Below are 144,179 nucleotides of genomic sequence, written 5' to 3'. Positions count from 1 at the left end.
ACCACAAGAATAGCGAGCAGTTCATACGCTGGTCGATGTACTCGATTAATCTAATAAATAGCAGACATGACATAGGATTCGAGCAGCCAGGGGGCGTAGTTATCCAAAAAATGACCACAAGTTTTGTTCGCTCGTTCAGACATAGAGGCGTGAACAGACCACAAAGAGCGAATGGTTCATTTGAATAGCCACCCCTTTTTTCCGAATGAACGACCGCAAATAGTGTCCGGCTCTGAATGAGGTCCTAAGTGCATTGGCAAATTAATATTTCATTGTCAGCTTTTATTTTTACCACAAGCGGTACCCTTTTTATGAGGCTTTCAATTATATTGTGAAATATTTCAACAGGTTGATGCTTATTGAAACTAATATATATTCTGTGTAAGTTTTTGTGTTGCTCCAATTTTGTACATTTATATTAGTCAAAGTTACATTTTAACATTTTATTACATCTCATCTATTAGAGTGTCCCCAATAAGAGAGTTTTTTTCTTTTTCTAATTTGAATTTAGAGGTTTGTGGAACAACACTTCATTAAAAAAATGCCACTGGCACATGCATGATAAGTCACAGACTATGGCACCATACCAGAATCTTCTGCACATATTAAATAATCAGGCATTATCTTTATTAATATGGTGCCGGCTCCATATTAATTGTGATTACTTCAAAATATGACCCGGGCAAATATTTCCAAAGATAACTACAGAATGATGACACAGGATGGGCTGAATTGGCTGCTTGGTGTGTGGTGTTATGTTGGCCTCCCTGAACCTGTTTGCACTTGCACCCAATATGACTGCCAAATGAAAGAAACGTGCTTATTGCTGAAGGGAGAAAGGAGATCCCAAAGAGTACCACCCATTGTCAAATAGAAGGACAACAGAAGTCACATATGTATACTATATTTCACAGTAGATGCTTCATTATCCCATACAAAGGGGCTACAATTTTTAGGATGGTCTGCACCTATGAGAAACTGCTAGTGATTCAGAGTCATATGCAGTCATCTCAACAGTGGCATAACTAGGGTATTTGGTGCCCAGGGCAAGTTAAAAAATAGAGCCCCCCCAAGTATGTACGCATGTTGAAAAAGTGGGCATGGCCACATGCCACAAGGGGCGCTGCCACTGAAAAATGGGGGCATGTCTATATGACACACCACCATTTCTCGTCACTCTGAGAAAATTCCTTTCCATTCCATATGCACCATAATGATCCCAGTAGTAGTGCCCCTTATGCAGTGCCCCTAGTAGATGTGCCCCTCTTGCAATGCCCACTGTAGTAATGCCCCTTATGCAATGTTCCCGGTAGCAGTTCCCATTATGCAATGCCCCCTGTTGTAGTGCACATTATGCAGTGCCCCTTATGAAGTGCACCTTATACAGTGCCCCCAGTAGTTCCCATTATACAATGCTCCCAGTAGTGCCCCTTATGAAGTGCCCCTAGTAGTGCCCCTTATACAGTGCTTCCAGTAGTACCCCTTATGCAGTACCCCAAGTAGTGCCACTTAAGCAGTGCCCGCAGTAGTGCCCCTTATAAAGTGCCCACAGTAGTGCCCTTTATAAAGTGCCCCTAATACAGTGCCCCAGAAGTGGTCCCCTCTTTGCAGTGCCCCCAGTAGTGCCCCTTATACAGTGCCCCCAGTAGTGGTCCCCCTATGCAGTGCCCCCAGTAATGCCCCTTATACAGTGCCCCATATGCAGTGCCCACAGTAGTTCCACCAGTAATGCCCCTTAAACAGTGCCTCTTATATAGTGCCCCTCAGTAATGGTCCCCCTTATGCAGTGCTCCCAGTAGTGGTGCCCCTTATGCAAAGCCCCTGGCCAGTAGTGCCCCATATACAGTGCCCCCGGCTAGTAGTAGCCTTATACATTGCACCCGGCTAGTAGTAGCCCTTATACATTGCACCCGGCCAGTAGTGCCCATTACATATATAACACAAAAACACACACAAAACACTTACCACTCCTGCGCCCACCGCCATCTGCTCCTCCTGCTCTGCACGTCATGATGTCTCTCCCATCACCCACTGCGAGAGCTGGAAGGCGGAGGTCATGAAACAGCTCTAGCCCGGCTCTGGCCCTGGGTGCAGCAGCCAATGAGAGTCAGTCTGACTCCTATTGGCTGATAAAACAAACACACCACCATCAGGTAGTACACTCACTGTCAGTGAGTGTGCTACCCAGCACCGGTGGCAGTGTGTTTGTTTTACTGTTTAGTGTGGTCTGCACTACACTTACTGAAACTACTGACCTGGATGGCGGCTGGCGGTACAACACACACACACACACCCCTGTGCCACCCATCTGACGGTGCAGGGGGCATGTGCTCCATCCAACCCCCCTAGTTACACCACTGCATCTTAGTTAGAGTACATCTCCTCTTGCAGCTGAATGGGAGTAACTAGAGGGTAATGCAGTGTGAAGTCCTACACAATTTGTGCAGTTCTAAAAAAATATGCAGTTGTAAATACTAAATTTGTGCAGTTATAAGAATATTATTATTATTATTATTATTATTAATAATAATAATAATAATAATAATAATAATAATATATTTCACTGTGCTTTACTGAGAATATTTGGCCATTCACATCAGTCCCTGCCCCAGTGGAGCCTATAATCTATATTCCCTACCACACTACATGCACATACACACTATGGTTCATTTTCTCAGGAGTTAATTACCCTACCGGTATATTTTTGGATTGTGAAAGGAAACCGGAGTAACCGGAGGAAACAAGCATCAGGACAATATACTAATTCCACAAAGTAACAGCCATGGTGGGAATTGAACCCAAGACCTAAGTGCTGTTAGGTAGTATTGCTATAGTAAAACTATCACACCAACTGTGCTGCCAAACACTTTGCTACAGAGGTAATAATTCCCTCCAATCAGGGCTCAGCACACACTGCACTGTCCCCTTATGATAAGCCTGTAATTGAGGCTGAGCCAATAGAGATACAATTAGAATTTGACACCACCTCTCTCCTGGTCCCTGAGTTTTGCCTCCTCATAAGGAAGGGTTTAATTAAACAAAAATAAATGTAATTGAAATTATTAGCAACATGTGGCCTATCATAATCCACGTACAGTAATAGTGTTTAGGCACCTTATGTACTGTACTATGTAAGGGTGGAAAGCAGCAAAAATATGCCTATCAATAAGTATGTATGTAGCAAATCCTCTACTGTTGGTACAAGATCTGTAGTGATGTTGATGGTGAGAATCTTGCAAATATATTGTAAAAAAATATGCCTCCACTAAATTAATTATTGAACTACAGTACCATTGTTGGCAAAATATTTTGGACTAAAGGAATGGAATCCCCTCAAAAATTCTGACACTAGCCGTAGGCTACAGCTGGTATGGTTATGTCAGAATTGACAGAGTTTTTCACAGCTGTAGCATCCTCATATATCAGTAATTTGCCCCACTCAGTATTTGAGCAATTCTTTCCATTCACTTTGTGGGCATACACAGCGCAAAAATTTGGAAAATACCAAATCTTCTAAGTTCAGTCAACTTACTGCTGATTTTATCAGTACACCTGATTCAAATCAGGCATTTCTATTACTGTATGTTGCAACTCTTAGGTGGATAGTGGATGCTAACCCTTACTTTTGGATTAGTGAGACCCAGTACTGAAGCACAGAGTCTAACATGCCGGCGGTGTTCACCAGGGACCCCCGCAATGAGGCTTGGACTTAGCTGCATCTAACACACAGGTCATGGCCCTCAGCCTGGGTTCCCTGGCACAAGTGCTGGAATACTCCTTAAGGACTCCACCTACTGGTTCTCACATACCACTTTCATCTGATTCTGTTATAAGCCCAGCCAGGTCCCATACAGCCGCTCACAGAAGGCCACTCCCTGCACAGCCTGAGGACACTCGGATGGGTGACCCGCTCATATAGACCTGCAGCATTCCATTCAAGGAGCGTGAGTACCCAGCAGTTGTCATGGTTATGATTGTGGACAATCAATATATATAGTTACTATTTGACTATACCTTCTACCTGAGCATCCTGGGACTTGAGAATATATATATTATAGGAGTTATGTTAATACTTCTATTGGTTCCTGGTGCATCATTTCAGGATAACCCTGGTTACTCTCTCCTTTATACAGCACCTCATGTTGTAAAATATCCTCATTTCAGTAAACACCATATATAAAGAGGACTATATATTTTTTTTCACAAGTGACTATTACTAAAGAATCTTAAGGCTGGTTTTTGGTACTCTGTTTTTACTATTGAACTACAGAGACATTGTTTCCCATATTATGATATCCCATATTTAGCAATACACCAGTGTATTTGTATTTAGAATCACATTTTTTATAATAGAGCAATATATCAACAAATTTTTATTGATACAATACATTGATGACTATGTTATTTATTTTTTGAAACAGTATTTATGTTTTTTTAACCCTGTCATTATACTTATGTTGTATTTCTAGAGTCTATCTGCGCAGCTCTCATATATTTGTTTTGATTGCTTGAGTTGTAAACCTTCACAAGAGGTTTAATTAGAGCTGCAGCTGATTAATTATAGGAATTACAGTTCTGAGGATTTTTCTTTCAGAAGCAACTTGGAAATAAATTGTTGTATGCACAGATCAGATGACTGGGGTCACAGAGCAGGAGGACAGTGATGAAATGAATAGATCCCTGAGTATCTCACCGGATCACTGATCATCAGTCCCTGGGTGCAGGCAGATTGGTGTTAGCTTAGCGGAGCAGGTGAATAATGGGTGTGAGTGCGGTTAAGGAATTCGCAGGGCAAAGCTTTCTCACAAGCTCTGGCCCTGCATGTGAATTTTAATACATTCATGTAATATTTTCTAATTTAGGAATTTAGGTGAAAATATTGCACCACAACCACATTTTAAATGCTAATATTTATGCCCCTACAGCCATTGTTACTTTATCTAACTTGGATACCTTGGAACATACCTGTGCACACAAGGACACACTCACACACAGACATATTTGTGTAGATGTGTATACGTTACATTTATGTGATTTTGATATACCTGTAGAAAAGAACATACACTGTCATGCAATAGGTAACAAACACAGCTATACCTAATATCATAAAATACCATAGGCTCTAGAAATCCACATTTGTCAATAAAGAAGCTGGATCTCTGCAAAAAAAAAAGCTTTTCAGAAAGCCTGTCAACCATCAATGATCAATTGAAATTGTAGGTAAGAAATAAAATGTTGTAGCATAAGCTACTCTATTAGTTTTATAAACCAAAGGTATATATTTTCTTTTTATTGCTACATGTTTGAAGGGTCAGTAAGTGGATACCACAAGTGTTTTGAGTCATTGTCATAGAATCCGCTCAAGGAATAGAGAATATTTGAAAATATTCCTATATTTTTGATGGATGCTCACCCTACTTTTCTACCTTTATTTATTTATTTTTAAATATATGCTTACCTTTAGTCTCTATCCTTTGTAAAAGTAAAATGTTATATGAACTATAGGGTCATATAAAGGTTACAAATATAAAAGGGCAATTAGTATGAAAAATGGTACAGAGAATTAAATTGGCTTATGTATCTGCTGTCAAAAAATAATCATTTTAATGTACAAAATGTACATTTACAAACTACTTGCAGTTACATACTGTAAGTTGCACACAACCACAACAGATGCATAAAACAACACACTTTATACACTGATAACAAATGGCAAAGGACAGCATCAGATTGGCCTACCGGGAAACAAAAAAAAATGGCACACCATAATTTCCCAGTGATGTACGTCATTGGTGGCCAATAAATCTTGGAGAGCAGGAAAAGTACTGTATACCTTTTATTTTACTGTTAATTATACTATAGTTGAAGCAAAGCAATTAAAGGTCAATTCATGAGTAAATATACTCGAAAAAGGAAACAGAAAGTCAGAAAATTATTCACGTTTTCCAATTAACCACTTAACTGACAATTTTTTTTTCCAAAGACTGCTCTGAAATTGTCAGGGTTTTTTATGATTGAATTAGGTCAAAAACATATTTTTAAAACTTGTTCAGCACAAATTTATAATTTTGTTTTATTTTTAAAAACACTGTATACCATAAAATCAGCAGTTTTAATGGTATACTGTAGTGATGGCTATTGACAGGTGTACCATTGGTGGCTGATGGCTTCACCCATTGATAAAAACTATTGATTGTTTGAGACCGCAGCCACCGATGTTTCCTTAACATCAGTTGGGGGCTGCCATAGTTGGTGCAGCAATGGTGCTCGTCATTGATGGTAAAAACACTTAACATATACTACACCAGGCAACAAAAAAAAAAAAAATTAAGTCTTTATTTTAATTACTATTTTCTGATTCTCTATATCAAAAGATATCCAAAACCTTCATTTATTTTTGAAAAACTTTGCTTTTGTCTCTTTTACAATGATCAATAAATATAAAAGTTTTTGAATGACCATATAAGGAGAAGCATGTTTTAGTAAGTAAGGGAGGGGATGAGCAGGGGGAAAGCAAGTGGTATTCTGACCCTTATTACATATAAGCAGTGTGTAACTATTCAGATAGCTAAACCATGACCATCTCTCAATGCACAGACAATGAGGTTTCTCGAACTGTAAACCTTTTATTAATAAAGACTGGAATGACTGCAATCATTGTCTATATAATAGCTGATTCTGCAGAATAGATCACTGTACATGTAACAAATAAGAGAATAAATAGTGCATGGTAAGAAGATATAAGTCTCTGTGGTAGAGGAGACTTAACACAGCCTTTCAGCAACTCATGCACAGATAACTGAGTAGTAACAAAAAAGGAGGATCTAACCCTTTGACCTGTTACATGGCAAAAGGCAGCTAAGCATAGACAAACAAATGCAGATCTGCACAGAACAGAGTAGACTTAACTAGCAGAGTGCAGAACATAAACTTGTCACATGAGATCACTAACAAGACAATGTTAATGTATTATGATATTTGTGTGATGCTAGGTCCAAAAATAGCCTCAAGAAGTTGTAAACATGATGTAGACTCATTTTGCTATATTTGTGGCAAATTTATCAAACAAGATATAAAAAAATTTGCTTTGACTACGAATTGAAATCCTTGTGAAGCCTATGAAGCTTATTTTAAACTACCCATTTGAAGTCAAAATAAAAAGTGGCACCTCATTTCTCATGTGATAACTGCAAAAACAATTTACAAGGTAAGTATACACAATACATCTTTTAAACCAATTTAAATTATATTTTTAATATTTTTTCATTGCTTATGATAGTTTTTTTTATTTTTAGCCTGGTATTGGGGAGAAAAAAAATTGTGTGCCAAAAATATGGCGGAAACCCACAGATCATGTTCAAGATTACTATTTTTATATAGTTAACCCAGGTAAGTGTCGGGCTGGCAAAAATGCCAAAAAAGATTGTTTATCCAGATCTACCTTCAATGTCTGCTCCAGTGTCCCATAGTGAAAATGTTCCTGTACCTTCTCGTCCAGAGCTGAAGGATTCCAAAGTGCCTGCATCACAAACTTCTAGTAGTAGCTATGACAGTGAAGACTTTGTGATCAAATCAATAAGTTGTGAACCACACCTCATTAACTCAAAAGAGCTAAATGACTTAGGGGGTCATTTAGACCCACTCGCAAGTGGCAGTATGCTCGCAAGTGGGTCGATGTTCCGCACTGCGCATGCGCACGATGGAGGGAGCTCCGTCGTGCGCATGCGCGAGACCCGGGGAGCGACGGGCTTTCCATCACTCCAGGTCTCGCACCAAAGGGGGCGTGCTGTTGATGTTGATTGACAGCATGCCCCCTTTGGTGGGCGTGGCGGCCAGACGGAGGCGTTCCCAGGGGAACGCCTACCGTCTCAAGCCGGCCCCACTGACATCACTAGTGATGTCAGTGGGAGTGATTTTGGCTCTGATAGAGCCAAAATGACTCTAGGGCTTGTGGCAGGGAGACCCTACCGCAGGTCTCCGTCGCAAGTCCGAAGGTCGTGATGGTCAAGACCATCGCGACCATCTTTTTGGCCGCTCGCATATGCTGTGGGTGGTCACCCACAGCTATGCGAGCGGCCAGGAGGCCGCTCTATTTTCATGGAGGAGGGCCCTGATTCAGAGCGAGCACTCTGCTCAGAGCGTCCGGCTCTGAATCATGCCCTTAGTTAGAGATCTGAACCTGTCCAAAAGTAAAGCAGAAATCCTAGCTTCTCAGTTGAAACAGTGGAACTTGCTTGAAATAAATGTTAAAATGAGTACTCAAAGAAAGCGTCATGAAGCATTTTCTTGCTTTTTCTCTAAAGATGGACTTTGCTATTTTAATGATGTGAAGCTCATGCATTCCTTCTGACTGGCGTCTTTTCATAGACAGTTCTATAAACAGCTTAAAAGCTGTCCTTCTTCACAATGGAAATACATTTCCATCTCTTCCTTTGGCTCATTCCGTAATGCTCAAAGAAAATTATGAAAGTGTGAAAATGGTGCTTGAGAGTTTAAAGTACAAAGAGTACACCTGGCCAGTGATGGGGGATTTTAAGATGGTTGGCTTTCTGATGGGAATGCAAGGCAGGTATACTAAATATCCTTGCTACCTTTGCTTATGGGACAGTAAAGCAAACACACTGCATTGCCATCAGCACTCATGGCCTAAGCGGACCGAGTTCCAGAAGGGAAAACATAATGTCAAATGGTAACCAATTGTGGAGCCTAAACACGCATTTATGCCTCCATTGCATATAAAATTAGGCCTTTCGTAAAGGCTCTTCATCAAGATTCTGAAGCTTTTCAATATTTAATAATTTTTTTCCTAAGTTATCTGAAGTCAAAGTTAATGCCGGCATTTTCATCGGACCCCAAATAAAGAAAATAATGGCCAGTGACGAATTTCCACAGCTACTCAACACTCACGAAAGACAAGCCTGGGACAGCCTTAAAGCAGTGGTTCATGGTTTTCTCGGAAAAAACAGAGCTGAGAATTACTGCAGAATGTCCCTTAAAGTGCATATGTTACATGCTCACTTGGACCAATTTAAAGATAACATGGGTGCGTATTCGGAAGAGCAAGGTGAATTTTTTCATCAAGATGTGATGGACTTTGTATGTCATTATCAGAGGCAATACAATAAGAGTATGATTGGGATTATATATGGAGGCTAATACGAGAAAGTTCATACAATCACAGAAGAAATACGAAAAATATTAATTTGTAAACTTTTTATATATTCTGTTATAGTAGTTGTTTGTTTTTTTTAAAAAAATGGAAATAAAAGTAATTCAAATTCATAACAATAAAGGTATGAAAATAGGAAAATTTTCTTAAAACCCATAATTTCATTCTGATAGCTACAAAAGTAAACTTTGACCAGTGCTATCGATGATTTTCAAACCATCTATGGCTGGTGGCCATCCGTAGTATACTGTATAGTATACTATCCCTAATATTTATATATATATATACATATGTATATATTATATGTATATATATATATATATATATATATATATACACTGTATATATATTGTTTGTATATATAAATATATTTATATATATATATATATTTATACGCACGCAATATATATATGTATATACATATAATATACACACACATACAGTATACATATACAGTATATATAAATATATATAACAACAAAGAGGCTTCACTCCAAGACTTGCAAAAAAAGGTATAAATCCGGGGACTGCTGCCAGACTGATGTCTGTCCTGATGACTGGGTAGCAGTCCCCGAAACATCATTATTAAAGACACAGATTTATACCTTTTTTTCCAAGTCTTGGAGTGACACCTCTTTGTTGTTATTGCATTAAGGGCTTTTTCTGTCCTGTTGGAGGAAGGCACCCAAGCATGTTCAGTCGGGGTTTACAGCAGCCCAGAGTGCCGGAGTCAGTGTGATTGATATATATATATAAAATATATAGGGCTATAATATATAGGGCCCAGGACAGAGGCAGAGCTTGAATGGGAGGGAGGGGGTATGGGTGATATTGGCTACAGACAGTTGTCACACAACTGCAGACGCCCTGGGGGGAGGGGCAGAGGGCCAGGGACACAGAACAGTGGCCACCCAGATGAGAGGGCAGGCCGAGTAGCCACACTGCTTGGAGGATAGGGTGGGGGGATGGCCAGGGACACAGTACTGCAGCTGCCCAGAGAGAGAGCTGGCCAAGCCACTGCAGCACTGTGAGGAGTGGGGGTGGGCAGCTGGGGATCCATCCAGATCAGCTGCCGGATGAGAGGGGTGGCTGGGCTGCTGCAGAGCTGTGAGGAGTGGAGGGGGTCCCGGGGATCCATCCTGACCAGCAGCCGGATGAGAGGGTTGGCCCGGGCTACTGCAGCACCAGGAGGAGGGGGTAGACCACACAGAAGCTATAGCAGACAGCTGCCCTGGGAGGAGAGGATGCAGCACTGGCTACCCGATCACTGCTGGCCACAGTGATCGGGACACTGCAGCAGCTGTGGCTGCCATGGGTACAGAGGGACCGTGAGGTCCCTCTGATGTAGACAGCTATGGGAGGACTAGCTCCCCGCAGCTGTCTTGTGGGCATTTCTGACTGGTCGTATCAGATACGGCCATGTCAGGGAAAGCCCGGTCTCTAATGGTCATATCTGATACGACCATGCCAGGCATGTGGTTAAGGGTGGTATCAAATTAGCCCCAAACATTATTTGGGCACTAATGGATCCCTAGGGGCTATTCAATTAGCCATGAAAGCCGCCCCAATGCTGGCACTTATCGTGGATTTTTTTCTCTGGACCTGTTGTGGGACAAAAAATAATCCCCGGAAAGTGCCGTATTTTCGCTGCTGCGATGGTGAAAACACATAGGTCCGAGAACTTGTCACGGATCCTTTGTGTTTTCAGCTGGAAAATCCTATTTATTATGCCGAACAAATAGGATATGGTGATAAAAAAATGGCAAAAAATGGTAATTATCTGCTAAAAATCCCCATTTTTCACCACCAAAAATATATAAGGCCTGTGTGTTCATGTGTTTCTCTTCTATTATAATAATTATATCTTGCTGGCATGTTAGTTTCCAATTCTAAAAATTAAAGAATAATTTTTAACAACTAATGTTTTTATTTATTTATTATATGTTAAAATTTTATAGTGCACATCTATTATGCAGCACTGAAAAGTCAGAATGTTTACATAAGTTTCTGTCCGGATAACAGTGGTAATTCCCCTTTAAATGTTTTATTGGACTAGTAAGCAGCAAGTATAAATACATTATTACAGCTAATTCTGAAAATTGTGTTTGTTTGCTGGCTACTTCAAAGAAATTGATTAAAATGACCTAAAACACAGTGTATCACTACTAAAGCCAAATCACATAGGGGACCATGGAAAAATTAGTTTCCTAATACCTAAATGCTTTACTAATGATCTATCAGTATCAATTCTCAGAAGTACTCTAGCTTTAGCAATTCTTAAGACAGAAGGACAAGGGAATTTACATACATTAGGAGAAACAGATGAAATCATGGCTGAAGATTAATGACTCATTATAGAAACCTTCACCACCTGCCCTGTACAAATAAAACGTGTCTTCAGCACTATTCACTACTCAAAGTTTGTGCATGAGTTCATTTGGACTATACATTCTCATGATTATAAAATAACTGCAAATCTGGAGCAGAGCTTTTTTCATAAAGACAATATTTTGCACTAAATACACTTTTATTCATTTAGACGGCACAAAGTAAGAATTTCTTACTTAAAAGAACAAATTACACAAAAGTATACTTATAGTATTTACTGCATGTATATATAATATTATAAGGGCACAGCCTATTAAGGCTGAATTGAATAAACAGTTCCACCTTTATAATTTTGTAAGAGGGGGTCAAGGTGTTTGAGGGGCTACACATCAAAAGTTACTGGATGTACTTAGCTCAACTTTGGCATGTCCATGTAGAACTGTTGCTTGGTGCTGCATGCCAAATTTCAGGGCAAAAAAAAAAAGAAATTTGGAATAAACTACAGATGTGTCCTTACAGATCTTTGCTGCAATTGCGCTAAAAAGTCACTCTCAGAGCACAAAGTCCCGTTAGACTCTGCTAGTGCCAGGCATCTTTTTTTTGCAGAAAATGCATCTAAGTAGCAATGCTTAATTTGATATGTATACTTGTATACTGTATACTGTATCTGTGTGCAATTAAGTTTATGAATCTGTATACAAAGTGCTACAGTGTAGCGGCCACAGCTGTTTTCAAGTTCCATTGTGCTTCATATTCAGACTCAGGTGTACACAGATTTACAAGTGTCGCAGAGTAGCACAGGACCTGGTGGCTCAATTACACCAGGCAAGTCATGCTGCGTGGCGTATTAAGGCTAGATGTATGAAGACACATCTGTAAATTGGAAAATCTTACTCTTTTTCCTCCACTCCCTTTTTGACAAAAGTGACAGTTTTGAGGTATTTTGAGAAATTTGTGGGAAGGCATAACTCACTGTCGAGGGCAATTAAATGTCTAGAGCAGTGGTTCCCAAACTTTTTTGAATCATGGCGCCCTAGAGTATCAGCATTGTTTTCACGGCACCCCTAAGCCAAAAGTTTGTTATTGTGAAATTCAGAATAAAATGTAGTAAAGTAGCAAAGTGAAGTAAATGGTGCTTAAATCAAGGGAAGGGGAAGAGGAAAAAAACACTGCACTAGCAAAATAAATTGTAGATACAATAAACCCCATTGAGAATAATCCTTTAAATTGAAAATTTGGTTGGGGTGCTGCCAGGGACAATAAGAGAAGTCTAATGTACAAGTTCCAGAATGTCCTATAGTGGCGCACACTGGATTTATTATTATTAACTAAGATATAACCTTTACTGTATTAATTAAAACCCTGGTTAAACATCAATAAAATAATAAGAATCAGATAATGTGAAAAAAGGGTAGAAAAATGTGAATAAAATAAATCTGACACTTAGGGCTACTGCTATGCTATGGATAAAAATTATATATCATATTATGAGTGTTCATGACTCTGTTATTCGTTGTATGTATGCTATAAATTGCTACACAACACAGAGGGAATATATGTAAATATAATAGTAAACTTATATCTCACAACATGTGTGTTGTTGGTAAGTTATTGAACATATATTCACCCTAATAGTTATATGGAATCATCTGTTATGTATTGTGATTACAGAGGGACAGAACTGTTCTGAATAATAGATGATCTTAGTATTAGTCTGTTTAGGCTGTCTCACCCCTGCATACCATGCACTGTATCAACATTTGTCAAAAAGATAGTATGTTCCTATTCCTATTGCAGTATACAACACCCATAGTAGTACAACAGACATAATCATTGATGGTCCATTTTTTGCCAAATTTATCAAAAAAATGTATGTATTATTTATACATTTTGGAACATAATATCCCATGCTAAGAACAAACCTTTGTGTTTAATCAGAGGAACGTGATGTCAGTAGTTGAGCTTCCTGCTCTATTAAAGCAGGAAGCTCACTAGGGCTTGCGGGAATGAGACCCTACCACAAGGGTCTCATCGCAAGCCCGATGGTTGCGACCATCACGAACATCACCTGGCCACTCGCAAAAGCTGTGGGTGGTCACCCACAGCTATTTGAGCGGCCAGGAGGCCGGCTTCTAAAAAAAGCATCCGACTCTGAATCAGGACCTGTGTGCTTGCCTGCCAGTTTAAATTTTACAAGCTACTGTATTTCTTGGCCGTGTCAGTATGTGTCTCATATGGCCAGCTGGTGCTCTCACAGCCATCAGCTACAGTAGTGGGAGAGCTTTGGCAGAATATAGAAAGTGCAGAGTGGACTGGCAGAGTGTGAGCAGGTAACTCCAAAATACTGGAACTCATTCAAATATTTCTTGCTTTTACACTGACAGGCTAACTAGTTTAATTGAAATGGATGATCAAAGATGCCTTTATGACACACTGATAGTGGTTTATTTTACTTGCATGTTACAAAACAATACTAAAATATGAAGTTAATGTCTGTTTGTTTTGTGATATTTGTATGCATTTGGAGAAACTAGTTTTGAATGGCTGTGAATAAATGGACAAAATGCAGTGCTTTGAGCTTCTGCTTGCTTTCATACTCTTGCCTTATCCATTGCATCAGGTATGGGCACTACTATTTGGTATAATATGAACTATTAGCTGACTTTTTGTTAATTTGTGAATAATGTGAATTGTGAGGACTACTGTTTTTATTTAGGGCCATTGAGGTGGAGGAGTGCGCCCATTCTGGTGTATTCCACCAAGTGTGGTGGTGCACAAATCTTTGTAGTACATTTTTTAAAAGATGGAATGGCCACACTACTGAGCTTGGTCACATTACTTCTATAACAAGGGAGCTTGCAACATGTTGTAGTAGGCCTTGGAGGGTTGGAACTGGGGCCACCCATTACCAATTGTCTAGATTAGTCTATAACAAAGGACCCCCATGTGCAGTAGCAGCCAGAGCCCCCTTCACAGGGATATGCAAAACCCCAATACATGAAGACCCCCCGAACAGGGACACAGACCACCCTAGTAACCAGACACCACCACCCCTCATTGGAATACAGACTACTACCAGTATCTGACTCCTGGGTAGCAACAGCACGTACAGAGCAGATGAGTGGCCACAGCCCAGAATTGCCATAATGGAGACCTGGGCCTGTCCCTGCTGGTTACTATGCTGTTAGAGCTGAGGTGGAGAAAGTGATGTACAGCAGACTGGACGTAAGTAGGATTGCCTAACTGGACCACCACCCTGTGAGAAAAACCTGTTCTATAGCTGTGGGACTAGAGGTCCCAGCATGTCTTCCTGCCTTTGTACTTCCACAGCAGCTGAAAAGCCCCATGCTGTCTCCTCTTGCCAGTAAAGTTTGTTATTGCACACACTGGGCCTGATTCAGCAGCATTTGTTAGTGCGATCACAACTGTGATTTTACACGGAACGCAGCAGCAAAAATATGCTAATGCTTTCCAAAGCTCACCCGGCTTAAAGACACCCACTACTACTTCCTCACATCAGTCCAGTGTCGCTTTTCTGCGAAAACATCGGTACCATCAATACACATCATACAGGTATGCAGCATTTACACCAAGTCTGACCAGCCACAGAAACTGCATGTCTCCTCGCACGCAGTGGACTCTCTCTCAGTGGGCTAATTTATGCATGCCCAAGCAATTACATCCAAATGGGCAGACACGCCTTCCTTTTTCCAACCACTCCCTCATCACCACCCCAAACACTCACAGTCTGTCACTCACTCTGTGATGGATTCCTCTGTGTGTGCGTAAGCGCAATGCAATTGCAACACATGCACTCTGTGGCTTATATGCATGCGCAATGGCTAACAATCACTCTCTGCATACGTAGCTGCATTTGCGATCGCTGCTGAATCAGGCCCACTGTTTTCATTCCATTGTAAATATATACACTTATTTTTAAATATGTGTGTGCTAGATTGTGGAAAAGAAGGACAATAAAATAAAGTATCTGGAAAAAGTAGCAAAGTTGAGGAAAAAGTACACAATGCAGGTCTAATATGATTGACCTGCATCATACATTATTATGCTTAATTTGCAACTTTAATGTAGTGTCATCATAGATATGATCCTGTCATTGCTGTCTTGCACCCCCATATCATTTTATTGCTGCCCTGCACTCCCCGTATACCGTAAACATGGGCATTATCTCTGATATTATTTCCTCACTTGCTGGCATCCTATTTTGTCATCATTGCCCTACACCCCCATATCCAGTCTTCACTGTCCCATACCCCATACCATTAAAGAAACGTTTATGGGCAGAGGGTAGCATGTGAGGAAGATACAGTTGGGCAGAGGGTGACGAGTGAGGGAAAAGTTGGTGGACCAGGGGTGATATGTCAAATTCTTTGTTTTAAATTTGAAAACATAAATATTTTACCTTTAATAAAAGTTTTGAAATTTCATAAACAAAACAACTTACAGTTTTACCCATCAAAACTTATTACACATGATCTGAAATTTCATAAAACTATAGAATATCTATTACTCAAATTCAAAAAAGTAATGAAATTTGGACCATTATGACTAATGCCTTAATGTGCATGTTCCTTGCACAAAATTGATATGATAAGCCATCAGTTAACTACAGATTCAGAACTATACATGCATAGCTCTCTGTCTGTGCTGTTTGTCCTGCGCAACATTTAACACTGGTGGCATCAGCTTGCTGCTATGATATGTTTACAGCAGTAACCAGTACTGATGGCTGGATGAGGCACAGCTGTGTGCCTTCAGTCAGCACATTGTAACCTTGCTGTTTTCAAAGCTTACCACAGCCTTGTTGTTGCTGGTTACAGCTGCTATGGGCATGTTGTTGACTCCAAAGATGTCATAGGTATGCAATGTAGGAAGCTGGCAAATGAAGCAACCACCTACTGTAAATGATTAGTAGTGGAGAATATTTAAGGTAGGTTTTCTTTCTGAATTCTGTATTACTGAAGTTGGTTATACAAACCAAAACACTGGACACTATTTACTGCATTTTCCTACTCGTGTAATAAGCCCTGAGTGACACCAACATGTAGTGTGATTTATATATATATATATATATATATATATATATATATATATATATATATATTTATATATATATAAATATATATATATATATATATATATATTTATATATATATTTATTTATATATATATATATATATATATATATATATTTATATATACACACATGACAGGCTTAATCCATGGCACTCAACCATCTGGGGTGCCCTTGGTATGTGACCACACCATCTGCATAAAAAATATCATACAAACTCGGCACTCACATGCTTTTCAAACTGAAACTCCTTTGAATACAGGGAATGTTGGTTCCAAAATATTGCAATCATTTGTTAAACTGACCACCACTTTATGGTCATTCCCATCTGGCCAGTCCCTACACTGATTCTCAGATATATGATCTTGGTCTGCCACCTTTGGCACAAGCTTGCATACAAGAAAAAAAGTTTGTCTATGCAAGCTTGAGTCAAAGGTTGCAGACCAAGATCATTTATCTGAGAATCAGTCTAGGGACTGGCCAGATGGGAATGACCATGAAGTGGTGGTCAGCTTAACAAATTATTGCAATATTTTGGAACCAACATTCCCTGTATTAAAAGGAGGAGAAAAGCATGTGAGTGCTGAGTTTGTATGATTTATATATATATATATATATATATATTTTTTTTTTGTCCATTAGTAGTTGCACTCACGTTCACTGTAGTTATATTGTAGGGGTGCTTCCCAATTCACACAGCTATCCAGTACTGCGTGAACTCCATGAAATCCAAAAGAAGGGATACTCACCATGTTCACCATTCCAAAAAAGACTTACTAGCCAATATCCGCATCCAGACAATAATATCACAGTGGTATCCTGCTACAGGCATTTAGGGCAATAATAACTTTCAAATAGCCATACTTACAGTTCTGGGGTCTGTCTGTTCATTTGTGATAATCTCTTGAACAACTAGATGGATTTTGATGTGGTTTAAACTATTCTATACAGCATTGGCAGATGAAGATTTAGGAACAATATATAAACCATTCATCTGTGACAAAATGAAGCTGAGCAGTGATAATTTTAGTAAAGCAAATGACAAAAACAAAATCTTGCACCAAGCTGCTGTATAGGAGTTGGCCAAGGTGCTGAAACAGCAATCATCTTAAACTGTGGCTTGTAATGAAGCAAGATGCAGTAGACTGCTACTGCAGAGACAAGGATGCACTCTGATTGGCTCTCTGAGACAGTGAGAGCCAATCAGAGATAGCAATGTGTCCTGTTGCTTAGCAGCAGCCTAGAGAGGAGAGATATTAAGGAACTGAGCAAGGTCACATCTGAGGCAGACAGAGAGTGAGAGACAGCTTCCAATGAACCCATAAATATGCCATGATACAGTACACAGGAGCCAGGAAGAAGCAAGGGGAAGCATCGTTACCAGGATTTAAAAAACAAAACAAAAACAACCATCAAAATACCATCAAATGATTTTCATTTGATGCTGAAAAACACTGGATAGCCACCATCAAATGGTAAAAATACTATCTTCAGAACAAAAACATTGATAGTGTCCATATCTACACTGACCCTGCAGGCAGACTCTGACATCCTCTCCTCCACCATGAAGTGCTCCCTCTATAGCATGATGTTCCTGCTCAGCCACATGCCCTTTGTAAATGGGAGACATCTTTCATGGAAGTCAGGGCTGTTCTCAGTTAGGGGCACCATGGTGTGGAAGCTCAACAGGAAACCCAGAAAATACAGGGTACATTGTGGAAAGAGGACATTGTTTCTCATGCCCATGTTTGGTAACTGGGGAGAAGGTGTGCATGGAGGCTGTGAAAATAAACACAGGTGCCCCAGCCCTGGGGACATGTTGTTGTAAATGCTTATGGTAGCTGCAATAAAACACACTCATCCATGATCCTCCTGCCCTTCACAGCATATCACAATGGCTGGGCCCCAGCCAGGGCAGCAGCAGGGGGGTTGTGTTGACACTGGTGAGATGCAGGTGGCAGAAGTGAGTAGCAGGGGGTTGTAGTGAGTCCTGTGGTGTGATTCAAGGTGTTGTGGTAAGAAGAAGGAGTGAGAAGCCTGGCCCTGTGGCAAAAAATAGGATACTGTGGTGAAATACAGGGAGCAGTAGTAATAAACAGGAGGCTGTTGAGAGATGGAGGGGGCAGGAGTAAGAAATAGGAGGCCATAGTGAAATGCAGGGGCTGTGGTGAGAAGCAGGGGACTGTGGTGACATGGCATAGTATATATATATTGTGATATCTTGGGGGTAATTAGCTTGGCAGAGAGTGGATTGGTGCAGTGTTTAGGTGTTTAATGAGGGCACACACACAGCTTTCAAGTAAAATAAATGAGATGGTGCTTTACTTCCAGCAGGGAAAAACAGATACAACACAAAGGAACAGAAAATAATAAACAACCAAGCCCCTGTTTAGGGCATCTAACTCACTTCTTGAGCCCTCTCTATCGGGGTGCAGCTAGTCTGCCAACAAAGTCTCTGCCTGCTTCTTGCAATTCTATCGCTGGCTCCGGCCTGGCTTGGCTTGGCTGCCACAGCTACACAAATACAGTCTGGGTAGCCTTCCATGTATTCTACAGATTTAGGCCCTGGCTTCCTCAGCTTGCAGCTTCACTGCTTTGTTGTCACACAGTCTGAGAGTTTGTGGTCCCCCCTTGCCTCCTGCAAGGTCCAGACACAGTCCTCCTGGCCCCCAATGGCTCGCTTAGCTTCACTGGGCTCTCTGGCTGCCACAATCCCACATAGATTGTTCCCACAGCAGCCTGACTGGTCTGCCTTCTCATCAGCCCACACCTGAGCTCTATCCACAAGGCAGCAATTAGGCATCTTCCCACAATGCTTTTCTAGTCTGTGTGGGCGGATCTACCTTGCCTCACACAGAATCTGCTGCTCACCAGTGCCACCTCTGGTGACACTGCCACATATCCCCCTCCCCAGCTTGAAACACCTAGGTTCAGTGACATGGGATGAGGCATTCTCATGACGGAAATCACTCTCCTCATGAGGGAAATCAACTGTATCCACGTTCATACAGACTCTTGCAATCTCTGGTGGTCTCATCCTCCAGATTCCAGAATTTATTTTCCTCCAAACTTTTTTCCTCACTTTATGGTAGCAATGGTTCTTCTTGCTTTCTGTATGCAGTACTTGAGGGTCATCCCTGGGTACCACGTCAGGCATCAAGAACTTGAAGTTACTTTTCCCAAAGTGACATACTTCATCTTTACTCTTGACACTTAAACCTATTAAAGGCACATCTTTTGGCCAACTTCTGCTTGTCCAATCTTTAATCTTCAGCCTTAAAGCCCTGTATTGGCTACTGGCATATTTCACTGATGGCCCTTTGAAAGAAGAGGAGCTATTAATATCTTGAGAGTCATCAGCATCACAAATTCTGGATCTTGGCTTTATGTCAACAGACAACGTACTAGCACAGTCAAACTCAGATTCTGGACTCCCATGTCCACATAGGATACTTGAATAGTTACTCAATTGATCCACATAATTTATCTCACGGGTTTGATGGCTATCTACCACTTTATTAAGGCATAGATCTCTTGGACTTTGTTGTGCTCCCGATTTTTGAGCCTTGAAAATCTGATGAACAATTTCAACATGTTCCACCAGCACAGGTTGAAGTTCACTCTCCACAGAGGTCTTTATTTTCCAATTCACTTTAGCTGGACATTTTGTTTAAAGCTTTGTAATTTGAGACCACTTCAGTCCCTCACAGATAAATCCAGCAGTGTTGAAATTACATCCTGCTTGCATGAAGGCATTGTTTTACATACATGAGTATTATTTTTCACAAGACTCTCAGAATTAACTTTCTCCAAGTTCCTGCTTTGCCCTGCAGCTAAATTGGATTGGAGAGTTTGTACTTGCTCCTTATAGCTGACTGTAAGATGGACCATCTCCATCTCTTTTCCTTCAAGGTCAGTTTCCCACTGAGTGCGAGTCTGCAGCATCTGGAGATACTTCTCTTTTACTTCACAAAACTTTTTAGCCAGAGAACTTTTTTCCAGTTCACAAACTTTAAGCTTTACTTGAGTGGACACAATTAAAGAGTATTTTCCTTTTAACACCAGGGTCAGATCCACCACTTCCACTTGCGTGCATTCTACATCAATCTGATGTCTCTGGACACATTCTTTCAACTCTTCTACTTCCTGCTGAAGTACCACACACTTTTGCTGCACTTCAACAATATCTTGCTCCAATACATCATTCTTTGCTAGGAGTACATCATTCTCATACTTTGTAAGACATTGAAACATTTTAGCCTCCTCAAGGCATTCAGACATAACCACTAATTTGAGGTCTGTCTCTCTCTCTCTCTCTCTCTCTATATATATATATATATATATATATATATATATATATATAGGTTGTGTATGCTTGGCACTCCACAGAATAGAGTATTTTGGGGTCCAGAATACCTCCACAGAAATTACTCCGCACTTCTATAAGAGTTTGACTTTCGACCCGCCCTCCAACAATATGGCCCTTAAATATTTTTCAAATTGTATGAATGAATCTATTGATAAAATGGATCATACCAGGTGCCCAATGATTCCAAATTTATCATCAGAAGAAAAGCTGGCATTACGTAACCTGAGCCAGTACACTGACATCATCATACGCCCCGCTGACAAAGGCAGGGGCATAATGGTCCAAGATATTGAGGCATATCAGAACGAGATCAATCGCCAATAGTCAGACCAGGCTGTATACGAAGCTTTACAACGGGATCCTACTCCAGTGTTTAAAAAAGAGTTGGATAACATTCTTTCAAAAGCAGTAATTGATTCTATTATTCCAAAGAAACTTGCAGACATGCTGATTTGTGAATTTCCGATTGTTCCAGTATTATACACTATTCCCAAATTGCATAAGAATCCAGTGGTTCCTCCAGGCCGCCTGATTATATCGGCGAGAGACTCATTGTACTATTCTGTTTCCCAATACCTGGATGTTCTTTTGCAGCCAGTGGTTCAAAATCAACCCACAGTACTGAAGGACACCACATCCTTCATTCTCAGATTGCAGGATCTTGCACCCCTTACCAGGAATTATGCACTTTGCACGGTAGATGTTATTAGCCTCTACACCAGCATCCCGCATGAGAGAGAGCTTAATGCAATTCATAGAATATTGATCAATAATCCACATTACACACCAACTTTGAAATTGACTTTGTTTGAACTGACACTTACACAGAATTATTTTGTATTTGATGGGAAATACTTTATTAAAAAAAACGGGGGTGTGATGGGTTCATGTGCAGCTCCGTCCTTCGCTAATTTATTTATGGTGGAGGTGGAGAGAGATTTCTTATTTCATGATCCCACATTTTCTAACTATATAGCAGGCTACAGCCGCTATATAGACAATATTTTCTTTTTGTGGTCAGGTGGTGAGAAAGATTTAATTGGCATGATGGAAAATATCAATTTGATGGATCCAGCCATCAAGTTCACGTACCAGTATAGCAATGACAGGATTCATTTCTTGGACGTGGCTGTCTCTCTCAATGAATGGAATGAGCTACATACATCAGTCTACAAAAAAGAAACTGATAGGAACACTTTGCTACTATCAGATAGTGCACATCCCCCGGCCATCAAACATGGTTTACCATTCTCCCAATTTTTGAGAGTGCTTCGTATATGCAGTGACCCAATAGATGCTAGAAAACAAATAGATATTATGCTACTCTATTTTTTAGCTAGGGGATACTCACCACGCCTGTTGAAAAAAGCCAAGGAATAGGTGTTAGCCTTATCCCGTGCGGAATGTTTGAGATCAACTACAAAGGAAAAGAACAGAAACAGGATTATTTGGACTTTAGATTACTCAGTACCAAATCAAAAATTGAAGAGAGATGCGAAACAACGCTGGCCGATGGTGGCAAATGATCCATTGCTGCCTGCGCTGAGAAATTCATCTATAATTCTATAATGCCGGCATACAGATGTGGGAAAATTTCAAAGACAGGGTAGTTCATAATGATATCTCACGATTTAGACAACTTCATTCTTCTTATTTCCTGACTCGTAAACCTGGGAATTACAAGTGCCTGGGCTGCATCACTTGTAGCTCTCTTGAAGTAGGAAATACGTTTGCACATCCACATACCGGTTAAAGGTTGAAGACCAAATTCCCGTTAACGTGTTCAAGCAAATTTGTTGTTTATTTTATCAGATGTCCATGTGGACTTTTGTATGTGGGCAAAACAACACGCCAATTTAAGGAACGAATGGCATTACACAGATCAGCCATTAGAGCAGCCATAGATGGGATGGATTCGGATCAGCCAGTGGCCCGACACTTTCGGGATTACAAGCATGGATTATCAACTATCAAATATAAAATGATTGATCAAATCCAAGTACCACAGCGAGGTGCAGACTGGGGATGTCTATTATTACAGGGGGAGACAAGATGGATCTACACATTAAATATGGTCCAACCACATGGATTAAATGAGCAACTCTCTTTTTCTTGTTTTGTTTGAATTCATTAAGGAGCAGTTCTGACTCTTTTTTATACTTCTAGGGTGCATTGAGAAACAATGCTTATAGTTATATTATTCATTTGCTTAATTTGGGTTTATTTTATATTTTTGGGGATTTATTTTTTTCTTTTCCTTTCGTTCCTTGTTTCTTTTTCTCTTTTTTTCTTTATATTTTTTAATTGTCTCTAGTGCTTGTTTTGATCTAACAGTAATGTGGATGGATTTGTAACCATCTAGTATAGATGGATAATGGGTTATGATCATAGTGTGGGCAATGAAACTGTACACTGATGCTGTATAGGGAAGGATACGATACAGTATCATTATTGTTGCTTAACAAGAGTTTTCATGTTGTTGCTAATATATGCATCTACAAGACGTATTATTAATATTTTCTCTAATAGATACTGACAGTCTTTTGTCGTTAGTTGCGCATTCAGCAATATATCGTTTGTTTTTACAGTATCCTTGGTGATGGGTCACATGATCGGCTGGCTTCCATGGGGTCTGTGGAGACTCTGCCAGCTGGGGGCGAGGGCTGATGACGTCATCAGGTCTACAGGGAGCCGCGGCGATGGAGGTTTGCGCGATGGGTGTTTTGTCTATAAAGGTATGTACCCTGTCTTTATTTTTGTGTCTTGATAAAAGAGCAACACTCTAAAACGTTGACAACTGATTACACAGCTGAAGTGTCTGCTTTTTTGTATGGATGTAGATAGCCGGAGTGCCATCCTGTTTCTCCTTGTGTCTCTCTCTCTCTCTATATATATATATATGGCAGTGGGATTGAGAGGAAGAAGGACCTAAAAAGTAAGTGGTGCATTGATTAACTAAAGGAATGTTCCAGTTATGTTCTGGGTTGGAATTTTATTTTATTTTTGTGATAGAATTTATATAGCCTTATTGTTTAAGATAAATGTAAGAGAAACACTATAAGTGAGTTTATGTGATTTAATTATGCTTATTTGCACTTAGTAATAATTATTTAAATTATGGGAGCTTTGATTAATGTATGATATAGATCAAAGTATCCAAACAACTGATGTTATTTGTGTAAAGTTTGAAAATAAGTAATTATTAGAGGGCTATTATTTATTTAGTGATAATAATGAGAAAGTATAAGGTTATTGAGTCATATAATTAAGAATTTATACCGTTTAATATCTACAGGTGTTGTATAACCTAATGTTGATGATCTAAAGATCTGATTTATGTCAATATGTACAACGAGTGTGAGGTATGTAATTCAAGTTTAAAATTGATGAAAGATGAATATGTTGTTAAGTTACAATAATGAACTGATGGAATCTATATTTTAATTCCAAATAGGTTAATTATTGATTCCAAGAGCCGTTCTGATCACTGTCATACTATGGGCCTGATTCAGAGCCGTTCGCAATTTGCGGTCGTTCGTTCAAAAACAAGGGGTGGCTATTCAAATGATCCGTTCGCAAATTGCAGTCTGTTCACACCTCTAAGTCTAAACGAGCGAGCAAAACATACGCTCGGTTATTTGTTAAAAACGCCCCCTGGCCGCTCGCACCATACGTCATGTCCGCTATTTATTAGATTAATCGAGTACATCGACCAGCGTATGAACTGCTCGCTATTCTTGTGGTTGGTTTTTGCTACCACAATCTTGCGAGCAGTTCTGGCTATAAAATAACCCAGTGACGTGGTCAATGACGCTGCTGTATTAATTATGCACACCCATAAAACGCCCGTTTTGACCTTTAAGCACGCCTGCGTTCGGATCTCCACTCCCCATTTTCAAGCACCTTCCCCTGTTACCACCCACATACGCCTCATTCTGTCACTCAAAATAGCAGGCATTCGCTATATTGCGAGCACATGAATTTTGGCCGCACTGACTGGTTCGCGCATGCGTATAACGATCCGTACGCATGCGCAGATGTGCGAACATCGCTCGGAACGAGCGTACTGCCGCTAGCGAGTGGCTCTGAATGAGGGCCTATATCCTTAAATATATGTATTTTGAGGTACGTTTCCTGTGATATGAACTTTTTATGTGTATTTAGTTTTTTTTTTTGTACCAGAAACACCCAATATATTCGTATAAATATGTATTTTATAGATCTACCCCTGATGAAGTCTTGACGTAAGACAAAACGTGTAGGGTTTACACTAATGGTGGACATTATGTTATAAACCTTCATTCATTTGTAAGGTGTGGAAAATCTATTTTTATCTGTATAAAAGATGTTGATGTATTAACAGAATTATACATTTATCTATCTGAATTTGCTAATTTTTTAATAAAGATTGTTTTACATTGTATTAATGTTGGCCTTTGGGCCTATCTTGGGTGTTTTTCTGGTATGAGGGTATCTTATAGAACCTCAAGAAGGACGTTAAAACAAGTTTTGTCATATGAACTTTCCGATAAGCTCTGAAAAGCGAGCACGAAAGTTGTTATCTACATTCACAAAACAGAAATAACTGGAGCCTATAAACCCTGAAGGTATTGTTATTTACAAAGAATATAAGAATTGTCTGTATTATTAAGTGTGTTGTAGCGCCCTTGAAGTAATTGTTTTGTATTTATGTGTTGGTCCTACTAACAGAGGACTTACTGAAAGGAGCGGCTGTTTTTAATATAGCGCAGGTTGGTTTTGGTTGTATATATATATATATATATATATATATATATACACATACACACACACACATATATATGTGTGTGTGGGTTTGTTCGGGCTAGAACCACTGGACAGATTTTGATGCAGTTTTCACTATTTTATAGAGCATTTGTCAAGGAATGTTTCAGTGTATGAAACATTAATGTATGACAAAAGAGAGCTGAGTAGTGATGATTTTAGTGAAGCAAGTCAATGAAAAAACAGTCGTCTGAGCGCTTTCTTGGTTTACGCTGTCTAAACCATTAAAGATACAGTCAGGTGCATAAATATTTGGACATTGACAGAATTTTCATATTTTGGCCTCTATTCACCACCACAATGGCTTTGAAATGAAACAAACAAGATTTGCTTTAACTGCAGACTTTCAGATTTAATTTGAGGGTAATTACATCCAAATCAGGTGAACGATGTAGGAATTACAATGGTTTCTATATGTGTCATTATGTGAAAAACGATTCTTTAATTTCAAACAAGTCCAATTCCCGGTAAGAGTCTGCTTAGGCATGACAATAAGTAAAGCACAGGGACAAACACTTAAAGTGGCTGGAGTTGGCCTAAGTTGAGACTGTTTTTCTCATGGACAACATTATATGGCCCTTTTGTGTGTTGATGTCAGGAGGAAAAACTACTGATATTGTATACAAGGAAATCTTAGAAGACATTGGTTAAAAAAACTATCACAGTAAATTAAAAATTGCTAGTTTAAATACTAAAGAGGGCACATGATAGTATAATATGTACAAATAAATTGTGCTAAATTGATTGCAGATGTGCTCCTAACAAATATTTAATAGTTACCTGCATTATTCTGTCATCCTGCTTTATTAGTATGCATCCTCTCTGGATATTTTTTCCTTTTTAATACAGGAAAAGACAAGAGATTAGAAAGCATAGTTTTGCTGACAAATGTTATAAATGTCAAAGTTATTACACTGACTTCAAGAATTATACTAGTAAGCTTAGTTCATAAACCTTTACGTTTTTCATGAGGTTCGAACTCAGATGGAAAGTGGTTGCACGTGCTGGTAGCAAATACTATCTTATGCTAATGTGAGATACTATACAGTTAATGCAAGGAGCCATACTTTTACAGGCGGGAATTTGTGGCCTGCCAATTCTTTTCCGCCAACCATTGCAACCATCATCTTTAGTATCAGGATATCCCAATGCAAGGTGCAAGAGATTCATCAGAAACAGGCTTTCCGTTTTTTACACACATCTCAGAATCACATGGAGTTTTTATAAATGATAAAAAGCATTATACTGATAGAAAAGTAACAATGTCGAACTTCCTGCAGGGTACTTGGGTTTGGGTAAGCAGGATGTCAGTGCGATAATATGTAATTCTTTTGACAGATAAATCAGAGGTTAAAAAAGGTATAGAATACTTGCAAGAGTGAAGGTATTGTGGTATGGAGGGGACCTGTATCCCATTATATATCCTATACTATTACACATAAAGAATGAGGGTGGGAACATGAAATGATAGCAGTCCCACCTATGGGAGACTGAACTCCTTGGTTAAGGGTATTGCTGAGTGATTTGATAATGTAGCTAAACTTAGTATATGAGTATTATAGACAGTTAAGTGAGCCATTGATTGCTGGTTCTATAATCACTTCCTGTTCCCACCCTCATTCTTTACAGTGAATAAGCCTACAGATGTTGAAATGTACATTCAAGGAAAGAGTCTCTGAGTCCCGTGCACAGGACCGAGACAGACTGAAAAATACTCTGATAAGTATACTATTTATTTTCTATATATGGTTTTGTTGCCTATCTCTGGATTATTATCTTGCTTTTTTCATCACAAGTACTGCCTATATATTTGGGATCATCTAGTGTATACTTTTTACTAAATATAGCAAACATATGAATTTGCTTACCTCTTTCCCCTTCCACCACTCTCTTTCTAATCCCCTACCCCACTCCCTTTTCTACTTTTTCTGGGACTCTCATTACACCAAGTATAACCATACCCCCTGCAATAGTTTTTACTAACAGGGCTAGGTTTATTCTCTATGTGTGTAAATGCAGATCCCTTATACTTGTTATATTTCTATCATCACTGACCCACATTTTCTACTCTCTCACCCACCTGTTCACTGTTCTCAGAAACAAACATGTGGAAAGTAGAAGTGTGGGCCTGAGCCATATGATTTTAACACATTCTATGCCTGCAAATCATTACTATAAAGCATCCTCCAGATACTATAGGAACATTTAACTTAAAACTATTAGAGTATTTGTGCAAATTGTGGATACTGCATTTCTATGTGGAACTGAAAAATATACTTCAGTATCAAAGAATTTATCTGATTTCATCTATTTGAATATCTTGTATTTGTATCTGTATAATTATTCTCTATTATATATTTTTTCTCTCTGCTTTCACTATACATGCTTTTGAACTGCAATAATTAAACCCAGCCATTATATCTAGTGATTAACAGGATAGCATCCTATCCAAATTGGAAATCACTCAACACCTGGCTGATACATTTATTACTTTTTGCTTTTTACATTTATCTTTATATGCAATTTCTGTACTCCTATCGATATTCCAATTAACCTGTATATATTGTGAGCAACCCTCCCCCTTTTTTTGTGTATTTATTGTTTATATTATTCTGTACAAACCACTTTACATTCCACCATCACAAATTTGACTTGACTTAATATTTTTTGTATTTATAATTGCATAACTCACTGTAGTGTGTCATTTTCAATATTTGTACCTTTACTGGAAAAAGACTCTATAGTAGAGAAAGTAAATGTTCTTTCCCTCTTGTTTTTTAATGTCTAGCAATAAAAATTAATGTTTTAATGAAACAATAAAATTGAAATCAAAAGAGTGCTACAACAAAAAAAAAAGACTTCTTTCTTTCTTCTTTGGTTTATACTCACCAGTTTACTCAAGCATTTTACTAATGTCCTTTCACTAATGTTTCTCTTTGCTTATTTTGTATTGTGTGTTTGAAATGCAAACATAAAGCACTTTGAGTCCTTTTGGGTTGAAAGTGCTATATAAATAACATTATTATTATTTTTATTATTATTATTATTATTATTATTATTATTATTATTATTATTATTATTTTAGAGAGAAGGCTGAAAGTTAGATGAAAATATGTAAAAAAGTGAATGGGAAATGCAGTTGCAATGGAGGTGGCAAGAGGGAAAACTTTGAAGGTAAACAAGTGAATATATTGGAGAATACAGTAGAGTGTTGCATCAAGGAAAAACAAGGATACAGTATACAGTACAACAGACAATTGGGGTAAAAAGAATTCCATCAGCAGAATATTGGTATGGAAATGGAAGACACATATATGGATGTAATGTAGTCCAAGGTTGTGCTGCAGGATTTAAAGTGGCAACTTTCAAATGGAAAAAATACAATGAAAATGTATGAAAAATCTGAACTTTTAAAAACTCAGCTCTCATTTCATTTCCCTCAATTAGGGGCATATACAATTGGATGCGAGGTTTAGCGAGTTTAATACCTTGCACAACTCGCACCAAATTCCGGAATACCGTAGGTATGCGCGCTCCCACTACCCGTGGTATTCAATTGAAAAAATAGTGGTCGCGGAGTTTCCAGCTCTGAAAACCCTGCGCCACATAAAATGAAAAAAAAACAACACCTACCTGGCAGGGGGTCTCCGCGGCTCCCAGTGGCTTCCCCTCTCTCTTCTTACTGGCGAGGGGGCTGCTGGGAGTCCCGGGGGCTGATGGGAGGAGCAAGGGCTGCTGGGAGATGTAGTTCTCCCAGTGCCCATTCCAGGGAAGCCACACACACACCACACCGGGGGTCACACACTCTCATGCTCACACACACACTCACTCATACACACTTACATACACACACACGTACTGACATACTTACCCTGCTGCAGAAGAGCTGGCTCCCGACGCTGGATGCAGAAGACAGTGCTTTGGACGGTGAGTAATTAAGGACTAATTAAGCTAATTGGATACTTCCAATTGCTTAATTAGTTCTCAGGGGGGGGTGCCGTGGGGGTGTCAGAGCAAGTCCCAGTGATTTATCCTTAAATCATTGATTTTAGGAAAAATCACGCTTGCTCAGGTGGTGCGTGGAAAAAAACTCCCGCTGCATGTTATTTAATAAACCACGCACCTAATAGAGTAGCAAAAAACCTGCACCTGCAGGAAAAATCTCGCAGGTGCGGGTTTTTTGCTATTCTTGCACACAATTGAATATGCCCCAGAGTTTCAATACAGGGAAAGAGGCATGACGAACCAAATATAAATGTACTTATTTTATCTTTACCTAGTAATTCAGTGTTCTAAAGATATTTTTTCCTCATTACAAATATAACATATAGTAATATTGCAGCTGCTTGAAAACTTTTAAAACCATGTGGTGTTTAATGTATAACATGTTGAATTTATAATCTTTGCTCACACATATTACTTCTATCATTTTGAAATGAAAAAAAAAATCACTCAAGTGTCAGAACATTTTCTCAGTTCTCATGCTTCCTTTTGGTCATACATGCCTACTCTCCCGGAATAGCCAGGAGGCTCATGAAAATCTTGTGGCACTCCCAGCTGGTTCGAAGTGTGGGCAAGTCTGGCTGAATCATGTCATCATGGCAGGGCCGCGACGACATGGTTGCATAGTCATGACCCCTGCTCCGCACACAAACTTGCATCATGCCCCTCGCCACGCACCCCGCTGTGCTGACCTGGCTACCTCCTCCCTGTATGTTTTGGGTGCTTATTAGTTGTTGTAGTAGTAGTAGTAGTAGTAATAATATTAATAATAATTTTAAATTCTTAAAGATAAGTCTAAAATAAAAATGCTAACCTTTGGAGAGAATAAAACAAAAAAATTCACCTGTTTATAGCAATGTTAGCATTAATCAACATAACTGACAAGCTAGTACTGTAGTGTTGTAATACAGCTACAGTGCTTGCTTGTTCAGCAATCATTTATGTGCCTACTTTTGATGTGTAGGTAATGGTTATCCATGCAATTACATTCTTTTTTTTGTTTACACAGGTCTTACAATGCTTTATTTTAGCTGCAGCATAGAGGGCATTGTGAATGAAAAGAATGATTTTTTGGCAAAATTGATTCCTTAATGGAAGAATTATACATTTTCATCACCTTAGGCAGTTTAGTGAGCAAAAATCTGCTAAAAACAATTTTCTCTTTTTCACTATCTCATTTTTAAATTAGGAAATGGGGAAAAAACGCATAAAGAGTGATTTATCACATTTGTCGAGACAACACATTTTTTTCTTGTTTTTCCTTCAGCGAATATATTCATTCTTGCCCATGGTTATGTATTATTTTTTTTAAGCAATACACTTATAATTTTGAACATAATTCATGTAAGGGGAGTAAAAATATTCATAGAATGGTTTTTTATGCCTTATTCTTTTACTGGACAAGTCTAACAAGAAAATGTTTATAAAGGAAAAAGATTAAAAAAAAGATTTAGATCTTCAGTCTGAATTTATCAGTTTCCTCAGAATAAAAAAACTCTCTTATCATATAGTAATTGTTTATGCTTGGCCTAGCAGTTAAAGTATATTTATCTCCTGCCACACTAACTCTATTGATTTTCTTTTTAAATTGTCTTGTTTTTCAAAAGTGATATAGCTCAAGCTCAGAGATTATTTTTTAGCTACATTTCAAGAGCTATTACAAGGTGCATCTTGTACAAACTGTTATACTTAATAAGCTGCAAGGAATAAACTTTATCTGAAAAGTGTCTTTTTCAGATCTGTTGGAAGATCTTTTGATAAACGAGCAACAGTTCAAAAAGAAATTTCTCTTTCATTAAGTCCATTTCAAATAACTAATAATTTTCTATATCAGCAAAACTAAATTAAAAAAAGTAGATGGCCCAATTTATGAACGCTTGTACAATTGTATATTTCAATTAAATGTTGCAGTATTTTTGTTAAATTGGAGCATTTACATCATATCAATTCTACTTTTAAGGTTTTGAAATACTGAAGCTAAGTTAATCTAAAAATATAAATATAAACATAGCAATGGGTTTCTCTGTGCAAGGTTTCTGTAATTAGGCATAAACAATAAAATAGATCTTTTGGTTAGATGGACAGTATTTAGGTTTCTTTCTACTTATAACTCTTGTGTAGCAAAAAAGATTGACATCCAAACTATTATGAAGAGACATGGGTGGATCAGTTTTCAGAGTTTTGCCATTGGCTAATTAAGTTCTGATTTGCCAAATAAATCTGTAAATGGTTTATGTCAAGCAGAGCATCTGACACAATCACAATAAATGCAATGAAAATGATCCAATCAGCATGCATTTACAAATATCACATGTCTACAATCTTTGCTGTATCTCACTAAAACCTTAAAGTCTATCAGGCAATTTTTATCTGTGGATTGAAAAGGGAGAAATATCTATTTATGCTGTGACTGAGAACACTAGTAGCCTAGACAATTAAATACCATGTTTGCACGAGGATAAACATTTATGCAATACAGTAGTATAGCCTCACATAAAACAATTTTGTACTTGTTATTAGTGTTATTACATATCTAGGTAGAAATAAAAAAATAAATTAATTGCAATTTCAACTTGTTCATTGTTTGTCAACCTACTAAGGAACTCAACCATTTTTGTAATGCTTATATTTTAACTAAAAAGGTGTACAAATACCCAGCCAATCCATTGTTATATCAAAATGTGTTCCGAAAAATTACACAGATTGTAGAAAACTATTAATAGATCTTTTTAGAAATAGTAGTGAGTATTTCCACAAGTACAATTATCTATATAGTTGTACATATACGGTGACAATAATTTGCAATGGGTGGATTCTATTAACATTAGTACAATTAGCTCTTTCTAAGTATAGAATTACACTGAAAATTTATTGTAATAAACAAAAATTATAAACAAAAAGGCAAGTCAGTACCTGTGTATTGCTAATAATCATTTACACAAGCACTTTAGACATTCATACAGCAATAAAAAAACATAAAATACAATAGTATACTCACAACAACCACATTATAAAGATATGTTCAGCAAATTTGTACCAAAACTTTCTCCTGGGAAAAAAATATTTATTAAGAATCAAACATAATCAATTTTGATGAGAGTAATGATGATTTTTTTAAAAAGATGATGAAGAATGTAGAAACTACAACTAGTAGCATATTTTGTGCATGCATATTCTCTTAGAAGCATTTAGATTGGATCAATGCGAATACTTGTCAGAAGTCATTTTATGGTTCCTACTTACTGATTCAAATGGAGATCTCAAGCCATGCACTGTGTATTCTTGGACAATTGTTCTCCCTTTGCTGCCCATTAGCTTGACTCCTCTCTGACATCCTCTTCCACAGTTATGCTTTGTGTTGGAGTCAGGGTTCCCTCTAAATGTGCATGCATGCATCTCCTGCAATTTAAAATATTGGTCAGCTGATGGATGACATCATGGAGGCATGAAGTTCGATGGCTGAGCTTAGCATTAGGTCCTGCTTTCTTGCATCAGCTGTCATGGTTGATCCTGTTTATTTTCATGTGTACTATTTCAAGCTTGTTTTCAGATTTTGCTCCAGTACCTGTTTCTCTGACCTTCCTTTTTGTGTACCTCAATCTAGAACCTTTGCTAGTAAACCCGACCTTTTTGTATGTATAACTTATTTGTTAACCAGGGTTTTGGACTGCAGTTCCTGGTTATACTGTATGAGGGGGAGTTAGGGGGCCACAATATGTGGGCTTCTGACATGAAAACTCATACCACATTGTGGTGGTAACTAATGAAAACTGGGGGCCCATTAGACTACAGTATGTGCCTTGACTCTGCCAGGGCTAACCCTTTACTACTGTAATGTGAACTAAACTTTGCTAAAGTTAATCAATTCCTTGCATATTGTGACAATACTGTTGGTTTAAGTTCTAAGTAAATAATTTTTTTAAATTACCCTATTTGCAGTCCTTGCCCTTCCAAAAATTTAACATTTAAATAAACAATGAATATCAGGACCTTCAGAGACCAGTAAACACTAATGGTAAGTAACACGCTTTCACCTATAACTTTGCATAACTTGAGATTTTTGAGGTGCTGAGTATGAGGTATGAGACACTGAGGATCATAACATGAAAATCTAGACTGCAAATTTTTGTTAAAAATTTCAGTGAAATAGAGATATTGTTTACTCATATTAGCCACAGAGCGGAATTTGTTATTCAAAACGATAAATATATACAGTGCATCCGGACAGTATTCACAGCGCTTCACTTTTTCCACATTTTGTTATGTTAAAGCCTAAATTCATTTTTGTCCTCAATATTCTACACACAATACCCCATAATGACAATGTGTAAAAAGTGTTTTTGAGATTGAGATTTTTGCTAATTTAATTAAAAATAAAATTAAGAAATCACATGTACATAAGTATTCACTGCCTTTGCCATGAAGATCAAAATTGAGCTCAGGTGCATCCTGTTTCCACTGATCAGTCTCGAGACGTTCCTACAGCTTAATTGGAGTCCACCTGTGGTAAATTCAGTTGGTTGGACATGATTTTGAAAGGCATACACCTGTCTATATAAGGTCCCACACTTGACAGTGCATGTCAGAGCAGAAATCAAGCATGAAGTCCAAGGAATTGTCTGTAGACCTCCGAGACAGGATTGTCTCGAGGCACAAATCTGGGGAAGGGTACAGAAAAATATCTGCTGCTTTGAAGGTCCCAATGAGCACAGTGGCCTCCATCATCCATAAATGGAAGATGATCGGAACCACCAGGACTCTTCCTAGACTTGACTGGCTGTCTAAACTGAGTGATCAGGGGAGAAGGGCACTAGTCATGGAGGTGACCAAGAACCTGATGGTCATTCTGTCAGAGCTACAGTATTCCTCTGTGGAGAGAGGAGAACCTTCCAGAAGGACAACCATCTCTGCAGTAATCCACCAATCAGGCCTGTATGGTAGAGTAGCTAGACAGAAGCCACTCCTTAGTAAAAATCTAATGGCAGCCTGTCTGGAGTTTGCCAAAATGCACCTGAAGGACTCTCAGACCATGAGAAACAAAATTCTCTGGTCTGATGAGACAAAGATTGAACTCTTTGGAGTGAATGGCAGGCGTTATGTTTGGAGGAAACCAGGCATCGCTCATCACCAGCCCAATACTATCCCTACCTAGCATGGTGGTGGCAGCATCATGCTGTGGGGATGTTTTTCAGCAGCAGTAACTGGGAGAGTAGTCCGGATTGTGGGAAAGATGAATGCAGCAATGTACAGAGACATCCTGGATGAAAACCTGCTCCAGAGCACTCTTAACCTCAGACTGGGGCGACGGTTCATCTTTCAGCATGACAACAACCCTAAGCACACAGCCAAGATATCAAATGAGTGGCTTCAGGACAACTCTACGAATGTCCTTGAGTGGCCCAGCCAGAGCCAGACTTGAATCCGATTGAACATCTCTGGAGAGATCTGAAAATGGCTGTGCACCAATGCTTCCCATCCAACCAGATGGAGCTTGAGAGGTTCTGCAAAGAGGAATGGGCAAAACTGCCCAAAGAAGAGTTTGCCAACCTTTTGGCATCATATACTTGAGGCTGTAATTGCTGCCAAAGGTGCATCAACAAAGTATTGAGCAAAGGCTGTGAATACATATGTACATGTGATTTCTTACAATTTTTTTAAATTAAATTTGCAAAAATAAAAAAAAATAGTTTTACACATTGTCATTATGGGGTATTGTGTGTAGAATTTTGAGGACAAAAATTAATTTATTCTATTTTGGAATAAAGCTGTAACATAACAAAATGTGGAAAAAATTAAGCGCTGTGAATACTTTCCGGATGCACTGTATATTCTGTACTCCTAGAGATGTGCACAGACCCCCCAAATGTTTAGGTTTTGGTTCATCATTGTGTTTTGATTTTGGATTTGGATCTTAAAAAAGAAAAATGTATAAAATCATTGAATTTGAGGCTGTTTTTGTGCCTACAGTATTATTGTTCAGCAATATTGGCTAAAGGCTGGCTAAACTAAGCAAAAAAGCAGTGGGACAAACACACGGCAGTTTAAATTAATATAGCACATCTTTGAAACATTGGAGCACAGCACTGACAGACAATATGGCAGTTTAATAAACTATACAACCCCATAGAAAAAAATGTTTTTGTTAATCAAGGACTAGATCAGAGGTCCGAGGGAAGTACAGGGAAATGGAGGTGGAATATGTAGTGGAATGCAGTTAAAGCATTGGTTGATTGATTGAGTAATTAAGAAAATGTACTTTTAGATGTGGCCTTGCTAGATCTGTAAAGGCCATAAAAGAATACAATGTTGTTTTGGATTCCAGTCAATGGTTGTAAGAGAAGCTGACCACACTACCCTCCCTCCTTACTTCCTAATTGGGTAACACACCCTTGTAGTGGCTTTTTGAGGTGAACCAGAGAGTCTGAGTATAAGGAGGACTAGCTCAGAGGTCTGTGGGCAGTACAGTGAATTGCAGGTGAAGTATGAAATGGAAAACATGTAAAAAGCATGATTGATTGATTGATTTATTAATTAAAACAAAACAAATTGAGATGTGGCCTTGAGAGAGCTGTTTTGCAGCAACAGAAAAGAGAAACGGTCATAAAAGAATACAATGTTAATAGCCAAGGATTCCCAACAAGGGTTGCAAGAGAAACATGTACATACTACATTTCTCCTCCCTCCTTCCTAACTGGGTAAGACACCCCTGTAGTATATTTATGAGGAGCACCAGAGCATCTGAGCATGAGGGGAACTAGCTCAGAGGCCAGAGGTCAGTACAGGGTAATGGAGGTGGAGTACAGTATGTAGGTAGTGGTAAGCACGCAAAAAATGATTGATTCATTAATTTAAAAATTTACATTGAGACATGGCCTTATAGCTTCTTCATATTACCAAATACTAAATATGCTCCATAATTCTGTTATTTTCTTTTAACATTTTGTGAGGCACCACATTATTTCTGGTTAAAAATGTGTTACAAATTAGTTATGTGTTAGGACAATTACCAATACAGATTTTGTCTATGCAAAACCAATGCCACCATACAGTCCATAATGAAAAGAAAAGTTGTCCACAATGGTATTGTCTTTGGGCCCTCCCACCCTTAAGTTATCTATTAAAAAGGACATGCACAGTTTAACAAACCAAGCACTTTAGCAACATGGACTGCCAGTTTTGTGGCTGAAGTGCTTTGTTTGTTTGGGCCACCACAAAACAAGCTACCAATGGGATTAAAGCAGCTAACAGCATTGATAATTATCTCTACACTGGGAAGATGTAATTATATATATTTTTAAAAGTTAAAGGAAGCCATTTCATTTTCAGGACATATTGTGAAAAGCAGTTTAAAATATCTGTTAACTAACATATATATATATATATATATATATATATATATATCAGAGACAGAGCGCACACACTCTAAATTATTTGCTTATGTAGGTGCCAGGTTCAATGAATCATAAACTGTGTACCAAGAAATGTCCATCCAAGACTTCTCCAGCAGACCAGCACACCACCATAACGAGTTTTTTATGCAAAAAGACGCATTTTAATGCAATGTCACAAAAAGCACAATAAAAAAGTAATCATCAATAAGGGGTATAGTTACTCATTCCTATGTCCATAAATAGCATGTTCTAATGAGGTGAAGCCATCCCGAAGGCCCGTTTCGGCTTAATACAGCCTGACCCTTGATAAAGGCTATATTAAGCCAAAATGGGCTGTCGGGATGGCTTCACCTCATTAGAACAAGCTATTTATGGACATAGGAATGAGTAACTATACCCCTTATTGATGATGCCATTTTTATTGTGCTTTTTGTGACATTGCATTAAAATGTATCTTTTTGCATAAAAAACTCGTTATGGTGGTATGCTGGTCTGCTGGGGAAGTCTTGGATGGACATTTCTTGGTACACAGTTTATATATACATATATATATATATATATATATATATATATATATATTATACATATTTACACACACACACCTGCAGTAGGGGGTGAACATTACTGAAGACCACCCATCACTGCTGCTGTGGCTACCTGGGAGAAGGGAAGGGGTGCTATGGGCTGGGGGAAGTGCGACCATGGCAGGTAGCTCAGACTGCAATCAGCACTGATCACAGTCTGTCAGTGTAGCCGTGGAGGTGGCTGCTGCTTCCTGGGAGAAGGGAAGGGGGCATCAGAGGATGTGCACCTGAAGCAGGGAGCTTAGACCGTGATTGCTGATCACAGTCTATCAGTGTGAATTGATTCAGCGGCTGCAGCTGCCCTTATACTGTGAGTTCAGGTCTGGCTGCTGGAAGCTAATTTTCAGCATCCACTAGGCTCAAGAGACCATGCATGCTTCTTTGCTTCATCATCAGCCACAGTGTAAGGCAGTCACAGCTGCCCAGCTGGTAACACTGACAGACTGTGATCAGTGTTCACAGTCTGATTGCTTCCTCCTCAGCAACAGTGTAAGGGCAGAGGGGCCGGCGCAGTCTCCTGAGTCCAGCAGGTGCCAGATGATTAGCTTCCAGCAGTCACCAATGGGCATTTCTCACACGATCACATCAGATGCAACCATGTCAAGGAAAGTCTAGATTTGCATAGTCACATCTGATGTGACCATGCCAAGCAAGTGGTTAACTACAGTATGTGTGTGATGATGAGGTTTAAGAGGAGATCTAAGATTGGATCTTGAAGTTCCCTATGCATTCAAATGAGCTCCTAATTTATTATTAACTGATATGAGGCCACTGGCTGCACATGGTGCAATTTTATTTTCATTCTTGGGTGCCTCTTCTCTTTATATTTGGGTTTTATATTACAGTGGAAACAGGAACTGCCATTAAGGATGGCTGCCACTCTGTTTTGTGCTTAAGGGAGTGAGAGCTGGATTCATTCTTAGGAGTATATTTACTAAAGTGACAGTTTTTTAGAAGTGGAGATGTTGCCCATAGCAACCAATCAGATTCTAGCTATTATCTTCTAGAAGGTGCTAGTTAAATTTTAAATAGAATCTGATTGGTTGCTATGGGCAACATCTCATCTTCTAAAAACTCTCACTTTAGTAGATATACCCCTTAGAGTGTTAATGTTTTATCATTTCAATAGATGTGTACTCTAAATTATTTGATAAGAGTATTGTAATTTTCCTATTGTCATTTGTAGATTTTATTGCAATGATTTTAACCTCTACTCCATTACACTTAGGCTTTATCTATCTGTATATGCCTCTTTGTCTTTATCTTAAAAGTTCAAAATGCAAGTGTCATGGTGAAGTTAACATGAAAGTGACACAGAATATAATATTGTTATAAAATGCAAATTACTTTTTAATTTTAGACTTCACTCTGATTAAATGCAATATCATAAAGATCATGGCAACAAAAAAAAATAACATCCATTTAGCTTAACATGCAATGTACTCTAGCTTGCTTTATAAACCTTCCTTTTTGTCTTCCATGTAATGAATAAAGTGATATTCCTTCTTTTCAATGACAGATTGGTGGCAAGGGACTGCAATGTAATTGCTGTCTCTGTTTTAAGAGTTAGATTTTTATTAATCTGTTCTGTATAGAAAAATAACCCCAGGGTATGTCAGACAAGTTATGACATATTTTTTATTAATTTGGTGAACAGTTACAATATGTCTAAATATGATGGACTGTCAAAATGTACACATATATATGAGCATATATAAAATCAACTACAAAAAAGCAACATACCTCTTAAAATAAAATCCGAGCTCAAAACTACAAATGCACTGTACTGTATATTAAAAATTGCAATTTTTCATTCATTTACATAGACACTAAAAGGGTGATTTGCAGTACTACAATTTCTAATAATGCATCTTAAGGTTGGATTATTATTCCTATTACTATTTTATATTTAAATGCAAATAACATGGGCTGATGTGAGTTGAACTAACAAAAGTAATGTAGAATAAAACATGCAAACTTGTATATGCTGATTTATGTGATAGTCTGACACTTTTGCCCAATTTGGCAATGAGAGGAAGGATTAGGGGCAAGGGGCAAACTAACTGAAGCTGAGTACAGTAAGGGCTTGCTTATATAATTGCAAACAGATACAAACCAGACCAGAGGCATCCATGCACTGCCAAGTGGTATCATTTCCTGATGCTTTAAGTCAGGTGAAACTACAAGTTGATGATAAATGATAGCTGTCAGCACTATCCACTCATGATTGGTTAATTGCAAAAAAATTTTGAAGCTGATGAGTTATTTTTTCATTGCTTGTGAAAATATATTGGTTTTAGTTTTAGAAACATAAAACTTACACATTTAAGAAGTAACCAGCGCTAAGTTGTATTCAATTAACATATAGTGAAAATTGTAAAAGACAAGTCACTGTGATATTGTAGATCGGCACTTCTATGTATCACTGTTCTTCTTCCCGAACACTCAGACCAACACTCACATTAAAGTTCTGGCCCATATGTGCATCAAGGTATCTTTAATCCTGTGGATCAGAGGAAATGAACTACAACCTTAATTCTTTCCTATTAAAAAGGCATTTACATTTGAATTCTGTCATGCGTGCACATCAGGGTTTCTTTTCTTTCCCTTTGGATGCATAGGAATTTCTTTCTGCAGAGATGCCCAAGTCCTTGGAGTCACCGTTAGGTCCTCCTAATGGTGCTACAGGAACCAGCATACCATCCAAACTCTGGTCCCATGATAAATTGATTCCAACTTAGCGCTGGTTACTTACAAAAATTATAAGTTTTATGTTATGTGCAGGAGGTGAGGGTGTACTCTATAAGAGGTTTACTAGCTGCTGAAGTTCTGACAAATGCACAGAGTTAATCTTTTTAGGTTTGATAGTTCTGCTATATTGTTGAGGTTTTTAAGTTAATTTGAAGGCCAATACAGAATGCTAAATTTAGGGCAAACATTATGTTTAAAAATATACTATAAGTATAAATGTCGTATGATTGATGTAAATTAGGTGCATGCGTACTAGTGCAGACTTGCATATGTCTAGCGATGTGTGCATTGAGCTATTGTGTATAGTACATTTTACCCATTTAAGCTGGTGGCTTTTGTATTGCTTTAATCAGACCAAATGTGCAATTTTTTAGTTTTAACTGCTTAAAGAAAGTTCAGTGAAAGTTTAACTTCAAGAAAGTTCAGTGTAGAAGCTGACCAAATAGGAGAAAGGTATATTGACTTATTAAAACATAAATCATATTAAAGATTTATAGCAAGACATAACTGATAACTCTTTAGATCAAGGAATGCTGAACCTCTCTTTGTCTTGGGTAGGGACATATTTGGGGTGTGGAGTTGCCTAGGTATTATGCGGAAAATATATAATAATTTTTAGACCAATACCATTTTATTGGTGGCCAGACAACACAGCCAATGGACCTCATGGAATATCCAATCCGATGTCAGTTTCTCTATCTTTCTGAGAAGAGGATGGAAATTGCAAGCAATAACAAATCTCTGCCCTGGGAATTGTACATCTAGTTAAATTAGATTATTTGTTTGCAAAGCATATTTATAATGACTGTGTAATTTAGACAAGTCTGAAAGAATACAAAAAGGAAGTTCATCTTAGAGGCATTCAATTTGTAGAATGATATTTGTTAATATTCTTCCAGAATGCAATGTAAAGATGGGAGTGAAGTCTCACAGCTAGAGAGGCATAACAAAATGAGGCCCTTAATAGAGGCAGTGCTCAGTAAGAGGCAAAATTGGCAATGCAATGATAAGGGGAGACAGGGGACAGTTGCCATTAGAGATAGAACAAAACTGGGGAAGAAAGACATTAGTAAATATTCTCACTGAAGGGTTGGAATACAGAGCTAAAATAGAAGCCAGTAACCATACCTTGGCCCTTGCACCTCCACAAGTGAGAGCATCAATAGCTGTTCCCCACAAACCTCACATAATTCCAAAATGTTAAACACATGGCATGTATTATCGGAGGCCTGACAGACCATCATGAAACTCACCTGATCCTGCTGAATAATTGAATGGTGGATGGGCCTCAATCTATTGGCCACTAGTTTGGTGTACAGTTTAACATCTGTGCTAAACATGGCTATTTGGTGGTAATTTTGAACTGAAGTGGGCCTATTACATGTTATAGGGAGAGGAAAATGTGAGCGTCAAGCATTTCTCTGGGAAAGTAGCCATTCTCAGAAGGCTTGTTGAAGACATACACAGATTTACAAACTCTATAAAATTAATGTACCCACCAGTACCTGATGCCTTTTCTATTGGTAAAGAGCCATGCGCTTGGCACATCTACTCAGTCAAGTCTAAGCTTAGTAGCAGGGTTAATAGTGGAAAATTAGAGACCATCTAAGAATTTGGAAATATTTGCAGCAGTAGTATGGGTTGTGTTAGGGTCATCACTAAAGTTATATAATTTAGAATAGTATACAGCGAAGACATTTACTACATCTAAAGAATCAGATACTTGAGTGCCAACTTTACTAAAGACAGAGAATGTTCATTCTCTAGCCAGTTTACCTTCCATTTTTGAACGAGCAACCTACTAGCATGCTTTCTAGAGACGTAGAACTTAATTGGGATAGGTTTTTCTAGACTCCCCTCAAGGAGTAAATATGTAACTCCTACTTCAACAGACTTATGTCCTTCCTCCAAGGCAACAACTGGACTTTCCAAGTCAGTTAGGTGCTGTATGTTTGCTTTCCTAATCCTAGCCTCCCATTGTTTAGCAGATGCTCTCAGATCTGCCTTAAGAGAGCACCTGAAAATAAAGGTGGATGTGTTGGTAAGTTTATTGGTGTCACGATTTAGCACCAGCCTTCTTATGTGGCCAGTAAAACAATGTGGGCAGTGGGGATTAGAAAATAATCGTGGATGTTGCAAAGTGAGATTCTTGTATGAATACAATATGGGCTGTATGAGCTAACCTCTGCTTGTGGGGAGAATTTAGACCCATTGCATTAATGGACACTATGTTAACGATAACAGATGAGAGAGGTAGAGATACAACATATTTGTTAGCATGTAACATGTAACATTGGTATGAACCATGAAAGAGGGGAAATTGGAATAGGAGAACAGAGTAAGATAAAAATTGGGAGGCACAAACAACAGAAAAAATAGAACCAAAATAGCCCCAGAAGGAGGCTACCAAATTAGATAATCAGCATTATTTAAAATTATGAGTAAAATTACAGCTGTAATTAAAAATGTGTATCTGCATACATTAATGAGAACTTGGCACCCCAAGTTAATGAATGCCAAACACGAAATGCAATTGTTAATGAAAACCTCATAAAACTTAATCAGAACTTTAAGTTCAAGGTGAAATAAGAGAGTCCAAGCATGAATGACAATAAAAAAGTACAGCATACCAGGGCCAGGACATCACTCAGATACTAGGGGCATGGTGGCACCCCCAACCCAGGCAATAATCAGACTCTACAATTTTCTTCAAAAAAATAAGTGGACATACAGTATGCTAGCAATGAGACTAAATGTGGAACAGAAACATTATTGAAAAAATCTGAGATATTCCGATTGGCCTCACCGTGTACCGGTCCTACTTAACCACAGAACTGAAGCAAAAAGAATAGAGTATTTTGGTTATGTCCTCATGGGTTGGTGACAACAGCAGTTGACCAGTTGTAAGAGATAATAAACTTAGTCAGAAATGCCCACCTATAGGGTATGGTGGTCTTTTACAGTGCTCCCATGATATTTTTACCAATTTCTACATTTACCTGAGACTGCTGGTTTATACGTTAACCAAACTCTCTAAATAGCCCTTCATGAAGTGGCTTCAGCTACCCATCAGACTTCACGTAAACTGATATAACAGCCATGGCTTTCCGCAGACACCTACAAAAACTGCCTCTTAAAGTAGAATGTCAGTGGCATAAATCTTAATTCAAATGACTTCCACACATACTGTAAAATAGGAATCCAGCCATCTGTCATCTTAACCCTCTGTCCCATGTTCACTGTCTACCCCATCCGTGTCACCCCTGTCTGTTTGCCCATCCCCTCTAGAATGCAAGCTCACATGAGCAGGGCCCTCTTTCCTCTTGTGCTTATCCTTGCTTTACTTATATTATCTGCTCTATACTCAAAAGCACCTAACCCGTGACTTTTGCCAACCTGCTTCTGTTGCAGCAGTGTTTATATACCATGTACTTGTCTTGTAGTGTCTTATACTGTATGACACTGTTTTCTTGTTCTGCTCAACTGTTTATGTACTATGTCTATGTACTATGTTTGTGCACCATGTTTATGTACTATGTAAGGCGCTGCTGAACCCTTGTGGCGCCATATAAATAAAGGATAATAATAATAATAATAATAATATGTTGAAAGGACTGATGTTTAGATAAATTAGATTGAGATATATCACTGAAGATATTTAGACCATCCAGAATTGCTTCTGAAGCCACAGATGGACCAGCAGTTTGAAGGATTGCCTACTTAACATGAAAGTAGTGCATACACATAATTGTATCTCTGAGCGCACCCTCCAGTGCATTGTTGGCCTTTGGAGGAAGGTATATATGATCAATGAGCAAGTATCAGGTATAAGTGGATAAAAGAAGCTTCTGGAAAAGCTCTGATGCAACATATCAAAGCCCAAAAAGGAGGTCAGAATAAAATAATTTTGTCCTAAGGGATCTATCTTCCAAGTCACTGACTTTGTCCAGCAGTGCAAATACCTCAGCCTGCAGTGACTCATGAAGAGTGATCGGGTCATTAGGAGCTGACCACCTTGCCCACCTTGGTCTCCAATTGATCCATACGACACCCTACATTATTATTATTATTATTATTATTATTATTATTATTATTATTATTATTATTATTATCATTTATTTATATGGCACCAGAAGTGTTCTGCAGCACCTTACAAAGTACATAAACAAATAAGTAACTAGTGACTTACAATACAATACAAATCAAGACACGGACATGGATAATAAACATTGTTATATTAGCAATCTTTACACCCACATAAGCAGCCAAGTGTTAGTTGCCCTAGTGGGGAGTAAGAGATAAATTAAATTACAGTAGGGAGAAGCACAAGAGGGTAGAGGACACTGCTCAAAAGAGCTTACATTCTTTAAGGGAGGGGCAGACAAACAGGATTGACACAGATGGGTTAGGCAGGGAGGAAGGAAGATGTAGCAGCAAGTTAGGATGAGAGCTGGAAGGCTTTAATGAAGTAGTGGGTCTTAAGAGCTTGTTTGAATGATTGTAGAAAGGTGCAGAGTCTGATGTGGGGATGGCATGGACAGTGGCTGACAGGTGTGCAGTGCAGCTAAAAACTCTGACTGTCATCTTGACTTAAAAGAAAAAGAAAAGCCTCCTCATTTATAGCACTGTGAGAGATCCCGCATCCGCCATATCTTTTGATGCAGAGTTAGTTGGAGGACTAGCATTCTTCAGCCCAACTAGTGGGGAGTGCCATTCTTTAGCTAAGTGGTGGGACAGACTTAGACACCCTCTGCTTTTTTAGTGCCATAATGCAGTTTTGGCAAAAATGGGATAGGGGTACAGTAGAAATACCAGGCAGGTTCAATAAACAACAGGTCCAACTGGCTCATTTTTAAGATCATAGTTGAGAGATGGGGAAGTCAATTGCATATCAACCAGAGTACCTCTCAGGAGACTTCATATGGTCAAATCTTATCAAGTTATAAGATAAGGCAGCAGATACTTACTGTAAGAAGATACTCCAAGGCAGCCCAGTACAAGGCACAGCACAGTAGTCAGGGGAGCAGCAGCTGCCATATATCCACCTGCTGGGCACCAGAACAAATGCATGCTCTGCTGGGTGTAGCAAAATATCCAGTCCATCTGCAGGCACTTCTTGCAGACAGAGTAGCCCATACATGGCAGCCAGGAGCCATAGGTTTTCCTGGTGTGATAGGCCTCATAGTCCCATTCAACTCAGACTCAGGACCTAAGAATGATGCATCTTGCATGATGCACATCCAGACAACTCTACTATTTATTTGCATATTAATAGCTTCATATTGCATACAATAGTATACCTTTACATAGGCAATGACTCAGTAGAGATCATTTGTTTCACCCTACACATTCCATGACAAGAGTGTCACTGTCATGCTAGATTTCATATGGAAATCTGGGTTTAAGTCTCTAGCAGGAGTTGGTTCTGGGGTTGGTGTCTGGAAGCTGGCTGGTCTGATATATTTCTTGCTCATGGAATGATGTGTAATGAGGATGCTGGAAGAACAAGTTGGATGGTACTGAGCTGTACTAGAAGTTGATTATCATTTTAGAACCGATGAAATAGGATAAATTGGATATCAGACTGGAACCGATGGTGCTGGTTATCAGACAATATCCAATTATACAAGATATCGAAATTGAACTGGTGATACTGGTTATCAGACTAGAACCAATGATACAGAATATCAGACTGGACCTGATGGTGCTGGTTATCGGACTGGAACTGATGGTACAGGATATCAGAGTGGAACTGATAGTACTGAGTATTGGACAGGAACCAATAGTACAGGATATCAGACTGGAACTGATAAATAGGATCTCTGGGATGGAATTGGATAACAGGAACTGAATAACAAGATCACCAGGATGGAACCAGATAGAGAGCCAGGGGTGCATCAAGATGGTATTCTGCACTTGAGTTGCTGAGGATAAGTAACCACAGGAGCTCTCACAGTATTACGCAGCTAGGGTGTGGACAGTAATGCACTGGCAAGTGCTATGTACAGGTAGAAACCTTACATACCCCTGGGAGAGTAGTATTGGCTGCAGGTGTCAGGTGACAGTAAAATGGATTCTTCTTGGTGGATTGACAGTCACATGATTCAGACTGTCATGGCTGCACCCAGCAGCCAGCACTGGAGGGAATGTTGCATGTGGAAGCCAGGGAGTGTGTTGTAAGCCGAAGGTAGAGACTGCCACCATGGCTGAATGAAAGCCACACTGAGTACCAGGAGGTCTGCCACGGAGCCAGAGCATGGAGCTAAGAAGCAAGCAAGTAGGCCAGAAGCTGCACAGACTCATGCAATTTGTGACAAAGGGCGTCAGAGGTAAATCTCCAATATACTGTACAAATGAGAAATAGGCCATACTCTTACATTTAAAATACTCTATGGGGCCATTGCTGACTCTGATGCTCTCCTCCAGTACATGACCATCTTCTGATCCAAACTACAGTATTTTTACATTGCCTGTAGTGGCCATATTACCAACAGCTGCAGGGGTCTGGCTTTTTGTTTTTGGCATCATAGGCCAGCATAGATTATTACAATGCAGCTTTAGCATTCTTTTCTGGTAGTTTTGTGGATGGCTTTCTGGCAATTTGTGGACCACTGTTTAATAAATATAGTACTTTGTATTTAATATTATATTAAACATTAAGATGGTACCCCATCTGTGTCAAACCTGTTTGTCTTTCCCTCCCTTTTAGAATGTAAGCTCTTAAGAGCAGACCCATCTACCCTTTTGTGCTTCACCCTACTTTAGTTTCATCTACTTCTTACTCACCACTAGGACACCTAACACTTGGTTGCTTATGCTCTGTTACTTATTTTGGTGTTATGGTCGCTAATGTAGCAACATATATTATCCATGTCCTGGTCCTGTATTGTATTGTTCTGTAAGTCGCTTGTGTACAATTTGTTTATGTACATTGTAAGGTGCTGCGGAACACTTGTGGCGCCATATAAATAAATGATATTAATAATAATAATAATAATAATACAGTGTAATATTATTAGACTTACCATACTATCCCTTTAAACTGGGACATTCATGCATTATACAGGTTCTTTGGCTGGCTGACTTCAAGCCTGGATTTCACCTGGTTTTAATGAGCCACAGAATCTGTGTAATCCATAAGTGTCCCGATTTAAAGGGATGATATGGTAAGCCTAAATGTGGTTCGTGTTTGTGTGTGTGTATATTTGTATGTGTGTGGTGGTGGTAATAAACTATGAGATTAAAAAAAGACAAAACTGAAAGGCATACGCACACACACAATGCCTTAAAAATATACAACACAATAATAAACCTACCCCAAGGTGTATGCAAAAAGGTACTTTAACTAATAAATAAAACATCTTATATGGTAGAATTAAAAGGTTTAACATATTTAGTGCTGTGCAGAAGTTTTAGGCAGGTGTGGAAAAAATGCTGCAAAGTACTATAAGAGTGCTTTCAAAAATAGACGTGTTAAAAGTTTATTTTTATAGAGTAAGTTTAAGTAGGTTTAAAAGGCAGGATTACCTTTGAGCGTAGAGCCATTAATTGAGGCTAGCTGGAATATTTAAGCACCAATATGAAGGTATATTTGAGAACCAATATTTGATTTTGAGGTATTTTTGTGGTAGTTGCATTTGGAGAAAATACTGTATATTTCTCTTAAATATGGCTCTTCATGAGGAAAAGCCTTTTACAAGCTATATGTTGATATTTAAGTCAGAATTTATGAAGCTTAGAGATAGGAACATCAATGTTTTCAACAATAACATTACTCCTCAGACTTAATCATCATGAACTCATTCCCTGATGCAGCTGAATGTCTCTGATTGTAGTAATTGTGGTCTGATTGAGGTACTATTATTGATTGATTTTCTGATGTTTGGCACTCTAAGGTTGATGTTAAGGTGTTTAACCAGTCTGTTGCCATGCTTCAGCTTGACCTAACTCTTTTTTTATTAATATTCTAAATATTCTTCCCATGACTTTGAATTGCTTATGATTACTCTGTCTATGCTCTTACTTGTATGGTTTGATATTTTTCTGCTTGGCTCTTTAGCCATATGTCTTGGCCATTTTTTTGTTCACATTATTGTTAGCCATCTGGATCTAATGCCAGCCATACACAGTGTGATATACCAGCCGATCCGATGGATTGGCACGATATAGCTTCTATATCGTACCATGTATGGGCATGATATCGTCCCAGGCGTGCTCCTGTGGGGTTGTACATCGCATCACCAGATCTTACGGAAAATTCACTCGATCAAGGGATGCGATGTACAACCCCATGTTGCACTATGTGGGTGAGGGAGGAAGGTGCCGACATATCAGGTGGTCAGCCACCACTTTGCTCGGTGTGTGGCGAACGCCTGATACAGTATGTTGGGCATCGGATTGGCCGTCATCATACTGGGTGCATATTACACCGTGTATGGGCTGCTTAACTCAGATTTGTTTATGACTACTGATTGTGATTCTCTTTATTATCCTTGTGTACATTCCCATTGTAAAGTATTGTATTTTATCCTGCTGTAAGTTAAGTTGTTGTGTTTCTCCCTTGATTTATGCATACTGTATATTATCTTTTTTAACTGCACAAGCATACAGTAATCTTATACTATGATAAACAGAATGAAAGTTGCTCAAAACAACTTAGAGTCTAAAACAGGTTTTTATATGGGTTGAGGAGTTATGTAGACAAGAAGAAAAACACAAAAAATTCCCCCAGCACACTGCCATAAACCAGCATTCTTTAAGTACTTTAACTAAAATGTAGAAGAGTTAGGCTGGGTACACACTTGTCGATATATTGTTCATTCGATTGAAGTATGATATATTGTGAGTGCATTGGTGGGTGTATACATCCGAAATGTCTGTGAATTATGTTGTTTACAGACATATCAAGTTGGTCCTGCAGCACAGCTGATGCCGATATACAGTATCAGTGTATATGCATGTGTGTACGAGCAACCTGCCGACCACCCATGTGACTGGTACTATGTAGAATATAGGTAAATCTGAGTGCTTTTATGAATACACAAGAATATATATATATATATATATATATATGTATACAGTATATATATATATATATGTATACAGTATATGTATATATATACAGTATATATATATATATATGTATACATATATATATATATATATATATATATATATATATATATAAAGAGATGTGCAGGTTCGGTTTTGCTCGGTTCTTGTCGACAAAATGTCCGCAAGTTCGGATTTCTCTTATTGCCTATCTAAAACACATGACAGCTATCCAGCCAATATGATGCCGATTTTGAGATCCGAACATATCCGAGTAAATCTGAGTAAAACCAAACCACACATCTCTAAAAATATATATATATATATATATATATATATATATATATATATATCAGACAGAGCAGGCCGTCACTCAGTTAGAATAAAAACACAGCATGCCTCGGTGCCTACAGCCTCAAGATACAATCAATCCGAATCCGATAGTGGCACTCGTAGGGCTAGTCATCCAGGATACAGATGGTGCACTAACACCAAATCATCAACCTGTATACACATGTGTCAGGTGAACGTTTCATTTTATTACAAAAATTTCTTTTTTTTTGTAATAAAAATGAAATGTTGACCTGACACACGTGCATACAGGTTGATGATTTGGTGTTAGTACACCATCTGTATCCTGGATGACTAGCCCTATGAGTGCCACTAATGGATTTGGATTGATTATATATATACAGTATGTATATATATATATATATATATATATATATATATATATTATTTTTTTTTATAAGAATTCTGAAGGGGGGGCAGGGTGTTTAAGGGGTTACACCTCAAAAGCTACAGGAGGTACCAAGTTGAAATTTGGTAGGAGCAGGTAGAAGTGTTGCATGCCAAATTTCAGGGCATAAACAAAAAATGAGGATTTGGGAGTAATCAAACTTCCAACTGTCACATTTTTATGACATTCTCAGTTAGGACTACTTTTCTGCTGTAGTCTATGGGGGATTTTTGGGAATGCAAAACTCAGGGTAGGTGGCAAATTTAGACTTGGGGTTTGTTTTATTAGGTAGCTATTGTGCGAGGGTACGTGCTTCTGGGGTTCAGGTCAATTACAAAATGACAGTGTTTAAACTATTACCTCAAGAATGCACCATTGTAAAGATAGGACTTTTCAACTTGTTGCGCAGCCTCAGCAGGAGCCTCCAGCAGGTGTAGTCATAGTGTAGCACACTTTGGTGCAGCAAGATGGCCGTAATTTGCGGGCGGTAGCGGGGGCCAAGACCGAGGGGCAGGAAGCCGGCGTTTGCTGCAGCCGGAATTTGGGGGAGAGGGGGTAGGGATTAGCAGGCATTAGCTGTGGCTGGGAACTGGGGATGGTAGCGAGTATTATCAGCAGTGGTGTGGGCAGCAGTGGTGCAGTCATTAGGACCCGAGGGAGGTAGCAGCGCACAGATGGAGGCTCAGATCTGAAAATTCTGTGATACCTTCATCTGTATTTAAAAAATAAAAACACAGAAGCACGGATGGGTGAGACCCATCTGTGCTTCTGTGTTTAAAAATAAAAAGAGTATAAAAAAAAATGGCATGACCCCCTCCCAAAAAAACAACTAGCCCCGGGCTATGGAGCCCCAGTACTGGTTGTGCTAAACACAGGGGACAAACAACGTAGGGGTCCCCTGTATGAAACACAACCAGCACCAGGCTTTTCAGAACCAGTCCTAGTTGCCAAAATATGGGGGACAAATGACTTAGGGGTCCCCCGTATTTAGTGCAACCTGCAGTGGGCCCTGAGCTGGTCATAGTTCTGGAAATACAGGGGGAAAAATGCATAGGGCACCCCCTGTATTTCCCAGAACCAGCACCGGACCCTTTCTAGTTGGGGGTTGTTGCCACAGCCAGGGGAGCCCTTTCACTGGGCCCCCCAGCCGAAGCATCACCCCTGACTTCTAGTCAGCCAAGGCCAGGGATCCCTTGGGAGTTGGGGACATCCCAATAAATGGGCCCCCCTCTCCAGGGCACCCCAGGCCCAGGTTGATAGCCCGGGGCTATCCCCAGCACCCCTGGATGGTGGGTGCCGGGTTGGTTATGTAAAGTCTTGTGTGATTACATTTAAAATATTGTCTTTTGCTGTGGAACTACAGTTCCCAGAAAGCCTCCCCAGCATCCTGGTACTTGTAGAAACACAAGTGTCAGCATGCATGGCATTACGGGCGTGCTGGTAGCTGTAGTTCCACAACAAAAGCAATATTAAAAAACCATACAACACACACACTGTAGAAAAGTATAATTTTATTAAAACATACATGCACACACACATGTACTCACACATGCATACACACTATCTCACATACTCACCTAGTATCCCTGAAGCCAATCTGTCCTCTTCTCCATTAGACAATCCAATTCATTATCTGTAATAAAAAATGTCATACTCACCTCTTGGCAAAAAAAAAAATGAATTACCCTAGCCTACGAACATTAGTACTGTTCTCTAAGAACATTACTACCCGATTGACAGCTCTGCTGTGGAATTTCAGTCCAGAAATTACAGTGCGAGAACTGAATAGCTGAGAGAGGCGAACCTTGGGGCCTCTCAGCCAATGAGCAGTTCTCACCATTGAATTCAATGGTGAGAACTGAGTGTGCCCTTTTCAAAAATGGTGCCTCATTGCATTTTTTAAATTCAAAGATAGCCGCAGCAAGCCAATCACGGCTCACTATGTCATCGCCCCGCCAACTCAGCTAGCTTAAATACTGTCAGCTTAAATACATGCCATGCACTCAGTCGATGGCGGGGAGGCAACAGAGAATAGCTGCCAAAGACAGAACACACTGCGGAAGCCCTGGATGGACGCCGACCAGGAAAAAGAGCTTAAAGGCCGTCGCCCTCCAGGTGAAGAGCTATAGAAGTCTTGGGGGAATGGCAGCCATGTAAAAGTGCTTAAGGCTGCCGGCCCCAGGCAAAGGTCCTGCTAAATAAAATATTTAAAAAAATGGTGTCTGTCTGTTTTATTTTAATATTTCATTTGCAGGGGTACTATATGTACCAGCAGGCCTTTAGTGCCCCACCTGATGATAATTGTGGTTCTTCAAAGTGCCAGTATGCGGGGGATGCCTGCTGGGACCTGTAATACTACTGCAAAATACAATATTTATATATTCATATGCACCACACAACACAAATCAACCCAGCACATACCACCCAGCCTATGCTGACTAGTGGTTAGGGGTGATGCTTCAGCTGTGGGGCCCAGTGAAAGGGCTCCCCTGGCTGTGGCATCATCCCCCTGCTAGAAAGGGTCTGGTTCTGGTACATACAGGGGTGCCCTATGCATTTTTTCCCCCTGCATTTCCAGAACCTGGACTGGCTCAGAGCCCAGTGCTGGTTGCACTAAGTATGGGGGACCCCTACATCATTTGTCCACTGTATTTTGGCAACCAGGACTGGTTCTGAAAAGCCTGGCGCTGGTTGTGCTTAATACGGGGAACCCCTATGTCATTTGTTTCCTGTATTTAGCACAACCAGTACTGGGGCTCCATAGCCCAGTGCTGGTTGTTTTCTGGGGGGGCGGGGCTTTTTTTTTTTTACACATTAAATTTTTAACATAGATGTGTATATAGATCTCACTGCTGCATTCGTCCATCTGTGACTTATTGATTTGATTTTCTCAGGTGCATGTGCACTACCAGTGAGCCCTCTGTCGCCCACTGATGCCCAGGACTTTTGTCCAGGAATGATGATGTTAGTCCATGCAAGATGATGTTTTGCCTCTTTCTGAGTTCCGTTTTTTTGGAGGGAAAAATCCGAACTCAACGTGCAAACTCGAACCTATCCGAGCCTGCACATCCCTAGTTTAGACATGATCTGAAAATTCACAAAACCTATTGATTTTCTGCCACTCAAACTTCAAAAAGCAATGAAATTATGATCATTAAGGCTGATGCCTTAATGGGTGTGTTCCTTGTGCAATACAGATATGGTATGCCATCACACCTTGTGGTTAACTGCAGATTCAGCACTTTCAAAAAATTAGATTGTTGTCAATCACAAAATAGTGGAGCTGCTAATTCACAGAATAGGTGTGTATATATGTGTATGTGTGTGTATGTTTATATGCAGGAGAGATTATGGATTTAATTATATTTGTGAAGAAGACTATTTGAAGATATTATTTTTATTATTTTTATTAATTTAATATGACAACTTTTGGATATAATTATCAGATACATGTTCAGTATATGGAGGAATAGCTAAAAAATCTTATAGAATATTCTAGCTCATGCAGGACATCATTAAAATATATATATATATAAACTATAATAGAAAGTATTTTTCTGAACAGTTCCAAATATCTATGTATCGTGAGTTAATGAAAAGAGGAACTTACCTGATGATTTGACAATTGACCTATTTTGTGGCAACTGATGATTGGGTGTGTCAAAATCACCCCTGATAAAAGCCGGTAATTGCTAAGCATCCGACTTGCCTTGAAAAAGCTAAATCAGTGAAACATGCGTCGGCTTATGTCGGCCATATGGAGCTTCACTTAAACTGATGCTTAATTTAAGTAACTTATGTTGAAATAATGTATGAATGACAAGCGGAATTGTTTGTGGGAAAAGCAGTGTACAGCGAGGGATTGCAGCATAGAAATCCCTGTGTAATCTAAGCTGTGTCCAATAGCAACTAATGGTCAGACACGAACTGTGTTCTCTCTCCATTCTGCTCTATGCAGTGCGCAGTGAGGGATAGAAATATAGAGATCCCCATGTAATTAGAAGCCATGTCTAATTGACAGCAGAGAACAACCAGACACGAGCTGTGATTCTCCTCCGTTCTCTGCGGGCTGTAGGTCTGTTTGCTGTCATCCCCCCGACACAGTAACAACGTGTGGGGAGAGAGCTGGATATGATTTATTCCAGCCAGTCAGTGAATACACTGACATGCAAGTAACACATTGGAATAGCTGGTCATGAGTTACTTTAGCTAAACAGTGATCACACATATTAAATGACCACTACATAAAACCCTGATGTCTAACTAATACTATCCCCTCAAATATAGTGTGAGTAATGCTATACACAAGGAGTTCTTCATACTCACAATGCCCTGCTATAATACTGTAGGTATCATTTGATATAAACTGCTTGTTAAAAATGAAAAACTAAACTATAACAGAATATGTGTATATTTGCAATAAATGAATATGTAGTCTTTCAGAATAGACACTAAAACTCACTTTCTTGAATATTCCGCTAAGCCCTATGTGTAGTATTTCACAATATTAATATAGATCACGTTATATCATGAGTAGATCCAGCAATGCTTTCAGATTAAATGATTATCTGGGAAATTTTCTGATACTGTGTTTCTTCTAACAATAAAATTCAATAGACACATAAGTATTCATTGCTGCAACATGATGTTCTCATAACTAGATACTGTGTTGATTATTATACCTTTAATAACAGTGAAGAATAATAAATATCCGATTGATTAATTATTTGTGGAATAAATATCTACACGGGATCATTCGATTAAAGCACATATGTTAATTGATTACTAATAAACATTAAGAACAGTATATTATTATTAAAATAAACAACAAATTAGGTTAGAAGTGAAGCTCCAGCGACCTGAACTAATTTTTTAATACACAATTTCTTTTCTTATGAACACAATTCTATCCTTTTCTATTTTCACTGTTTTAATTAAATTATCGATTTTTAGTATATTGGAAAATAAAGGTTATGTCTTAATTTAAGTGCATCAAAAAACGACAATCTTTTTTTCTTTCTTTGGTTTCATATGCAACTTATCATTGTTGGAAGATAGCACCCCCTCTTTCTTGAATTGAATAAACTTAATAATCAAAGTGAATTGACATATAAGGGGATATTTAGTATACATATAATTTGTTTGATTTATATGAAAACACATACCAGTGCGGATGGTGTACCTTTCCTATTAGTAATCTCTTGATATGGGATGACCAGGAGGATTTGTCATGTCTAAATGTATCTTCACAAGTATGTTTAGCATTGCCATTGATGGATTTTCATTAATAATGTATTTGCTTCCTGTTCAATATTAGTATATAAAGTTTGGTATTTAGTCATTCAGGAATTGAGATCTTTTATAAACTTAATATTCAGATTTCCTCTGAGGACACAGCATTAAGACTATAGGTCATAATGCATTGGTGGTTGGTTTGTATAGATACTTGCAACCAAGATCCAATAGTCTACAGAAGACTGTACCCTATACTTGGACTTTCATCTGGGTATTGTTCAAAAGCTTACAACAGCTGTTTTCTGGTACACATACATCCCGTGCATTGGGATATCTTTGCATTAGATTATATTAATTTTATTTATGTACTATGTTTGCCACTCAAATGTAAACGAATAATACACTGTTGTGAGCATGTTTCTTTATTTGAGGTAACATACATATGACACTGGAATAGATCAACATCTGAGCAACTTTGCGGTGTATTGGCTAACAGGTAAACTTACAAATATTCACATTATGAGTATTTTGACCTCTGACATACCCCTCTATACAGTTCATCCTTCATACAGTATGTGCATCTATTATTGTTTGGTGACACTGCCACTGTTTATCGTCCACATATTTGTGACTCTGCAGGCAGTCCCATCCACACTCAGCAGGGGTGCTTTGTTGTCCATAAAGAAGAGGTGCTGTCTGTGTTGTTCATCAAGGGGCTGATACAGCATTCATGAGTGCTCTTCCCAAGTGTAAAAAACATAAAAGAGCTTTTTGTGTGTGTGTGCATTAGCAACTTATCTGTGCTATTATTATTTTGTGACACTGCCGACCAGACAGCAGTTTACTGTCCACATACTGTGACACTATAAGTCCTAGCGCAGTGTGTTTATTCTTATTCATAAATAATCTTGTGACACTAAGTGGCAGCGCAGTGTGTTATTATTTTCTCATTCATAAAAAATCTTGTGACACTGTAGGTTTATTGACACCACAGTGTAATATTTAAAATTGGTACAAATTGACGTGTATGCTGTACCCCACTTCATTCCTGTTTGTTGATATGGAGAATGATCGTTTGAGAGGAGAACAGGAACCACATACTAGTGCTGGAGCTGCTGCCAGTGCCACCAGTCATGATGAAACTAGTCCATCTACATCATCTACTAAATCCAATGCCCAAGGGCATACAGGGCTTAAGCGGGGCATCTAAAATCAAAGAACCAAACTTTTACAGTGCTAAAGAACAAAAACCTTAAAGGGAAAGTTAGCTGCAGAAAGACATAAAATTGTCAATATGCCTTTCACCACATGAAGTGGCAATGAATGGCTATGGCCTTGGCCTTTATTTACGACTTTTGGTTCTGCCTCTTATGATGACGTAAGCACAAATGAACATGCTGACATAGAAATCAAGGATGCTTCTATGGAAGTGCACCAGGATGAGCAGGAGTTTTGTGTAGCTGATGCTTATAAGAATGTTGTTGATGAGGATGCTGTTTGTGCAAATCAGGCACCAGTAGCATAAACATTTATTGCCCATCATAAGGAAATGCCCATTGTCATGCCTGGGCACAAGACAAAAAAAATCTACTTCTTATGTGTGCAATTATTTCTACCCAAATCTGGACAACAATTGTCAAGTCATCTATACCCTTTGTAAAGCCAGAGTAGTTAGAGGGTAGGAACCTTAGCCATCTAGGAATCTTCTCCCTGATAAGTCATCTGCAGTACATCGATCCAAACAGTTTTTGTGTTTTGTGTTGCCTCATCTGCATCACCAGTGGGTCTTTTGGGAAAGTTTAGTTTTTTTCTCAGCAGATGCACTTGCTGGAGAAACTAAAGTAGAAGCCATTGCTGCACCACATGCCACTTGAGCTGTCAATTTGATTACCAACAGATATTTGCATCTCTACAGATCTGTGTCCATTGGGAAGAACGACACAACATATGACTTAAACCTTATATCTTAAATCTTGTGTTTGCTCTGTTCAGATTGTCAACATATCTGTGGTTAAGTGGACAGTGGGTATTTTGGGGGCCTACAAGTTAAGTTTTTTTATGTCCCTGTAAAGGTTGGGAATTGCTTTTCTAGTTATTGTGGAATCTTGTTGGGATTTGGTAGCGGGGACACAGGACCTCAATTAACTTACTAAAACCCATTGCATTATTGGCAGATATTGGATGCACATCTAATAGCAACATAGATGTTATGGCGTCAGTGATCCACTATGCAACTGGGTGACTGCTGTCATACTTGCTCCCCAATGCAAAGGATTGTTTAACGGTAAATTGTTTTTTAAATTACTACTAGTAGTCTTCCTGGTCCTCTTGTGGGATGAAAATTCACTCCCAGCAGCAGCAGCAGGCACAGTGCTCAATGATTCTTTTGGGTCAAAGACTGATGTGAATGATTTAAAGATTTTTTGGTAAATACCTTCTCACCTCTCCTCCCTCATAAATTTGCTTCAGAATCAAAAAAATGAATTATATTGAGAGATGTGAGATGGTAAAAATTGACTGGAAATGAGTAAACCTTAATGTTAAGAGGTTAATATTGTAGGAACAAAAAAAAACAAATTGTGATTTTAGCAGTTATTATCAACTTAAAAAAAAATACATATCCACAACCAAAACACGCAAGTGGCGGTTTTGGCAAAACCAAATCCAGATCCAAAACATAAGGAGATACAGATCCAAAACCAAAACTAAAGCACGGGGGTCGGCACACATCTTTCGAGTAGTACTGTCCTAAGTTTGCTCGTCCGCGTATTTCCATTTTAATGTTTTTGCCAAGCCCGGGGATTCTACATGGAATGAAGAGGATGTGATCTATGCATAGGAGGAGGTGAGTATGGATCTTTTTATTAAAGGTACCCTACGGATTCCTACTGGACAAGATGACATGATGGGCTTCAGGGAAACTAGGTGAGTTTGTGAGCTATTGTGTGTGAATGTGAGTATACATGTGTGTGTGCATGTATGTTTTAATTAGGGATGAGCGGGTTTGGATTTCTGAAATCCGAACCACTCCGATCTGAGACATATCCGAGTCAGGCTCGACTTTTCCTGCCTGACTCGGATCTAAAATCGAGGCAAAACATCATCATCCCGCCTTCAGGATCTCGCAGGTTTTGGATTCTATAAAAGGTCCCCGCGTCTGTGCCATTTCTCACTCTGGCTGTGGACAGTGAAGAGGGAGAGTGGGAGCTAGGGCTGGCAGGGCTGTGTTGTGCTGCTGTTGTCCATAGGGGCTGTGTCCACTCAGTCCATAGGGGCTGATTGGGCAGTGTTGTGCTACTGTTGTCCATAGGGGCTGGCTGGGCTGTATTGTGCTGCTGTCATAGGGGCTGGCTGGGATGTGTTGTGCAGTCAGTTGTCCATAGGGGCTGTGTCCACTCCATAGTCTGTAGGGGCTGGCTGGACTGTGTTGTGCAGTGTTCCATAAAGGCTGTAGTCCTAGAGGGGTGCTGTAGTGCTGTCTAGGGGGTGATCTGTGCATCAGGGGTGCTCCCCCAAAGTGCACTTCAAAACAATTTTTTTTTCTGTGTTTGTGAATTGTCTGCGCAGTAGCCACACGTGCATCAACAAAGAAACGCCAAGCGTGCGCCTGTGTCATAAATCAAGGGCTGGCTGGTTTGTCCATTAAAGGTTAAAGGTTGCTGTAACCCCCAGAGTGCACTCCAAGCAAAATAAAAAATTATTTTCTGTGTTTGTGAATTGTGTGCACTGTGGCTGCACATGCATCAACAAAGGATCAGCGCCAAGCATGCGCCTGTGTCATAAGTAAAGGGTCGACTGGCTTGTCCGTTAAAGGATGCTGTAACCCCCAAAGTGCACTCCAAAAAAAATAAAAAAAAATATTTTTTTGTGTTTGTGAATTGTGTGCACAGTAGCCGCACATGCATCAATAAAGTAGCATCAAGCGTGCACCTGTGTCATAAGTAAAGGGCCGGCTGGCTTGACTGTTAAAGGATGGTGTAACCCCCAAAGTGCACTCCAACAAAAATAAAACATTTTCTTCTGTGTCTGGGAATTGTGTGCACTGTACATGCATTCTCAAAGCAGCTGCGCCAAGCATGCATCTGTCTGTTAAAGGGTGGTGTAACCCCCAAAGTGCGCTCCACAAAAAATAAAAAATTCTTCTTTTTTTTCTGTATTTGTGAATTGTGTGCTCTGTAGCTGCACATGCATCAACAAAGGAGCAGTGCCAAGTGTGCGCCTGTGTCCCATAAATCTGTTAAAGGGTGGTGTAACCCCCAAAGTGTGTTCCACAAAAAATAAACAATTCTTCTTTTTTTGCTGTGTTTGTGTGGCAGGAAAAAAAGGCAATTTGGAGGCCCCTGTAGAAACTGGCTCTATTTTACCTGATTTGCTCCCCCTCCAGTGTGTACTCCAAAAGAGTGTTTAGTGCAGCCGGGAACCTTGTCAGCGAAAGGTGTAGGAGGTTGCTTCCACAAAATGTGGAGAAGATGATGTTCATAAAAATGAATTACCAACTCTTCCAGGGAGACCAGCCTCCAAAACATACAGAGGGACCTGTGGTGGTGGATTCCAGCAGGGACGAATTAATACTCTGTGAGGATGAGGATGTACACAACACTGAAGAGGGTGAAGAATCGGTGGATGAGGAGGATGACGTCGACATCTTGCCTCCGTATAGCCAGTTTGTGCAGGGACAGATTAATTGCCAGCTTGTTTTGAGGGGGCCCAAAGAACGAATCATTTCAGCCACAGTCGTGTGGCAGACCCTGGTACTGAAATGATTGGTTTGCTAAAGTGTGCATGTCCTGTTTATACAACATAAGGGTGGGTGGGAGGGCCCAAGGACAATTGCATCTTGCACCTCTTTTTTTTCTTTGCAGTATATACTCTTTGAGGCCTAGTTTTTCAAACTGCCATCCTGTCTGCCACTGCAGTGTCACTCCTATATGGGCCACGTGTTTGTGCCGCCCACTTGTGTCGCTTAGCATAGTCATCCAGCTACCTCGGTGCAACCTTTTTTCCTAAAAACAATATTGTGAGGTGTTCAGAATACACTGGAAATGAGTGGAAATTAATGTTATTGAGGTTCATAATAGTGTAGGAACAAAAAAAATCCAAATTCTGTGATATTAGCTGTTTTATGCTTTTTTCCACAAAAATACAGATCCAAAACACAAAACCCAGAACCCAAAATACGGAAGGGTGGTTTTGGCAAAACCAAACTAGATCCAAAACACGAAGAAAGATCCAGATCCAAAACAAAACACAAAACACAAAAAGTGGCCAGTGCACACCCCTACATCAAGGGCCCCCCTGGCTGTGGCATTAGAAAGGGTCCAGTGCTGGTTCTAGTAAAAACAGGGAAACCATACTGTACACTTTTTTTTTCCAAAGTTTCTCCAAAACCAGGATAGACTCAGAGCCCAGTGCTGTTTGCACTTAATACAGGGGACCCCTATGTCATTTGTCCCCTGTATTTTGGCATTTCTTTTGTTTTTTTTACACAGGTTTTAATTTTTTTTAAAAACAAGCACAGATGAACATCACTGATGCAGGCATCACAGATCTTCCTGATCCAAGCCTGAATCTGTCTGCCGCTAACACCCGCTACCTCCCCCAGGTCCTGCTGCCCACACCACCGTGGCCCACACGTCACTGCTAATTTCTGCTACCTTCCTCAGGTCCCAGCTGCAGCTAACGCCTATTACCCCTCCTCCCCTGGGTCCCGGACGCAGCTAAAGCCCGCTTCCTTACCCCAAGTCCCACCGTGGCAACTGTTCGCAAAGGACAGCCATCTTTGTGCACCCAAGTAAAGCCTTAGTGAGTACACCCCCCTGCTGGAGGCACCTACTGAGTCTGCCCAACAAGTTGAAGCTCCCTATCTGTATAATGGTACATTTGTGAGGTAATAGTTTAAAAACTGTAAGTTTCTAATTTACCTGATTCCCAAAAGCACCTACCCTGGAAAAATAGCTACCTAATAAAACAGACCTTAATTCTAAATTTGCCCTGTACCCTGACTTATGCCTTCCCAAATATCCCCCATCGAGATCACAAATGTGGTCCTACCTGAGAGTGTCAGAAAAAACTGACAGTTGTAACTTTAAATTGCTCCCAAATCCTCTTTTTTTTTTGCCCTGAAATTTACCATGCAGCACCAAGTGACAGTTTTAGTTCAGTACCTCCAATAGCTTTTGAACTGTATCCCCTTAAACACCATGCCCCCCCTTAGGAGTTCTCTATAGGAGAATCCATATGTAGCTGCTGTGCAAAAATATGCAAATGTTGCACCCGTCAGGATATGTATTGAGACTCCCCTGCATCTTTTTAAATTGAAGAATCTGCGTGCAAAGACGCAGTATTAGTCACAGATGCTTTGATAATCAGCCTCCTGAGTAAACCTGTGGTTGCACAGAATGGCCACAACAAATTTGATGCTGGAGCTATGTTTACTGTGTATGGGATCACAGATGCAGGATATGATATGGGCCCAAAACAGTCGTGACACACCTACGTCTTTCGCTGACTTTCCCTGTTTCCACCCCCCAAATGCTCCCTGACTTGCACTGCCAATAAATAATCGCTGCAAGCAACTATGGTAATGTACCTTGATGCATGTGCCGTGCAACTCAGACACATGAGCAACTCAACTGTGAAAACATCAGCATAGTGTCCATCTCTGAACCAGGTCCTATAATCCTTGTACTTGGTGTTTGCAAAATTGTGGAGTCTGCTACTGCCATCAAGGAGGCAATAGCAGCCATAGTCAAAAGACAATACTGATATAGTATTCCATTAGATCTTAAGACCAACCCTCTCCTTGGTGGGATGACAGTCATCAGATTTACTGTACATTTTCCAATACAAATGTAATTTTTCAGAAGATGAGGTTTTTAAGATAAGATTTTTGTGGGAGGTAAGATATAGCAATGATATAATGTGCAGCCACATATTGCTATGTGGTGGCATACAGGGTTAACTTACAGGCTTTCTGCTTTATAAATATATATTGTTATAGTCACATGACTTCTGTCATGGTATGTTACCTTTGACATATATATACTCAAAAAAGTTATAAATTGCCTTTTATATTACATAAAGTTGTATTTTAAATCTGCTATATTTAAGAATAAAAGAAGGGACATACTGTACACTCATGATAAAGGTAGCAACTTTCAAACATGTATTTATAGTTGGACTTAAGGGGGAAGAAAACATAATTGACAAGCCAAGATATGATATGTGAGAAAAATATATATACTGTACTGGATATGTTTTGTAGTTGGAAGACAGAATGCACAGTGATGAAATATATGTGTAAAACAAAAAAAAAGACAGAAAAAATCATAAGGAGTGGGAGAGCTAGCTACAGTATACAATTGGCACTTACTTACACCTTAGAATCTGTCATGTGAAGACATTAGTTGAATGTGAAATTGCAGCTCAAGATTTTATATATTTTCATAAATGTGTGTAGTATCTGTTTAGAATATATTCATTAGTGTAGACCAGGCATGTCAAACATGCCACCCGAATAAACATATTATGTGGCCTGACAGTGTGGACCCAAATACTGTATATATAATATTCGTCCCACACCTCTGCCATGATCAAAGCTCAGCTCTGATCGGGAAGTGTTTACTTTATTTAAAACTAAAACTAAAAATTAAGGGGCTCTGCATAAGGAGCATTACTAGGGGCACAACATGACGGGCATTACTGGGGCACTGCATAAGGTGCACTATTAGGGGCATTACTTGGGGCACTGCATAAGGGGCACTACTGGGGGCACTGCATAAGGGGCACTACTAGGGACATTACTGGTGACAAAACATAAAGGGCATTACTGGGTCACTGCATAATGGGCACTACTGGGGCACTGTATAAGGGGCATTGCATAATGGGCACAACTTCAGGGGGAATTGTATAAGGGGCACTACTACAGGGGGCACTGCATTGGTTTTTATTAATAATAAACCTTTCAAAATTGCATATAAGATTTTTTTTGTTGCGGCCCACACACTCTTAGACCTTGAATATTCAACTCAGTTGGTATTTTGAGTTTGAAATGCCTGGTGTAGACATATATTTCATTAATAATAATGCAACTATTACACAAATGATAATGGTAAATATGAACTATTTTTTTGTAGTTGTAAGGCTATTGAGGGCTGGTAATCTGAATTCTCTTTTTTGTAAGTTTTGTCATCCTGTGGCATTTATTAACCAATAAGGGGTGTCTTAGAAAATTAAATTTTAATGAATGTACAGCACATAGAAATTAGTTAATTAGCACATCAATCACTGATTAAGCCTGAAAGGGGTGCTGGTGTACTGTAGTTTCATCAAAATGTATATGCCTTATGGTGTCCTGTAAGCAGGAAATGAAATCACCTGGATAGGACATTGGTACACATGGCCTTTGTCTATGTACAGTTATTTATACTCACAGTAGGTTAAATTAACAAGTCAGCCAGACATCAGGAACAGTTGATAAAAGGTATGAGGGCATTTTGCTTTATCAGATTTGGGGGATCTATTCAATTGAAGCCTGGACCTGCATTTTCCTGCCATGCCCCCCGCCCAGAATAAACTGAGTGTAATTCTAGGTAAGTTTTTCCTTTTTATTTTGAAATTGTAACACATATATGTTTCTAAGTAAACTGTAACCATTTTGATGTATATAATTTCTGTGGCTAAGTATTGTTGTCCCTTTTGTAAAGTGTTCCTTTATTAGTCTATTTTCATAAATGCTTCAGAACCCAGGATCTTATTCAGACCCGCTCACTAAGCTGCGTTTGTTAAGCTGCATTTGTTTGCTGCCTTAAGGAAAGAAAATATGCAAATGATGCTCACTAAGGTATGAGGATGCCTCCTATGATTGAACGTGCCATTGCCAGGTGAAGTTAGACACCCAGCAGCTTGGAATAAAGATGCCCGCTTTCAGACATCATCTCCAGGAAGTGTATGAAAACATTGGTACCATTGGGAGATATCGAGCCACCACGCAGTGCTTAAGGTAGATTCTAGGCTACCGCAAGCTCTGCGATAACTGCTACCTTTATTTCACTCGTATGATGCGTATACTGATGGTACATCTTAGTTAGTCACACCCTTAAGTTGGTGTAAAAATGCCCAGCCATGCCTGTGCCAGTGCAAGCACACCCCGTTTACACAGACCTGCCCCAGTCACCACCCACGGACGCCCCGTTCTGTCACTCAAACTAGCGCTGTGGCAATATGCTGAGAGCGACCATCTCTTGATCGCAGTGACTGGTTTACGACATGCACTGCAGCTTATACACATGCGCAGTTTGCAACAAACGCCCGGTGAGCCCCCAGTCTTTCAAGAAGCTATTAGATTGCTTAGGTTACACTATAACTAGTATTTATTACTAGAAGCAGGGGGAAAACAACTGAGTGTTATTTTGTGTTGCTGAGTCTGTGCAATTGTGATAGAGCTTTAGAGGACATGTGATCCCTTTGTGTATTTTCCACGGGTGGTAGCAATAAAGAGGTATATGGTATAATGGGCAAAGTGATACAATATTCATTATTAGTATTATATTAGACTCTGTCCTCAATACCTCAGGGCTGTGGGATCTGCATGATTGCAGTCTTGATGCTAGTGTAATACCAGTCAGTGTGATGAAGTGATTGGCTCTGACCTAGTGTGGTCCCTCACACTCAGTATGCCTAAATACTGTTTTTTTATCTACTGATAACTGTTAAAGAAATCATAGAATTTTTTTCCTCTGCTATGACCCCCTCCCTATCCAAAGCACATTGATAACTAGGCCCATTGTCAGGGTGTCAGGGTGTAGCCTGGGATCGACTGGTACTCACCTTGGGCTTTGGTGTTTAGTTGCTGGGAGTTGAGGTGAGTGGTGGCTGAGTAATCTACCCGGGGTCTGCTAGGGCTTCCATACATACGTCCTGGTTCCCGGGGCGCCGGGCATGGGTGCAGGTAAGTTGGTCCATCTCACCTGACTAGTATTCCCCAATGGTAGTCCTGTGGTCAATCAGCTTATCCTCTGATCCAATGACCAGCTACTTAAGAGTATTTTAGTCTGACTCCAGGAACAGTAAACTGCTGTTCAACTTCAATGTTCCAGTGATTGTTATGCTCTCCGTTGTTTTCCACAAAGTATCTCCAGTGTGTTGTTTCAGCCCTCACCAGGGTTACTTGCATTAGCTCACATGCAAATTATCAGCGTGTTACATTAAGTCTCTTTAGAACTCCAGTGTTTCATGTAACAGTTCCTTTGTTGTCTTTCAGTGTGCTACTCAGCTCCCAAACTGCCTCTCTGTGTTACATGTTTCAGCCTTCAAGCTGATTACTAATTTAGCTGTCTAGCTGTATCCCTGAGTTTATTTTGCTCCTATAGTGGATTCTACTGTGACTGCTTCTCAGGCTCCATAGTGTTCCTTCCCAGTGAACCCTCCTCATGACTACCACCGCTGTTCAGATATTCATACCTAGTGCTGACTACCTTTTGGTTCTTAGTATTTCATATCAAGTACTGACTACCATTGATTAACCAGTGTTTCATATTAAGTGCTGGTTACCATCACCATTCAGCATCTCATACCAAGTATTTATTACCACCAATTCACAGTGTCTCATTCCAAGTGCTGATTACCATTGATTCTCATTGTCTCATTCCAAGTGCTTCTGGTACATGATTACTGGTGACTGAACTCTGTTACTGCTGCTCAGTCCCTGGATTCATATTGTCCGGGCATAGATCTCAGAGCCCAGAACCAAGTCACATCGGAACCTGGCAATCACCACCCACTGCATTTACCAGGAGAGTGGAAGCAACCACGTGCAGCAGTGCTTGGGATACAGCCACAGCAGCAAGACCCTGTCTCCATTGCCATACATACATACATGCCAGGTGAGGAGACATATCTGCATACAGCAGCTCCCTGGTTACGGCCACCAACAGCGGGCCGTGGTGGTGATAATTAAGTCTGGTATCCCTCATTGCAGCAAGTGTGCAGAGGCATGTATAACATCTCGGTTAGCCGCATGTATAAAACACTTACACTTATATTGAACTCTATATGGAGCAGCAGCTCACTTAAGATTATAAATGTTATTGGAGTCCCATTAAGGATTTACTAAGTTTGACCAAGGCTGGACACATTGTATGTGCCGAAGTGTTATATTGATATATTATTATTAATATTATTATTATCCTTTATTTATATGGCACCACAAGTGTTCCGCATCGCCTTACATAGTACATAAAACTAATAAGTGAACAAGAAACAAGTAACACAGTACATTACAGTGCAAGACAAGGACACAATTTGTATACATTGCTGCAATAGTGATTAAAGCACTCACAATAAGCAGCAGAGAGTTGGCAGTCAAGTGTTAGGTGCCCTAATGGGGAGTAAGCAGTAGAAGAAAATGTAAAGAGAAGCATATTAGGGAAGAGGTCCCTGCTCGTGATATTCTAAAGATACAGTATGTCACTTTCTAACTTTTTAAAGTACTGACATAATAGAACTAATATGAAGCCTCACTGCATAACAGTGGAGTATACAGCTGACACTCTTTATATATTTGTGGATCTGATTGTGATTTGAACATCTGATGTTATAATTTTTTATTTTTTATCTTTATTTTTTGTTTCTTTTTGTAATTAAGATATTGTGAGTATTACTAAATGTCCATTGAGATAAGAATATTTAATTATTTTCTATTTTATTGGAATAAATATTTTGCCACATTTCTATAAAGATTGCTGTGTCTCTTGGGCCTGGTATAGGCTATTTGGCGCTATTATCTACTATGACATTTACCTTAGGATTTGGGTGTTGGCATACCCCTTGGAGAGCTGCCTGCCACAATTCAGGTGCAGATAGGTGGGCACCCTATAACTTTTCTACCCTCTTTCCAATTATGCAATAAAACCATTACTGTATACCTAGAGGGGTGGGTTAAAATAAAACTAAATAGCGAGTTCAAAATTCCTATAATGCAGAAAAGTTGTGAGTCCATAACAGTGACTCGTGTGCAAAACTTCAGCTCGGTTGGATAGTTTTTACTATCCCCAGCAGATGCTTGAAGTTTTCAAAATTTGACACAAATTAGGATATTTTGTAATCAGGTGAAGGCACGATCATGGGGCATATATTTTGTCAATGAAATTGTTTTTAGGTGAAAATGCTTCAATTAAACTCAGTCAGATACAAACCTTCGGGGTAGTGGTGTAAGAGGGGAACCGAACCCCCCACCCCAAATCTTTTTTCAAATTATTGCAATTTTTCACAAAATGACATTTTTGCCAGGTGTGCTCCTAAGAATGACTGGCACTATTTTCATGTATTCTGACTTATAAAATATTATTTTCTAGGAGGTAGGAAGTGGGGATGGACATCGGAAGCCCACCATCAAATAATGTCTGGACTTCAACCATTAAAACTTTCGATGTACAAAAAACCTGCAGTGTAGTTGGCAGGAGGTGGGATATGGGCATGGCTTGGTGTGGGATCCAGAGCCAGATACACACGGTGTTATCTCTAGTGTAGCTAGCAGTGCTGCTGTGTTGTGGGGACACTATATATACATATATAGTTCAGCTCCAGAGTCCATCATTCCCAGCACTGGTGGGGAAGCCACCAAAGTGAGTCCAGTGTGTTACAGACAGGCAGTGAGGAGCTGAGACACAGCTGACACTGACACTGTAAGAGTGTGTCTCTATGCTGTGTGAGTGAATGCTGCTGGGCGAGAGCAGAGCTCTGATTGGCTCTCTGAGACAGTTTTGAAGTTTTCTTCACTTTAGAGTTATCAATGACAGATGAGGTGTCTTTGGAAGTGATGAGACCTAAGTATTGCAAAACTGCAGTTGATATACCACATCGATCACTAACGAGAGCAGTGTTTGGAGGATAATATTTTGATAATATTTTCTAAGTCAGAATACCTGAAAATAGTGCCAGTCAATCTCAGGAGCACAAGCGGCAAAGATATCATTTAGTGGAATTGCAATATTTTAACCTTGTTTGGGGGGGTCATGGATCCCCTCTTAAACATCTACCCCAAAGGTTTGTATCTAACTGAGTTCAACTGAAGCGTTTTCACCTAAAAACAACTTCATAACCATAGTATGTGCTCCAAAACTGTGCCTTCACCTGATTACAAAATATCCCCAAGCACCCGCTGGGGATAGTAAAAATTATCCAAATGAGCTGAAATTTTGCACATGAGTTACTGTTATAGACCCACAACTTTTCCGCACTATTGGAATTTCAAACTCGCAATTTCACTTTTTTCGACCTACCCTATTACCTAACTAAAAATGTGTCCTCTTGCATCTTTGGTGCTTTTGGGGCAAATCGCACCACACATATTGCAATTTGCATACCAGCGAGCAGGTAGGCATGCTGCTTTCACACCCACAGCTCCATAGGATTGTATGGTGCATACGCAGCATGCAGCATGGCATAGCGACCGCGGCCACGGCTAAGCATATGGTGTGATGTGTGCGCATGTTTTTAGTGCAATCGGCAAAGATGCACCCACTGCTGTACAATGTGCAAATCATGTGATTTTAGGCCATGAATCCCACACACCCTCCTAGATGTCACTTCCTGCATTTTTTAGAAGAATGCCTTACTCTGTTTGGCCTTCATAAGTAAGCCCCTTCCCTCCTCCCGCTTCTATTCTTGCAACCAGTTGTACATGTCAGATTTCCACAAATGTGCATATGCACGCAACCATTTTCTGGGCTTGTTCAGAACTATTTTGCACTACACAACCTGGCATAAATCTAATTTAGCACAGGCTCTTGACTTTATAGGATTTGAACTATCTAGTAATGTGAAAAAGTGGCTCTACAATAGAAAGACATGCACACATTAACAGAGTATAAAATATACCCTGTATTTAAAGGAATTACAGTTTGAAAAGAAAGTGAGTGCGAGTTTGTATAATTTTTTAAAAAATGTAAATGGTGTGGTCCAGTGGTGGCTCCACAGGTGGGGCTGCAGTGCAGTCTAAAATTCAAATATGATCTCTGGCTGTAACTGACAGTTGGTGTGGCTCCCATACTTGAATTTTGGACTGCACTGCAGCCCCTCCTCTGGAGCCACCACTAGTGTGGTCACAAACTAAGGGGACCACAGATGGTTGAGTGCCGTGGATTAAGCCTGTTATTTATATAAATTTTTTTGTGGTCACACTTTCTAGGGCACCCTGCTTTTCAAATGGAAGACAAACTTTGTCAGTTTATTCCCAGGTGCTCATTACCTTACATGCCTGGGTGCAGTTCTGTCTTTTTAAGCCAGGACCCATACTCATGGAAGAAGCATAATTTCTATTCCAAATCTGTGCATTAGCAGAAACTTAATGTGGGAGAGCAATGCTTATATTTTTGAGAGTCAGTGTAGGGACTGACCAGATGGGAAGACCTTGACGTGTTTAGTCAGCTGGACAAATTATTGCAATATTTTGGAACTAACATTTCATGTATATAAAGGAATTACAGTTTGAAAAGTGAGTGCTGAGTTTGTATAAATATGTATATATATATATATATATATATATATATATATATATATGTAAACTGTTTTAAGTTTAAAGATTAATACATAATCAACTTTGGAACCTCAAATAACCAATGCATTAAAGTCTGTACATCCAGCATGTAGTGGCATACTAATCTAATGCTGAATTAATTCTTATGCTCCTTCTTGTGTCTTCTTGTCCTACCTATGATAGACATTTCTGTGAATAATTCATATCCCCTAATAATATATCCTCTACTGTAACACTGAGGCGTTTAATTTAACGACAAAATCTGAAAGGAGCCTTCTTTTATCAGATGAATGAATTGGCTTGAAATGGAAAATGATCTTGCTGTAACTTACCATTTATCTTATATCCACCCTCGAGATGAGGGAATAGCAACTTTTTTTCTGCTTATGGTCACTTTTCACTTTCATCCTGGCTAGTGTGCCATAAATTTAAATGAATAATTCAAATGCAGTGATAAAGAAAAGCTTCCAAGTTCGTCTTTATGGCATTACCTGTGATCTGAACACATATTCTTCAGCTTTTATATTCAAGAATAAAATGAAAACTAAACTAAAATGAGTAGGAACAGTGTGTACGTTGTTTCAAATTGCTGCAGGTACATTTAAAAATTCACAGGAGTGCAAAAAGGAATACTATTATCCAGGCATTTCTAATATAAATACTTACACAAGGGACTTCCATGCCTTTTCTTTTCTTCTACTTTTTAAAAAAAAATTAAATTATCTGATGTGATTGCATAATTGTGTGGCGTCATTAATCCCAAAGCATGAATAGTTTTCTTTGATGTTGCCTCTGGTCAAAATAAAGTTTACATTAATTTAAATATCTCAGAAATATGTGATACTTTTGAAAACAATTAGGTCTTATTTAAATTCATTCATAACAGGTATATATTTTAGAACTTTTTTGTTTTGCAAGGATCTTCAACCCTTTTGTTCTGACAGATCAAAGTGAGTATAATGTGTATCGAGTAAACATATAAATAATGAACGTATCAGTTAAAATATAAACTTATGTATTATTTTCTGTTAAATCACAAGATATACATAAGAAGAATGCATGAAAAAAATGTCCTATTCTAAGAAATAATTTGTGGCATAGAAATTACATAGAAATTGTTGAATTCATAGTATATTATATATGCACTTTATTTCTATGAGACTGAATTTCTATGCTATAATTAAATAACATGATGATGGTATATGAGAAATGGACACAACGTTCTTGTCAGGTTAACCATTTTTATATCTTTCCTAACATCTTAAGGCCCCCATACATCAGTGTTAGTTTGGGCCAATTCCCAGACACAGGAACGAGGTTCTAGCCAGATCAGGGAATCTATGATATGGATACCTGATGTTTCTTTTAGTAAAAAAAAAAAAGAAAAGAAAAACTAACTTACCTGATGTAGATCTCTTCTGATTTTCTTGCAGCCATAGCATTCTTCATTAATCAGCAGTCTGTCAAGTAGGTCCCACCAAGGCTGCTGTAAGTGAGTAGGAGGGGTCATGCAGGGACAGGGAGACAGAAGCCATGAGGCCTATTGCTGCTACTGGTGGCCCTTGGTAGGAGAAAAGTAACTACTGCTGAATTTCCCCTCCTTGTCCCATTTTTCCACTTCACAGTTTTAATATACTGGCTGGATTTCATTCCACCTGGTATCGTGGCTGCTGTTGCTCTGAGGTCCAGCTCCCATGCTGGCACCTCCCTCCTCGATCACATGCCAAACCAGCACTCCTCCTAGCTGCACTCCTGACTGGACAAATGCCATTTATATGTATTATACCCACATCTAAAACACCCTCCCATCTTTTTTTATTGCTTACATTCTCCATCAGTGCCTTCTTCTTCCTCTTTCTATTTTGTTCTCTTCTAGACATTTACTACTGTTCTTTTTCTTCTCTGGGCAGTTCCTCATTGTGCTAATCACTTTCCAAGGGGTGAGACATTATAAAGTGATGATGTATCCTTCCCTTGTAAACTGCCAGAGCTTTAGGGGGAGAGTCATGGACATCTAGGTTTGCTGTATATGTTATTGCCAGTGTCCTTGCTTTACATCATAGGTGAGCACAGGGTCCTAGTCAGCGACATCATGAGCTAGAGGAGTCCGTTGAGGAATAATTTTGTATTTCTGTCATATTCACTTTAGATTTCACTTATCTGGAAATACCTTTAAACTTCTAACAATAAGGGGTGATCCAAAATGTGCTGGAGGTTTAGACAACTGTGATGGTACGTAATTGCAAAAATTGTGCTTTATCCAATCATATGTACAGTTATAGCATGATTATTATATTTCTGATCACTCACATTGCATAATATTTACTATGAGATCTAACAACAATTAGTGACAGAGACTGCTCAGCCTGGGCCTCCTCAATTTTATTTTTCATTTTGCTCTCCAGGGCACGGTGTCAGTCATCAGAATGGGGTTGTGCGCTTTGTGTGATCCTACTTTACTTCTAGGCCCACATGAGGGGACAGCCTCCTTGCACTTTACTAAACTAGTGACAGTCACTGCAAGGGCCACAGAGTGCCTGACTTCCTCCTGGTTAGGACAGTGAGGGAAAGCCTCTGTATACCAGTATCATACTCATTGAAAAAAAAAGAGTAATGTTCGTTGTATGATTGACTTACTCTGGTGGTTACTGTGATGCAGTGTATACTGTATGGTGGTCACTATGATGCTCTGTGTACTGTATGGCAGTCACTGGGATGGAATGTGTACTTAAGTGTGATCACTGGAATGCTCTTAACACTGTATGGCGAACATTTCGATGTAATGTGTACTGCATGCTGGATACTGGAATGCAATGTCTACTTCACAGTGGTCACTGGGATAATATGTGTACTAGAGATGGGTGCTGACCCCCATGCTTTGGTCTTCGATCTGGATTCATCTTTGTGTTTTGGTTTTGCAAAACCACCCTGAAGTGTTTTGATTTTTGGTTTAGTTTTTTTTTTTTTTTAAATGTATACATTTTTTTTTAAAACAGCTAACATCATGTAATTTTTGCAATCCAAAACCCAAGATTTGGATTTATAATCTAAATTCCAAACCACAGGAAGATCAGAAATGTCACTTGGATCTGTCTGGTTCTCCTGAGGAGATCAGAACTGCGACTTGGATCTGTTTAGATTCACAAAACTCGGGTAGATTAGGGTTTCTAGAGAACCGAACAGCACATCTCTAATGTGTACTGTATGGCAGTTACTAAAATACAAAGTGTACTTCATAGCTGGCACTGGGATGCTCTGTGTATTGTATGGTAGTTATTGGGATGCTCTGTCTACACTATTGTGGTTTCCTGAAATGCAATGTATTTATTATGGTCACTGAGGTGTCCTGTGTGTGTATTGAATGGATGTTATTTTTTAATAACATTGCCAATATTGAATTTTGCCAATTTTATTGGTAGGGATTCCCACAAGTTAGCTGCCCTGGGCACTCCACAAATCTTAGCCCAGAGCTGAGCACACACATTTATAAATGTAGAAATTAATAATTATTACAAATATAGACAAGTAAAGTGTGGGATTGGGACAAGCTGGGCTAGAGAATCATGAGGCAGGCTGCAGGTGGTGAGGAACTGCAGATGAAAGAAAGACACAGGAGCTGGGACATGGGGTGTGTGTGATGCATTCTGGGGAAGAGGGTGTGTGTGTGACTGACATAGGGACTGATGGAGAGGGGGCTGCTTGAAAGGAGCTGGGGAGAGGAGTGTGTGACAGACATGGGGCTGTGGAAGAGGGAGGTGTGTGACAAACATGGGAAGGGCCATTTTAAGAGAGGAGGGGGCCCGTGTGCACTCCCCGTGCCTCCTCCTCTCTCCCCATTGGCCGGCAGCTGACTGACGCGGCTGGCCAGCCACTTAAGCATTAGTAGACTCCAGACACTAGAGTGTGCCAGGAGTCTACTGCACATGCGCTGAACACTGGAAAAATGCCACCAGACCACAGACAGGTAAGTTTAAAATAATATTGGTGCAGGGTGTGCGGTGCAGTGCTCCCTGGACCCGGAGGCCCGTGTGCCCCACACACACTGCACCCATTATAGATACGCCACTGGGTACGTGGCTTTGGAGAGAGGTGTATGAAAGAGGCTGTGGAAGAGGGAGGTGTGTAACAGGCACAGTTTATTTATTCTGCCTTTTGAGAAAGCCACTGACTGCGGTGAAACATTAAGGATCAGCTGTTGTACCCTCACTGCCACATACCCACACCTCCAGATTTACCTCCAGTCAACTTGTGGAGATCACGCATCACAGGCACTATTTTGCTCATCGAGCCACTCTGCTCAGTGTACCAGCCACGTGACCACTACACCGCTGAATCTCCCTGCCGACTCTTCACACACTTAGCTGTCGAGCTGCGGCTCCAACACGGTGTGGCACCTTACACTGGAGGCATACGGATCATGCAGCTGACCGATACGGTTATCATCAAGCTGGTAGGAACAGTGATCCCACTGTGCTGCCGGAGGACTTATTGTTTACAGCACTCTCAAATCCCATAAGTATTGCTGCTTTATAACTCATCTTTTCAAACTTCATGGACATATTTATTTCATCTTTCCAGTTTCACAAGTGACTTAATTTATGTATCATATTGTTGGTGTTCTCTAATTTTCATTTTAGTGATGCTTCCATTTTAGCATAGCATTTGGATTGATATAAATGTTTCTTATAGCCATTTCTGCTATGATTAATATACTCATGATACACTGCATCCATGATTATGTATTAGAGCATGTTTTGATACCTTTTAAATGCATATTAAATATCTTTTGTTTTAATATTTGATTGATATTTTGTGTGTGTATCGCTCTTCCACCTTTATGGTTTTTTACATTTTGTATAGTTAGGAAGAGTGGCATTATTTCCTGGTGATGAGCAGCAGCCCACACATACAATTTTTCACTTGATTAGTGCTTTCTTGGCACCTGGTATTTTTTATCATTGTAACAGGCACAGTGGCTGAGGAAGAGGGTTGTGTGTGACAGACACAGGGGCTAGGGAAGAGGAGGAGGTGTGACATAATGATGGGCTGGGAAAGAAGGGGGTTTGACACACAGGGGTTGAGGAAGAGGGTGTGTGACAGACACAGGCTGAGGAAGAGTGGCAGACAGGGCTGGGGAAAATCAATCTAAGAGACACAGAGGCTGGGGAAAATTAAACCAAGACAGGGGCTGAGGAAAATGAAACCGAGAGACACGGGGCTGGGTAGGGGGGGCTGAGGAAGGGGGGGGTTGACAGAGACGGGCTGAGAAAGAGGAGAGGGGCACAGGGCTGGGGGAATTTAAGCTGAGAAACACAGGGGCTGGTAAAAATGAAACTAAGAGACATGGGGGCTCAGGAATAAATATGAGAGACACGGGGGCTTAAGAATAAAAATGAGAGACATGGGGGCTCGGAAATTAATCTGAGAGATAGAGGGAAGCAGATGAAGCTGGGAGACATGAGTGTGGGAATAATGATGCTGAGAGATACAGGGGATATGAGTGAATGGCTGCAGATTGAGATGCACAGGGAATGGGGCTGGAAACAGGCATTTTACTGGGGTGATGAGGGTTGAGGCTGAGACACATTTGGGAATGAGGATGGAGAGACACAGAATGAGCCAAATGCCGAACAGCATGTACCTACTGGGAGGGGATAGGGTGCCCCAATAGCATAATTGTATCGGGCCCCACGATTTCTGTTGCTGACCCTGACTGGGACTACAATGTTAGATCACTTAAAAAGATAAAAAAAATGTTCTATATCATCAGTGTTATTTTTCTGCTATGCCTCTGAGGTTTTTTTTATGGGGCCTCCACAAACTAGTCTATGTCACTTAGTTGCCTAATGTTTTCTTGCAACCCCTATGTATTGCCTTCGCTTGATTCTTTCCTAACCTATATGCTGGTTTCTCTGAATTGACGGACCTCTGAAGAAATTGAGACTCCTTAGGCAGACAGAGAGTGGCTCTCTGTATGTGGAACTTCTGTGCAGGGACTTGGTGGAGGTGGAACTAATGCCACCTACCATTAGAGGTGACGGAACTCTGGGCCTGATTCAGAGCCGGACGCTATTTGTGGACGGTTGTTCCTAAAAAAGGGGCCAGCTATTTAAATTGAGCGCTCGCTCATTGCGGTTTGTTGATGCCTCTATGTCTGAGCGAGCGAACGAAAAATGCGCTCGCTATTTTGTAAAGACGCCCCTTTGCCGTTCGCATCACACATCATCTCCGGTATTTATTTGATTAATTGGATACATCGAAAAGGCATCTGAACTGCTCGCAGTGCTTGTGGTAGGTTTTTCCTACCACAATCACTGCGAGCAGTTCAGGCTAAAAGACAACCAAGTGACGTGGTCGATGACGCTCCTTTACTAATTATGCACTCCCATGAAATGCCCTTTTTACCGTTAGGCACGCCTGCGTTCGGGTCTCCACTCCCCCGTTTTCAAGCACCTTCCCCTGTTACCACCCACAAACGGTACATTCTGTCAATCAAATTAGCAGCCCCTCGCTGTTTTGCGAGCACTCGTTTTCTGACCGCAATGACTGGTTTGCACATGAGCATTACAACCCATACGCATGTGCAGTTGTGCGAACATCACTCAGAGCGAACGAGCGGCCGCTTACGAGCAGCTCTGAATCAGGCCCTCAGTTCCAACACATTCCTGCCCACTTTAACCCATGTGTGTATGTTCAATGTACCAAGCTGCTCAATAGATTAGCAATTTATAAAATATGGATAATAATTCTAATAGTAATAATGATAATCTAAAGTTTGATCAACCTCATCAACCTCATTTTGCTAGCAGGCCTAAATTATCTAATTATTTTGTGGTAGGCTGCTTTAAAGTTTATTTATTGGTCATGATGGCATGATGTAACCATTAACAGTATGGTCTAGAAATGCATCCGTTTATGTCTTTGTTTTTCTTTATTTTCTCCTACTGTGCTGTAAATCATATTTGTACTTCTTGCATTTAACTGTATGCTGATTGATACTGCATTTTTTTTATTTCTTGTAATGCCTTTTTTTCTGAAAAGTTATAAAATGTTAAATAAACCTCACAAAAATAATGTATCTGGCACATCTTAGAAAATTGAGACCTGTGAAAGCTAAGTGGTGTCTGTTTTCTGTTTATCATACTGTTCCATCCAAATATTTCTATGCATTCTGCAGCTCACTTGCATCAATTTATTTTTAAGAGAAACGCACAAGATGTCTCTTTGATATATGTTACTTTTCTTTATTACATCAGAAATTGGTGGAGAGCGAGGCAAACAGTGACAGAAATGGCAAGCTATTCATCAAGAAGTTGTAGCTGCTTTGATAAGTAATGCTTTTGGAAAATAGCAATGTTTAAGGCACATAGACTTAAACACACACCTGTGCTTTCCATAAATAAACACATTAGGTCCTTGAGCATCTTGTGTACACCTCATCTTTTATGATGTATGTACTGCATTCTCTGCAGTCTGGAATCGGCTATCATCATTCCTTTAAGACCTATTTGACAGAAGTGTTATTAACTCAAGATGTGCCATTTATTTTTCCCATTGAAACTTCTCAGTATTAGGATACTGACATTATGAAAAAGTAACTTTAATTGGAAACCTTCCAGTGATCCAAAAATAATAAGGCATGACTATACACCATTGAAATGAGTGGACTATGGGGGTCATTCTGACCCACTCACGAGCGGCAGTACGCTCGCAAGTGGGTCGATGTTCCCCACTGTGCATGCGCACTACGGAGGGAGCTCCGTCATGCGCATGCGCGAGACCCGGACTGCGACAGCCAAGCTGTCTCGCACCAAAGGGGGCATGCTGTCGATGTTGATTGACAGCATGCCCCCTTTGGTGCGTGTGCCGGGGGCGTGCCTGCCAGATGGAGGCGTTCCCATGGGAACGCCTACCGTCTGAAGCCAGCCCCACTGACATCACTAGTGATGTCAGTGGGAGTGATTTTGGCTCTGATAGAGCCAAAATCACTCCAGGGCTTGCGGCAGCGAGACCCTACCGCAGGGTCTCCGTCGCAAGCCCGATGGTCGCGATGGTCAAGACCATCGTGACCATCATCATGGACGTTCGCTATCACTGTGGGTGGTAACCCACAGCTATGCGAGCATCCATGAGGACGCTCCAAAAAAAGGTAGGAGGGCCCTGATTCAGAGCGAACGCTCTGGTCAGAGCGTTCAACTCTGAATCAGGCCCTATGGGCCTAATTCTGAGATTTACGCAATGCCGATATTTAAGCAGATCATGCGAGTGTTTGCAATTGAGCATGCACAGTGATTGTATTGCCATCACGCTCACATAAAGTATTCACTTGCTGAGTCAGTGACAGACAGTCAGCATTTGGGGGAGGTAATGGGGGTAGCTATGCAATGCAGACGTGTCATTATCATTTAAGCTTAATTTTCCGGGAGTGCATAAATTAGCCATTGTGATCTCCTTTGCAGCATGAGAGCTCTCAGCATGTCAGGAGAGCTGCAGTGTTTGAGGCAGGCCAGACTTGACTTACAAGCAGCGTGGCTGCAAGATCTACATCAATGTTTCCGATGTTAATGTTGTTGAAAGTCGTCAGACGGATATGAGAAGGTATCAGTTGGCGTCCTTATGCTCGGATATGCTTTAGAAGGCATTAGCATATTTTATCAACTGCGATCTGTAAGAAATTGCATTTGCGATCAGTGGTGGATTTTTTCCTAGGGGTTGTGAGGCTGGGGTGTGGTATAAAAGATAGACAGTAATTAGTTAGACAATGTCTAGACAGTAGTGTAACTAGGGTATTTGGAGCCCAAGGCAAATTTTGAAATGCAGGCCCCCCTATGTGCGCACCGCAGTCGTGTGTGGCAAAAAATGAGCGTGGTCACAAGAGGCGTGGCCACTGAAAAATGGGGCGTGTCAACATGGCACACCCCTTTCTTGTCAATGGGAACATTTCTTTCCATATGCACCATAATGCAGTGCCCCTTATACAGTCCCCCCTATGCAGTGCCCTTAGTAGTGGTCCCCCTTATGCAGGCCCCAAGTAGTACCCTTTACATAGTACCCCCAGAATACAATGCCCCTAGTAGTGGTCCCTCTTATGCAGGCCCCCAGTAGTGCCCCTTATACAGTACCCCCAGTAGTGGTCCCCCTTATGCAGCCCCTGATTAGTTCCTCTTATACAGGCCCCCAGTAATGGTCCCCCATATGCAGTACCCCTTACACAGTGCTCCCTGTAGCGGTCCCCCTTATGCAGCCCCCCATTAGTTCCCCTTATACAGTGCCCCCCTTTATACAGACCCATTTAGTGATCCCCCATATGCAGTGCCCTTTATACAGTGCCCCAAGGAGTGATCCCCCCTTACGCAGGCCCCCAGCAGTGACCCTTATACAGTGCCCCCAGTAGTTATCCTCCCTATGCAGTGCCCCCTGTAGTGGTTCTCCCATTTCAGTGCCCCCAGTAGTAGTCCCTCCTATACAGTGCCCTTTATATAGTACCCCCAGTAGGAGTCCACCTTGATTCAGTGCCCCCAGTAATAGTCCCCCCAGTAGTAGTCCCCAGTAGTGGTACCCCTAATGCAGTGCCCCAGTAGTAGTGCCCTTTATATAGTGCCCCCAGTAGGAGTCCCCCTTGATGCAGTGCCCCCAGTAGTAGTGCCCAGTAGTGGTCTCCCACGATGTAGTGCCCCCATAGTAGTGCCCCCCCAATGCAGTGCCCCCAGTAGTATCCCCCCAAAGCAGTGGCCCCAGTAGTAGTCCCCTCCCAGTAGTCCCTCCTGATGCAGTGTATCACTATAAGTGTCCCCTCCAACAAATACAAACTGAAAAAGACACAATAAATAAAAGAAAAAAAGTTACCCGAATCCACGCTCCACCTCCTGCCGCCGTCCGCACGTCAGTCCTTCCGGGCTGGCGTGCTCTGCATTATTGGAGAGATGTTATAACGTCATGACGTTTCTCCCATTACCCACTGCAGGAGCCAAAAGGGAGCCGGCTCTTGCAGTGAGCACTGCAGCAATCAATGAGAGTCTATCTGACTCTCACTGGCTGCTGTTTAACACACATCTCTGCCAGTGATGGTGGAGATGTGTGTGCAGCAGCAGCAGCCAATGAGAGTCTGTCTGACTCTCAGTGCCTGCTGATTAACACACACATCGCCACCAGCGCTGGCAGCAATGTGTGTGTTATGTACAGCATGAGCCCGCCTGCCACCCTCCTTCTGGCAGTATTGGGCAAGCGCTCAGGGGGAGGGAAGGGGCTCAGCTGTGCAACACAGGACCGGCACTGGGAAGCCTAGTGCTGGTTCTGTGTAAATGTGTAGTGCTGACCGCACTCACTGCATTCGGCACTGCACTGGCTAAGTAGGACGGGCCAGTACCATGGTCCCACGGCGCCCAGGGCATCTGCCTCGCTTATGCCGCTGTGTCTAGATAGACACCAGATGTTAGACAGTCAATAGTTAGACAGGGAAAAAAGTTAGACATAAACAAAAGTCAGACACATTAAAGTTAGACATGTAAAAAGTTTGACAGGTACAAAAGGTCGACAGGGTCAAAAGTTCGACATGAAAATGGTTGACACAAAAATGGTTGACAATTATTATTTTTTTTTAGCCCTACTCTTCACCCTATCCTAACCATCCCCTTGGTGCCTAACCCTAACCCTCGCTCCTGAAGCCTAACCCTAACCATCTGGGTAAGTGCCTAACCCTAACTGTAGGGGTAAGTGCCTAACACTCTAGTAAGTGCCTAACCCTAATAATAAAAGACAAAAATGTGTTGACCATTTTTGTGTCGATCTTTTTCATGTCGAACTTTTGACCCTATCATTCTTCTGTACCTGTCAAACTTTTTACATGTCTAACTTTAGTGTGTCTAACTTTTGTCTGTGTCGAACTTTTATCCTTCTCTAACTATTAACTGTCTAACATCTGTTATCTATCTAGACATTGTCTGTCTAACTAATTACTGTCTGTCTATAGTCCGGAACCCACGAGGCCGCAGCTCCCCCAGTAAAATCCTCCACTTCAGTGAGCCAGTGCCATTTGTGACTGCACTAGCTACACTGTGACTGAAGGTGGCTTCCTATTGTAAGTTCCACCTGACAGTCATGCATAGGACAGGCAGCCCCAGGGGGAGCGGTCTCCTTCCCCTGGGACTGCCAGTCTGGGCTGCCATAAGCAGAGAGCTTAAGCCATTGCTCTGAATTTTGGGCAGCCTTACAGGTCTTCTCGGGGCTGCTACCAATGCAGCCCCAAGAAGCTGGACTAGTGTTATGTGCATGCCCAAGTCCCGGTGCCTGACATTCATTATGCAGGCACCAGGACCAGAAGCAGCGGAAGCCCCCCACAGGTAAGAGGGTATATAGACTGGTATATGTGTACAGCAGCTTCTTTATTCAGTAGGGATAGGATGGTAAGAAAAAAAAAGCGAACTAACTTGTAATAAGCACTTCTAGCTTGGTGTAATCACACAATAATAAGTTTGTCTGATGACACATATTATACAGTATAACATATATATTGCTGCACTTGGATGTCTTCTACTAATTAGCAATTTATAAATGAAGTGAGGCAAGCTATTATTGGCTGAAACTGCACAAAACTTTCTATCCTAAGTGGCTAATATAAATATCAGATTGGTGCTTTAGATTGTAATACCTAATTATTTGTTCTTATTATGTAATTACAAATCCTAGTTTGTTTTCTATAATAGTTATAATGCATGTTCTGACATTATGAATGCTGAATAATAATGTATAGTTAAATATACACATTGTTTAATGATTGAGTCATTTTTCTAGATTGATATTTTATCATTTATGTAGAATATATGATTTTGTTGTTTTATAAGAGACCTGGAACACTGAATCTTGATGTTCTAATTAAAAGAGTGTTTAATTTTGTCTGCACATTATTCTATTAATACGTTATATGATTTTCTGTATATGAATTACATGGATTTTAGGTAATAATTTGATATAATTGTACTGTTTATATTTGGAATATTTTAATTACTCATTTAAACTTTCACTTAATGGATATGTAAACCATGCCTGTATACTTAATGTGTCTCCAATGGTATATAAACTTTCTCTGGGATATTCCTGGCCTTCCCTCTTGATGAAGTTTATAATAAAATGCTTTGGAGTGGAGCCTGCTTATCCTGATGACCAGTCTTTACTATGGCACAATTCAGGGTCAAAGTGACATGTCAGTTGCCGAGGTATTGTCTGGTGGGGCCCACTGACTCAGAACTTCACCCACTATCATTGGTAGGTCAGGGCCTACAGTCTGCATCTATAAACAAGAGGAGGCCTGTAACATAACATTTACATGTGACTGGGGACCACCCACTTTCTCTCTTTCTTCCCTACCTCTCTTCCCATCTATCTCTTTCCCACTGTGAGGGCATCATTCTAAACACTTTATTCTTCTCATAAGATATTTATTATACTTGTTGGTTATACTGGATAAAAATTGGTACCTTCATAAATTATTGCACTCACTAGCATTGTTTTTTCATAATTTTCAGATGTTAATTTATGTAGAGAAAAACAGAACAAAAGCAGAGATAAATTATATTAACAAAAATGTTCTAATGAAATCAATATAGAATATATAACCATAGAAAGTTTTCAAATATAAATATGAAAAAATTAAACCGGGGAAGTTACTAACATATAAACCATATTATTATAAACTTCATCAAGAGGGAAGGCCAGGAATATCCCAGAGAAAGTTTATATACCATTGGAGACACATTAAGTATACAGGCATGGTTTACATATCCATTAAGTGAAAGTTTAAATGAGTAATTAAAATATTCCAAATATAAACAGTACAATTATATCAAATTATTACCTAAAATCCATGTAATTCATATACAGAAAATCATGTTCCCTAACTAGTGAATGCCTGTTTTCTTTCTGTCTCTCCTACTGATTTGTAACAAATGTACCAACCACTGGCATATTCTAGTGGTTGAATTTTTTTCTGCGTACAGTTGAAAACTTACTGTGATTATATGAATTTCATAAGACATTTTTGAGGCAACATATGAATACATTCTAATGGTGTCATGGTAGTTGAATATAATACAATTTGATATTATAAATGATAAAAATGATAATACAAGTAATTTTAATAAAGTGTAATATCTTGAGGGTTATCACATGGCATTTTATAATAATAATTAGTTAATTTTCCTAAAATACACATATCTAAGGTACAGCTCACCTTTAATGCCTTAAATTGGTAAGTTTGCTAGCATATTCTCTTTTTGTTCTTTTTTTAATACATATACTTGCTTGCTTTTCACTTTCACAAGATATGGTTTAAAATATTTATTTATGATTATTAATATTCTTCTTGTTTGTACTAGTTTCTTGGTGCCACACAGAGAATATACCTAACCTACAGAAATAAAATAGTCACATTTTCTTACAATTTTATACTAAAAAATCAAAGCTGTTCTTTTCTATTTGAATATGTAATCATACAGATGGTTGGCTATTTCAATTTAGCATTCATATTCTACATTTTCTACAAATTTCTGACATACTTCTACATTCTCATGAATGAAAGAAGCAACAAACTCATGTTTAAAGATGGTTCAAGTCTTAGCATATATACATTGAAACTTTTCTTACATGAATTTGATTGAAAACAAAATATTATAAACTATTTTATTTATTATTTATTCTACCCAACAAGTGTTATATATTGGGTTCTCATATGGTAACAAATAGGAACAAATATTTTTTATATATATTTTGAGCATTATGTAGAAGTTAATGGGTAAACCAGGAAGGTAAAGCAGTTAAAATGTAGACAGCACAACAATTTGGTGCACATTTTATTTGCATAGTTCTTCCAAATACAGTGATTCCAAATGTGTGTACAGTAGTTTATTTAACGTCTGGCATAATATGCTATATTTACAGTACACTCATTTGTGTAAAAATGCAATACTGTAAAACTGGAACAAGTCATAAAATTTGGAAGCAACACATCATATTTGTGGGTATGGGGCATAACACATTGCGTAGATGTACGTGCGCAAAACCATCTAAAAATCATTTGTCTCAAGCAGAATATTGGACTTGAAAAGGAGCTTGATTGGTATCATCTTTGCAGATTTTTGTTTTTATATTTTATTATTGTGTTAGCGGTTTAACTTTTCACAGTTGCAATTAAAATTTTTATTTTTTAACCTAATTTTTTCCTGTTTAATTATATGGGTATAATGTGGACCTAATCTATATCAACAATACCCCTTAGCAACAACATTAGTTAGTTAGTCTATAACATTAATCCAATGCTGACTAGTATGCCACTAGAATTTTATACAGTCATTTATGTGGGACATATAGGGTGACAGGGGCCACATGTTCTATAGAATATGCATTATTGTAGATTGGTTAAACACAAATTAATAAATTGCATAGACACATACAGTAGTAGGTAAAAATGCACACATTTTAACATACTGTATAATAAAATATGACAAAATTTAAACATAAATGTGAGTTACTCATACATCTTACCAGCATCCTCTCATAGTCCATAGGCAAATGCAAGGGCGTGGGGGGAGGATCTAGTTGGCCGGAAAACCCTCTGCCCAGCCCACACCATGACCACAATATATATTGTAATATATTATTTTACAAGTGATGCATGTCCTTCTCAGTATCACAAATTAAATAATTAGCACCATCTGTGGATCTTTTAACATACACCTGTGTACCAACTAGGAGATCTGGAAAACATGCACTGTTAGTGGTACACTGCTATAGACCATCAATAGGGTTAACTATTAATACCATATAATAATACACTATCCAGTGCATGATGAGACCAATATGTACATATACGTCCAGGGAAGTGCTAGGTTCTTCTCTGGCTCCCCCAGACTCCCAGACTTACTCCAATGCTCTGGAATGGATCACACATCTGAAATTAAAACATTCAGCTCAGGCACAATGGCTCTACTGCCACATTTAACGGCTTACTGCAATCACTGGTCCTGTATATGCTGGTAAGATGCCACACAATACACTATGTATGACACATATTAAAGCTGGTTAAGTGCTAATTATGTCCTCTTCATGGACTGGGCACACTTGCTCTAGAGTAATGCAAGTGGAAACCTCACCTCTAAAAATCCTGCATTTGCAACTGTAGCTAATGTGATTTACTATACTGGCTGCTAAACCATGCTATTAATTCCTATACCCATGTAATAGGGACTGATCTCAATGTCTTCCCACTTTTTACAGGTTCACAAAGAAAGCAAAGATTATGGAGATTTCTCAAACCACTTGTGCTAATCCCCTGCTCTGCCATAACCTTGTAGTGGAAACTTACTATCCCATGTCCAATTCAACCAGGGTAGTAACCCTTCATCGAGACTGGCCAAGTTGCATCCAATATTTAACACAACCTCCTGCACTGTGCTCCTTTTAAAACTTGCTGGCATTGCAGTGAATCGCTTCACCTTGGTTCTCCATGGGACCTTTCCCACACTTTACTTTTCATGGTCGCCACATACAATATGGCTTGTCTTTGCAGAATGGATTGGAATAGACACATCTTCTACCAGGACACAGTAGGCATTGATGCGGTTAGAGTTAAATGGCAATATTTGTGAGATGGCAATCAATGTCAATGTTGTTTAAACATAATGTGTTTTATCTGTGGGCTTGATTCAGCAGTGCATGCGAGTGCACTGCTGAATGCAAATTCACGATTATCGGGAGAAATATAAATCAAATCAATATTTGGTGTGACCACCTTTTGCCTTGAAAACAGCATCAATTCTTCTAGGTAGACTTGCACACAGTTTATGAAAGAACTAGGCAGGGAGGTTGTTACAAACATCTTGTAGAACTTACCACACATCTTCTGTGGGTGTAGGCATGCTCAAATCCTTCTGTCTCTTCATGTAATCCCAGACAGACATGATGATGTTGATATCAGGGCTCTGTGAGAGTTATATAGTCACTTCCAGGACTCTTTGTTCATCTCTATGCTGAAGAGTGTTCCTAATGACATTGGCTGTATGTTTGGGATCGTTGTCCTGCTGCAGAATACATTTGGAGCCAATCAGATGCCTCCCTGATGGTATTGCATGATGGATAAGTAACCTGCCTGTATTTTTCAACATTGAGGACACAATTAATCCTGACCAAATCCCCAACTCCATTTGCTGAAATGCAGCCCCAAACTTGCCAGAAACCCCCAACATGCTTTACTGTTGCCTGCAGACATTCATTACTGTACCACTCTCCAGCACTTTGGCAAACAAACTGCCTTCTGTTACAGCCAAATATTTTAAATTTTGACTCATCAGTCCAGAGCACCTACTGCCATTTTTCTGAACCCCAGTTCATATGTTTTTGTGTATAGTTGAGTAGCTTGGCCTTGTTTCCACATTGAAGGTATGGCTTTTTGGCTGCAATTCTCCCATGAAGACAATTTCTGGCCAGAATTTTCTATACAGTACATAGGTGTACCTGGTTCTCACTGGTTTCTTCCAGTTCTGAGCTGATGGCACTGCTGAACATCTTCTGATTTTGAAGGCAAGTAAGCATGATGTGTCTTTCATTTGATGCAGTAAGTTTCCTTGGCAAAGCACTGTGTCTGCGGTCCTCAATGTTGCCCGTTTCTTTGTGCTTCTTCAAAAGAGCTTGAACAGCACATCTTTAAACTCCAGTCTTCTTTGAAATCTTTTTCTGGGAGAGACGTTGCTGATGCAGTATAACTACTTTGTATCTTGTTCCTGTGCTCAATCTTGTTGCCATGATGTATGAATTGTGACATGAAACTGTCTTTAACAACCTCACCTTTGTAGCAGAGCTTGGCTGTTCCTCACCCAGTTTTAAGCTTCCAACACAACTGTTTCTGTTTCAGTTAATGACTGTGTTTCAACCTTCTGTACGTATGAAAATGATGAAAGCATTTTTACTTTGCAGCATTTTTCCACACCTGCCTAAAACCTTTGCACAGTACTGTATATATATATAAATATATCCATCTATAATATAAATATATATATATATATATAGTGTGGAAACACCCTTATAAAAAGGAAATGAGTTAGGAAATATTAATCTACTATCTACACATATGATATGGAAGTGGAGGAAAGGTTTTTAGGGTATATCCCCAGTATGACAGCCATCTTGAAGTTGGTCATCTCGGATTCAGGAATGTAGTCATTTTCATAAGAAAACAATGGTGTTCTTTGTTTTAATGTATCTTTATTCATTCTCAAGTTTTAACATTACATTTTTAGGATATGTTGGAAGTGCTGTCCACCATGTTGCAGTGTTAAGGCTATTCTCTATTCTCATTCCTGATGAACCTTGACCAACATGTTAGGATGAATCTGACCTCAAGCATCAAGAATTCATAGTTGCAGATGATAGCGATCTTGTATATTCACAGCAAAAACATGTTCCTTCAGGTAACCCCACACAAAATTATTCAACAGAGTTAAATCTGGGGATCTCGGTGGCCACTGGACTGGACCTCTATGGCCAATCCACCTTTGGGGAAGCTGCACATCAAGATATTTCCTGACAATGAGTTCATAGTGAGGTGGAGCACCATCTTGCTGGAAGAAATTAGGGTATGACCCATCCTCTGATAACAATGAGGGAAAAATCTCTTCATCTAACAACCTCTTGTAACATGCTGCTTGTAATGCTCCATCAATGATGAATGGGTACACCACAAACCACACCAACCTTTTTACTGAGGCAACAATCCTACAGACATCCATCCAGTGAGTGTTTGCCTCTGACTACTACCTGCAGGCCCGGTGACAGGGGAGTGCAAATGGGACACTTGTACTGGGCCCTGAGATTCTGAGGGGCCCTAACCACTAAGGAATATTGGGAACTCGGTTCATGTGTCCCCTTGACTCTGCCACATGCTGTGTAAGCAGGGCACCCAGCACAGTTGCAGCTAGATCCCAGCTTGCACAGGGAGAGACAGGCAGGGAGCTGCAGATGAGGGGGGCGTGACAGACACAGGGGCATGGGAAGAGAGGTGTATGATAGACACAGGTGCTGGGGAAGAGGGGTTTGTGACAGACATGGGGTTTGGTGAAGAAGGGTGTGTGACAGACACAAGGGCTGGGGAAGAGGGATGTGTGACAGACATGGGGGTTGGGGCAGAAGGGTGTGTGACAGACGCAAAGGCTGGGGAAGAGGGATGTGTGACAGACACAAAGGTTGAGGAAGAGTTGTGTGTGACAGACACAGGGACTGGGGAAGAGGGGTGTGTGACAGACACAGGGGCTGGGGAAGAGGGATGTGTGACAGACACAAGGACTGCGGAAGAGGGGTGTGTGACAGACACAATGGCTGGGGAAGAGGGGTGTGTGACAGACACAAGGGCTGGGGAAGAGGGATGTGTGAAGACACAAAGGTTGGGGAAGAGTCATGTGAGTGACAGACACAGGGTCTAGGGAAGAGGGGTGTGTGACAGACACAGGGGCTAGGGAAGAGGGGTGTGTGACAGACACAGGGGCTGGGGAAGAGATGGATGACACAGGAGCTGGGATGAGGGGGGTAGGTGGGAGACAAGGCAGGGGAAATCAATATGAGAGACACAGGTGTTGGGGAAAATGAAGCTGAGAGACACATGTGCTGTGGAATGAAGCTAAGAAACACTGGGGCAGGATATAAAGATGAGAGATATGGGCTGGGGAATGAAGATGAGACACAATGGGTGAGGAAAATGAAGCTGAAAAACACAGGGGTTGGGCAAAATAAAGATGAGAGACACAGGGGCTGATGAAAATAAAGCTGAGAGACAAAGGCTGGGGAAAATGATGCTGAGAGACATGGGGGCTGGGGAAAATAAAGCTAATACCCCTTACAGACAAACGACCCAGAAAATTTCCTGCTCACACCCGGGAATTTTTCCTGTGCAAATTCCCGGGTATTTGGTCAAGACCCCCCTTTCACACTACAGCTTCTACCTGGGAAATTTCCATTTAGACCCCTTTCAGACATAAGCAGGGTTTTTCTGTTTTGTACACAGAAATCACAGTTTTCTCATTTAAAGTGGACACTTTCTGGCACACATTAATGAGGTCATGCAACATTAATTCAATGGTGTAACTTAAATAAAATTATAGCACAACATTTGTGTTTTCAAAACAAGTTTTATTTAATAAAGGCCTTTATTACCACTCCTCTCTTGTCCCCTCTCCTCACCAATTCCAGATAGTGGTTCTGTTGCAATATGTGCAATATGTCCGGCATCTCTCCTGTTTCTCTCTGGCTGCTGCTGCTGATGTCATCACCATGAAGCTAGCAGCCATGGCCATCCAATCAGGAGCTGTTTGGTGAAGCCTGGGAGTAAATTCCCAGGTAGCATCATTCAGACATGAGCAGGGTAATTTCCCGGGACTAAAGTCCTGGGAAATTCCCTGGTCAATTGGAGGGTTGGCCGAGGCAAGCCAAATTCCCAGGAAACTCTGTATGTCTGAATGGGGTATAAGAGACACATGGGCAGGGGAATGAAGCTAAGAGACACTGGTGCTGGGTAATAAAGATGAAAGTCACAGCTATGGAATAAAGACACAATGGCGGAGGAAAATGAAGCTGAGAAACACAGAGGCTTGGGAATGAATATGAGAAACACAGAGTGGGGAATGAGGCTGAAAGACACAGTGAAGCAGATGAAGCTGAGAGACACAAATGGGGGATAATGGTGCTGAGAGATACAGGGGATATGAGTGGATGGCTGCAGATGGACAGGCACAGGGGATGAGGCTGGAGACAGGGATGGTACTGGAGTGACCCAGGTGAGGAAGAGGCTATAGAGATGTGGGCTGAGGCTGGTGCAACACAAGTGAGGATAAGGCTTAGAGACAAAGTTGGGGATGAGGCTGGAGAGTCAAGAAATGAGCCAATTGCCAACCTGCATGTACCTACTGGAAGGGGATAGGGGGCCCAAAAACATATGTACCGGACTCCAAGATTTTTGTTTCTGGCCCTAAGTACCTGTGGTTCTGATTGTTTACCTCACAATTGACAAAGAAATTTGCCTCTTCACTAAAAAATACAGTACCTGGTGTGGAAAATGAGGGTTCAGTTGCAGTTGCTGTGTTACCCTGTGTGCAAACTCCATTCAACAGTCTGGGTCATCCTCAGTCAGGTGTTGCAACATCAGAATCTTGTAGGGGTGCCATTTATGTGTAGATAAAATTCTCAAATTTACCATATGACTAACGCCACATTCTCAAATCGGATGATGAGTGCTATGTTGTGGACTTTTTTGAAAATGTTGCCAGCACAGCAGTTGTTGTTGTTTCATCTGTAACAGTTTTTTGTCATCCACTTTTTTATTTATCTGCAACTGATCCAGTTTCTTTAAATTTGGAATGGCGTTTGGCAACTGCTCTGTGAGTAATGGGTGACCTATTTGGGTGATGTTAGTTGAAATAATTTACAATAGCACATGTGCTTCATTCTTCAGAAATCAAGACAATCTCAATACATTCTGTTTGATTTAGTCCCAGGAAAACTCAGTTAAAACTTGAGAATGAATAAAGATACGTTATGATGTAGAACACTATTGTTTTATTTAGGAAATTCTGCATTTGTTTGATGTCACATGACTACCTTCCCAATTAAAAATTTGCATCCCAGATGGCCGACATACTGGTGACATAGCCTAAAAAGTTTCTCCCATTCCCATATCATATGTGTAGACAGTGCATTAATATTTCCTTAATTATTTCCTTTTTATAAGGGTGTTTCCACAATTATGGACCACCCCGTATATATAGACAAAATCCGGCATTCACTATTATCAGTAGAAGTATGTTTTATGCCATTGCCCTCTGCTCACTTTCCCAGTAGATACAAATGTACAGTAGCTCCATACAATGGCTTACCCTGAGGAAATCCAAAAAAGAGCATTGAAATGTTGGTTTAAAACGGTGACCTGCTGTGATTCTTTCATATACCCTGAGTGCCGCTGTTGTATGTATATATACACATATATATAGTAGAAAAAAACGGCACTCCCAGGCCACAGTAATTAAACAAAATCCCTTGCTTTGCTCTGCAATGTTTCGGGTTCCGCCCCCAGTCATCAGGACAGTGGATCCCGAAACGTTGCACATTAAAGCACTGGTTTTTTTTTATTACTGCAGCCTGGGAGTGCCGTTTTTTCTACTATTTATATTTGGAGGGGTACTTTACCCCAAGATGAGCACCCCAGCAAGTAGCTATTTGGCTCCGTTTTGCAGTGAGTGCCAATATTGTGTATTATTTATATATATATATGTACATATATAAGTACATATATATATATATATATATATATATATATATACACATATTCATGTTTTAGTAACTGATATATCCACCAGTTGTGGCATTGTATACTGAAAGGATTAACCAAATGGTACAATTTTCCCTCCCTGCTCCCCACAGTGGCCACCTGCATTTCCCCTCTGGGAACTTTACCTGATTGGGAAGAAAAACTATTGGCAGATAATGTACTAAACATGTGGTTGGAGCTTCAGTTGAGGTAAAATTAAGAAGTAATATTTTATTTTCAATGTAGCACTAAATAAAGTATTTTACATCCATGTTTCACATATGGAAATGTCAATTTAATATTTTAGAGGTTCATTAAAACTAAAGGAGAAATAAATAAAATGAGGCTTACCAAGTTAAATGAAAATGGTTTTCATATGCTAATTTTCAACTATGACAGATTTTTTTTCTGTTAAGATAAAACAAACCTTACATCAACTAACCTTTAGCAAGTGCAGTGTATGATATGCCAGAAACATCAAGGACACACAATGGTATTTTGTGTAATACATAGGTAATTGATATTTTAAATCACCTTATGTTCATGAATGTCACTGGCAATCACTGATAATCTCCTAATATTCAAAATTGACATTTCTTAGTTAAGCTAGGTTCTTAAACTGTATATTTAATTTTTTAAAGTTCACACATTTCTAGACTAGACATTAAAGGTCACTTTATTACTTTAGTTAAAACATTATATATATATATATATATATATATATATATATATATATATATAGTTTGAGCTTTATACAATTAGTCTCTGCAGTTCTTTCAATAAAGTGGTCATCTGTGTTTTTACGTATAAATCACGGTGAACTCCAATAAACTGCAGTCTAAGACATATATTTCTTACCTAGTTTGAATCCTTGACACAAACTCCTTCTAGATCAAGCAATAATTGCCAAACATGATAAAGAAATGCACTTGGTTATATTTCTTTAAACAAGCTGGGATAGCTGCATTCAGTAAAGGTGAAGTCATTAAAGTAACGTGTAGGTGCCTATAACTAATATGGCAATAATGGTATTGCTGGTTGAAAAAGTCACATACTCTATTATAAAACTATGATTTCTGTTATTGCATTGCCACTATATTACAGCAATTTTCAATTATGCCTCCATTTTCAAAGCTGCAGTGATGTACAGTAATAGAACAGGCAGTAAACCACTAAAGAAATGTATTAATGATTATAATGCAGGCTTTGGAAGGTTTGGTATTGCTGTGTTAAAAGAGTTAAAAAAGATTTTGTTAAAAATAAACAGATACCTACATTCATAGGTGACTTTTTACAAAATGGTAGCAACAGCTCACAATAATAATGATCACTGGGATATTAAACTAAATCTCACTATCCAAGAGTTCAGCACCAGTCACCAGTTTAACACTGGTGGTGTAATTTTCTAAATATATACACTTGAATCACCATTTTCGAGAAGAGCAAAAACAAAGTATGGTATGGTACAGGTATGGGCTCTCTGAAAATGAAAGCCATTAGTTATAAAGTTCTAGCACTAGAGTGGACATTATTGCAGCTAATTTAGGGTTGCTTAGGGTTTCAACAATAGTCAACCCACATTTCTTATGGAGATGTAATAGATGAAGGTGATGGATGATGTCAAAGCAAAAGTTTGCTTTAATAGCAAAGGTATAGATCATTGATTGGTGCTACAAGTGTCCTTACATCAATACTTGAGCTACATGTTTAAAACCCAGCAAAAGGGAACAGGAGGAGGAATCAGTGAACAGTGAAAAGGAACTTGAAGGCTGTGTAGTTCACTAGCCCCCAGGATGCAATGGGAAGGGGGGGGTTGCTAAAGATGGTGTGAAATTCTGCAGCCACTTTGGGCTAGAGGTTTCAGAGAGAGGCAAGGAGAGTGTACTTTGCTGAGGGAGGCAGGGAGCAGAGAGACAACATAAAAGCTGAAGAGTTTGGAGAACAGAAGGCTGAAAGAACAAGAGAGACTTTATGGTACGTAAAGCTTCACCCAGTGGAGCTGGTTCCAGAAACTACCATTTGGTTCAGACTGGTCAGCGACTGCAGAGATTGGAGAGAGAGAAAAATACTGGAGGGACTCAAACTGAATGTGTCCCAAATAAATACTATTACCTGATTATTGTTATGTGGTAGAAGTATACAAAATGGTAAATGTGTATATTTATGTAGAGCACTGTATGTGCTTGCAGTTCAGAATTTTTCATCTTCAAACTACTGTAACATAATAAACAATAATATATAATACAGTTCAGTAATTCAACACAAAATATTACTAAAAACAACCCGTTTGTGCAGAAATTGAAATAATTGGTGTCTATAAAAGTTCCACCATACTGTACATATAAATTCACATATAAAGATAGAATTCCAAAGAGAAGATTATTTTATGTAGTTGCGCTTACTTGACTCCAGCAGGGATAGGGCATCTAATTTCAACCTATTTATCTTTCCTTTTCAGATAAATTGCTAACTCTTTCACCATCATCATTTAACTGGATCCTTTGTCCCAAAGCAGATGATAGCATGGATAGGGATGTAAACTTTTGACCAGTAGTGTGCACTATAAATATTGTAGGACAACATTTCACCAGGGCTATTACTGCACCATAAAGAGAAAATTCCAGTATATATATGGAAGGGATATTACACAAAACTGGCTACTACTATAAGTCATTGAACTTTTTCTAATTGTTTCTATTTGACTCTTCACCCTATTCTCTTAGTCTGAACCTTGGCTCTACAATGTACCTTGAATCAGAGCCGGCCCTAGGCATAGGCATTCTAAGCAAATGCCTAGGGGTGACTTAAATGCCTAAGGGCATTTGGCTCTGCAGCTCCCTCCCTCGTTCAGAAGGTCCTGTCCACTTCTGCTAACCTCCCATCCAGTCCCCCTCTCTGCTAACCCCCATTCAGACCCCCTCTCTCCAGCAATAACCACTGTCCAGTCCCCACACTGCCGCTCATATGAATTGCATCATGACATCCAGTGGCGGGCTGTGCCGGGGGCAGGATGACATCTGCCTCCCGGGCCGCTCTCCTCCTGTGGGCCAGCTCACACTGTTGCCAGGCTGAATTATGGCTACCACGATCGAAGCTCAAATGAGTTCCGATCTGAAAGCGGTACAGGGCCACTCAGTTTGTACCTAAGGTACAATGAATGGCCGCGGGAGGGCTACTGCGCATGCAAAACTGCAGCAGCAGCAGCTCCTCCCATGGCATTTGCATTGCTCTGAGTGCTCCGGCATCATGTGATCCCCTCCCACCAAGTTCTCCTTCCCATTAATCTCCTCCTCTGTCTTTTTTGCGTCTGACCCCTCGCAAGTAACTGGCTTCCTCCTTTATCGATCCTGGCAGCTCCACCTCCTGAATCCTGCTTGTGGAAGAAATGTGAAATGTGTACTGTTGTGCAGACAGGACCGCTTGCCCTGGAACTTTTCATCTTTGTCAATCCACCCCTAGCAAAAAGTAAGTTACATGAGTACTTAAAAATATATAGGGGGGAGATGTGCAAAATACATATATACCAAATGGGAGGTGGTCAGTATAAAATATATAAGGGAAGGAAGATGGGTATAAAATATATAAGGGTAAGGAGGGAATGGAGTGTGGGAGGTGGGCACAAAAGATATAAAGGGGGTATACAGTGTTGTAAAATATATAAGGGAAGGGGTATATGAGGTACAAAATGATTAAATATATATATAGGGGAAGGGGTGGGAGACATTTATTACATTAAATGTGTAACATACTAGTGTGTACCACTATAGTCAAGGATAGAAACACAATGGGCACTCACTGGATTTCATGAAAAGGATATATAAAGAAAACTTGGGGGTCATGAAGCAGTAAAGTGTCCTGTTTAGCTGAAAACAGGACACTTAGTATATATTCATACTATATATTCATACTATATATTCATAGGAGAAATTGGCACTCTAAGTAAAATAACAGTGGGTGCCAAGATATAAAAGTAGTAAATATAGTAGCAAAGTTGTGGCACTCTTTTGTGTAATTCTCATATAAAGATGCACCGGTGCCCTCTATAGTGGTACTCAGCATCTATCTATCTATCTATCTATCTATCTATCTATCTATTGCTTCAGGTGTCCAGCACTCATCAATGAAAAATATTAATAAATCTGATATTTCTAATGACACTGCCTTGACCGAGCAGCTTTGTTACCTGGTTATATAAAACTCCTGGGTGCCACCTCTCCCACTTATCGATATATATATATTATTTTCTGGTAGGATTATCTGCTAGGTGGCACCATCCAAAATTTTTCCTAGGCCACCAAATTGGCTAGGCCGGCTCTGCCTTGAATAATAGCAGTTTGTTTTAAGTCTATCTAAAGACGCAGTTGCACGGAACAGGCGGCAATGATCTGGTGCAATCCTCAAAGTTGCAAAAGTTGTTGAAACCAATGGTGCATCTTAAAATGCACATTAGCGCTGCAGCTGATGGGTGCTTCAGTAGGATGACAACCGGCCAAAGCATTAGCATAAAGACACAGTACAGTAGTGACTGCACAAAAGACACAGGGCCTGATTCAGAACCTTTCACGAGCACATAGTGTACACAAGTGGGTCAATGGTCACACACTGCGCATGCGCGCACCGGACCGGCCCTCTGGGATGTGCTAGACCCGGCCAGTGAGGGGCGCTCCGTCGCTACGGGTCTCGCACCGAAAGAGGGCAGCTGTCAATTGTGATTGACAGCTTGCCCCATTTTGGAGGCAGACAGGGGGGGTGGCTGGCCAAACAGAGGCATTCCCAAAAGAACACCTGCCATTTGGGGGCAGCCCCACTGACATCACGAGTGATGTCAGTGGTGAGCTTCCAGCTCTTTTAGCCTACCACAAGGGTCTCATCGCAATCCCCGATGGTCGCGATGGTTGTTACCATTGCGACCATCACCTGGCCGCTCACTAAAGCTGTTGGTGGTCACCCACAGCTATGAGAGAACCGGCCAGTGATGGGCACTCCGTTGCTATGGGTCTCACACCAAAGCGGGGCAGCTGTCAATTGTGATTGACAGCTTGCCCCGTTTAGGAGGCGGGCAGGAGAGGGTGGTTGGCCAAACAGAGGCTTTCCCGAAGGAACACCTGCTGTTTGGGGGTGGCCCCACGGACATCACGAGTGATGTCAGTGGTGAACTTCCTGCTCTTTTAGAGCCAAAAGCTCACTGGGGCTTGCAGGATCGAGACCCTACCACAAGGGTCTCATGGCAAGCCCCGATGGTCACGATGGTCGTGACCATTGCGACCATCACCGGGCCACTCGCTAAAGCTGTGGGTGGTCAACCACAGCTATGCAAGCGGCCAGGAGACCTTGAAAAAAAAAACATGGACGTCCTGATTCAGAGTGAGTGCTCTCAAAGAGCGTCTGGCTCTGAATCAGTCCTAAAGTCACTGCTGAAACTGTACCCTACTCTGACTCAGGACTAATGTGGATTGTGATGGTTTATCATCATTTTTGATACCAGATTGCAACACTTGATAAGACTACAGTTACTGTGAAAATTAAAGAATAAAGAGAGTGACATATTATAAAATGACATTTTTATCTTTCCTTTTTAGATATAAAATTATAAAATTACATTTTACAATCCTCCTGGTAAGAGAGCGTGACTTTATGAAGAGTAAGTAGTATAAAGAAAAAATAGCATTCTGTTTGTATCCCCAATTATACCCTTGACATGTTACTGTGCATTTTACATTTTATTGTTTAAATAAATGCTTTGATTATGTAATGTTTTCAGTCTGAACATAATATATGGTTATTAGTATGTTTTGTATGATATTTAAAAGGCTACAAGTAGCGAGTAGCTAAATATTAGGGGTACTCATGTTAAAACCGCAACCCTTTTTATATCTCTATAATGACTAAAATATATAGTGAATATGAACGATACAATTATATATTTTATTCCTTGTGTGTTCATTTTTAAGGAGAATGTACAATTAAAATGTAGAATGCAATTGCAGTTTTGTTTTCATATGGCCTTGTACAACAAATGTTTAGTGGCAACATTTCCTCTTGTGAAATTTCTCCTATGAAATTGCCAATATTCTTGCTGAATGAAATTGTACTTTCAACAACCTTCAGGCCAGTAACATTATGCTGGTGCTTTGTGTCTGTTGCTGTTTCATTTATGGATGAATAGAGAGGTAACACTTGACCAGCTGCACATAAAACCAATTACAATATGTTAGGACAAGCATGGAAAACACATGAAATAAAAAGTAATACACTTAAAAATAGCAAATGTAAGCTTTATATTCATTATCTTAAAATTTAATTCATTGCATGTATTGTAAAATCTTGATTCCAATTTATTTGATATAATTGCTTATACGATTGTAGAATAAATCTGAATGTTTTTAAAAATATTCTTATTGTTGTTTGAAGTAAAAAAATATAAATGCTCTGGAGATGAAAGATATGGTACTATACATTAGACTTAGCTAGATAAATTAGTGAAAAATTTACATACAGTATACTGCAAATCCATAAACATTACTAGAATTTAGACCATAAAAATAATATCAAGAGTAAAAAGGATTCATTAATGATATTCCTACTTCTTCATTAATCCAATTTGGAAAACAAGTTTTACTCCTGTTTCCAGTCCAGCAGGTCTTGGTCTGTTTTATCAGTGCCGTCCAAAGGTGACTCTTATGTTCAGTGTACCAGATTGCTTTTTTGAGAATCCAAATCTGCTGTTTGCAGAACCTGGTTAATTGAATCCTGAAAAGTAGTAAAATATACCCCAAATATGTTGTGCTGATAGCCTGTAGTTTCCTCAATTAAGGCCTCATTCAGAGGTGCAAGCAATGCCTGTGTTTGTGGAGTTTAGCAATTATTTGCTACTGCCCATGCATGAAATATTCTGAGAAGCCCTACGGTGCATGTGATGTCCTGTTGTGTATGGGACCGCTGACTTTTGAAATGGCAAGGCAAAACCATTGGTGACTAAAAGGTGTCATGAAGTAGAGCAAAAAAAGGTTGTCTCATGGGCATGTTATAGGAGTGTCATAGACATGCAAGTGAAGTCAGTGAAAGCAACTGCATTCTTAGACATAGATAAGCCATGTTTAGTTGAAGTTCAGTATGAGACACTGCATCTGCCATAGGCTAGTGGAGGTGTTGATGGTGAACACAATGGTAGAGTGTTCATTATTTAATGTACAATGGTGGATCTGGAATTATAAAAAAAAAATAGATAAAAACAGCTAATATCATGTAATTTGGCCTATTTTTGTTCCTACGGTATTATTAACATCAATAACATTAATTTCCAATCATTGCTAGTCAATTTTGACCACCTCACAGCTTACAATAGTGTATTCAGCCATATTGGCACAGGCAGCAGCAAGCAGCAGCTTAAACACATGGCAATTTATGCCGCTGCTTTCTTGCAGAGCAATAACAATATTCACTTTGTTTCATCTTCTCCTTCTGTTTCTCTAGCTGCTTTTCAAGTAGTTTTAAAAGGGAATTACCAGACTCAAGCTGGCAGTATCTGAACTCACTTCATTTGCTGCTACTTCAAATGGTTTCATTAGCTTGCATAGAACAGAGAGTATTCTCCAGTGTGCTGAACTAAGGGCCTGATTCAGCGACAAATGCAATGGTAATTTTTCCACAGATTGAGTGAGGAGAGTACTAATGTGGTGAGCCATTTTGCTTTTCTGAGTTTGGCATTGTGAGTTAGATACTGCTGCTGCTGAAAGTGATACACAAACCTAGTGGGCTGTTACAGTTATGTAATCTTTAGTTTGACCAGTACTGCTTGTCTATATATATGTGGTTAAGTGAATAGTGGGTACAATGGCATTTTCTAGGCCAAGATCTAGTTTTTTAATGTCCCGGTATAGACAAGGAATTTCAGGTCTGGTAAAATGGAATCAAGAAGGAATTTGGTAGTGGGAACACAGGAACTCAATTAACTGCCTACAACCACATGCATTGATGGTAGTTATTGGACACAGATCTAATGCTAGCATAGCCATCATGGCTTCAGTGATCTGCTGTACAACTGAAGGGCAGTTTTATTACTTTTTTCCTCTTACAAATGTAGAGATTGCATGTGCTGGGGTCCATCCATGCTTCTGATAATTGATGCTAGACAGCTTATTTTTTTTTTTAGGAATTTTCATATTTTGCTAAATAATTTGCATGAACTCACTGCAAATGATATAACAAGCAGGAGGTACCTAGATGGTTTAAATCCCTACCTCAACTTACTTTGGATTCACAAATATTAGCAATGGCTTGACAAATGTCAGAATTTAAGAAAAATATATCTACACAAAAAAGGTGGCTTTTTTGGTTTCATGCGCAGGCATGACAATGGCTTTCTTCTTATCACAGGAAAGAAATGCTGCCACTGGTGTCTGACTTACTTAACACAAACAACATCCTCATCATCCACATCCTCATCAGTCTCAGATGCACAAATATCCTCCTCATCCTGTTGCACTTCCACAGTAGCATCTTTAATTTCAAAGTCACAATCTTAACTTTTACTGCTGCTCATCTCCACATTTGCAGAGGGTGTGGATTTGGCAGAAGGAGGCTTCTCTAGTAGTATAGTGAAAGAAATGTCAGACTCACACAGCACTTTTGGACACACACAGGGGTAAATTTACGAAGAAGTGTGTTAGGGCGAGTTTAAACTTGAACAGGTTTGCATGAACTCGCACAACTTTTCCCCGCCAGAATTTGTGAATTTACTAAGAAGCAAGTTTTCACAATTCAGGTTTTTCGATGGTGAATGTAATAGAGTTTAGTCATGAAACTTTGGTCCAAACTCACATGAGTACAATCTTGTGTGTAAATGTCCATGGTTTTTTACTTCACGTGCAAGGCAAAATACAGATGACAACAGAGGTGCATTTTAAAAACTCACATGAGAATGCATGCATTTTACTAGCAAAGCACTGTGATTGGTTGAATCACTCACCTGTCATATACACACTGGCCAGGCATATAAAAATGCACCAAACAGACACACCTTTAAGGGTTTTGTTGGTAGGAGTTTGCAGAAGGACAGTGAAGAGTGTATTTAGTGGTGTAGGAGAGTTGGTGCTATTGGATTCGATTGCTGCTTGGTGTGTGCTATTTGTTGTTTTGTAAGTTATCTGTTTGTCTTCATTTTTTGTCTCCATTGGTTTTTTTTGGGAGTCCTGTCAGTGTTTTGTGTGTGTGTGTGTGTGTGGGTAGTAGGTGTGGAGGTTTGTGTTTGTTATTTACTTTTCAGTGTCTTGTGTTTCTGTAGAGAGGTGGTTAGAATTATGTCCAGGGCAGAGGAGAGGCAGGGAGAGAGTGAGTTGGGTGAGGTTACTGCTTAAGCAGGCCTATTGAGCAGTTCAGGCAGCAGTGATGAGGTGCCCAGGCAGAGGGCAAGACAAAGACAAGGCACAATGTAATGTTCACTTGGGAGGAAAACATGGCCCTTGTTCAGAAGGTCATGAAATACCACCACCTGCTGTTTGGATGTAAGGCTGCAAGTACATCAGCACAACGCAAGAATGCCATCTGGGTGTGAGTGCAGTCAATGCTGAGGGGACCACTTGCCGCACTCTGGATAACATTAAAAAGCACTTCTCAGACATCAAACGTCGTGTGAAAAGACAAGATGGCAACCAAGGCCCAGGCAGAAAGAAAAACTGGCAGAGGATCACCCTACCAGGCAGACTACCTTGACTATGAGGAAGCAGTCAAACCCATGATACCACCTGAGGTTGTCAGACGTCTCAATGTCTGGGATACCAATGCCCCCACGCACACTGGCAAGTGGACATGTTATCCGTTCAAATAATTGTTTATTTGTATTTCGGATTTGTAGTTATGTTTACGTTTTATAAAGTCAAAGTACTGTAAAGTGTTTATTTTGCTTGTTCTTGGTTGGCTTTCAACTTCCTTTTTTTGGGGGTGCACTATTGACTTTTTTTGTTTTGTTTGTTTATTTTATGTCTCAATATCTGCCTTTTTTGTTGTGGAACTACATATACCAGCATGGTATGTTAAAGTATTGCATGCCCTCATAGTAAATGACCATGCTGGAATGTGTAGTTCCACAGCATCTGGAGTGGACCTTATTGTCCAGCTCTGTGTTTTGTATATTAAAATAAAAAATGTTTTTTTTGGGGGTAGGGATTGGGATTTTGCTTTGTTCATCTCAAAAGTTGTGTTTTGAAAGTTTGACATACAGTGTTTAATACTCATTATTTTAACCCCTGTTTTGCATGTCTATAATTTCCTTAGTCAGACACATGAACTTAGGCTTAAAAAGCACATCACACTCCACTGGGAGGCAATCGGGAAGCCGACTGCCTAAATACCGGCAGCCGGCTTCCCGACTGCCATTTCCCGGCAAGGAAAAATGTAGATGCCCACATTTCCCCAACGCCGGGAGACCGGCACCCGGCATCCCGATCGTAGGGATGCCGGGCGCCGCTAGCGGACAGCCGCGGGGGGGAGGGTTAGGTTTAGGGCTCCCGGGGGGGACTTAGGGTTAGGCACCCCCCTGGGAGGGTTAGGGTTAGGCTAGGGGGAGGGAGGGTTAGGGTTAGGCACCCCCGGGGGGGACTTAGGGTTAGGCACCCCCCCAGGGGACTTAGGTTTAGGCAGCGGGGAAGGGGGTGGTTAGGGTTAGGCACTTAGAGGGGGGATTAGGGTTAGGCACTTGGGGGGGAAGTTAGGGTTAGGCACCCCTAAGGATGGTTAGGGTTAGAGGGGTTAGGTTAGTAAATATTTACCTATCCATGATCGGGATTTCCAGCGCTGTCGGGCTTCCGCTGCGTCGCACTCTGCTCTTGTTGGGCTGCCGCTGTGGCCGGCGCTATTCCATACCAATTCCCACTCCACTTGCTTTGTCCCTACACATCCCTACACGTCCCTCTATGCCTTTATTTTGTCTTGTAGTGAAAGCATTATTACATTTGGTTCACACATGCAGCAATATGTTTTTGGATAATAACTGAAGCTACAATTATTAGACATATCTCCCTTTAGATTAATAGTATATATAGATATCAGGTGCACTCTACTGATTGGAATTCGTGTTAAAAAAACTAGCCTTAGACTATAGTGTAAAAACAAAAAAAAACAATTTATTAATTTGTACAATATCTAAATCTATATATAAAACAGGATAAGTGTGTTTGACACCTGTGTCCTATTATTCCCTTGCTCACTGCGGGGGGTCAGTTTCTCTTGCAGGGATCAACTTTCCATATGATCTGTGTTATAAGCAACTCTCATACATTCCCCGAAAGGTTATTAAGCCTTCTTCAATGAGTACTAATTAAACAATCTTGTATACAGTATATATTAGGTATTTCTCTCCTTGTTTCACTGTGGGGAGTCAGTGTCTCCTTCAGGTATAGCTCTCCTTATGATCTCTGCTTTGAGGCCTTTATAATACATCACCTAGGAGAACTGCTATGCAGTCATCAGTGAAAAGCAGTTCCCTTCCTCGTGGTTTCACTGTGGGGTGTCAGCGTCTCCTTCTGGGATAGCTCTCCGTATGATCTCTGCTTAGGGTAATTTATCATACGACCCCCAAGGGTACTGCTATGTACTTGTCAGTGAAAAGCAGTTACCTTCCTCCTTGTTTCACTGTGGGGTGTCAGCATCTCCTTCAGGGATAGCTCTCCGTATGATCTCTGCTTGGTGGATTTTATCATATGTCCCTTAGGCATATGATAAAAGTTTAGACAACTAAAATTAAACAGCCTAAGTGACTGGGCATTTACTTGGGACTGAAACAACTGACCTTACAAAGGTTTCTTCTAAAGCTTAGACTACATTGGACAGATACCATCAGGATTATTACTCAAGACAACTACCCTGATTAAAATCTGTGACACCAAGAGCACTTGCAACACTTTCCTTCAAGTAGCTTTACAGGTGAATATGAAGGGAGTGGTAAGTACTAGGGATGAGCGGGTTCAGATTTCTGAAATTCAAACCCCCCCAATCTGAGTCGTATCCGACTCAGGCTCGACTTTTCCCACCTGACTCGGATATGAAATCGAGGCAAAACGTCATCATCCCGCCTTCCGATCTCGCGGGTGTTTGATTCTATAAAAGGTCCCCGCGTCGGCACCATTTCTCACTCCGGCTGAGGACAGTGAAGACGGAGGGTGTGAGCTAGGGCTGGCTGGGCTGTGTTGTGCTGCTGTTGTCCATAGGGGCTGTGACCACTCAGTCAATAGGGGCTCGCTGGGCTATGTTGTGCTGCTGTCATAGGGGCTGGCTTGGCTGTGTTGTGCAGTGTCCCATAAAGGCTGTAGTCCTAGAGGGATGCAGTAGTGTTGTCCAGGGGGTGATCTGTGTATCAGGGGTGCTCACCCAAAGTGCACTCCAAAAAAAAGAATTTTTTTTTCTGTGTTTGTGAATTGTGTGCGCAGTAGCCGCATGAGCATCAACAAAGTAACGCCAAGCGTGCGCCTGTGTCATAAGTAAAGGGCCAGCTGGCTTGACCGTTAAAGGGTGCTGTAACCCCAACGTGCACTCCAAACACAATAAAAAATGATTTTCTGTGTTTGTGAATTGTGTGCACTGTGGCCGCACGTGCATCAACAAAGTAGCACCAAGCGTGCACCTGTGTCATAAGTAAAGGGCTGGCTAGCTTGACCATTAAAGCATGCTGTAACCACCAAAGTGCACTCCAAACAAAATAAAAAAATATTTTCTGTGTTTGTGAATTGTGTGCACTGTGGCTGCACGTGCATCAACAAAGGAGCAGTGCCAAGCGTGCGCCTGTGTCCCATAAGTCTGTTAAAGGGTGGTGTAACCCCAAAGTGCACTACACAAAAAATAAACTATTCTTTTTTTTCTGTGTTTGTGTGCGAAATGTATGCGCAGTAGCCGCACGTGCATCTACACAGCAGCAGCGCCAAGTCAAGGGCCGGTTTGGACATCTGGTCCGGACTGAAGGACTCGCCAACAATTTCTGACATGTCTACTGTCACTGCATATGATACTGTCACCACTGACAGAATGGTGGAGGAATTATTTTCTGTGTTTGTGAATTGTGTGCACTGTGGCTGCACGTGCTTCAACAAAGGAGCAGCACCAAGCGTGCGCCTGTGTCATAAGTAAAGGGCCAGCTGGCTTGTCCATTAAAGGGTGCTGTAACCCCTAAAGTGCACTCCAAAAAAAATAAAAATTAATTCTTTTTTTTTCTGTCCTTGTGAATTGTGTGGGCTGTAGCCACACGTGCATCCTCAAAGCAGCAGCGCCAAGCATGCGTCTGTCTGTTAAAGGGTGGTGTAACCCCCAAAAGTGCACTCCACAAAAAATAAAAAATTCTTTTTTTTTTTCTGTCTTTGTGAATTGTGTGGGCTGAAGCCACACTTGCATCCTCAAAGCAGCAGTGACAAGCGTGCATCTGTCTGTTAAAGGTTGGTGTAACCCCCAAAGTGCGCTCCAACCAAATAAAATTATCTTTATTTCTGCAAAGGATATACAAAGAATTATCAATAGAGCGCTTCACACTGCTGCTGCATCTAACACTAACACCCGACAGCTGGGTGTAAATAATCACTACTATGCAAATGGTGCAATACACCGTGATAGACTCTGCAGCGCTGCAGAGTCTATCACGGTGTATTGCACCAGTTGCATAGTAATCTTAATTTCTGCATTTGTGTGTGAAATGTATGTGCAGTAGCCGCACCTGCATCCTCAAAGCAGCAGTGACAAGCATGCGTCTGTCTGTTAAAGGGTGGTGTAACCCCCAAAGCGCGCTCCACAAAAAAAAATGATTCTTTTTTTTTCTGTCTTTGTGAATTGTGTGGGCTGTAGCCGCACCTGCATCCTCAAAGCAGCAGCGACAAGCGTGCGTCTGTCTGTTAAAGGGTGGTGTAACCCCCAAAGTGCGCTCCAACCAAAATAAAATAATCTTCTTTTTTTCTGCATTTGTGTGTGAAATGTATGCGCAGTAGCCGCACCTGCATCCTCAAAGCATCAGCGACAAGCGTGCGTCTGTCAGTTAAAGGGTGGTGTAACCCCCAAAGTGCGCTCCACAAAAGATAAAAACTGTTTATTTTTTTTCTGTCTTTGTGAATTGTGTGGGCTGTGGGCCTGATTCAGAGCTGGACGCTCTGACCAGAGCGCTCGATCTGAATCAGGGCCCTCCTACCTGAAAATGGAGCGGCCTCTTGGACGCTCGCATAGCTGTGGGTGACCACCCACAGCTTATGCGAGCGTCCATGATGATGGTCGCAATGGTCAAGACCATCGCGACCATCGGGCTTGCGATAAGACCCTGCAGTAGGATCTCACTGCCGCAAGCCCTGGAGTGATTTTGTCTCTATCAGAGCCAAAATCACTCCCACTGACATCACTAGTGATGTCAGTGGGGCTGGACCCAGATGGTAGGCGTTCCCATGGGAACACCACCGTCTGGCAGCCACACCCCCGGCACGCCCACCGAAGGGGGCGTGCTGTCAGTCACCATCGACAGCATGCCCCCTTTGGTGCGAGACCCATAACGACAGCTTGGCCATCGTTATTCGGGTCTCGCGCATGCACATGACAGAGCTCCGTCGTGCGCATGCACATTTGGGTACCATCGACCCGCTTGCGAGCGTCCTGCGCTCATGAGTGAGTCTGAATGAGACCCAGTAGCCATACCTGCATCCTCAAAGCAGCAGCGACAAGCGTGCATCTGTCTGTTATAGGGAGGTGTAACCCCCAAAGTGCGCTCCAACCAAAATAAAATAATCTTCTTTTTTTCTGTGTTTGTGTGTGAAATGTATGCGCAGTAGCCGCACATGCATCTACACAGCAGCAGCGCCAAGTCATGGGCCGGTTTGGACATCTGGTCCGGACTGAAGGACTCGCCAACAATTTCTGACATGTCTACTGTCACTGCATATGATACTGTCACCACTGACAGAATGGTGGAGGAATTACTTTCTGTGTTTGTGAATTGTGTGCACTGTGGCTGCACGTGCTTCAACAAAGGAGCAGCACCAAGCGTGCGCCTGTGTCATAAGTAAAGGGCCGGCTGGCTTGTCCATTAAAGGGTGCTGTAACCCCTAAAGTGCACTCCAAAAAAAATAAAAATTAATTCTTTTTTTTTCTGTCCTTGTGAATTGTGTGGGCTGTAACCACACGTGCATCCTCAAAGCAGAAGCGCCAAGCATGCGTCTGTCTGTTAAAGGGTGGTGTAACCCCCAAAGTGCACTCCACAAAAAATAAAAAATTCTTTTTTTTTTTCTGTCTTTGTGAATTGTGTGGGCTGAAGCCACACTTGCATCCTCAAAGCAGCAGTGACAAGCGTGTGTCTGTCTGTTAAAGGTTGGTGTAACCCCCAAAGTGCGCTCCAACCAAATAAAATTATCTTTATTTCTGCAAAGGATATACAAAGAATTATCAATAGAGCGCTTCACACTGCTGCTGCATCTAACACTAACACCCGACAGCTGGGTGTAAATAATCACTACTATGCAAATGGTGCAATACACCGTGATAGACTCTGCAGCGCTGCAGAGTCTATCACGGTGTATTGCACCAGTTGCATAGTAATCTTAATTTCTGCATTTGTGTGTGAAATGTATGTGCAGTAGCCGCACCTGCATCCTCAAAGCAGCAGTGACAAGCATGCGTCTGTCTGTTAAAGGGTGGTGTAACCCCCAAAGCGCGCTCCACAAAAAAAAATGATTCTTTTTTTTTCTGTCTTTGTGAATTGTGTGGGCTGTAGCCGCACCTGCATCCTCAAAGCAGCAGCGACAAGCGTGCGTCTGTCTGTTAAAGGGTGGTGTAACCCCCAAAGTGCGCTCCAACCAAAATAAAATAATCTTCTTTTTTTCTGCATTTGTGTGTGAAATGTATGCGCAGTAGCCACACCTGCATCCTCAAAGCATCAGCGACAAGCGTGCGTCTGTCAGTTAAAGGGTGGTGTAACCCCCAAAGTGCGCTCCACAAAAGATAAAAACTGTTTATTTTTTTTCTGTCTTTGTGAATTGTGTGGGCTGTGGGCCTGATTCAGAGCCGGACGCTCTGACCAGAGCGCTCGATCTGAATCAGGGCCCTCCTACCTGAAAATGGAGCGGCCTCTTGGACGCTCGCATAGCTGTGGGTGACCACCCACAGCTTATGCGAGCGTCCATGATGATGGTCGCAATGGTCAAGACCATCGCGACCATCGGGCTTGCGATAAGACCCTGCAGTAGGATCTCACTGCCACAAGCCCTGGAGTGATTTTGTCTCTATCAGAGCCAAAATCACTCCCACTGACATCACTAGTGATGTCAGTGGGGCTGGACCCAGATGGTAGGCGTTCCCATGGGAACACCACCGTCTGGCAGCCACACCCCCGGCACGCCCACCGAAGGGGGCGTGCTGTCAGTCACCATCGACAGCATGCCCCCTTTGGTGCGAGACCCATAACGACAGCTTGGCCATCGTTATTCGGGTCTCGCGCATGCACATGACAGAGCTCCGTCGTGCGCATGCACATTTGGGTACCATCGACCCGCTTGCGAGCGTCCTGCGCTCATGAGTGAGTCTGAATGAGACCCAGTAGCCATACCTGCATCCTCAAAGCAGCAGCGACAAGCGTGCATCTGTCTGTTATAGGGTGGTGTAACCCCCAAAGTGCGCTCCAACCAAAATAAAATAATCTTCTTTTTTTCTGTGTTTGTGTGTGAAATGTATGTGCAGTAGCTGCACCTGCATCCTCAATGCAGCAGCGACAAGCGTGTGTCTGTCTGTTAAAGGGTGGTGTAACCCCCAAAGTGAGCTCCACAAAAATAAAAAATTCTTCTTTTTTTTTCTTTCTTTGTGAATTGTGTGGGCTGTAGCCACACCTGCATCCTCAAAGCAGCAGTGACAAGCATGCGTCTGTCTTTTAAAGGGTGGTGTAACCCCCAAAGTGCACTCCACAAAAAATAAACAATTCTTTTTTTTCTGTGTTTGTGTGCAAAATGTATGCGCAGTAGCGGCACGTGCATCAACACAGCAGCAGCACCAAGTATGCACCTGTGTCATAAGTCAAGGGCCGGTTTGGACATCTGGTCCGGACTGAAGGAAGTGCCAACAATTTCTGACATGTCTACTGTCACTGCATATGATACTGTCACCTTTGACAGAATGGTGGAGGATTACATCGGTGACAGCAACCAAGTAGGCATGTCAGACAGTCCGTACCTGTACTGGCAGAAAAAAGAGGCAATTTGGAGGCCCCTGTACAAACTGGCTCTATTTTGCCTGAGTTACCCCCCCTCCAGTGTGTACTCCGATAGAGTGTTTAATGCAGACGGGAACCTTGTCAGCGAAAGGCGTAGGTGGTTGCTTCCACAAAATGTGGAGAAGATGATGATCATAAAAATGAATTATCAACTCTTCCAGGGAGACCAGCCTCCAGAACGTACAGAGGGACCTGTGGTGGTGGATTCCAGCGGGGACGAATTAATACTCGCGAGGATGAGGATGTACACAACACTGAAGAGGGTGAGGAATTGGTGGATGAGGAGGATGAGGACGACATCTTGCCTCCGTAGAGCCAGTTTGTGCAGGGACAGATTAATTGCCAGCTTGTTTTGTGGGGGCCCAAATGAACCAATCATTTCAGCCACAGTCGTGAGGCAGACCCTGACGTTGAAATGATTTGTTTGTTAAAGTGTGCATGTCCTGTTTATACAACATAAGGGTAGGTGGGAGACAATTCCATTTTTCACCTTTTTTTTCTTTGCATTATGTACTGTTTGGGGCCTAGTTTTTCAAACTGCCATCCTGTCTGCCACTGCAGTGTCACTCCTAGATGGGCCACGTGTTTGTGTCGCCCACTCGTGTGGCTTAGCATAGTCATCCAGCTACCTCGGTGCAACCTTTTGGACATAAAAACACTATTGTGAGGTGTGAGGTGTTCAGAATAGACTGGAAATTAGTGGAAATTAAGGTTATTGAGGTTAATAATAGCATAGGAGCAGAAAAACCCACAAATTCTGTGATTTTAGCTGTTTTTATGCTTTTTAAAAAAAAATACAGATCCAAAACACAAAACCCAGAACCGAAAACACGGAAGGATTGTTTTGCAAAACCAATCCAGATCCAAAACACAAAGACAGATCCAGATCCTATACCAAAACACAAAACACGAAAAGTGGCCGGTGCACACCCCTAGTAAGTACATGTGCAGGCCGCCGCCTAAAGTACGTAGCACCCACCTTTTCCCTTAACTCCCTGCCTTCACTGACATCTACATAGCAGTACCTTTGGGGTACGTATGGTAAAAGCCCCTAAACAGAGATCATGAGGAGAGCTATCCCTGAAGGAGACGCTGACAACCCACAGTGAAACAAGGAGGGAGGTAACTGCTTTTCACTGACTACTGCATAGCAGTTATCCTGGGGGATGTATGATCAGGGCTGGCTTTAGGGGTGTTCGACCAGTGCAGTCAAACAGGGTCGCCACCAATATAGGGTGCACCCCTCCCTAACATCCCAATTTCCACCCAAAGTGGCCCACAGGTGGTGAAATTGGGAGGTTGGTACCGGACTCCCAGAGTGTGAATGGATGATGCTCGCATGCGCATGGCATCCATTCACTAATGGGAGAGGGCTGAGGAAGCCCAGCCAGTGGCTCTGCCGTGCACGATTGCAGGGCACAACCTACCGAGTTGGCACAGAGTGCTCAGACCCCTGGAGCTGGCCCTACATATGATAAAGGCCTCAAAGCAAAGATTATACATGGAGCTATCCCTGAAGGAGATGCTGACACCCCACATTGAAACAAGGAGAGATGTACCTAATATATACTGTATATTAAATTGTTTAATTAGTACTCACTGAAGACAGCTTAATAACCTTTCGGGGAATTTATGAGAGTTGCTTATAGCACAGATCATACAGAAAGTTGATCCCTGCAAGAGAAACTGACCCCCTGCAGTGAGCAAGGGAATAATAGGACACAGGTGTCAAACATACTTATCCTGATTTATATATAGATTTAGATATTGTACAAATCAATAAATTGGTTTTTGTTTTTACACTACAGTCTAAGGCTAGTTTTTTGAACATGAATTCCAATCAGTTGAGTGCACCTGATATCAATATATACTATTAATCAATTGTCTAAGAGAGGTGGATCCCTCTTTATTGGGTGCTGCCGCAGATTGTGGACCTAGTCCAACAGTTCCCAGAGCGCAGTTTACCCTAATTGAGCTATATCTCCTTTTAGGTTGTTTTTTGACTTTTGGTAAGATTCTGTTCTTTTGCTGTGTTTGCTATTGTTTTTAAACTAGGAATTTTATGTGTATTTTAAAAATGGATTAAAACATACATTATTGTATTTTATTTTTCTATTTTTGGAACAGTCAACTATTCTAATGTTCCTTTTTTATATGTTAAAATATTGTAAAGTACGATTATTACAAAATGCATTTTTATTATAAAATGTTTTGATATTAAGCAATAATATCAACCCTCAATATCAAATTACAAACAAACATTTATTAATGTGAATTTTGCATCAATCTTTCAACAGGCAAAAAAAGTGGCACAAAAAAGAGAAAGCACAGGCAACAGGAGGATTCAGAATTAGAAGAGGCTGATAAATAATTGCACAAAGTATTTGCCCTTGCAGACAACAGTAAGAAGTCACAGTGTAAAAGAGGTAATGTTTTGCTTTAAGGTTCATCCAGGCAATAGCAACCACCATCAGGAAGAAGGCTATGTAGCCAAATGCAGGCCTCGGAGGATGATGCTGCAGGTAATTAATGTCTAACATTGTTGTCTGTGAATACAACAGTAAGAAGTACCAATGTTAAAAATGTAATGTTTTGCTTTAAGGACCATCCAGCCCATAGCAACCAGTTCTGTACATAAGCAAGTCCTGACAAGTTGATGTTTTGGAATTGGATGATGAAAGTAAATAAATTCCAACAATAGTCTTCTCACTGCATACAAGAAGAAACAGTACAACATATATTTAATGTTAGTTTTGCTTTTGGCCCCTCCTTTGGCACATATGCAATCCACAACACACTTAGACCAAGGCACAGGTCTAACAATGTCCTCAATGAATCTGGCTGCTAGTCCAGAATCTCCACTTCTGGAAGGTGAATCATTGAAATCAGTTCACACACATTTAAATTCCACACTACTACATTTAGTGAAGCCTCAAAAAATTAATATTGGTACATACTTAAAATTTTAATTAATGGGTTGTACTTGAGTGTGGCCAGTGGCAACATCTTAAGAAGCCATTATTTATTTATTTGTTTGTGGGGTTTCCACATCAGACACAAATCTAATGTTTTAAAATTAGGACAGTCACAGCTATAGCCTAAATAAATTATGGACAAGGAACATATTTGATTCTGTTATGGACTAAAAAAGTATTGAAGACAAAAAAAACAACATTTATGTACATCTGGCCTAGAGACAGCCTGTATCCTACTGCTGGTAAGTCCATTTGGAAGTGACCGGATGACTTCATGAGAATGTAGCAAATGTTAAAGAGTTTCACAAAAACAGCAAACATGGCTAAATACATGTAGCTGCACTTGTTTTGACTTTTTAAGAGCATTTTCAGAAACAAAGACCAGCAAAATTAATCGTCTTTGGATATGGGCTCATCTAAAAAGTGGTTTCATTACTAAATTGTGGGTTTATAGAAGTGGAGATGTTGATCATAGCTCAGAATCAGATTCTAGCTGTTAGCATGTAGAAGATGCTAGATCAAACTATAAGAAAGTACCAACACTTATTTTTACACAAAATCAAGACAGAAAAAAACATTGGCAGCACAGTGATGCATTCAATAAGATGAAAAATTAAATTAAGATTTCCAGTGCCAAATTAGGTGTAACAGCATTGTGTATTATTCTTAATTTTGTGTGATGCAAACAATACTTACCCAAATCTCTTTGTTAGGCTTGCATGACACATCTCTGCTTCTTGTGGAAGACAGCAGCAATTTGGAACCTTCAGAGGCAGTAGATGATGTGGTTACAATGACAATGGTACCTGTGACTCCATCCATGCAAACTCAGCAAACAGAACATCAGTCAGCACCATTATTACAGGCAACCCCTACTCCACCTCATCCTCCTCCTGTTCATCCTAACCTGTCCTATTACCAAGCTATGATATAGTATAAGCAGCAGCAGCTCAATCTGCTGACCACCCAAGTAAGCCAAATTAATATGTTAAACAAACATTCACACAGGCGTAATAGGTCCATGTCTGGACAAACAGTACAACACACACGAGTGGCCAACTGCATTGAGAAAATTAGAGAGGGGAATAGTAAGTTCCAAACCACCCTTCTAATGTTGCAGGAAAACCAAGAAAGATATCATGAAGCTAACAACCATTTTCATGCAACTTTCTTGCATTTGCTGGGGAACCAGAACACTGCTCTACGTAACATAAATACCACAATGATTAAGTTTGGTACAAAAATCTTAGTGCGCTTAACTGACCCAAATGTGAGCACTTCGGGAGTCAGTACATCCCAGACATAAACACCTGCAAGCACCCCCCAAGACGGACACCACGCACTAGAGTTGGAATGCAAGTGGGTCATTGGTGGTAAAGTTCCACCTAGGGGTAGGTTTTGAATAACAACAGTTATGGCCAAAGCAAATACATTATTTTAGTCTGTGTATGTTGGTCTTGTTGTTTGTATTTTTTTAGACCACCTAACCATGTAAATGAGCACTTTTTATGGCCTTACAATTTGACTAAAAATGTATAAAGTCTGAACTACAGTATTCCAGCCCTCAAAATTATATGTATGGTTTTTACATGTAGAGAATAACATAAGTAGTAGCCAAATTTAAAACACATTATTGTGTATACATATTCTGAGTGTATATATATATATATATATATATATATATTTGTGTATCACATACAAAAAGGGAACATGTAACTGTTTTTTTGTTGCTCCTTTTGCAAACATACACTATTTTTTAGGTTACTAAATTAGACTTATGTGTACATCTGAACCATGTTATAGTGAGTATACACCATTTTAAGAGAATTTTTAGTTCATAAAAGGGTACATGTAGGTTTCTTATTCAACAAACACCCTTTGTAATAACAATAAGTTTTCTTTAAACTTTCAAACGACAAATGCAATTAAAAGATTTTTAGGGCATAGAACATCCTAAATATGGTGCAAACTAGTCCTAACTTACCTTGTTTTGCAAATCAGAATGCTGTGGGCAAGAGTGGAAAATTATAAGTCCATATTAATAAGCACACATTTGGAAACAAATGACACAGATTAAAACATAAAGACAACCTTCTAAATAAAATATTGTACTATGTCATAAATTTGAGCAATATTGTCCCTTTTACATTTGCACCACTTGACTACTAAGTTATTATTTTTTATTGTATGTGAAAAATTAAAAACTGGTAAAGTGTGACCCCAAACACATTTGCAATAAAGAAAAATGGAGACCAAAACAATATGTATTCACCATGGCGCTTATAGTGTGTCCTTAACAATTCTAGAGTTAATCACCCAAAGTGATAAATTGATGATGAGTCTTACTCTTCAGAGTAATTGTGAAAAAAACAATCTTCTTCTTAAAGACTCCTTTCAGATTGAAGTCAGCTTGAAATGAAACACAAGAGAATCACAAATAATAGTGCAACACTGTCTAATGAGTATCTCAGTTAAATAGTTCAAGAATGCACTCACAAGGATGAAATAAATAAGGTATATATCCACCACATTAGAGATTTTTCCTTGATGTGGACTTGCTGCTAAAGTAATTCAACTCAGGAATTTCTACTTTATCAGACGAAGCACTTGAATACAAGCACATGAAATCACAAGACACATAGAGCAATAATGTTGATTAAAACTGCAACAGATTTTAATAAGTTGAACTCACATAAGTAATCACAAAAAAGGCATATATCCTCCTAAAATTGGGACTTGCTTCAGAAATAACAGCTGGGCTAATTCAATCCCTCTAGGAATAGAAACAGGTGCCGGCTCCTTGCCTCACCCTTTCCGGATAAATCCCAGACAGGTCACTAAGGACACACTGCAGCCTGTCAAAGACTGGAAGTATAGATCCCTTTACTCTACAGTCTCAGGGCCTGATTCAGAGCTGGATGCTCTGACCAGAGCACTCGCTCTGAATCAGGCCCCTCCTACCTAAAATTGGAGCGGCCTCCAGGCTGCTCGCATAGCTGTGGGTGACCACCCACAGCTTATGCGAGCGGCCAAAAAGATGGTCGCGATGGTCAAGACCATCACGACCATCGGGCTTGCGATGAGAACCTGTGGTAGGGTCTCGCTGCCACAAGCCCAGGAGTGCTTTTGGCTCTATCAGAGCCAAAAGCACTCCCACTGACATCACTAGTGATGTCAGTGGGGCTGGCCCCAGACGGTAGGCGTTCCCATGGGAACACCTCCATCTGGGCAGCAACGCCCCCGGCACGCCTACCAAAGGGGGCGTGCTGTCAATCACCATCGACAGCACGCCCCCTTTGGTGCAAGACCCATAACGACGGCTTTGCCGTCGCTATGCGGGTCTTGGGCATGCGCATGACGGAGCTCCCTCTGTCGTGCGCATGCGCACTAGGGCACCATCGACCCACTTGCGAGCGCTCAGCACTCACGAGTGTGTCTGAATCAGGCCCTCAGTTCATAATACTGAATAAAGTGTCATTAGATACATGACCATTGATTAATATTTTCAGATGAAACTAAACAATAAGTGAAATAGACAATTATGTTTTAAATGTGAAAACATAATGTTTTTCAATTTTAATTATATTCTCTATATCCTCAGTAAACCACAAAACAAAACTTCATTTCTTTTTACTTTTGATGACTGTTAGAAACTATTAAGTTTTTCTTCTGGTAGTAACATGTGTAGGATAGACTGAACGAGGAAACATGTCATGTGCAACTTGAGCTGACAACTTCCTTAGAAGGAGCCTTTTGCATCTATTAAGATATTTCAAAGTTGGAAAGAAAGACATAACATGTGATGTCAACCAGCGATCTATCAGGCATAGTTGTCAAACTGTAGTAATCTAAAATGTAGCAAGATGCTGAAAACATTTGGATCCTGGCAAAGCAAATAAAAACATTGATCTACAAGGCCAAAATACTTAGCAGTATTGCTGTCTTTCATATACTTCTATAGCTTATCTACCTTCTTTTCTAGTAGTTTTTTTAGAGGTTCAATTTGACTCAGGCTGGCATGGGCTGGACTCAATTTGCTTGCTACAATTTCAAATGGTTTAAGTATCTTACATAAAACTGAAGAAATTCTCGATTGTGCTGTAGTAATGTAGCATGCCCCCCTCTTTTCATATCATGGATTGGTGTATAGGTCTTGATGACTTGTTTCTGTTACTCCAGTTGCTTAAGCATATGGATTTTCACATTGCTATAACTTCATGCTAGCAGTTATATGAACACAGACTCTCTTCCCCCCAAGGCATATAATCCAAGGTCATCCTATTAACTCTATCCTGACATATTGCCCCTCATACACCAATACTTAATCGTAACCACATACTATATATATATATATGTATATATATATATATATATATAATGTTAGTAACATAAAATTGTTGTTTTAATTAAATTTTTTGTTGTGCTTTAATGTGAAGAGTTAAATGTCTACAGCAGTCTTTTGTCACAGGCTATGGGAGAGGTAATAATACTGCCCCTCACACAATACATTATCTACTGTAACTCTAACCACTTACATTTTTACAAAGAAATGTTTTCTTCTTTACTACTATATTATGTTTTTTTTTTGTGGTGCTTTAATGCACTGTCACAAGTCCACAACAGCTTTATTCTTCTTGCTATCATAGATGTGATGATTCTGCCCTGCACACATCAGTACTCAACTGTAATCGTTTGGATTTTAACAAAGTAAATGGATTATTGTTTTGATTCTACAACAAAATATAAATTACTTTTATCTAGTTTTTTTATTTTATTTGGCAAGTGTCAGCTGTGTTGTTTCTTTCAGTCAACTACTCCCTTACAAATTGATTGCCTTCAGCCTATCTGACCCAGGACCATAACTAGGTGTGGGTGAACAATGCTGCCGCCATGCTTCCAGGGTGCATGACCTAGGGGTCAGCATCATCACTCCACTGTGACACCAAAATTTGGCTATCACAGAGGAGTGATGGAATGGCTCATCTTTACTTGTCACTTAGTACTTATTTTTTGTTTTCATAAACCTACTGTACTTGACTGAAAGATCTTTGGAACAACAACCTCTCAAGTATGTCTTTATACATGTTAGTCTTGAATTTATTTCCCTGTATTCTTTTTTCATTATATTTTTTAAGGTTTGGATTTAAGTTTAGTGTTCCCCATGTTAACATAATAAACAACCAGTTTAATGGTATTGCTATAGATGATTTCCTCTGCATATGGAGAAACAATTGTTTTTCTTGTGAACACATTCCTGCTTACTTGAACAATAATGATATAAATATTCATCATGTTAATTGTGTGATCCTGAATATTCTTATTCAGGATGGATTAATTAAAACTAGAATAATTGTTGAAGGTACAGTACATAAAGGAATAGTTATATCTCCCAAGACAGCTGCCACTATGAACATACAGTAGGTTTAAGAAAATCTCTAAGGGTCAGTTCAAGTGCAACAGTATGAACTGTACTAATGACACTCATTTAAATAATATGCTAGGATATATTCACAAATAGAAAATATAAAGCATCTTTAGTTAATTTTGGCATTTAAAGAGGTAAGGGGAATAAATGTGAATTTATTATTGACACCGAAGGGCATATTTACTATGACAAGATGCGTCAATCATTGCAGTATGACCTATAATAAGTGGCTTTGGCCAATAGTTTTAAAATGGCAATAGGAATTATTGCTAAAACAAGCCTGGCTTACAACAGTATTAATTCCCATTGCCATTTAAAAACCAGTTAAAGCTGCCAATGATCTACTCTGATAAACCATAGCATAGTAAATCTATCTCAAGAGGGACAAGGGGTTTGATCAGCAAGATTTATAATGGTTTATTGGAAATATTATAGAAAATAATTGTAAAAAAAAATTAGGCATGTATTGAAGTATAAAGCTGTCCCTGGCACTTTCATTCTGGATAAACACTGGTTTCATAAAGATCCTAACTAAAAAGATGAATGATTTCAAAGTAGTCATCATTTGGAGACTGAGAGAGGGAGAAACAAGTATATCTTGATTAGGCACTGCTCAGGGCTGCGTTGCTACAGCAGCTATATATAAAAAAGGGTTAGTCAAGCCCCAGTACAATATATATATATATATATATATATATATATATATATATACATATATATATATATATATATATATATATATATATATATACATATATATATATATATATATATATATACATATATATATATATATATATATATATGTATATATATATATATATATATATATAGATAAAAACAGTGAACAGTGCTACTACTTATTAATAATCAGTTAGAGATGGAATACTTTTAATATCTAAAAATAATGTAATACATTTTTATACAAAACATTATTGCAATTTGTGTATAGATATAAATATAGCAGCAATGAACAATACCCCTGTTTAGAATATTTCTGCAATGTTCCATAAATCTGAGTTTAACCATTCTGGTGATTCTCCCCACATAGTATAAATTACACCCACATGTTAGTAAATAGTTTGTAAAGGTAGAATTACAGTTTATAAAGCTGTTTATTTCATATGCCTGATCCCCATTCACTCCTGATAAACATGTAGTTTTTCTATCCATGTGGTTACAAGTCGTACATTTGCCAAGAGACTCTTACTCCTGCGTGAATCACATCCATTAATTAAGGAACCCCTGCAATTGGCTGGGTAATTATACACTGCTGGATATTTATGCTTGTTAAGTTACTGTTTATATCTCATTAAACATATTTGGGAGGACTACAGTGCCTATAACAGGAGCAGGAATTTAGTGCTGCTAGAACATACTGTAAGCAGACGTTTACTTTGTACTCAGGGAGGTTGTTAGGGATAATGGGACCAAGACTTGCTGTTTACATCAGAGGAAAGCAGCCTGTAGCTATCTGGCTGAACTAGAACTCCCAGCATCTGTGATGTTTGCTGGGTCTACTGGAAGTTATTTGTCAACATCAGGTGGCGTGCTGCAGGTTACCTCAGCCTGCTTTACGCACTGTATGTACCATGTAAATATGTATGTATCCAATATACACAACTAATTTTTGTATTAAACGTATTTGCACTTTATTGCACACATCCTGGCAGGAAGATGCTCCGTGCTACTTCTCATATTTGCCCACCCCATCAACTTGATGGTTCAGAATTTTGTTAAAAAAATGAAAGGGGCATACAGGAGATGCTGTCTGCAGCCATTACAATTTCTGGACACTCATAAACCATAAAATTAAAAGTGTCAGACACCAATGTCCCAAACAGCACATAATGCAAAGAAAAGAGGAGCAAGATGGAATTTTCGTTGTGTCCTCCCACCCACCCTTATTTTGTATATATGAAACAGGACATTTACAGTTTAACAAACCAATCACTTCAGTGACAGGGACTGTTACTTGTGGCTGAAATGATTGGCTTGTTTGGACCCCCACAAAACAAGCTTCCAATGTGTAGTGGACATTAGTTGCAATGATCCCATACACAAACTGGCTTTACAACCTAGGTAAGATCAGATGTTGTCATCATCATCCCCAACAGTGTGTACATCCTTTTCTTCATGCAATATTAATTTGTCCCCGCTGGAGTTCACCATTACAGACATCTCTGTATTTTTTTTACTTAATTGCTGGTAAAGGTCTTCCTCATGGAATTTGTAATTCATTTTGATGACCATCATCTTTTCCCCATTTTTTATGTAAGTAACCTCTTACGCCGATCACTGACAAGGTTCCCAGCTGCGCTGAAAACTCTTTCACAGTACACACTGGAGGGTGAGCAACTTAAGTACAGCAAAGAAAGTTTGTGTAAGGGACTCCAAATTGCCTCTTTTTCCTGCCAGTAGTGAAACGGACTGTCTGACATGCCTATTTGGATGCTATACCTAAAATAATTATCCACCATTTTCTGAATGGTGACCGTCCCAGACAAAGTCACGGGAGACATGTAACTAATTGTATGCAGTTCTTTGAGACCCAACCAGATGTCATTAGATTTTGCTTACTGATCTGCATCACCAGCAGTGGGTCTCTTAGGAAAATTTAGTTTTTTCCTGACAGACACAGAAACTGAAAGAGGAGATGCTGCCATGTCACGTGCCACTTGAGCTGACAATTTTTTCACCAACAGCTCTTTGCATCTTTTCAGAATTATGTCCATCAGAAAGAAAGACACAAGGTATAACTTAAACCTAGGATCAAGTATGGTCACCAAAATATAGTGATCTGATTTCAAGAGAATGACGACCCTTGGATCCTGGAGAAACGAATTAAGGACTTCATCTACAAGTCTGAAATAGCGGAATCACTCCATTTCAGCTCCTTCTCCAGCTTCCCTAGCTGCTTTTGCTAAAGTCTGATTAGGGGAGTGACCTGACTATAGCTGGCAATGACTAAGCTAACTTCACATGTGGCAAGTTCAAAGGGTTTGAGAACCTTGCACAACATGGAAATTATTCTCCACTGTGCTTGACTAAGGTGCATTCCCACTCCTTTCCCTATATCATAGGCTATAGTGTAGCCTTGGATGGCCTTTTGCAGCTCCTCCATCCACTAAAGCATATAGAGGGTAAAATTCCACCTAGTTACTACCTCTTGATTCAGCTGATGGTAGAGAAAATTCAACAGTACTTACTGGTGCTGCAATCTTCGATACACAGTTGCTGAATGTCGAAAATATCCCGAAATCTTTTGGGCCACTGAGAGCATCTGCTGCACACCCCTGCCATTTTAAAAAAAATGTTGCACCCCATAATAATTGTGTGAGCAAAACATGGGATGTGTTCGAATTCACCCACATGTAATGCTCGCTCAATATTGGTCGCATTGTCAGAAATCACAAATCCAGAGGAGAGTCCAAGCGGGGTAAGCCATTTAGCAATGAATTCCCTGCATTTTTCTAAGAGGTTCTCAGCAGTATGCCTCTTAGTGAAACCAGTTATACAAAGAGTAGCCTGCCTCTGAATGAGCTGGCATTTGTTAGATGCTGCTTCTGCTTTTGCTGTTTGCAGTGTTGGATACAATACACCTACCCAGTGAGAGATTACAGTCATGTAATCTTTAGTTTGCCCTGTCCCACTTGTCCACATATCTGTGATTAAGTGGCTAATGGGCACAACAGCATTTCAGAGGACACTAAAAAGGATTTTTTTAATGTCCTTGTACAGACTGCGAATTGCTGTTGTAGTGAAGTGGAATCTAGAAGGGATCTGGTAGTGGGGACACAATATCTCAATTAACTAAGTAACACCCACTACATTAATGGCGGATACTGGACACACATCTAATACAAGCATAGCTGTTATGGCATCAGTAATCCTCTGTGCAAATGGGTGACTGTTGTCATTCTTGTTCCACATTGAAAAGGAATGTTTGACAGTCAATTGTTTTGTTAAAATACTAAAAATAGTATTCTACCTGGTCCCCTTCTGGGATGAAGATCCACTTACAGCAGCAGCAACAGGTGTAGCACTCAAGGATCCTTCTGAGTAATCACGGATAGGAGAGGAGTCAGACTTTTTTATGAAATTGGATGTAGGACTACTTCCGATCACGATTGAGGATGTAGATTATGGTGTAGGTTGTTGGTGGTGGAGATTGCAGCTGCTTGGATCTAACTAGAGATGTGCACTGACCCCCGTGTTTTGGTTTTGGGTCTGGATTTCCCCTGGTTTTGGATCTGGATTGGCTTTGCCAAAACCTCAACTCCATGTTTTGTTTTTCAGTTTTGGTTCTGGATTTTTTCTTAAAAAATCATAAAAACAGCTAAAATCACATAAAATTTACTTTTTTGTTTCTACAGTATTAACCTCGATAACATATATTTCCACTTGTTTCCAGTCAATTTGACCAGCTCACAATATTGATTTTTTCATTTAGTTAAAGGGCCAAAAGGTTGCAACCAGCTAGCTGGCTCAAAACTGATTGATCAATAGAGTTGATGACTGTGCAAAGATGATGTTTGGGGTACCCCTTGAGGATTGAAGAGTTGATACTTGATAATTGGTACAGCCCCTGGCTGAAGAGTTGATAATTGGTGCAGCCACTGGCTGAAGAATAATTGGTGCTGCCCCTGACTAAATTGATAATTGGTGCAGCCCCTGGTTGGCTGAAGAATTGATAATTGGTGGTGTAGCCTCTAGCTGAAGAATTGATAATTGGTGCAGCCCCTGCCTGAAGAATTGATAATTGGTGGTGCAGCCACTGGCTGAAGAATTGATAATTGGTGCAGACCCTGGCTGAAGAATTGGTAATTGGTGCAGCCCCTGGCTGAAGAATTGATAATTGGTGATGCAGCCCCTGGCTGAAGAATTGATAATTGGTGGTGCAGCCCCTGGCTGAAGAATTGATAATTGGTGTAGCCCCTGGCTGAATAATTGATAGTTGATAGTTAATTGTTGATGCAGTTTCCGGGCTGAGTAGTAGTGGAATACAGAGCTATGATTAGTCCTGCAACAGCCTTGAGGCCTAGAACTCTTGGAAAGTTATGGCCATTACAGTCTCGAGGGCTGTTGAGGAGTGACGACAGCTGGCCTTTGGGCCATGAAGCAGAATGTGGCCTTTGGGCCATGTAGCAGCCTTAAGGGCTGAGAACCCTTGGCTGAATATCACTGTTGTGCAACTTGTGCCGTCGGGTTGACACAACAAGCAGCATTAGAGGGTAGAATTCCACCTAGTTAAACCTCTTGCTTTAGCTGATGGTAGGGAAAATTCAACAGTTCTTGCTGGTGCTGCAATCTTCAACTCACAGTTGTTGAATGTCGAAAATGACCAGAAATCTTTTGGGCCACTGAGAGCATCTCCTGCACGCTCCTGTCATTTTAAAAAAAATGTTGCACCACCAGATTAATTGTGTTAGCAAAACATGGGATGTGATCGAATTTGCCCACATGTAATGCTCGCACAATATTGTAGCATTGTTAGAAATCACAAATCCCCAGCAGAGTCCTAGTGGGGTAAGCCATTTTGCAATGATTTCCGTGAGTTTCTCTAAGAGGTTCTCAGTGGTATGCCTCTTACTGAAACCAGTACACAGAGTAGCCTGCCTCTGAATGAGCTGGCATTACCTAGCTGCTGCTGCTGCTGCTGTTTGCACTGTTGGAGGCAATACACCTACCCAGTGGGATGTCACAGTCATGTAATCTTTAGTTTGCCCTGTCCAACTTCTCCACAAATCTGTGGTTAAGTGGACAGTGGGCACAATGGCAATTTGGAGGACATTAATATATTTTATTTTTATGCCCTTGTACAGATTGGGAATTGCTATTCTAGAGTAGTGGAATCTAGAAGGCACATTGTAGCGGGGACACAGGACCTCCATTAACTAAGTAAAACCCACTGCATTAATGGTGGACACTGGACGCATATCTAATACCAGCATAGCTGATATGGCATCAGTAATCCGCCGTGCAAGTGGGTGTTTGCGGTCATACTTGTTTGCAATGGATTGTGTGATAGTCAATTGTTTGGTTGTACTTGTACTACTAAGAGTAGTCTTCTTCCTGGTCCCCTTCTGGGATGAAGATCCAGTCATAGCAACAGTAGCAGCAGCAGGCATAACACTCAAGGATCCTTCTAAGGAACAACGGATAGGAGAGGAGTCAGTCCTTATGATATTGGATGCAGGACTACATCCAATCATGAATAAGGATGTTAATGATGATGCAGGTATTGGTGATGGATATTACAGGCACTTGGATTCAGATAGGATAGAGCAGCTTGGTGACACTGGACTGATTGTTGTTTGTTTTATTTTTTTTGTCCCCAAAGTTTCAATACCCATTCCAATTTGATGAATGCACTGCAAGTGATGTAACAGGGAGGAGGTTCCAAGATGGATAAGAGCCTTTCCTCTGCTCACTGTTACTTGGCAATGATCACAAATGGCTTGACAAAAGTTGTCCAGATTTGGGAGGAAATAATTCCACACATGAGAAGTGGATTTTTTGGTCCTTTGCCCAGGCATGGCAACAATGGGATTTTTTCCACCATGGGTAATAAAAACTGTGGCCTGATTTACAGTTTTTACACAAACATCCTTGCCATGAACATCCTCATCATCCTTGTTGTTATCGCCAACTACACAAATATCCTCCTCATCCACCTTGTGCAATTCCACAGAAGCATCCCCAATTTCTATGTCAGAAGAAGGCACATAAATGGTGGAAGGATGATCCTCTTCAAGTAGAGTATTACTAGAAAGGTCAGGCTCACACATGGCAACAGCAGACTCTCATCGGGGGTTTGTGATTTTGTTTTGAGATATATATATATATATAGATAGAGAGAGAGAGAGAGAAGCATAACAAATCCCTAGTTTTTCTTTAGGTGCTTAGTCATAAATGAATAATTAGCAGCAATGTCCAGAAAACCAGATGACCAGCACACCGAAAAAAGTTTTTTAATCTCATATCTTAATTAATCCATCAAATTCCACATAAAACAACCTCCGTTCACAATTTTAGAGTGCATTCAGTGCCAAAAAGTAATAACGGTACTCGTCATGTCAGGTGAATTATTATTATTATCATTTATTTATATGGCACCACAAATGTTCCGCATTGCCTTACAAAGTACATAAACAAGTTGTAGACAAGTGTCTTACAGAAGCAACAGAGCATAAGCAACCAAGTGTTAGGTGCCTTAGTGGTGAGTAAGAAGTAGATGAAACTAAATTAGTGAGAAACACAAGATGGTAGAGGGCCCTGCTCATAAGAGCTTACATTCTAAAAGGTGGGGAAGACAAACAGGGGTGACCCAGATGGGGTAGATGGGGAGGAAGAAGCATGTAGCAGGGAGTTAGAATGATAGCTGGAAGGCTTTGATGAAGTAGTGGGTCTTAAGAGCCTGTTTGAAGGATTGCAAAGAGGTGGAGAGTCTGATGGGGAGTGGGAGAGAGTTCCAGAGGTGGGGAGCAGCGCTGGCAAAGTCTTGGAGGCGGGAGTGGGAGGAAGTAATCAGCTGGCATAAATGGCAGCGTGCATTAGTTGAATGAAGAGAGCGGAGAGGAGAGTGAAGGGAGATGTGATCAGAGATATATATGGGAGAAGATTGGATGAGGGCTTTGTAAGTGAGCATGAGAACCAGAACCTTAAATTGGGTTCTAAAAGGGAAGGGGAGGGGAGCCAGTGGAGCGCTTGTTGGAGAGGGGAGGCAGATGTAGAGCATTTGGAAAGGAAGATAGGCCGTGCAGCAGCATTAAAGATAGACTGGAGTGGAGAGAGATGGGATTTGGGGAGGCCAGATAGGAGGAGGTTACAGTAGTCCAATCTCAAGATGACCAGTGAGTGTATGAGGGTTTTAGTAACATCCTGGGTGAGATAGGGTCTGATCTTAGAAATATTTTTGAGATGGAAACGACAGGACTGTGAAAGGTTCTGGATATGTGGTTTGACAGATAGGGATGAGTCCAGGATAACTCAGAGACAAGGTGAATGAATCATCGTTGTGGCATCAGTGAATGTGACCCGGCCCTACAGATGTTTCAGTAAATGCCGGTACCTTCTTCCAAGGGCATAACCACACTACTGAGGCTCCGAGTCTTATGGTCTCTAAACAAGGTACACCTGGACTACATGGTCTTGATGTCAATCAACACCTATTTGTATTGATCACTTCACCTGGAACCTCTGCAAACAGGAATGATGAGTCACCCTGTACCCCTCTACCCCTGTGTGTGTTACACCCTATACCCCCTTACCCCTGTGCATGTGTGACACCCTGTACCCCCTTACTGCTGTGTGTGTGATACCCTGAACCACCTACTCTTGTGTGTGTGACACCCTGTACCCCCAACCCCTGTGTGTGTATGAGACACCCTGTACGCCTACCCCTATGAGTGTGTGATACCATGTACCCCCTACCCCTGTGTGTGTTACCCTTTACCCCCTACCCCTGTGTGTGGTTGTGTGTGATACCCTGTACCCCAAACCCCTGTGTGTGTGTGACACACTGTGCCCCTACCTCTGTGTGTGACACCCTGTACCCCCCTACCCCTGTGAGTGACACCCAGTACCCCCTACCCCTGTATTTGACACACTGTACTGCCTACCCCAGTATGTGACACCCTGTAGCCCCCTACCCCTGTGTGTGGCACCCTGTCCCCCGCTACCCCTGTGTGTGACACCATGTACTCCCCTGCCCCTGTGTTTGATACACCCTGTACCCCGCTACCCCTGTGTGTGTGACACCCTGTACCCCACTACCCCTGTGTGTGACACCCTGTACCCCACTACCCCTGTGTGTGACACCCTGTACCCCCTACCCCTGTGAGTGTGATACACCCTGTACCCCCTACCCCTGTGTGTGTGATACCATGTACCCCCTACCCCTGTGTGTGTGATACCCTTTACCCCCTACCCCTGTGTGTGGCTGTGTGTGTGACACCCTGTACCCCCCTACCCCTGTGTGTGGCACCCTATACCCCTGTGTGTGTGACACCCTGTACCCCCCTACCCATGTGTGTGTGTGTAACCCTGTACCCCCCTACCCCTGTGTGTGACACCCTGTACACCCTAACCCTGTGTGTGTGTGTGACACCCTGTACCCGCTAACCCTGTGTGTGACACTCTGCACCCCCTAATCCTGTGTGTGACACCCTGTACCCCCAAACCCTGTAACCCCCTACCCCTGTGTGTGACACCCTGTACACCCTAACCCTGTGTGTGTGTGACACCCTGTTCCCCCTACCCCTGTGTATGTGACACCATGTACCCCCTACCCCTGTGTGTGTATGACACCCTGTACTCCCCTACCTCTGTGTGTGTTTGACACCCTGTACCCCCCTACCCCTGTGTGTGTGTGACACCCTGTACCCCCTACCCCTGTGTGTGCGCGTGACACTCTTTACCCCCCTACCCATGTGTGTGTGTGACACCCTGTACCCCACTAACCCTGTGTGTGTGTGACACTCTGTACCCCCCTGCCCCTGTGGGTGTGACACCCTGTACCCCCTTACCCATGTGTATCTGTGTGACACCTTGTACCCCCCTACCCCTGTGTGTGTGATACCCTGTACCCACTACCCCTGTGTGTAAAAAAAATCCTGCAGCAGAGCTGTCATTCGGGTAGTAGTGTCCGTAGAGGATTCTACTAATGTCCGTGGAACCAGGTAATTAGTTTTTTTATTTTTCCAAGACCCAGGATTTGCCTACTTTGGAATGAAGAGGCCAGATCTATGCATAGGAAGAAGTGAGTATGGAATTTTTATTACAGGTACACCTTTGGATTACCTACTGGAGAGGAGGACAGATTGGCTTTAGGGATACTAGGTGAGTATGTGAGATAGTGTGAGCATGTGTGAGTTCATGTGTGTGTGCATGTATATTTTAACCACTTGCCTGGCACAGTCGTATCAGATACGACCATACCAGACAGGGCTTTCCCTGACATGGTCATATCTGATACGACCAGTAAGAAAATCTAAGTGGGCGGCTGCTTGAAGATGATCCGCGCTGTAGTCTCCTCCCATTCCCCCCTGTAAGTGGCAGCCCTGTGGGTCCCACATCCGGCAGCTGCAGATGTCAGAGCGCCGGGAATATAACAGCACAGCACCATCGGCGCTGTGTTCTCCTCTCCCGATCCCCCCACCCAGGAAGTGGCAGCCCTGCGGGACCCACACACCACAGCTGAAAATGTACTGCACAGCGCGCTGATGGCGCTGTCATCTTCTCCCTCCCCAAGCCCTGCTAGAACCCGGTGGAACAGGAGCAAGTTCCACCCCTCGAGTTATACCCTGCCATCAAATATATATGTACATATATATGTATGTGTGATTATAATATATATATATATATATATATATATATATATAATGTATATGTGTGTGTATTATATATATATGTATGTATATGTGTGTGTAATATATATATATATATATATATATATATACATATGTATAGCCACACACACACACATTTTACTTGTGTGTACAGATTTGCCCAGCCACATCGTTGCCTATTATATAACGAGTTGCGCTATGCATTGGTGCGAGATGACTGGGACGTGCAGTAGCGTCTCCATTCAATCCTATTGAGATGCACTATCGCGAACGGGGACGCGCCATAGCATGGCGCATAGCACAATTTACAGGCATGTTTGTGCTTTGATCCGCAACAAACTGGGTGCATCTGTATGTTTGCATATATGTCTCTCTCTCTCTCTCTCTCTATATATATATATATATATATATATATACACACTGTGTATGTATATATGTGTGTATGTGTGCATATATATATATATATATATATATATATATAATATGCGCCCACACATACGCACACATATATAGATGGCAGCCCCCCAACCGATGCTGTGGTCTCAATTGATGTTTCTATCAATGGCCATCACTACTATACACCATAAAAATTGCCATTTTTATGGTATACAGCGTTTACATTTTTTTTTTTTTTAAATCGTGTTGGAATAGTTTTTCAAAGCTGTTCTTGACCTAATTTAATCATAAAAAACCCGACAATTTCGGAGCGGTTTTTGGAAAAATAATTCGTCAGTTAAGTGTTTAATAAAATTATACTTTTCTATGGTGTGTGTTGTGTGTTTTTTTCATATCGCTTTTGTTGTGGAGCTACAACTACCAACATGCCTGTAATGCCCCACATGCTGGTACTTGTGGTTGTCCATGTACCAGCATGCGGGGGAGGCTTGCTGGGAATAGTAGTTCCACAGCAAAAGTCAATATTTATATTTTCAAATCCACCACAGTTTACATAATCAACCCAGCACCCACCGCCCAGGGGTGCTGGGGATAGCCCCATGCTATCAGCCTGGGCCTAGGGGGCCCTGAGGAGGGGGGCCCCTTTATTGGGGGGGTACCCAACTCCCCAGGGATCCCCAGCATGGGGTGACTAGTGGTCAGGGGTGATGATGTGGCTGGGGGGCTCGGTGAAAGGGCTCCCCTGGCTGTGGCATCACCCCCCCCCTGCTAGAAGGAGTCCGGTGCTGGTTCTGGGAAATACAGGAAGGCCCTATGCATTTTTCCCCCTGTATTTTCAGATCCAGGATTTGCTCAGAGCCCTGTGCTGGTTGTCCTAAATACGGGGGCCCCCAACATCATTTGTCTCCTGTATTTTGGCAACCAGGACAGGTTCTGAAAACCCTGGTGCTGGTTGTGCTTAATACGGGGGACCCCTATGTCATTTGTCCCCTGTATGTAGCACAACCAGTACTGGGGTTCAAAAGCCCGATGCTGGTTGTCTTCTAGGGGGCGGAGATATGCCTTTCTTTTCTAACACAATCAATTTTAAACAGATGCTTAGATGGATCTCACTGCTGCATTCGTGCATCTTTGACTTATTGATTTGATTTTCAAGGGTTCATACACACTACCAATGAGCCCACTGAAGCCCCCTTTGCACTGCATCGCTGCCACTGCTCTGCACCACTGCTGCTGCCGCTACCCCACACACCTACAGCCGTCTCACACTCTGCACCTCCCAAACCAACCTCCTGTGTGCTGTCCCCTCTTCCACCTGCATTATTGTACCATTTTGTTGCTCTTCTCCCCTGCAGGTGGCCCGGTTTGCTCATCCAAACCCTGATAGTTAATACATTTTTAAAAAGCTATGAAATTCCATAGACAAAAATCCTTACTGTTTCACATGTCCCATTAAGGCTGCTTAGACATGATCTGAAAATTCACAAAACCTATTGATTTTCTGCCACTCAAACTTCAAAAAGCAATGAAATTACGATCAGTAAGGCTGACGCCTTAATGGACGTGTTCCTTGTGCAATACAGATATGGTATGCCATCACACCCTGTGGTTAACTGCAGATTCAGCACTCTCACAGAATGAGATTGCTGTCTCTCCCAAAATGGTGGAGCTGCCAATTCACAGAATTGTGTGCTCATTGGAATACACACATGCAGTCCATGCAACTGTGGTTTAAACAGTTATGTGGCTCCCACATCCCACTCAGAGCCCACAATCTTCCCATTTTATCACCAAAACAATTTCACTGGCTTCCAACATCCTTCTCACTGCATACATTTATGACATAAAGTGCAAAACATGCTAAATAAATATTTAAAAGACAGCCAAGTTGAAAAAAGAATTTTCATCAATTAAATACAGCTAAAAACACAAGAGGATGTACATATATGAACAAGAAGGCAATATAGAACAGCTAAAACTTAAAAGGTGTTGTGGAAGTTTTAAAACTGTTTCTAAAATTCAGCAAAGGTTCATAAAAAGTTCATGTAGTGCTTATCTGTGATAGTTCATCAGGCAAGAGGCAGCTATCCCTATATATATATATATGCCACTTCTCATACTCCCATATCTCTTAATAATTTAGGACCTTCTCTATAGAATATTAGCAGCAAGGTTTACCAAGCACTGTGGTGGTTCCCCAAATGTCTGTAAGCACTCAATCCCAGTTGTACTGTGCTCTATGGGTAGTCCAAAGTAAATCAGCCACAATTCAGATTGGCTGGAGAAAAGTGAAAACACAGTCCAAATTAAATCCAGAGATGAAATTCAGGAGTCCAAATAATAAAAAATCCAAGGGTCATAGAAAATAGCTCAACGCGTTTCCCTGGGTATAGGTGTCCCAGCTTCCTCAGGAGCATATGTGCACAGTGGGCATGATTCACAGCTGGACGCTATTTGTGGATGGTCGTTCCTAAAAAGGGGCAAGCTATTTAAATTGAGCGCTCACTCATTGCGGTTTGTTGACGCCTCTATGTCTGAGTGAGCGAACGAAACATGCGCTCGCTATTTTGTAAAGACACCCCTTTGCCGTTCGCATCACACGTCATCTCCGGTATTTATTTGATTAATTGGGTACATCGAAAGGCATCTGAACTGCTCGCAGTGCTTGTGGTAGGTTTATCCTACTGCAATCACTGCGAGTAGTTCAGGCTAAAAGACAACCAAGTGACGTGGTCGATGATGCTCCGTTACTAATTATGCACTCCCATTAAATTCCCTTTTTATCGTTAGGCACGCCTGTGTTCAGACCTCCACTCCCCCGTTTTCAAGCACCTTCCCCTGTTACCACCCACAAATGGTACATTCTGTCAATCAAATTAGCAGCCCCTCGCTGTTTTGCGAGTGCTCGATTTCCGACCGAAATGACTGGTTTGCGCATGCGCATTACGACCCATACGCATGCGCAGTTGTGCGAACATCACTCATAGCGAACGAGCGGCCGCTTACGAGCGGCTCTGAGTCAGGCCCAGTGTCCCAGAGCTCCCTATAAGTACCTATTGGTTAATTGTATCAGGGTTTGCACTTGGGAATGTTTATAATTAGATAAAACAGTCCTCAAATCTATTATCATTATTGTTGTAAATAGGCAATCCTATATGTCTGTAACATGTTCATATATATATATATATATATATATATATTTGATTTCTTCATTCATTATACAAAGGAAACAAGAAATGAAAGAATTCTTTAATACCTTGTTCAGCTGTATCAGCCCATTCCGGCCACATTACATCAGATTAGCCATTATAGAATGGTAGAATTAGGACCAATGTGGTCAAGTGTCATTTATACACCATGTGACTCAGAGACAATCCAATCCACACATGCAGCCCCACTAGCATGTTTAGAAGATACCACAGTTCACAACATTCCAGTAGCCATGGCAAAGTGACGTCCATAGATCCAAACCCAGACAATGCCACAATGTTTTACAAATGTGCCGGGAGTACGCGGATCTATGGGATGCCACATAACCATGGCAACCAGACACCAGGAACCACGTGGCATCACCAGCATGGCCCAACAGTACCGGTCCACAGAAATAAATTCTGTAAATATTACAATTTCTAGTGTAGTGGTTAGTAATATTTATGCCAAAAAGGCCACCATAATAGCCTTGATGAGCTTATATGCGATTGGTTCAATTAGGCCACCATGTAAATATCATACCAATGACTCGAAAAGGGCCAATCACATTTACCAGAGGTTCCACCTAATGATACTACAACACTGCAGTTAAGTCAAATGATAGAAAGACTAGAAGGATCACTCTGATGTTTCCGATTAAAGTGTTTCTATATACTATTTGTTGTGCAACACTTATATTTCTACGATGTTCCAAAAATTGTACATGTGAAGGTCTTGTTGTTCGACCTATATAGTTTAACTTACATCGGCATGTTATAAAATAAATCACATATGGCCACTCACAATTCCTAAAAGATCTAAGTTGATATAATTCATTTGTAAGTGGTAAAGAAACAGATGCAGTTTTTATAGATATATTTGAACACATAATGCATCTAGATCTGCCACATCTGTAAAAGCCACAAGGTTTTTAAGTCAACCATTTGGAGCCTATCATTTTACTTTTAGTGACTTGTGTTGTTTTAAGTGGCTTGGTGCCTAGATAGTTTTGAGGGACCTATTATTTCTATAAATAAAAAAGGTTTAGCCAGAAGTATATATTATATTATCTTGTTTGAGTACTCTATAATTATTGAATATAACTGTCTTGATTTATTGTGCATAATTATTAAATTTGCATATAAATGCTACAGTTAGTCTCTACTCTTCTCATCTTCCTCCTTCTTTTGAGGATCCTGATGGTGTAATTTATGCATGAGTTGTCCCTTCAGAATGTTATGCTTACAGGAAACATGTTGTGCACTCTTGTAATGTAAATAGGAATTAGTATTAACTAGTTTGACATAATTAGATGAAATAATACTCTTGTTATATGATTCAAGGGTCACGTCCAGGAATTCAGCATGGTTCCTGTTGTAGCTGAAAGTGAAAGATAGATTATAAGCATTTGGCTTAATAGAAGTGACAAAGGAAATGGCAGAAGGTAGATACTCAACCCAAATGATAAAAAGATTGTCTATGTAACAGTGATAGAAGACCAGACATGAGGTTCAGTCACTACCCCACACAAAGACCTCAACTTCACCCATGTATAGGTTAGCACAATTAATCACAAACTTGGTCCCCATGGCCATCCTAATCACCTGTAAATAATACATGTCCAAGAAATGGAAATATTTATTCTTTCACATAAAGGATATGCATTGAAGAAGAAAAGATCTATGTTCTACACTGAGGTCCCCATCAAGTGAAGGACATCTACAGATCACCTCACATCCCAAATCATGTGCAATGTGGCAATATAATGCATTAACATACAATGGCCCTCATTCAGACCCACTCGCGAGCGGCTGTCCGCTCGCAAGTGGGTCGATGGTCTGCACTACGCATGCGCATGCGCATGACGGAGGGAGCTCCGTCATGCGCATGCGTGAGACGCGACGAGCGAAGGACTTTCCTTCGCTCATAGTGTCTCATCAAAGGGGGTGTGCTGTCGAAGTTGACTGACAGCACGCCCCCTTTGGTGGGTGTGCCGGGGGCGTGCCTGCCGGATGGAGGCGTTCCCAAGGGAACGCCTACCGTCTGAAGCCGGCCCCACTGACATCACTAGTGATGTCAGTGGGAGTGATTTTGGCTCTGATAGAGCCAAAATCACTCCTTGCCTTGCGGTTGAGAAACTCAACTGCAGGCTTCTGCTTGCAGTTTCGATTGTCGCGATGGTCAATTCCATCGCGATCATCATCCTGCACGCTCGTATATGCTGTGGGTGGTGACCCACAGCTATACGAGCGTCCAGGAGGACGCTCCATATTAATGGAGGTAGGCCCTGATTCAGAGCGAGCTCTCTGGTCAGAGCGTCCGGCTCTGAATCAGGGCCAATGTCAGAAAAGCATAACTATCTTCCCATTCAATATGTTGAAATTTATTCAAAAAATCAGTAGTTTCCCTTAGACAAAACCTTAGGATGGTAACAAAAACTTGCAGGAAAGAATACGAATAATAAGATATAGTAGACATCAAATAATTAATACCTGAAATTGTAGGGCAGCCAGGTGGTAATGTGGAGGGATTTGTATAATTTTGGGAGAAAATGAAAAGTGGGGGTATTTGGGAAATGGGTAAACAGGAAACTGTGTTCTTCCCTGGATATGACCCCTGAAGTCACTGCAAAGTTCAATAGACTTTTTAAGTCCATTAAATAATCTTTAGTGGGGTCCCTCAGTAGAAGTTTATATAAAAATTGCAATCTATAAGTTGTCTATGAGCCTCAATTAGTCAGATCAATTCATAATTACTATATTTCCTCCCTTGTCTGCTTCTTTGATGATCATTGATTCATCTTGTGTTAGTTCTTTTAAACTTTCAATTAACCAACAGGTATTTATAAGGAGCCCTGGGACACTGAGCACATATGCTACTGAGGAAGCTGGGACAACTATACCCAGGGAAATGCGTCAAGCTATTTTCAATGCCACTTGGATTTTTTATCATTTGATCTCTGGATTTAATTTAGACTGTTTTCTACAGCTAATCTGAAATGTGGCTGGTTTTCTTTGGGCTACCCCCAGAGCATAATTCAACTGGGATAGAGTGCTTACAGACATTTGGGGAACCACCACAGGGCTTGGTAAACTTTGCTGCTAATATTACTAATTTATTACGAGATATGAGTATGATAATTGTCATATTATGTAAACAGTATATATATATATATATATATATATATATATATACATACATATATATCAGGGCTTGACAAATTTTTCTAAAATTTAGGAGCCAGGATGAAAGTATAGGAGCCAGACCCCCCCTTCCCCACGGGAAGCATTACTGAGCACCTATGCCCCTGACAACCAACCCCCATGGCAACACCACTAACAAGGTGTCCCAGTAGTAATCCCCTCTGCAATGCTCCTAGTAGTAATCCCCCCTCTGCAGTGCACCCAGTAGTAATCCCCCAGTAGTAATCCCCCCTCTGCAGTGCCCCCAGTAGTGGTTCCCTTATGTAGTGCTCCTTTAATCAGTGCCACCAGTAGTGTCCCCCCATATGCATTGCCCCCAGTAGTAGTCCCCCCTATGCAGTGACCCCAGTAGAGACCCCCCATAGTGTCCCCAGTAGTGGCTACCCCCAATATGCAGTGCCCCAACAGTAGCAGCCAACCCCACCTATGCAGTGTTCCTACAGTAGCGGCCACCTTCACCTATGCAGTGTCCCTACAGTAGCAGCCATCCCCCCTATGCAGTGCCCCTTGAAAAAAAAAAGTGCAACTTACCTGATCCCCGCTCCTGCTGACGACCACCACTGTCCACTCCTCCTGGCCACTCTGCCCTATGGGAGAGATGTAATGACATCTCTCCCAATCTGCAGTGGGGTGAGCCGGAAGGTGGAGCTCATGAGTGAGCTCCAGCCGGCTCACTCCGTGAACGATGCAGCAGCCAATGAGAGTCTGAAGGACTCTCATCGGCTGCTATAACAAACATACAGCCACCGCTGATGGCTGTATGTTTGTTACTCTGTAGTGTGGACCGCGCTCGCGGTCTGTACTACAGGGCCCTGGGGCTTCTGAAAACCTGGTCGCCCGGCAGCCAAATCTGGTCACCATGGCAACCTGGCCCTCGGATTTTGTCGAGCCCTGATATATATATATATATATATATATAAAATTTGTTTTCATTCAAGTAAATGAGAGAGCACTCACCAGTCTTCATGATGCAGGCAAAAAAGATAATTTAATTACTCATATCATCATTAAAAATGCGGATGTTGACATTTCAGGCCACACAGAGCCCTTTGTCAAGACCAGAACACCTGAACCCAGAGTGTATAAGTAGCCAGCTTTACCATCTGCCCAAAAGGGCCTATGTATACCAGAAGTATCCCATATAGACACACTCCCCGATTATCACAGGAGGCAAGGCCAGTATTAATTAGTGTCATAGAACACTTGTATCATTCAATAAAACTTAATAAAAGGCACCCCCATATGTATTTACTATACAGAGCTCCACTTACATTATCAGCAGAAGAGTGTCAGGATGACCATATGCTCCTGTACAACGTGTCTCCCTGGCATGCATTCCATGACACTGGAATGCAAACAGGACCTTGCACATCGTGGCAATCATACAGGTACCACTTGGTTCCAATCCCAGGTTTTACCTGTGATTGCACAAGTACATATATAGAGTGTGCGCACAGCCCCACCAGACAGCGGTAACTATCAAACTCTTTCTGTAAATAGCCCTTACGCTGCAGCTGTGTGTTGCATCTAGTAAAGGCTCTGACCCCTATTATAATACCATAACTGTGAACATAGACTTGTTCAGCACTAGAGCTTCACTAAACCCTCTAGTGCCTGTTCACACTAGCCTTGCAGTCCTTTCACATTCTCAGTGAGCCGCAAGCCAGTCCACATCAAAAGGGCCATGTCTATAGGAAATACCTCTGGACACTCAAATAAATACAACACGGTGAGAATATACTAAGAAAAAAATTACATATCTCTAAACTAGCAAAAATAATATTAAAGAATAATGTATAAAGAAAGTACATACAGCAAATTATCTAATAAAATGTATGGATTGTTCCAACCCACAAGGGCTTCCAGCATCTTCACCTGGTGGACAATAAACCACCAGGGCTTCTGGCATCTTTGCCTGAGAGATGATGGCCTTTAAGCTCTTTTGCATGGCTGCTTCCCACCCAGGCTTTTAGCATCTTCGCCAGGTAGGCGCCAACCCACCTGGGCATCCAGCGTGTTCACCTTGTGGGCGCCAACCCACCAGGGCTTCTGGTGTCTTCACATGGTAAGTGGAAGCAAATTAGCTCTCTTTTGCGGCTGCCACCTCTCCAGGGCTTCTGGTGTTTTCTTGACCAAGTGGGCAGAAGCCTTTGAACTCTTTTGCATGATCGCCACCCAGTAGAACTTCAGCCATCTTCTTTCTTCACGAGCTCTTCCATACTCCCTCCCCGCCATCGGACTGCCATGATGCAGTCTTGCACTGGCTTATATAATCCAACCGAGGTCAATGATGTCACAAGCAATGAATAACTCACGGCAGCCATCTTGAATATAAAAAATTATGGTGAGGCACCTTTTCTTATAAATTGGCACCGCTGCCAAACTCTGCAGAATGGCTGGCAGGGATTGGATCCTCTCGGATGCAGGCCTCCCTACATGGCAGCTACCTACACTGGGTACCGCCACTGCAAGTGCTCGCACTGCCACCAGGTCCCACTGCCACTATAACTCCCGTACCACCACTGGGTCCCCACCGCCGATAGCGCTGGGGGGACCTGAGAGCAGTGCGTGCGCTAACACCCACAACCTTCGCCGGGTCCCACCTGCGCTAATGCCTGCTACCACCACCAGGACCCACCACCACTGATGTCAGTAATGTTAGTTCACCCAGGTGAAGTCACTGTACATCCCCTGCAGGAGGCACCTACTGAGAATGCACTGCAAGTTGACATTCCCTATCTATATAATGGGGCATTTGTAGGCTAATAGTTTGAAAACTGTAACTTTCTCAATTGCCTGAACCCCAAAAGCACCTGCACTGGAACAAACCCCAAGTAATAATTCATCCTCTGCCCTTAGTTATGCCATCCCAAAAATCCCCCATAGCCTATAGTAGAAAAGTGGTCCTAACAGAAAGTGGCAGTCCCCCTCTCAGGAATTCTCTATGGGTAAATTCCATTTTTTCTATTCAGCCCATATATATATATATATATATATATATATATATATATATAGTACTAATAATTACATCATAAAAAGAATATGTATTAAACTTGAAAATCCAAAACATTTCCTTTTAGACAATTTTTTCTGAAGATACGCACCATAACAGTATAGTACTGACAGTCTGGACCTGGAAACCAAGCCAGGAATCAGAGTCTTATGTAACCAGCAAAGAACTAATGAAGCTATATCCCTGGTACAGCTCTGATGCAAGACATGGACCATAATCTGGAAGGGGAACAGGATAGAGAGACACTTCAAGCATACACAGTACTGTACACCTCGATGTTAAGAGATTGTAACCACATTATGCCCTCCAGGCCAGGAATCCCAACCCTGATGGTCAGCCCAAGACAAGAGCACACAGTACAGGTAACCAAAATAGTCAACCTAGATTGTGCAATAACCCACTATAGCCACAGAGTGTATTGATACTTGCAACACAGTCCAGATGATACTTGCACAATGCAGGATGGAATCTACACAGATGATTATGTGTGGCAACAGCAGATGGTATGTACCGCAGGTACACTGGCAAAACTGCAACTGGAGCTGGAAGCGGTCTTTGTGCAGCATGAGAGTTGCAGCACTGACAGATGGTACACAGCGGTAGATGGATCTTAGGGCCTGATTCAGAGCTGAACGCTCTGACCAGAGCGCTCGCTCTGAATCAGGGCCCTCCTCCATGAAAATGGAGCGGCCTCCTGGACGCTCGTATAGCTGTGGGTGACCACCCACAACTATAGCGAGCATCCATGACGATGGTCACGATGGTCTTGACCATCATGACCATCGGGCTTGCGACTGAAAGACCCTGCGGTAGGGTCTCGCTGCCGCAAGCCCTGGAGTGATTTTGGCTCTATCAGAGCCAAAATCACTCCCACTGACATCACTAGTGATGTCAGTGGGGCTGGCTTTAGACGGTAGGCGCTCCCATGGGAACGCCTCCGTCTGGCAGGCACGCCCCCGGCACGCCCACCAAAGGGGGCGTGCTGACAATCAACATCGACAGCACGCCCCCTTTGGTGCGAGACCCGGAGCGATGGAAAGCACGTCGCTCCCCGGGTCTCGCGCATGCACACGACGGAGCTCCCTCCGTCATGCGCATGCGCAGTGGGGAACATCGACCTGCTTGCGAGCGTACTGATACACCATGGTAGATGGAATGCAGATAAAAGCAAGCGGTCTTTGTGCGGCGTGGAAGCCGCAGCACTGAAATGTTATACAGCGGCGACGGTAAACAGTCCTGCTATTTATCTGTATGCAGCATGGAACCTGCAGTGCTGACAGGCAAACAGCAATGGTAGAAGTAGGTAATGGTTGAGTAACCACAAGGGGAGTGTCCACAGGAGAAAGCTCTGGAAACACAGGAGTCAATGAACCTGGAACAATCCTAAGGAAGGAACACAGGGCCTGATTCAGAGCCGCTCGTAAGCGGCCGCTTGTTCGCTCCAAGCGATGTTCGCACAACTGCGCATGCATATGGGTTGTAATACGCATGCGCGAACCAGTCATTGCGGTCGGAAATTGTGTGCTCGCAAAATAGCGAATGCCTGCTAATTTGAGTGACAGAATGAGGCATTTGTGGGTGGTAACAGGGGAAGGTGCTTGAAAATGGGGGGTGGAGATCCGAACGCAGGCGTGACAAACGGTCAAAACGGGCGTTTTAAGGGTGTGCATAATTAACAAAGCAGCGTCATCGACCATGTCACTTGGTTGTCTTTTAGCCTGAACAGCTCGCAGTGATTGTTGTAGGAAAATCCTACCACAAGCACTGCGAGCAGTTCATACGCCTTTTGATGTACTCGATTAATCTAATAAATAGCGGAGATGACGTAGGATGCGAGCGGCCAGGGGGCGTTTTTTAAAAAATAGCAAGCGCATGTTTCGTTCGCTAGTTCATACATAGAGGCGTCAACAGACCGCAAAGAGTGAGCGCTCTATTTAAATATCCGGCCCCTTTTTCTGAACGAGCGAGCGCAAATAGCATCCGGCTCTGAATCAGGCCCACAGTTGTTCAGGAAATTAGTCTTTCCTAGGCCTGCAAATATATAGTGAGTGGTGTTAGGCTGACCAGGTGAGCAGCCAAGTGTGCGGCAATCACTGGGATAGTCTTATCAAGGTTTTAGACACAGCAATGAATGAATGTTTATCCCTGTATGGGTGGCTAAGACCACGAATCGTGACACTCACATTTCCGACTTGTTCAGTATTTTTGGAAGGAGGATGCTGTGGTCCAGTTTCAGATTCAGAAATGTCAGGCTGTGCGATTATACTCATCGACAACCTTAAACTCTCCTCAGGATTCTGTGATGGCCAATTACTGTAGTTCCTATTCTGCCTCAAAGTAATGTCCACAAACTGATGTTGCAGGGTTGGAGGTGACACTACACTTTGTGCAAGTAGGTGATACATGGGAATTTCCAGAAGATGCATGACCATGTCAGGCCCTGACTGTTGCATTGCTGGGCATTCTTATAGTACATTTAAAAGCAGCAGCAAGACCACTATCAACAAAACCTGGAAATGATCACAGCCTTTTCTTGACACTGCAGGTGGTATATGGGATTTTATAAATTTTTATTTTTATTATTTTAAACAAATTAACACTTTCGTCACTCTCTGCTCCCCTAACTACTAAAAAAATAGCTGTTTTCTAGACAATAGCAAATAGTGTTTGGATTTAGAGCACACTTTATTTCTGATTTCCACCTAATCATTTTACTAATAGTGGATTCAAAAGTATTGTTATTTTCAGCACTGAGAATGGGATAGACCTGTTCCATACAGTGATCTTTGATTCACAAATAGCTGACACCCCACAAGGTAAACACAGTCAGATATATGGAAAGGAGGGACTGTTACCTTGCAATCCTGACACTGTCCCACAATATGTTTCTAATTATTAATAAAAAAAATTCTTCCTGCACGCTCATATACACAAAGCACCCTGTATGTTTGCTTTGTTAATACCTGTCATATGCATGATTCCTTGCCTCAACCAAAACCCCTTCAAAATGAGAACGCTGTATACGTATAACATAGACAATTGTATTTTAAAAAGGAGAAACTCTTGATGAATTGTGGAGAGGTGTGTGCGCGGTGTTAATTGGCAGAGTCAAAATACATCCACAGTCCCCCCAAGAGAAAGGAATAGTGCCAAAGGCAAATATTATTTCTATTCCTTTTTTAAATTTTAAATGAATAAAAGTTTGTGCCGATATACTCAGGATGTGGTCAGGATACCGACTGCCAGAATCCCAACGCTGAAAGCCCGGCATGGGACTAAAGATAGTCATCTAAGTACCAATGCCTATCATTGGCCCCACACCGAAATCCCGATGTCCGGCATACCAAATGTGTGGAGCTGTTAGCTGCGGGGGGGGAGGGTTAGGTTTAGGGACCCCCGGGGGACATAGGGTTAGGCACCCACCTGGAGGGTCAGGGTTAGGCTAGGGGAAGTGGGAGGTTAGAGTTAGGCAACCCCCCAGGAGGGTAATGTTTAGGGTGCGGGGAGGGGGGATAAGGTTAGGCACAAAGGGTGGGACTTTGGGTTAGGTACCACCTCTGGAGTCTTAGGGTTAGGCACCATCAAGGGAGGGTTAGGGTTAGGGGGGAGAGGGAAGGGTTAACTATACTTACCGGCCAGCGTCAGGATTTTCTGCTGTGGAGCTTCCAGTGTCGGGATTTGAACCGGCGGCTTTTAAGCCATTGGTGTTTTATACCAAACCCGATATACTCTTAGGAAATATCTATATAAAATATGTTTTTTAGCCTTCTTTTGCCTGCTTCCTTCAATGTTACAAATATACACTACTCAGTATTTGTTCAAGTATGCTTTTAAAATAATGATAAATTCATCCCAGCACACGGGTTTGGTCCTGAGGTCCAAACTACCTCTGTTCTAAAATGGTTAATTATGCAATAAATTGCCAGTACTGCACTTTAGTGTACCAGAAGAACTCAAATGTTGTTTTTATATTAGCACATTTCAATGAGTGTAGAAACAAATTTTAGAACTTAATTATAACAGGAAATCATTATTATTAGTATGTCTATAAATGTCTTCATCTTGCTATGTTCTGTGTTGTGGGGGAAAAGTTAATTACACAATTTGATAATACGCTACTCTCATTTCTCTGGTGTTTGTTTAAAAATTCATATGTACTGTATACTGTCATTCTTTTAGTTCTCACATATTTTAATTTGTTCTCATTTTATAAAGCTGAGATAACATTTTCACATATTTGTGCTGTCACTGTATTATACAATATGAGTGATTAACATTTGAGTAGATAACATTTATTTTAATCTCTGCGCTTACCTAACATCTGTTTATTTATTTGTATATAAAAGCAGAAATAAAGCAGGGAGGCTGAAAGAAGATGCATTGAAATCCCAGAAGTATTGCACAGAGCTGAAACTATGAGTAAAGTGAATAGTGACACTGAAATCACATACAGGCATCCTACAGTATATATCTATGCTTAATTACAAATTGATTCTATAAACATATATTTATATGTGGAATGCAGAATATGCAATTTTTCATCAGTGATTTCATGTTTGTTTCTACCACATCACATTAACCAGTTGCTGCATGTAATGGTCATGTTATACCCCTTTCAGACTAGCAGAAAAATCCCAGGTTATTGCAGAGTTAACCTGGGTTGCCAAGTGTGAAAGGGGCAAGGGTTGGAATCTCGGGACGAATGACCCGGCCATCCAACCCGGGTAGCTTGCAAGGTTAAACACAGGAATGACCCATGTAATCCTGCAGTCCCAGGTTTCATTTACAGCATGGGAGTTTCCTAGTTTTTTGGCGCTTGGAAATGCTGTAGCAGGCCAGTTCCACTGGGAATGGGTATGAAATACCGCCGGCCGCATGGCAGTCGGGAAGCCGGCTGTCGGTATTTAGGCAGTCGGCTTCCCGATTGCTTCCCGTTCCACTGCACCCATGTACAGCGTGAATGTCGCCGATCTGGAAATAACCCGGGTTGGTGCCACAGTCTAAAGGGGGTATTTCCTGGTACTGACCCAGTTTGGAACCTTGTCCCGAATATTGGGTCAGACCAGGGAAATTAGACTTCAGTAAAGTTTAACAGTGTACTTTTGTAGCTAAATCAAAGTTCAGACAAACACAGGTGATTTTGGCATCTAAAACATAATATGTATTACCCAACAGTTCAGTGGCTTAAAATACAAATTGCCATCAATATTCAGTGATTTGTGGGAATTAAGAAAATATACTTAATGATAAAAGCACATGCAAGCTGGTATTTGTAGTGCCACAAGTGTGCAATATAATAAGATCTTTCATCATTAATTCATTAATTAACATGGCCCTAATTATCAAAAAAAATATGTTTGCCTGGTAATTAATTTACTAAAATTATTTTGTTTTTAATATTTATTTTAAATTATGTTGTTCATTTAATAAAATTGTATTCTTATTTTATTATTTACTAATTATTTGTCACCAATAATAAATGTGTAATAATGTGTAATAATTAAATAATTCTGTAACAATAGAATAATTACAAACTGTTTTGGTCTCTTAAGTATACAGCAGATTAATTATTACCTGCACAGTAAGTATGGTTCATTGTTAGATTCTGGTCAGAGGGAATGGGTGTGATGTCCTGGTGGCTGAATAGCTGCCATTTCATATCCCGACGTCAGCAGACCGAAGGGAGAAGATCCCAACAGGACAGGTAAGTACCCTATCTCTACCCCTCTCCCCCATAACCCTAACCTTCCCTTAGTGGTGTCTTACCCTAACCTCCCCTCGGGGGTGCCTAACCCTAACCCCCGCCTACCGCACCCTAAACCTAACCCTCCCGGGGGGGTGGTGCCTAACCCTAACCTCCCTCCGGGGGTGCCTAACCCTCACCCCTAGGGGTACCTATCCCTAACCTCCCCCCCAAACCTAACCCAACTATGCTCCCTAAACCTAACCGCCCCCCCACACAGCTAACGCTAAGAGCGCCCTGGACTTCTCGTTCGGGCTGGCGTCCTTCAGCATTTTGGCTTCAGGATTAAGATAGGCAATGGTATTTTGACACCTATTTTAAGTCTCTTGTTGGGATTCCGATGACGTTATTGAGATCGGTGGCCGTATCATAACTACATCCCGTTCATAGAGATAGCTAAAATTGGCCAATTTTTCCATCCAGAGGTACCTCTAATGCACAAAAATGTGTTTGGGCGTATTTGCCAGAGCTGTTTAAAGTCACAGCTTATTACATCTGATGATTTGTATTCAGAACACTAAAAAAAATTAAAAATGACGAATTGCAGTATGAAATTTTGAGATCTGTGGAGACTAGAGACTTTGGTGTTTTGGTTTTGGTTCTAATTCTAATTCATCATCGGGTTTTGGTTTTGCCAAAACTGCCCTCACGTGTTTTGGATCTGTAGTTTTAAAAAAAAATTTATAAATACAACTGAAATCACATAATTTAGGCCTGTTTTTGCTCCTACAGTATTATTAACCTCAATAACATTAATTTCCAATAATTTCCAGTCAATTTTGACCACCTCACAGCTCACAATATAGTGTTCATCCAAATTAGGCCAAAAGCTGGCACCAAGTTAGCTGGTTGACTTATCTAAGTGACAGAAGTGGGCAGCACAAACACGTGGCAGTTCAAATCAAACATGACGCATCTAGGAAACAAAGTGGCCCTACAGTGGCAGACAAGATGGCAGCTTAATATAAACTATACAATGCTATATAATGTTTTCATTAATCAAGAATTAAATCAGTGGGCCGAAGGCAGTACAGGGAAAGAGAGGTAGAGTATGTAGTAAAAGAGAGATTGATTAATTATTTAATTAATTAATTGATTAATTAATCATTATTTTATTACTTCTATTAAAAAAAACAAAGCAGAGAAGTGGAAAATGCTATTAAATACAAACACCTAAAATGGATGAACGTTTTGCATTAATTAATTAATTAATTGATTGATTGATTAATTATAATTGATTGATTGATTGATTGATTAAGAAAATGACATTTAAGGTCATAAATT

Source organism: Taudactylus pleione, unplaced genomic scaffold (assembly GCF_031769625.1).
Source record: "Taudactylus pleione unplaced genomic scaffold, aTauple2 ptg000179l, whole genome shotgun sequence".
Lineage (NCBI taxonomy): Eukaryota > Metazoa > Chordata > Amphibia > Anura > Myobatrachidae > Taudactylus > Taudactylus pleione.
The sequence above is the reverse complement of the archived record's forward strand: the minus strand, read 5'-3'. Positions refer to the sequence as shown.